General features: G+C 53.0%; 1 protein-coding gene and 1 long non-coding RNA gene across 2 annotated transcripts; one reads left to right on the top strand and one right to left on the bottom strand.

Moving 5' to 3' along the window:
- Window positions 1–33911: 33911 nt before the first annotated feature.
- On the top strand, window positions 33912–85482 carry TWIST2 (twist family bHLH transcription factor 2). Its single transcript, XM_077152085.1, has 2 exons — window positions 33912–34430; window positions 84886–85482. The coding sequence occupies exon 1, from the start codon at window positions 33912–33914 to the stop codon at window positions 34392–34394; it is 483 nt and encodes a 160-aa protein (XP_077008200.1). The 3' UTR covers window positions 34395–34430; window positions 84886–85482.
- Window positions 85483–134152: 48670 nt separating this feature from the next.
- On the bottom strand, window positions 134153–136026 carry LOC143676664 (uncharacterized). Its single transcript, XR_013172243.1, has 3 exons — window positions 135933–136026; window positions 134737–135004; window positions 134153–134311 (listed from the first exon to the last, which is right to left on the bottom strand). It is a non-coding gene; the product is annotated as an uncharacterized LOC143676664 (long non-coding RNA).
- Between the last annotated feature and the right edge of the window lie 6562 nt (window positions 136027–142588).

Consider the following 142588-nt stretch of genomic DNA (forward strand, 5'->3'; position numbering starts at 1 on the left):
CCAGCGGACACCAGGAGAGTGGAGGAGGGAGACCCACATGCTGGCAGACGAGGACGCGAGTCAGGGAGCCCCAAGGACAGCACGTTGCCCCAGAATGCTTCAGATTTGGGGAGAAAGCCTGGCCTCACCGACACCTCGATTTCGGGCTTTCAGCCTCCGAAACCAGGAGCCAACACATGCTTGTTTGTCCAGCAGCGTGGCAGATCAGGTGCTGCCCTAGGATGCCGTGGGCCGGGGACCAGGGACGGTGCCCAGGGGGAGCACATGGCCAGGATGGTCATCCACAGCTGGGCCCGGCCGCCAGGCAGGAGGCCGCGCAAGCACCGGCCCTGCTCCCTGGCTTTGTCCATAGGCCAGGCCCCCGCCACCCTCCCCTCTCCACGGAGGACTTGGCTCAGCTCAGGGAACTGCAGCCACTGCGCCGAGGCTGCCAGCAGGGAGACCGATTAGTACAGAGTAAATATTTCTCCACCAGGAAAGTGGACGGAGGCCACCGAAGCACTTCACTGAAGGCAGAAAGCACAACAAGGCTTCAAACCAACGTGGGCCTGCCCAGCCGTAAGCAGAGATGAAAGAGCAGAAGTGCCTTCCCGTAAGCTGGAGGCCCAACGGATCTGGCAATTAGATCTCTCCATTTATTTATGGAGCTAATTTTGCATATATTGCTCCTATTTCCGTCTGTAGATAAAGAGCAGAGATAATCGCTTGGCACTGGACGTGGGAGCTTTGGGAGCCCCACTTGGCAACAGCCTAAAAGCAGGAAGGATTCCACAGCGCTTGGCTCCGCGGGGCCAAGGAATCCCCCGATCCCGGGCTGCACAAACCCCCTCCTCCCGAATCCCACCCACCCTGAGCCGCACATCCCCCTCCCCCCGGGCCGCACACACCCCCTCCTCCCCAGTCCCCCACCCCAAGCTGCACACCCACCCTCCTCCCGAGTCCCCCCACCCCGAACTGCACACCCCCTCCCCCCAAGTTCCCCCCACCCTGAGCGGCAGATCCCCCCTCCCCCCAAATCCCGCCCATCTTGAGCTGCACACCTCCCCTCCTCCCGAGTCCCCCCCACCCCGGGCTGCACGCACCCCATTGCCCCTTCCCCTGATGGCTCCAGGGAGGGAATAGTTATCGGGTTGCAGTAATCTATGGAAAGCACTTTAGAGAGGAAAAGGAAGCGGATGGACGGCGTGTTCTCTTGCTAAAAGTCTGTGGTCACAATCACTTGTTCTCATTACCCCCGAATCCTCTCCCCTGCAGCATCGGGGTCCTCCCTGCGCCTCCCCTCTACCATGCTTTTTATTGTTATTGCAGTGACATGCACACAACAGAACGTTTCTCCTTTCGGCCGCCTGCAAGCCTGCAATTCAGTGACAGTGATCACCTCCCCGGGGCTCTGCCCCTCACCGCCCCCTGCCGCCCGTCCTTTCTCGTCACCCCGAACAGGAGCTGTGCCCACGAAGCACTGACTCCCCGCACTCCGTGCTCCCCCTGGGAGCCTGCACGCCACTTCCCGTCGCTGTGAATGTGCATAACCCAGTTATTTCTCGCAGGCCTCCACTGCATCTTGATTCCCCAGCTACTCTCCTGGATTCGGATGTTCTTGGAGATAATCAACAATTAATCGTGAGAAACGGATCTTCCAAACTCGGCCAGTGGCCCCTCGGCGAGGCCACGCTCCCTCAGCGGGCCTGGGGGCTCCAGTGCGGGCAGCTGCCCGTGGGCCTCCTCTGGGGACATTGGAGGAGTCTGGACATTTATTCACAGTGTTTCCTCCATGTTCTTCCTCACTCATCTTTGGGCCTACAGTTATTAGCAGTAGGACAAAACAAAACAAAACCTCACAAAAACCATTAAGTGAGTAGCTGATGAAAAAATTAGAAAATTCAAGGATTTTTGAGCTAATTAAAAAATGGAGAGTCTATTTTTCTCCCAGAAATAACTGCTGCTTCCTCAGACGTGAAATAAACATACCAGAGAGAGAGAAAGAGCTTAGCTATTATGCTATGAAATTTAAAGTTAATTTGTTTTTTTTTAAGAATTTATAAGGGTGTTTTTCAGTTTCCTGCAGACGGTTTTGCAAGCCCTCTCATTCCAGTCGAATTTTCCAATCAAAAATTATTTAGAAGAACGTGAAATGAATAGTTAATTCACACACCCTCTGGTAAGTCAGCTCTGCCGCGAGGATTTCTAATATTGATGAAAACTCTCTCCATGTGGGACAAATTGACTCCCTCTCTGCCACATCTGTCAGGACATGGGATCCAATCCAATAACTTGGGAAAATAAATACAGTGATTCTTCTGTGAGCCTTAAAAGCTGATGTGGGTTAGCTTTGCTGCATTAAAAAAAATAAATACAAAGGGATTCAAACATTTGAAAGTCTTGTTATTTGAAACAGAAAGAAAAATCTAAGTCTGAAAGAATGGATGAGTATATCTAACCAGTAAATATTTAATTTCAATTGTCAAGGAGACAGTTCAATTAGTCTAGGTGATTAAGAAATGTTAACCCGATCTTAAATTGGTGCATTTTCCTGTGAGTAGGGGAGACTCTTTTTCTTGTACTCTTGCCCAGTTTCCCGTCCAGAGTGCAAACACGCGCACACTCATCTGCTGAATTGCCGTGTCGTCCTTGGCGGTGGGACCTTCTCTAAGGCTTAGGGAACAGGAAGAAACACTCGCTCCTTGGAAATGGGGTTGAGGCCATTTCACAAAGGGGAGCGTCGTGCCTGTTGAAAGCCATGACCCCTCGGGCTGTCTGCGCGTCTACGAGAGGAGAGGGAGGTGCGCTCCGAGCACCTGCTACCTGTCCTGGGAGGCCTTCCCAAGCTCCCCCATGCCCGCAGGGGCCAACCTCCGACACCCGCGGCCCCCGGCATTGATGCTCCCACAGACTCGAGGGCCACGCCCTGGGGGCAGGTCTGGGGCTCCTGGCAGGGTGAGGACAGCCGTCGGCCCCCAGGCTGCTGCCTTTTCAAAGCTGTGCCCAGGCCAGGGAAGGCACCTGGGATGCAAACCCTAAGACTTATGCGTGATGCACATTTTGGAGGGCCCTTTGGTGGCTCCTGAGTCACCTCCACCCCATTCCCACACCCCAGTAAAAAATTTCCCCAAACCCCTGAGCTCACCATGAGGGGCAGGCCCCCCCAGTGAGGAGCAGCACACCCTCGGGGTGGAGCTATACCCCAGTCTCCCAGCGGTGGCACACAGCACCCCATAACGAGCTGGAGTGCGCCAGCGGGCAGCCGGGCTTTCCCCCAAGACCCAGACCCAAATGCGGGTGCCAGGGTCCCCTGGCGCCGACCAGTCCGGGCAGGTGCTGCTCGAGGGGGCGGGAAAGCAGTCCCAGCCCTTGTTCCCCCACCATCCACACTGCTGGCCCTGGCAGGGATTCTGCAGGGCTGCTTCTCCCGTTCCTAAAGCAGAGCAGGGGCACGGCAGGGCTGGGGTTCAGGGCAGGGAACGACTGGCGCCCCCATCCCAACCCGGAATTTCTCTCTAATCCTTTCCTGGAACAACAGCCCATGTCTATGCTGTGTGCTGGCGCCTTGCTGACACCGGGAGAGCCTTGTCAGGGCTCAGCTGGGGTCAAGGCATCTTAAGAGCCTCTGGGGAGCAGATGCATCCATTCAGTGGTTTCCAACAGAGCCGAGGGCGCTGGTCTGTGAGTGTGAGCGCCAGCTGCTTGTCGTCGCACACGACCGTCAGTGACTGTGCACTACGTCTCACGTGGGTCATGACGACAGCTTGGCCAGGTCACGCCCAGGGGCAGGGCAGAATCTCAGGGTGAAAATGAAATTCCCAGGAAGGCCCCCCGACTCCCCAGCCCGGCCAGAGCAGCTCTTCCCCAGCAGACAGAGCGGCTTACCTTGATGGTTGAACAATGTTTCTTTCCCATTTGTAACCGTTTAGTGAAGTGTGGTGTACACGCAAAGGATGCCCTGGGGGTGCCCAAACCAAATGCCCCGGAGACGGCCCCCAGAATTTCCGCACCCCTGAAGCGCCCTCTCCAGGCACTAACCCTTGTGTAAATCCAGTCACTTCCCTGACTGAACAGCAAAGATTATTTCACCATAGATTTGCGTGTGTGTGTTTTTACTTGATATAAATTGAATAGTGTCATTTCTACCTTTCATTCACTTAACATTAGGTTTGTCTGATTTACCTCTAGTTTTCTGAAGTTTGATGTGGAAGAGTTTCGGCATGGATTTCTTTAGGTTTATCCTGTTTGGGGTTTACCCAGTTTCTTGAATCTATACGTTTATGTTTTTTGCCAAATTTGGGAAACTTACAGCCTTTTATTCTTTGAATTTTTTTTTCTTTTTTTTTCTGCGTGGGCAGGCACCGGGAATCAAACCCGGGTCTGTAGCGTGGCAGGCGAGAACTCTGCCTGCTGAGCCGCCCTGGCCTGCCCTGAATGTTTTTCCAGATCACCTTCCCTCTCCTCCTGGTATGCCAGTAGCTGAATGTTCCATAGTTTGTTACTTTCCCACAGGTGCCTGGGGTTGCTCTGTCTTTTCTTTTCTTTTTTTCTTTATAAGTCTATTGTCTCTCTATTGTCAAGATTGGGTCATTATATCGTCCTGTCATCAAGTTCACTAGTACTTTCCTCTCTCCTCCTCATTGTGTCATTAACCCATCCACAGAGGTTTTTTTTAATTTCAATTCGTGTATTTTTCAACCATCAATTGACTTGAATCATACGTTTATTTTCAATAGGTGACATATGCCTTTGAACTTGTGTCATTTTTTGCCATGTCCTTCTATCCCATATTACAAACCACATCTGATGCAGAAATGCCTTGCAGTGACCGTGGCCTTTTTTCAACAATATGAAATGAAATCTCTGGAAACACTAGATTCAGAATGGGTCAGCGCCCAGTGCTCTTTGGCCTGTGGCTTCCTCACTCCAGCTCTGCCTCTCCCTCCACATGGCTTTTCTCCTCTTTCTGTCTCCTCCTCTGGCTCTTAGAAGGACACTTGTCATTGGTTGTGGGCCCAGCTGGTGGTCCAGGATGAGCTCATCTCTGCATCCTTAATGTAATTACATCTGCAAAGACTCTTTGCAAAGGTCACATTCCCAGGTCCCAAGCATTAGGACATGGACATTTCTTCTGGAAGCTACTGTTCAACCCCCACAGAGCCCAGTCATTCAGGAGAGCAGGAGCTCACCCCAAATCCACCTTCATGACGAAACGTCAGCTCCTAGCCCTGTCTTCTCTCTGGACTCTCAAGCTCGTGGTTTCGTTTGTTCCTGGCCCATCCACAAACAGCACGTAAGACCCGCGTGCTCAGCCTGTTTGGTTCTGACACCACCGCACGTAGGAGAGGGTTGATCTGCCTGCCTAGGCTGGGATGAAACACGTCAGTAAGAAAGAAGTGCTTTTGCTTTCTCAAGTCATCTGGAAGTCAGAACAAGCAAGTCCTCGGGTTAACTCTGCCACATCTGGGAGCTGGCAATTCATGGAGAAGCGCTCTGTTCTGGTTTTCATTTCAAGTGATGTTTACGAGGGGTTTAGGCTGCTGCCTCTCCGAAAGTCCTCTCTAATACATGGTCACTCACTTCTCACAGCCCTGGTTTCTCCGTTTAAAAGCAGAATAACAATTTCCACAGCCATATCTTAGGAAACACTGGAAGGATTAACAATCTCCTATTTGCAAATCAATTTCAGATCTACTGGTCTGCAAGTATGAGACATTGTTATTTTATTTTCTAATTAAAACCATTTCCCTTAAATGCTGCTTTCCTCCCTAATTTGAATAACAAAGAGAAGCAGAGATAGAGCCACATCTGTTGAATCCTCTCAAATATTTCTGACTAGAGGGTGGGGGGAGAACGTGGGACCCCGAGAGGATGATGCAGAGGCGCTGAGGAACCGTCACTCTTGCTGTCTGGCCGATGGTCAGAGCCAAATGAGCAAATGGGCTTCTATTTTTGCTCACAATTGACCTCAGTCCTGCAGCCCCAAGTGCAGAATTAGACCTTGGGTTCGCTTTTCCCCCTTGGTGAAAGGATCAAATCAGTGTTACCCTGCTCTGTATTCATTTAATAAACCCTCCTTTTCTCCAGCCTTGAATGCAGTTTCCAACTCAAAAATGTTGATTACGTTAGAATTTCCAGGATCAAAAAGGAAAGAAAGTAGCGGTTGTAGGGCAGATTACTGTAAGTTAACATGAGGTTAAATCAAGACCGTTAAATTATCTTGATGGAGTACAATTATAAAAGCACTTTCGAGTCAAACAATGCAATCTGTGACTCCATTTTGCCAAATAAACCAATGGATGTGTGGCTGTCACCACTCATCACAACTGTTGAGCGTTGTAGACCCCATGCTCCTTTCTGACTTCTTATACCAGGATCTTAATCACGCTGGTCTGAATAAAGATAGAAAATATCCCAGACCTGAGCATAATTTGCAGTCTCCCTGCTCTGAGAGAGGCATGTTAGGTGGTTCCTGTGTGAGGAGCTGCCCACAGGAGCCCAGGGCCCCTGAGGAAACAGCAACAAGTCAGAGAACCCTTGCTCATAATTTGCTTGTTTGTTTTGCAAAGCTTAAAAAAGAAACTTCCTAAAGAAAATAGCATTCTGGAGAGGCAGCTGCAGGTGCATGGTTGACTAGTTCTCTGGGTTCTTTATATTACCTTAGGATAGGACGAAACGGGGGGAATCAGATGGCACCTGGGGGAGCCGGTGGGTGTGGCGAGCACGTGTGTGTCTGCTGCCTGGTGGACTGCCCCTTTGGGAGGCGGCGGCCCATGCCTGCCCCAGGCAGCCACCCCTCCCCTGTTCTCAGCGTCGAGACGTGCGCTGTGGGGAGTGCAGCGCAGCCTCACTTTGCCCATGGCCCCCCCCCCCCACTCGGTGCCAGCACACTGGTCCGTTCCGTGAGGCCTTGTGGATGCTTTCCACTTTCAACCCCCATGGCCAGTTCGTCACCCGGCCCCTGACGCTGGCCACAGTGACCGTCATGTCATCTCCCTCTGCCAGGTGCCAGCTGCGGCAGGGGCCTCGCCCAGAGGACAGCTTCCCCTGCAGCCTCACACAGCACAGCGAGCTTCATCGTGGCCACGGCGGGGTCTCTCCTGACCACACCCACATTTTAGAAAGCAGCAAACTGGGCTCACAGCAACGAATAAACCGTGTTGGAAAATAGTGGCTTCCGGGATGTAGAGCAGTCATGCTGGCTTCTGCTCAACCTTCCTTTCCTTGCCTCTGCCCCTGTCTCCAGGTCTCAGGCTCCTGTGCCCTCTGTCTCCTCCAGGGCATTCTAGAAAGTTCTTGGCTGGTGCTGTAGCTACACCATCTCGGACTCCAAGTCCTGCATCCACCACCACCCAAAACAGCTCCTCCTTGTGCAGACAAGCCCAAGTGCCTGGGCCCAGGCTGCCGTCCCTCCCCACGCTGACCTGTTCACTCTCTGGCCACTTTGTCTTCAGCTCCCAACACAAACCTCCCTTCCAGTGAGATTCTTCCATTTGTCACCCATCAGGCAGCCTTCGCCCTGACTAGGGTGTACTTTACCTCCGTGTAAACCGCGGCCTGGAGAACTTCCGTCCACCTCCTGGGGGAGCCTTTTCTGTCCACACCCCGACTCGGGGGCCCCCGACACCCTGTCGCTTCTCTCCAACGAGACTGAGCCCTCGCTGAGGTCTGGGCACGGCCGTCCTTCTGTCTCCCCCACAATTTCCTGGCCCTTTCTTGGAGGAGCGAAGCGCTCCTCTCACCGGCTCTCCACAGGGGATGCTTGGTGGCCAGCTCAGGGCTGAGGAACACGCAGGTTGGTTCCAGGTTCCTGGACCCCTTCCTACCTGTACCGGGAGCCTCGGCCTGCGCTCCTGGGGCCTTCTAGGTTCTCTGAGAGCCCCCTGGCAGGGGGAGGGGGCCCAGGCCGACAGGAGAGGGAGCTGAGCCTCCCCCCCTCCCCCACCGGACCAGGAGGCCCTGACGCTAGACAGACGGCCGTTAACCACTCCCCACGGACTGCGCGTCAGATCTGGCTGGGCTGCTTACGCGCCGCATCATTCTTGGGTCACTTATTCCTCACACCTGCGTCCTCTCCTCACCTGTCGTGGAGTGCTGCCCAGCAAGCTGAGGCTGCCCCCCGAAGTCTGTGTCTACCCCACATGTGACCTTATTTAGAACCAGGGTCTCTGCAGATGTGGTTGGTCAAGAAGCAGGCTGCGACGGGGTAGGCTGGGCCCCAAACCAGAGACTGGGGTCCCTGGGAGAAGAGGGAAGGGCCCGTGGACACAGGTGGACAGAAGGCCACGTGAAGGCTGAGGCGGAGGGGAGAGGTGCATCTACGGCCAGACGCAGCAAAGACCGCTGGCCGCCACCAGACGCTGGGAAAAGCAGGGAGCCGAGTATCCCCTAAAACAGCAGAGGGAGCAGGGCCCTGCGCACACCTGGCGTCCAGCGCTGTAAAAGGATAAACTCCGGCTGTGTTGAGCCATGTGGATTGGTAGAAAGGCCTAGGAAACCAGGACGTCTGTGAACGGGGGACCTCATCATCACCGCCTCAGAGGCTGCCGTGGAGACTGAAGGACACGTGCCCAACAGAGCTAAGCCTCTGTGCAGGGGACAAGGCGTGGGGGGCAGTCCTGGCTCCTTCCATCCCTCCCACTCCCGAGTTACGAATCTCCTGGAAGTTAAAGCACATCCTTGGCAAGAGTTCTGAGCCAGCTGCAGTCCAAACCTCAGTGCAGTTTCCTCTCCTTGGGCTCTGATGATATGTCCTCATCCCTGCGGAAATCAGACTTGGCCGCTCCTGCTGGCGGCCTGACCCATGGGGGAGCCTCACGCGATCTGACCACAGGCACCCCGCAGCCACCCTGTCCTGCCCCGACCGGGCTACAGGCCCCAGGTGCAGCCCTGGGGGTCCAGCCTTCCGCTCCCGGCCCCTCCCCTGGGCTCCTGACCCAGCTGAGCGAGGCTTCCCGCCCCAGAGGTGACCAGAGACGCCCCACGGCCTCCCACACCATGCCAGCTGTTGGCATCAAGTTGGGATTGAGCTGGAAATGTCACCATGGGGTGGGACAAACAAGAGCCGGGGATCTTTCCCGGATTTAAGGAACAGGATTCAGACCTGAGACGAAACTCCCAGACAGAGTAAGTGGCCCCGCGAAGAAGGACGGCTCGGGGTCTCACTGACAGCTGTGATGGCCACACTGCCCTCTCCGGAGGTGACACCCCTCTCTCAGGCAGAGGCCGCCGGACCCAGGCACCTCACTCCAGGGGAGCCCATGAGTGCATCCCCAAGAGCCGACCTGGGGCCCTGTCACTGCACGAACGACTGATTAAAACATGATGATGTTATTTAAAATCTAACTAAATAAGTCAATTCATACAACAATTAAACTTTATGGTGCTACTACAATGCTTAATCAGTATCTTTAAATGTTTTATCAGAATAATGAGTGCCTGTGGTTAAAAATAATAATGTAGTGCAAAAAGGCTTTTTAATAAAAGGCAAAACACCACCCATCTTTCACCTCATTTCCGTTCACAGGTTGGGCTCTTCCCTTCTTTGATTCAACTTTGAAATTGTCCATGGACTTCCTTCCCTAAGGGTTGAGGCTCCCCTTCCCCATACCTCCCCCTCCCCCCATGCCTCCCCCGTCCCCTGCCCCTCCCCCTCCCCTCCCCCAGTGACCACTCAGCAAACCTCCAGGGTTCTGTTTCTCATTCCGGGGATGTTGCACAGACTCATCTTGTGACTCCCACTGGGACACAGGCCTACAGCACCTATTTCTCTTCCTTCACCCTCCCTCCGTTTCCCTATTGTCAAGGCAGGGCCGTCCCCCCGCTGCTCCGTGATGCCTGTGGGCCTCCTCGCATGCTCTAAGCCCGCCGCAGCCTCGCACAGGCCAGTCCGTCTCGCCCAGTAACCAAGGAAAACTGGTCTTGGCAGAGTCAGGCGGCGCGCAGGGACTGCACGTCCTTCTCTCCAAGTCCAGCCTCAGCCCCTGGCCTGCTGGAGGCAGCGTGCTCCCAGCATCAAGTTCATGCGTTCCGAGCCTAATTATTCCAGCGAGTCCATGAAGCCCACTTTTTCGCTTGTTTTCGCAGCCGTCCAGCTTCCCAGGCACCTCTCCAGGCTCCGGCCGAGGCCTGTAGGGCTGGGCGCCTGCACTGGAGTCTCTCTTCACGCAGGTCTTTCTCCCTCCAGCCCATCCCCTTGTTTTGCTGGCAAAAGTAACTTCCTCAGACCAGGCTCACGGAAGACAAACTCACTGTACTCAGACGTGGCTGTGCAGAGAGCGCTGGGCTGCAAACCACCTTCCGTCTGAGCTCTGAAAGCGTTGCCCATCGTCTTCGAGTTATTCCACTTGCGAGAAGTGAGATGCCAAGTCGGGCCAGCTCACGTGCTCTCGGTGTTGTGGCCGTGTGCAGGGAGCAGGCGGCGGGAGGTGGGATGCACCCCCACCTGCCCTTCTCCTCTTCTCTTCTACCCGCCAGGCAACCAGCTTAGGAACAAAGCGTCCTTAGGAAGAATGTGCACCCAGAAGGCTTCAAAGGATGGCAAAAGTCACACTTCTCTTCTGAGTCCGTCATCAGCCGTCAGCCTCTCTCCCTGCTGGTTCAAAGCAGACTTTGTTTTTTATATGCAATTTAATCGAGATATATATCCACATACCATATAATCACCCACAGCGTATAATCAGTGGTTCACAGTATTGTCTCATGGTTGTTCATTCATCACCAGAATCAATTTTTGAACAGTTTCATTACTCCAAAAAAACAAAAATAAGACTCAAAATAAAAAAAAAACTCTAAACATCCCAGACCCCTTGTCCCCAGCCTATTATTTATTTTTGTCTTTATTTTTTACTTCTCTGTCCATACACTGGATAGAGAAAGTGCCAGTCAAAAGGTTTTCACAATCACACAGTCACACTGTAAAAGCTTTATCTCTATATAATTGTCTTCAAAAATCAAGCTACCGGGACACACTCGACAGTTTCAGGGACTTCCCTTCATCTACTCCAAAGCACCTTAAACTGAAAAAGGAGATCTATAGAATGCATAAGAATAACCCCCGGGATAACCTCCCGACTCTGTTTGAAATCTCTCAGCCACTGACACTTTATTTTGTCTCATTTCTCTCCTCCCTCTTTTGGTCAAGAAGACTTTCTCAAACCCAGCTCATCCCGGGGTTCCTGTCCCACGCTGTCAGGGAGATTTACACCCCTGGGAGTCATGTCCCACATAAGAGGGAGGGCAGTGAGTTTACCTGCTGAGTTGGCTTAGAGAGAAAGGCCACATCTGAGCAACAAAAGAGGCTCTCTTGGGGGTAATTCTTAGGCCTAATTTTAAGTAGGCTTAGCCTATCCTTTGCCGGAAAAGTTTCACGGGGGCCTATTGGTAGCCCTCAATGCAAAGCAGACTTTTATGAGAATGTGTTTTTTAACATCTTTATTTGCCCCAAATGGAAAGAGTGCTGTCATGATGCCCAGTGCTGCGATTTCACAGTGGGTTTGGTGAGGAGGAGAAACCAGCCCCCTGGCAGCCAAGCCCATCCAAGTGCTCACAGGGCCACGGGCAGCAGGCGGACGCTGGGGGACCCACCTCCCTGGCTTCTATACAAACACTTCCTGGTCTGTACTGCAGATTTTTTTTTAAGGAATGCACATGTGATTCCATTTCAATTCAAGAAGAATTTAGTGGCAGCTACGTGTGGTGAGTGTTCCAGTACACTCTGGGGGTGAAAATACGCTGGAGAGCACGCGTGTGTGTTTTCCACTTTTAGGGAACGTACAGTCTTGCTGTAGAGACAAGACAGCCTCATGTTCAGCCATCAGTCGTGTGATATGGGCAGTTAACACCTATTAGTCTCTTACTGTTTACCAGGTACGGCCCTAAGCACCTTCTAACACCCAAAGTGCTCCCCACAGTGCCTGAACCAGGAAGCAACAAGTAACTGTGAATTAGGCTCCACTGGGCTCGGCTACTGTTAGATGGCCTCAGAGAGGGTAACGCTGGTTTTGCCAGCTACTAAGAAGACCCAAAATATCCCCTTAGTCCTGGAGAGAGGAAACAGCTCTGAAGTTGGGCCTGAAGCTGACCCAGCGCCCTTGTTTCAGACAAATTTTAACACTCTTGACATTTAGTTTCCTTAGAGGGGGACAAACAACCAACAAACAACCAACCCCTGCCTCGTAGTCCACGCCCGTGAAATGCTTCTCCATTCCACGTCTGCCAGGCAGCCCGGTGCCTTCTCAGCTCGAGGGGAGATGGCAACGTGCTTGGTGCACCCGCAGCCTCTGAGTGGTGATGAGGCACACACGGGTCATGGCCTAGGAAGACTGCGGCTCTCAACCCCTTCAGAGTCTGTGCGTTTGAATTCCTCTGTCACACAGTCACAGAGACATGTGGAGTTGTTGCAAGGGCCTCTGTTTGCACAAGAACCACAGAGAGACTGCTTCCACGCCCAGTTGGTCTCGACTATTCTAACGAATTGCCAGCTTCTCCTAAAGTCCATGCCTTTGTTCCTTCGTGTCTGAATGTCAAAGCTGGAGCCATACAAGGCAATGTCCAAATTAACGACAACTGAACAGATGTCTCTGTGGCAAGAAATGTCACAGCTGCCTTTACCCCAGGTCCTGAAATGTCTTAGTAGCAATCTACTTCCTAAACTCGTTCCCTAAAGAGCCTGGTGGATCTAGGAAGTGTCTCTGTGGCCAGTACGTAACTGGGTCTGAGATACGGAGTGGACTTCTCCGCATCCCTGGTGGCTGTGGGCTGTGGCAGCGGGCAGCCCCTGGGTGTCCCCCACCAGCCCTCGGCATCTTCTTTGGGGCAGGCTGGGACTCTGCAAGAGGACTGATCTTAGTGAAACTTGAGGACACATCCAACCCAGCCGCTCTCACGTCTGCACAAGCCCCACGCAGCTGGCGGGAGGCACACAGGCTCCACGCACCAGAATCAACTGGAAAAGCCAAGACCACTAAGGCGGCCACAGTGGGTACGCGTCATCCCCCACAAGGGCACGCTCAGGTCCCAAGCCCGGGTCCCGTGGGTGAACCCAGGTGCAAACAGGGCCTTGGAAGATGCTGGTGCAGAGATGAGGTCTAACAGAATGGGCCCTAATCCAATATGACTGAAGTCCTTAAAAGCAAAAGAAATTAGACACAGAAGAGGAGTCACAGGGAAGCTGGAAGTCAAAAGAACCCAGAAAAGAGGGGAAAAGATGTCACCATGCGCATTGCATGTCATGGAAAAGCCTAAGGGAACGACAGCCAGCCCTCAGGGAGGAAGCACTGCCTGGCTGATGCTTTGATTTCTGGACTTCTCTGAGCCTCAAACTGTGAACCAATAACCCCCCTTGTTCAGCCCCCTCATACAGCATTTATTTCAGCAGCTAAGAAAGTAAACAGGCAGCAAACCCTCCTCCACTCAGCACCAGCGCTTTGGGCTTAGCCAAGGGGGTTGTTTCTGGAAGAAGATGCAATGGCTTCCTGTGACGGCTGCAACAAGTTACCAGACTCAGCGGTTGAGAACAACACATATTTTCCATCTTTTAACTTTTTTTAGCTTTTAGGGCTAACATCAAAAGCGACATGCCCTGGAGGCTCTGGGGACAGTCATTCCTTGCTTTGCCAGCCTCTAGACATGCCTGTCTCCCGTGGCTTGTGGCTGCATCCCTCTGACTCTGTGTCCACTGACCCGTCCTGTCCTCTCTGCTGTGACCCTCCTGAGCCCTTTTAGACGGACCTGGGATGACACTGGGTCCTTCCAGATAACCTCTCCGTCTGAAGACCATCATTTAATCTTGTCTTTAAAGCCCCTTTTGCCATGTAAAGCAGCATGTTCAGGGATTGGACTTCTGTGGGGGCTGTTATTCTGTTGACCCCAGGAGCTGGTCTAAGTAAGTCGAAGGCTTCTAAAGATGGGAGTCACCCAAAAGGGCAGCTGTGGTCGGTCACAGGACCCACCTGGGGTCACCGCTGGACGGGGCAGCCTAGAAGAGTGAAGGCAGCCTACTGGGGAAGCGAATAGGAATGACAGCTGACAGGCTCCTCGTTCACTTTGCCTTAATCATCACCGCGTGTGTCGTTTCCCGGGCGGGCAGCAGGAGAAGCTGAGGCCAGGAAAGACAAGTGACTCGCCCAAGGCCACGAATCCCACGCATCTGTGCCCGGTGCTGGCTTCCGAGTACACGTCGGGGCCCGAATGCCTGCCTGGTCTTTCCCTTTTACAGGGAGTTCATGCTTGGGAGTCACTAAAATGCCCCTTGCGTGGGCAGGAAGCCCTTTGCACACGAACGGCCCTCCTGGAAGGAGGCGTCAGGCGCTACCACCCGCAGGTGCTGGAACGAAGCATCTGCCTCAAAGCGCGAGTCCCGAGGCTGGTGATTTGCTGTGGGGTCCTCCGCGTGTAAATCAGTTTGGTGGCCACAGGCTCTGCCTTGTGAGCTCCCAGATCGAGCCTCTTCACGGCCGCCGGCATCACGCAGGAAACGCGCCCTGCGCCAGCCACGTCTCCTTGCACGCAGCAGTTGTGGGTGGGCCTATGTGCGGCCCTCGCGGGAAAGCTCGGGGCCCCGGGCTCCCTTCCTGGCATAGCAAAGGCGGGAAGCCACGCCCCCGAACAAAGGCAGAAAACGTCAAAGGATAAAATCCGTCCATGATCAGAGAAAATAAAGAAGGAGCTGGCGTGAAGAAGGAAGGGGCCAGACGAGCCTGACCTACGGTGTGACAGCCCCGCCCTCCGCCCTCTGCCTCCAGAAAGAGGGGGCACGCCTGTGGCTCTGGGCGCACGGAGCCCACTCAGAGTCACCCTCTGGCATCTACATACCAGACCCCAAACAGTTATGGACGTCAGGGCAAACCCACCAAGGTCCGGCCAGGCTGCCCTGCTGCATGCAGACCCTGGACACGAGGGCTCTGCCCCTCTGGGCTCTGGTTCCTTGCTGGGCAGTGCTGGGCCCAGTGCACACCCATGAGCAAAGAGGCCTGGAGACTGGGCAGGCCGAGGGGAAGCTTCCCAGGACCTCAGCCTGCCCAGGAGAGTGGGCACCAGGGCCCAAGGGTCTGAGCACACAGGCTGCAGGGGTGCATGTGCAGCCAGGCAGGCCAGGAGAGCTTCGCGCCAGCTCAGGAAGCAGGACTCACACGGCACCAAGGAGCTCTGGCTGGGCTGGGCAGCTGATCCCCCAGGTGCAGGGTGGTTCAAAAGGTAATTTAAGGTTCAAAAGGGGACACGTTTGAGAGGAAAATGAGGGTGCTGTCCTGATCACACTAGGATGTGGGCGTCACACCTCCCTGGTGCTGGGGGTGGGGGTGGGGGGAGAGCCTGACACCCCTGGGGCCCTGTGTCAATGCCAGTGGCTGTGCCAGCGTCACTGACTGCCCAGACTGGAGCGGGGGTCACTCTGTCCATGTTGGTCCTCTGAGGGGCACTGGCGGGTGCAGTCTATTAGATTAGATTTCACGTGGGGAAGAATACACACTTGGAGTACCCCGTGGTCCCGCCTCTGAGAGTTCACAAATCAGGTCCCTCCCAAGACTGAGAGGATTAGCAAAGTTGTTCTGACAAAGAGAAAAATCAGATCCAAACTGAAGGTAAGATCTGGTTGTTTGCGACCCAAAAGACAATGAATTGCTTCTGCTGACACACAGAGTTTTACATGGTCTGGGAAGCTTGTCACAAGGGTTGATGTGACCAAAACAGCGACAACAGGGGCATGGCTGTAATGGTCAGCAGGAGAAGAGTCCTGCCACCGCACGGGCTTTACGGGCCCCAGAGAACACTGCTCCTGCTCCGGCCAGCAGAAAAACACAGGCTGTCGAAAAAATCATAATTTTTTTTCTTGAGTCTCTCAGACAACTGAATTCACAAGGTAAAAAGGTGAGTTGAGCTCCAAACAGTGACATACGCCCCTCTGAGGAGGTTTTCACCTTTGGCCAAGCCTAAAAAGAGGTGGCTGCTGTGAAAGGGAGGCAAAAGAGAAACAGCTGAGATTGAATGAATTATTGCACGCTGAGAATGGGACAGCTTAGAGTCCCTGGGAATTCCAGACATGGGACATGTGCGCTGACTCCCCAGCTCTTTTCCGTAGGTCTTCCCCAAGGACGAGAAAGTGTCCACGCAGTGGTGGATGGGGCTCAAGGGAGCCTCTCAGCAACGCACAGACATAAAGCGCTGCCAGTTCCATGGACCTTCTCCATTGTGAAGAAGCCACAGGGTGCTGGGACAGGCCAGCCCCCAGGAGAAGATCCTCTGCCCCCCGCCAGGAGAGGAGAAGAAGCAAACGCTGTCTCCCTGCAGGAGGGGCAGGACCTTGGCTCAAGCAGTGATACAAAGTGATACTTCTGCGGTGATACAAAGCAGAAGCCTGGGCTGCTGGAGAGCCGCCAGGAAACTCTCCCATGCAGACCCCCCAGCATGCCAGGACAAGCAGAATTTGGCCGTCTTAGGGGAAAGGCAGGAATACCGAGACCCAACCATCCCTGAGATCCAGGCACACACTGAAGACCGAGCTGGGGCAAGAGATGTGAGAAGCCTTTGCTGCCTCCATCACAAGCCATACACCAGGTCTCAAGCAATAGCAGCTCCCACTGGGAGAGGGACAAGATCTCCCCTCGCTATGGCGCAGGCATGCGGGGTGTGTGCTGACAGCTGAAGGTACAGCAGGAACCTGGAGGGAACTTGAGTGAAATCTTTGCTGTGTCCATATGAGCACAGGGAAGCAGCAGCCTTCCAAGGCAGAGATTTGATGCCCGTGGGGCACTGCGGGCAACTTCACACCTAACCCAACTGCTGAGCAGATTGACTCACACCTCCCCCAGCCCTCAACAGCTTGTAAGGAGACGCATGCCCATTTTCAGGCTTCGGTACTATGTATCTGAGATTCTATTGTTCTTTACCTACAATGTCTCACATTCAATAAAAACTTAGGAGATATACAAGCTATAAAAAAAAAAAAATGGCTCACTGTCAAGAGATAAAGCAGTCAGCAAAACCAGACCTGGAGATGATGTGGTGTTGGATCAGTCAGCAATTTTAAAATAACTATAATTAATGTAAGAAAAGATAGATGAAAAATAGGCATCATGTACAAACACATGAGAAGCTTTTGCAGAGAAATAAATATTATAAAAAAGAGTCAAATGGGAATGCTAGAAATAATAAATATATCATATCAGAGGAGAAGAATTCCTTCAATGGGCTTATCAGAAATTTGGACATAGCAGAGGAAAAATGTAATTGAACCTGAAGTTCAGTCAATAAAAATTATCCAAGCTTAGACAGAAAGAAAAACAAAAGAGTTTATTGGGGGAGAAAAAAATAAGAGAGCATCCGAGAACTGTGGGACAACATCAGATAAGCTAACATACTTTTAATTGTAGTTTCTGAAAGAGAAGAGCAAGAGAGAATGTGGCAGGAGAAATATTTATGGGATAATTGATAATTTACTAAAATTAAAGAAACAAAACAAACTGAAGATCAAAGAAGCTCAGAGCACCTCAAGCAAGATGAAACAAATAATAATACACCTAGACATATCATAGTGAAATAGTTAGAAATCAATGATAATGATAAAATTTTGAAAGAAACCTGAGACAAAGTACACATCACACACACAGGAGCAAAGACAAGATTGAACCAGACTTGTGAGAAACTCTGTAAGTCAAAAGAGAACATGACACCCTAATTAAGATATCTAAATAACTCACATAAGAGCTTTTGAAACTACTTGAATGAATTTAGCAGAGTCACAAAATACAAGGACAGTATACCAAAAAAAGTCAATTTTATTTCTATATACTATCAATGAACAGTTGTTTTTTAAAAATCAGCACGTTTCACAGAAGCATCAAACCAAAAAGCAAACAAACCAACCAGTCAGGTATTTATCTAACAATATATATATACATAGGATCTATATATTGAAAACTTGAGAACATTGTATTAGTTTCTTAAATGCTGCCAGAACATGATATACCAGAATTGGAATGGCTTTTAAAAGGGGGAATTTAATAAGTTACAAGTTTACAGTTCTAAGCCTATAAAATGTCCAAACTAAGGCATCCAGGTAAAGATACCTTAATTCAAGGCTGATAGATCAGGGACCCCTCTGTCCGCTGGGAAGTCACGTGGCTGGCATCTGGTGGTCCCTTGCTCCTGGCTCCATTGCCTTCAGCCTCTGTTCCTGTGGGGGCTTCTCACTTTGCTTCTCCAGGGCTGGCTTTCATCTCTTGGCTTCCCTCAGCTCTCTCCAAGCTCTGGCTTACTTAACGTCTCTTGGTGACATCTGCTAGACTCCAAGCATCTCCAAACAACTGTGTCTCTGTTCTCCAAGTGTCAGCATCTGTGTTAGCTCTGCTCTGAAGTTTCTGTCCACTCTGTCATTTCTGACTCTCTCCAAAATGTTTCCTCTTTTAAAAGATTCCAGTAAACTAATCAAGACCCACCTGGAATGGGTGGAGTCACATCTCCATCTACTCAAATGTCACACCCACAAGTGAGTGTGCCATACTCCAGGGAGTGTATCTAATCAAAAGTTTCCAACATACATTATTGAATCAGGAGTAAAAGGGCCGTCTTCCAACCACACAATTTCCAATCTAGAGCAAACATCGATGGAGTAAATCAAACAAGACCTAAATAAAAACAGATACACCAAATTCATGGATTTAATTACTCAATATTGTCAAGATATCAATTCTCCCCAAATTGATCTCTATATTAAACACAATCACAATCAAAATGCCAGCAGACATTTTTGTAGATTCAGGTATCAACTTGGCCAGGTGCAGGTACCTAGTTCTGTTGCTGTGGACATGAGCCAATGGCATGTGAACCTCATCTGTTGCCAATTACATCTGCAGTCAGCTAGGAGGCGTGCCTGCTGCAATGAATGATGTTTGACTTAATTGGTTAGTGCTTAAATGAGAGAATGCAAGGTAGCACAGCCCAAGCAGCTCGGCATTCCTCATCTCAGCACTCGCAGCTCAGCCCAGGCCTTTGGAGATGCAGAAAGGAATCATCCCGAGGAAAGTTGTTGGAACCCAGGGGCCTGGAGAGAAGGCCAGCAGAGATCAACCTGTGCCTTCCCACGTAAGGAAGAGCCTCAGTGGGAAGTTAGCTGCCTTTTCCTGAAGAACTAATGAAATAAATCCCCTTTTATTACAAGCCAGTCTGTCTCTGGTGTGTTGCATTCCAGCAGCTAGCAAACGAGAACACCTGCTGAACATAAAGAATAGAATGAATGGGGGATTAGTACCGGTTCTTCCTTACGATAGAATTCTAATTAATAACTGTTGAAGTAATAGTGGAGACAGTCACCATTGGGCAAACATCATCACAATAATTGTTGCAGGCAAAACCCATGAATGGATGTTAAACTTATTGGGTGACAATATGATGAGAAACAGAATATTTGCATAATATCAAAGTATCTCCCAATAAGATTCTTATTAATTACTGAAGGAAAAAAGCATGACTTTACAGTAGGGAAGTCTGGCAGATGCCACCTTCACTGGGGGAGGAAATGTTTCCACAGTACTACGAGGGACCAGCACGGGGGGGGAGGGCTCTGGCACAGGGTGTCACTTCAGTGACATTCTTTCCAAAAATAAAATGCACAACCTCAATCTATACATGAAAAAACACCAGAAAAGCTCAAATTGAGAGACATTCTTTAAAGTAACTGACCAGTACTCATCAAAAGTGACAAAGTCATGAAAAAGAAAGCAAGGCTGAGGAACTGTGACAATTTGGAAGAAATTGGGAAAGTGACAACTAAATGCACTGTGGGATCCTGGACCAGAAAAAGAATGATGAAAAAGGGAAATTTGAATTAGGTCTGTAGCTTAGTTCATGGTATTGTATCAATATTAAATTCCTGGTTTCTGCTATTTTACTATGATGCCTGCATCATAGGGGAAACCGAATGAAGGCTGTATGGGAACAGAACTACTTTTGCAACTTCTATGTGAGTGTAAAATGATTTCAAAATAAAAATGACAGTTGGTAGGGGAAAAATGCTGATATTATTACTCATTAGAGAAACACAAATTAAAATCACACTGAGACAAGAGTCATCCACAAGAGTGATGAAAATTAATGAGACTGATACCACCAAGTGCTAGCAAAGGTGCAGAGAAACCGAGTTCGTTTTTTTCCATTTTTAAAATTGTGATAAAATGCACATAACAGAAAGTTGACCATCAGTGACATCAAGTCCACTCGGATGTTGTACCACTATCACCACTAACGAATTCCAGAACATTTCTTCACCCAGAAAGGAAGCTCTGTACCCATTAAGCACATACCAGATTCCACTCCCAGCCCTTGGAAACCACTAATCTGCTTTCTATCTCTATGGAACTACCTATTCTGGATATTTCATATACGGGAAATTGTACAATATTTTCCTTTGGCAGTCTGACTCCTCTCACTTAGCATAAGGTTTCCAAAGTCCATCCATGATGTAGCATGCCACCATACTTTGTTCCTTTTTATGGCTGAATAATATTCCATTACCTTGATATGCTGCATTCTGCTTATCCATTCATCCCCTGATGGACATTTGGGTTGTTTCCACTTTTGGCAATTGCAAACTGTGGTGCTCTGAGCATTCGTGGAGTGCTTTCTGTTTGAGCAGCTGTTTTAAAATCTTCTGGATGTATCCTCAGGAGTAAAATTCCTGGGTCACGTAGTAACTGTATGTTTAATGTACAGCGGGGCTCTGCCGAAGTGCGTTCCACAACGGCTGCAGCACACAACACTCCACCAGCTGCTTTTAAAGGTTCCAACTCTTCCCCATCCTTGGAAAACAGCACTTGTTATTTTCTCCTTTCTTTTATTATGGCATGTGCAACGAACTTGTATACACTGCTGATGGGAATGCAAAATGGTCCAGCCACTTCAGAAAACAGTTTGGCGGTTTCTTCTGAAGTGAAGCATATGCTTCACGTAGGGGCCACAATCCCACTCCAAGGTATTTATTTGAGAGATGAAAATGTTCGTCTACATGAAGAGCTCTGTGCAGCTTGAGTCAACATCACCCCAAACTGGAAACACCCCATAAATCCATAAACTGATGAATCGACAGACAAGTGTGGGGCCCAGCAATCAAAAGGGAAAAAATAGATACATGCAACAACATGTATGGATATCAAAAGCATTTTTCTAAAGCAAAAGCCAAACACAAAACACTATGGTTCATATATATGACATTCTGGGAAAAGCCAAAGTAGGAACTGAAATGAGATCGGTGGTGGCCAGTGCCTGGGGGTTGCCTGCAAAGGGCTGAATGGACCTCTCTGAGGCGATGGAAATGTCCTATGCTTCCATTGTAGAGGCAGTTGCATGGGCATAGACATTTGCCAAACGAATCAAACGTTAAACTTAAAATGAGTGTACTCTCTTGCGTGTAAATTATACCTAAAAAGAATGATTAAAACAAGCATTGAGAGCGGTGCAACGGCAGCTCTGTGGCAGAATTCTTGCCTACCATGCTGGTTTGGTTTGATTCCTGGTGTCTGCCCACACAAACAAACAAACAAACAAACAAACAAACAAAAAGGACTGAATGAGACCCAGTTCTCCATCTCATGTTTTAGATGGATCCACTCCCTGATTTAGTGTACGGAATATGTCTGAAAACTTGCTTAGTGGTTGAAGTTCTCACAGTATCTCAGGACACACAAACAGGGAATAAGAAGAAAATGTGAAAGTATGGGAAACCAGACTAATTTCCCACTGATATCTGCAGTAAGTACTCATGAGGCGGTTTGTTTATTTGTTTACCTGATGATATTCCCGCCCCCCCCCATTCCTTCCTCTTCATCAAGTCTACCATTTTCCTTAGATTTCAGCATAGACAATATATCTAGGGGGTACAAGGGTAGAATTCTCACCTGCCGTGCAGGAGACCTGAGTTCAATTCCAGGCTCGTGCACTCCCCCCACTCCCCCCACCCACAAAATAAAGAAAATTCAACAAATGGTGCTGCCATAATGGGGTAGTCACGTGGAAAAGAACGAAATGTGACCCTCACCATACAGCATACAAAAAAGAGAATCTATCTAGTGTTTTGACGATTTCCACCATTTGCATTGTAATGGATTAGATATAAAAGTATTTCCCATAGATGTTTCTTAAAAGATAAGATAATATTCTAGGTTCCTTAAGCAATAATAAGAAAATGGAATATAATTGCAAACATTGTCTTGCTTTTACATTTCAAACCTTTATACATCTATAGATGTATACTTTATCTGAGTATCTAGAAGCCAAAATATCATGATTATGTTAAGCTGCTCTGTCATGAGTTAGCATGCCTTGGATTTCAAAATGGATTAACAGTATAGGAATAACATGCATTTTATAGCCCTAAAGATATGGCACATTTTTAATATAAAATACTTCCATGGAGGTATATTTAGTAAATAAATGAACTGGTAAATAGTAAATTTAGTAAATAGTGTTCACTATTTTTTTTTCAGAAGAAAGAAAACAGCGGTGTCTGTCCAAAAAAAAAAAAAGAAAAAAGCCAACCAAGCTCGCTTCATTCTGAGTCCAGATCAGCTCCCCGGAGGGCAGCAGCGAGTGGGCGCCTTTCCTAAGGGGAGGCAGGGACCCCTGTGGGTGGGGGCGGGAGGGTGGGGTTAGAGGAAGCAGCCTGGGGAGGCGGCTGTGGGGCTTCCACCCTGGGCTTAGCACCCGAGGAAACCCAGCATCGTCCATTCTCAGGGGTGGACATGGCTCGTTATTTATCCTTCTTTCCCTGGTAGGAGATAAATACAAAAGTAGGAAGTGGCGTCCCATGAAAGAAGTAGAACCAATTTTGCAACGTCCTCTTCTGATGACGTGGGATACCTTGCCCCACCTCCCTACACAGAGGCGCGCCCACGCCGCTTCCAACACTCACCCCACCGGGCTCTCCTGGCCACGTGGGAGGGGCCCACCGCTCAGGTGCTGCCAATCAGAGAGAAATCTGCCAATCAGAGAGGATCTGCCAGTCAGAGAGAATCCGCCAATCAGAGAGAATCCGCCAACCAGAGAGAATCCGCCAATCAGAGAGAAATCTGCCAGAGAGAATCTGCCAATCAGAGAGAAATCCGCCAACCAGAGAGAAATCCGCCAATCAGAGAGAATCCGCCAATCAGAGAGAAATCTGTCAGAGAGAATCTGCCAATCAGAGAGAAATCCGCCAATCAGAGAAGATTTGCCAGTCAGAGAGAATCCGCCAACCAGAGAGAAATCCGCCAATCAGAGAGAATCCGCCAACCAGAGAGAAATCCGCCAATCAGAGAGAATCCGCCAATCAGAGAGAAATCTGCCAGAGAGAATCTGCCAATCAGAGAGAAATCTGCCAATCAGAGAGGATCTGCCAGTCAGAGAGAATCCGCCAGTCAGAGAGAATCCGCCAATCAGAGAGAAATCTGCCAGAGAGAATCTGCCAATCAGAGAGAAATCCGCCAATCAGAGAAGATTTGCCAGTCAGAGAGAATCCGCCAACCAGAGAGAAATCCGCCAATCAGAGAGAATCCGCCAATCAGAGAGAAATCTGCCAGAGAGAATCTGCCAATCAGAGAGAAATCTGCCAATCAGAGAGAATCCGCCAATCAGAGAGAAATCCACCAGTCAGAGAAAATCCGCCAGTCGGAGAGAAATCTGCCAATCAGAGAGAATCCGCCAATCAGAGAGAAATCCGCCAGTCGGAGAAAATCCGCCAGTCGAAGAGAAATCCGCCAGTCAGAGAGAAATCCTCCAATCAGAGAGAAATCCGCCAGTCAGAGAGAAATCCTCCAATCAGAGAGAATCCGCCAATCAGAGAGAATCCGCCACACACCTGGACGTGCGCCCTCCCCGAGACTTCCGCGATGCATTTTCATATTGAAGAATTGATCAGACTTTTACCGTGCAAGTCTGGTTCCAAGTTTATTCCTTAAGATATGTTAGGTCAAGCCTGACTGCGCATTTAGGTAAGCGTGTGGGATTTTTTTAAGCCAAATTGTTAACTCATGAATTTAAACTTTTCAAAAGGGCATTTTGAAACATGTATATACTTTCAATTTAAGATCTGCTAAAGCTCAAAAGTGCCATGGGAAAGAGTGGTGGTAATTCCTAATTATAAAACACTGGGAACGATAAATTCACATGACCTTTTAGGGAAACTTTATGACTCAGCCAGGGCAGGGCAGGAACTTTATGAGAGGCCAGGATGCGTGTGGTCGCCAAAGGCCCTGCTCGTTATTTAGAAAAGAGTACAGAAATCACTGTCCTGTCTCACGGGGGTCCCCTGTGTCTCACACGCTGCACATCAAAGTGTGACGTGAAGCTTAAGCTCCCCAAGACAGATTTCAGTTTCAGGAAATAGAAACGTAGCATCGTCATCTTAAGGGAACGCCAGGGCTCATTCACCCCAACCCGGTTATTTCACAGAGGGGAAACTGAGTCTTATGGAGGTCATCCCCTAGCTAATGACAAAATGCAGACTCATTCTTTTCCTGCTTTCTGGACAGCCTGGTGCTGTGACTGGGTTTTGTCACGTGTTTTTTCTTACAGAACAAAACCATGTTGGAACTGAACGTCTTCCCGCCTCTGACTGATTAGTCCAGAAGTGAGGGCATAATTACTTGCAGCAGGAAGAGAAACGGGTCCTCGTGGCCTCTCTAGTTAACCCCAAACCTACCTCCGCTGGATTTAAAACCATGCTCAGGAGAGCCAGCAGCCGAGGCTTCCCCCCGTGGGGTCACCGCCGCCCGCCCCCACGCTGCCGTTCCTTGATTTGTCGCCTCGTCTGCTGGGTGAGCTTTTGCTGTAGCCTCTCAGCCTGCTGCCGTCTCCCAAGTGATTCAAAATCAAGTTCGGTCACCACTGCTTCCCTCCAGGCTTCCTCAGTTCCCTCTGCCAGGCCTAGGGGGTCTTTACGGGATGGCCCACCTTTGCCCAAGGTGGCACCCACACCCCATGCCTCAGGGCGCCCAGGTTGTCCCTCTTGCCTCACCCGTCATGGGTTTCTCCAGCCCCCCGGCCACCAACCGAATCCAGGCTGGGCAGGGCCCCAGGCCAGAGCAGGACCAGGAGATGGCTCCTAGCAAGAGCTGCTGGCCCAACGGGGCGTGGTCTCGGAGGGCGCGCCTCATCCTCCAGCGCAGCGGAGAGGCCCTCTTGCCCCAAGAGAGAGTGAGGGCCACAAGCAAGGGATGGCGAAGGAGAAAGGCAGAGAAGGGGCTAACCTCGTCGGGGTTCCTGGGTCCATCTGAGCCCAAGCCTGAGCCTGAAGCCGTCACGGCTTTCTGTTAAGCATTTCCATTGTGCAACCCCAAAAGTGCTCGCCAAGGTGCCTCCCGTGCTGCCAGCCCCACCAATGGCCCTTTCACTCCACTGGGGTTTGGCTCCTCCTTGGCCTTCTGCCTGAAGGCTTCTCCTCCCTCCTCTGCTGGGCGAAGGCCCTCTCCCTCTCCAAGGCCACCAACTCCGTCCCCTTGCCGAGTCCTGCCCTGGACTCTGCGGTCACACCCGCCTCTGGCTTCTTTGCAGCCCACCCTGTGCTCAGCTGTGCCATCAGGTACCTGTCGGCATGGCTCCCCTTCTCGGCACAGCACCAAACACATAAGAAAAGGCAAGTAATTAAAAGTCACTCGTTTCATAATTCTCTGTTTTATCAGCGTGTGGCCACAGCGGGTGGTGATGAGCGGTGCCAACCAGGCACTGACTATGACTCAGGCCGCTCATCGAGGAAATTCAGTGAAAAGCGAGCCGTGAGGGTGGGGGCAGAAACCCCAAGTGACACATCTGAGAGTCAAAAACAAAACGAGGCAGGACTGTGAGCACATAAAGGAACTATTTGAGCAGATTTCTATTCAAATTATATTACACTGCGTAAAAGTCACGGGGCCACAAGCTGCCTGGCTCCTGTGGCAGCTCCTGTCAGCCGGCCTTACCCCACAGGACACTACTAGGAAGTCAATGTAAGGGTCAGTCCAGTCTCACTGATTCATGCCCCCTGTCCCAAGAGGCCAGATGCCAGGCCCTTCGCCCCACCCTGGAAGGAGCTAGAAACTTCACTCTGGAGAATTATGGCCCAGGGAACTCAAGCTGTGGGACATCAAGGGGACAGGCTGAGCTAAGAAGAGACATGAGGGGTTCTACTAAAAACAGGATAAACGTGTGAAAATCCACAGTCTGAATGGCGACCCTGGTCAGAGATGGAGGAATTTCTCTCTGGACGAGGGGATGAGCCACAGAGGGACGACCGGTCAATACTAAGGATCAGGGGTCTCCTACATAATATAACTGGGCCCCCAGTTTATCTTCCCAGTGGAAAGTCTACTGGTGAAAACGGGTTCCCTTCACCAACACGCACACATGCACTCACAGCAACCAACCAACTTTTTAACTCCACATTCTAAAAAATTAAGGGGCAGCCAAGGGTCACCACACCAGCACAATGAGAACCAACATTAAAATATACAAATGGAAAAGGAGACCTGGAGAAAAACAGAGTACAAAGAGCAGAAGATTTGAACATACGTTAACTGAAAACACATAGAGGGTATGAGATATTACATCTATGGAAAAGTATGGAAAAGAGTATACATCTCTGGAAGAGAATAGGACGGTATTTTTAAAAAGGGAATTCAGAGAACAAGAAGTAATATAGATTACAGAAAAAATGATACATCCAAAGGATTGGAGTTGAGGAAGTCTCCCCAGAAAGTGGAATGAAAAGACAAAGAACCAGAACAAAAGAGAAGGCATTTCTGGTGGGCAGCAGGCTGTCAGCCGGGGAACCTCAGCTTTTTCTTTTACTAGAGGAAAAGCAAAAGATCAATCCAGGAGGTCCGACAGCCCTTCCTGATAGCTAACAAGAAAAAGAGAAGAGATTAAATGAAGAGGAGGAGAGTATCAAAGAAATACTTAAAAGGTGTTTTGCAGAACTGAAGTGAGTTTCCGGCTGAAAAGGTCACAGCGGCCTGTACAGTGGGCATAGAGACGGAGAGGCCGGGCTGAGCACACCCCATGCAGAGGCTTCCACAGACGGAGGGCCAAACAAACACCAAAGTTCACATACAACAGACCAGAAATCTAAAGATTAGCACATGATCTAACATTCTGAAAGACGATATCTTCTCTAGAATTCTATACCCAGCCAAAGTATAATTCAAGGGAAGAAAAGAATAAAGATATCTCAAACATAAAAAGTTTAAAAAATTTCCTTTCTATACACCTTTTCTCAGGAAGCTACATGAAGATGTGTTCCATCAAGACAAATAAGCAGATAAAGAAAAAGGGAGAACCAGATTCAGGAAACAGGTGATTTAAGGTAGGGGTGAGGCAAAAGGGTTCGTACCAGGATGACAGTAAAGGGATTCCCACTCATTCTTCTCTTTATCCGTTCATTCACTCAAAACTAGCAAGTGAGAAATGCTATGGCGTTATTTTTAACAGTGGTCAAATTAGACCACTCGGAAGTTATACTGTACCAAAGACTGTGCAGGTTGCTAAATGGCCACCACAATTCCTTTCATCACTCTGCACTCATCCGTTTGCAAAGTGATTTTTCTGTTCCTCCTATAAGACACTTCTAATGAATCTGGGCTTGACTTTGTGACTTATATTAGCTAGTGATACATTGCCAAATGTGATGCAAAGACTCAAAAAGAGCTGGGCAGTGGGGCTTGCCTCTTTGGGCTGTGGCTGGAATCCTGAGACCAGCACATGAAGGAGCTTAAGCTAGCCTGCTGGAGAAGCCAGGTGGAAGGCGACCAAGGTTCCCTGGCCAACAGCCTACTGCCCACCAGGTGTGTGAGTTGGCCGCCCTCAGCTATCAGCTTCCCATCGGGCTGAGCAGCACGAGGGACACCAGACAATGACCTGCCGAAGAGCCACCTAGCTGAGCACAGTCCAAATTGCTGGTCCACCAAATTGTGAGCAAATAAAACGGTGGTGGTTTTAAGGCACTAAAACTTGCAGAAGGTCTGTTATGTCCCAATGGCTATCTGAGACAGACTTGGAGGATGTGAGGCGGTCAGCTGCATGCAAATCTGGAGGACACAAGGTTCCAGCTAGGCTCTCACATGGGAATAAGCACTGGGTTGGGGAGCGGCTGCAAGGAGGCCAGTCTAATGGCAGTTGAGTAAGTCAAAGTATTGCAAAGTGAGCTTAGAGCAGTAATGGGACAGGGCAGATCAGGCTGGCCTTCTGGGTCACGAAAAGACTGGCTTTTACACAAAATGAAGTGAGGAGCCATTGGGTGGTTCAAAGCAGAGGAGAAGCCTGATCCGACTGCTTCCATGTGGAGTCACTGAGCCTTTGTCATACGGCCTAGGTTGAAACTTCAAGAAAGTTTTCAGATGCCCATGGCATCCTGAAACAGGATGTCGGAGCTGGAAGCTTGTGATGTGTCTGGTTATTAGGTGGGAGGGCCCCACAGGTGATACTGGCAGCTGCCGCTAGCAGGTACATGCGTTTTCCTGGGACATCAGTAGCCCTGGACAAGCACTGCCTAACGCCCTCCTTCCACTTGGGTTTGCAAAGCGGTGATGTTACAATTCTAGCACTGTGCTCTCATTTACTGCACGCAATATACTTCGATGGAAACTTACACTCATCAACTCTTATCTTCCCTTGAAGTGGGATATGATAAGAAGGGTTGGTTGGGTGCTTGATTCTTTCTATTTACTGTTTTTCAGAATCATGAGTCCATTTCTGAGGATCATCCAAAGGTGGCCAATAATTTTTTTCTTAGATTAACATGATGAACTCGAGGGTTTAATGTATTTGATGCATTTCAATCCAATGCAGTTTTGCCCTCTTGCATGTTCATCCTGTCCCATCCTAGGCCTGTGGACGTGCGTGTAGGTCATCGCCTGAGTCTTCAGCTCTGACCACGTGGTCTGTGGCTGCTTCCTTGCTTTCTTGTACAGTCAGACAGCCCAGGCTTATCGTGGACATTTCCTCCCCCAGACCTTAAACCTGCCATTTCTTAGCGTAGAGACCACAAATCTGGACACCAGGGGTACACACGGCCACCGGGTGGTCAGCACCTCTAGTCTTTTCAGTGGTCAGAGCTAGAAAGTGCATTGTTCAAGGAAAAACGTATCATTAGTGCATGCCGATGTTTCCAAGGAATTTAGAATTACATAGTTTTACTCAATTCCTTTCATTTAATATTTTTATTTCTTTTCTTTCAGGTTCAACACCTTGGTTTCCAATGACAAAAATATCACTCATTTATTTCAGAATAATGATAACAATGTTATTACTCAATATTATTAAAACAGCTTAAGCCTCTTTTGTAGTTCTTTTTGCCCTTAGAGTATATTCTGCCAGGGACGTAGAGTCAGACTACAGCATCTTAAAACTATCTGAAAAGGTTCCTTATTTGCATGCAAACTGAGGTACACTTATTAGATTTTCCTTTGGATTTTTTAAAATTTCTCCTTTTTTTCATTTTAGATATAAGTTTTTTTTACAATCATGTACAACATTTACAAGATTACAGTCAAGTCTACAAAGCCAGGTGCATTAGAAGAGCCTGGCTTCCATCCCTTCCCCACCCCTATTCTCTCTCTCTCCTGTAGTCTTTCTACCCAGGGTTGAAAAATCAGAGTTTGGCATATACTGGTATATATTCCAAGTGAAAAGACATCAACACATGAGTCTGCTGCAAGACCAGCCTTGACGCGCTCTTAGAGGTATGTGCAGATGCATGCCAAAGGCCAGCGGTATCCTGAACTACAAAATGAGCAGATGTTAGCGATGGCAAGAAAATGGCATGGCCTGCAGCAGAGCCCTCACCTCCTCTTCCAGACCCCAGTCCAGAGGCGGGGGGCGTGAAAGGAACAGGGTCCACAGCGGTCAGCTTTGCAGGAGACGCCCTCTCCACCTCGACCGCAGAGCCACAGCCTCACCGCATCACAACAACCCGGCATTGAGGACCCGCTGCCTCCACTGCCCGCTCCCTCCAGGGCAGGGATGGGCCCACAGTGACCGGACGCTCTCATGGTGCCAGGCCTGACGGGGCGTCTCCCCCACTGTGCTTGACAAGTGCAGTGCCTGCCCTCCTCCCTTCTGAGTGTGACATGCAGAGTAGCGCTGCCCAGCCGAGATGTCATCACTAGCTTCCTTCCTCTGAGTCCGGCAAAGCACTGTGAGGGCAGAAAGGAGAGTGGGTTTGGCCATTGCCGTGGGCCCTGCCATGGGCCCTTCCTGGCTGGAAGTGGGGCTTGGGTGTTGGGTTCCAACCCCCTTGTAGGCCATGCGTCCACCCTGCTGGCCACTAGGTAAATCAGGCAGGTGGCAGCCGTAGGCCTGACTTCGAGAAAGTTTTCAGATGCCCACAGCACCGGGAACAAACTGTATTTCACTCTGGGATCTGAGAAGCATATTCATTCTTAGCCTGGGTTTTAGGACAGAAAAATTGTCTTTTCAACGATTTCCTCCACACCATACCCCCTCCCCAGCTGCTATGCCACATTTAGGAAATGTGTTAGAGAATTATGCCCGGGGGTGGGGGTGGAGGGACAGGGGCAGGGGGCACTGCCAGGAAGCATAAAGCTTTGCTGAAAATAAAACATAAAAATTAAGCATATGGTCCAAGAGTGTTTTTCTCCTTCCAGTGACAACATGTTTCAAACAGCACAGCGATGTCAAAGACCCTGACAATTTATGCAGAAATGCTGTAATTTTGTCACAATATCTAAACAGCCCCCATTTCTGGGATTTGTGGCTCCTGAACATAACAGACTGTACCCACGATCACCTCACCCTAAGACAGAATGATTTAAAGGGCAGGCGTCCAAGCTGCTTTGATATGAACGTGACAATCAGAGTAATGTGTTCCAGTAGGACCAATAATAAAAAATAAATAAATAAATAGCCGTGCCCTCTGACTGGGCAACATGGCTAGTCCCCTGCTGCTGGCGTGTGTTGGCTCCTTAGACCCATCAGAAAGCTGCCGTCCGGTATCTGCTTAAGCTTCAGTCCACTCAACTCAAGTAGAGGCCGTAAGCTGGCGGGGCAGCCTCAGTCGCTGTCTGGCTTCTGCGCTTGGCCCCCATCTGGAAGTTGGGAGTCAGTCCTCCACGCGGCTGCAGCCAGCACAGGGCGCTCACTCACCTCTGCCAGCCGCCGCACAAGGAAGCCGCAGCGAGCATCTGACTGTGTAGACTACTGCTCCGTACAACCTGCGCAGGTTTGCCAGTACGTTTTCAGGTCTGAGCAAGTACACATTTTATTATACCAATGAAGTCGAGAGGCTGTATAATCACATCTTATCACTGAAGACTGTCCCCAGGTGAGAATTCCAGCAAGGTTATACCAAACTAATAGAGTAGTGATCAAATTCACCATGAAAACCTATTACCTTCTCTAACTTGCTGCCCGAGGAAAACATGCAGTAGAAGAGTCTTCTAGAGCAGCAGGTAATTTTCTGAACAAAATCATATGAAACAAACCACTATTTTTTTTTACATATGGTAAAAGATGCATTGACTGACATATGATTTTTCATACTCAATTCTGAATAACTATTTCAAGAATAAATATCTGAATACTTATTGCATGATATTTAATACAAGTTCAAGTGTGCCTGGAGGTCCTCAGTGGAGAGCCACACACATGTATACTTGCTGCTTATTTCACTCATAACTTGGTTTTACTAGTTTTTTCATGGACATGATTTTTAAAAGAAAAAAAATCAAGCTGTGGCAATGTAATCTATTATTTCCTAAACTGATAACTTTCTCACTTTGGTTCCAACTCAGCCAACCTGGAAAAAAAAAAAAAGTGAAATGTGTCACTTTCCCAACTAATCTGTATCTTCTTTGGGGAGGCGGGTTGATGTGCACTGCCCAGGTAATGACTCCAAGAAATTGATCCTAGCACTTAAGAAAAGTACCCTAAATTCCACCAAACAAAGGTTCTCCCGGAGCAGTCCCCAGGAGCACAGACTTCTGCCATTTTAATGAACCATTAAAGTATCTTCACTAGAAAACATAACGACAGAGGAAAGTGCCCAGGCTGTCACACTAAGCTGCTGGCTGGGGAAGTCACAAACCATCCTTTCGGGTGCTGGGTGAAGTCCTCCAGCTTCCAGGCCGCCTGCACGTCAAAGCCAAGGTAGCCCCGGCAGTCTGGGTTTCACTTCCCAAAGACCCTGGAGGGGCTGCTCGGCACCCAACAGGCAGCTGAACTGTCCTCCCTGCAAACTCCTCTCCATCCCGCGCTTGGGGTCATAGGGCTGAAAACTGGGTCTGGGCCCTTCTCCCAGCCCCCCATTCTGAGTGACACCCGGAACTGGTGGAAGAGCAGGGAGATCGCTGCCCAGGGTCAGCAGCCCGAGAGAGGCGCTGCTGGCGGGAGCCGGCCTGTTCCACGCGCGAAGGCTCGGGAAGGGCTGCGCCCCCGCGCGGGACGCTACTCACATGCATATTTTGGACTTTTAAAGGATAGAGAACGGTATTTCCATGCGCTGGGTGGGCCGGGAGCCCTTCTCGAGAGGGAAGGGAAGGCAGGCGGGCTGGCGCTGGGCGCCGCGCCTCGGGAGGACCCTTTAACCATAGGATCGGAAGAAAGTGAAGCCCCGGGGCGCCGCCGCGCCGTCCTGTTTGTGGCTAGGGGCCCGCGGCGGCCGCCCTGAGGTTCCCCGCGCGGTGGTGGCTGAGCGCGGGCCCTCGGAGCAGCCGGGAGCCCGCGCTCCCCCAGGCCGCCCTTGATCCCGCCGCTTTCCCGACAGCCGCGCTCGGGCCCGGGCCTCATTGAGCCGGGTCACCTGGGACTAGGTTCAAAGGCATCAAAGCAGTAAACCACCTCCAGGCCCCGAGCCGGAGCGGCCTGGCGAACAAAGGGCCCCCGGAGTACTTCAAGCGCGCCGCGTCCAGATGGCGCAGGGCTGGCGTCCGCGGGGTCGCTCGCCTCGGCCCCGGCCCCCGGCTGCCCGCGGGCGCCCGGCGCAGGGAAGGTCGCCGCAGGGTGGTCCCCGGAGCCACCCCTGCAGCCCGGGCGCTCCGCAGACGGCCCTCGGCTCCCAGCCCACCCGCGAACCGAAGGCCGAGCACAACGGGCGCGTCCCGCACGGCGGTCCCGGAGGGCGCCCCGCACCCGGGCCAGGGCCAGGCACGCGGGCTACGCGGCTCCCGGGCGCTCCCGCAGGGGCTCGCTGTGGCTTCCGCTTCCAGGCATTTAGGAGGAGGGCCCGCGAAGGCGTCGGTGAGAACAACCCGCGTCACGCGGCCTGGGCCGAGCATGCGGCGTCTTGGCAAATTCCGTCCACGCGTGTGTGGGGACCGACGTCTCCAAGGGGGCACCGCGAGGGTCCGCACGCCCGCAGTCGGGGCGCCGGGGGCGAGGCCGGGACAGGACCCCACCCCGGCCCCAGCGTCGGGAGCCTGGTGCGGACTCGCGCGCCCCGGGGTTCTACCCAGGCTCAGAAGAGCCAGGCGGCCCCGGGGCTCCCCGCGGCGTCCTCACTTCCAGGAAACGCATCTGGGCTGCGAGCCTCCGCCCGTGGCATCGCGGATCGGACCGACGGCCCTGCGGGACCCGGGCGCAGACAGAACCCCACAGGGCTGGCCGGGAGGGCCCGCGGCCGGGGTGGGAGCGCGGGCGGCGCGCAGGGGCCGGGCCTCCGAGGTGGCCGCAGCGGCCCGGGCCGAAGGGGGAGGCAAAACTGAAAGTGCCGCGCGGGGGGCGGGGGCGGCCCCACAGCCCATCCTGCCCCGGCTGCCGCAGCCAATCAGCGCGCCGCTCTCGCTCCTGACAACTATTTAGCAACCGAGCCCGGCTAGAGTTTCCAAAAAAGTTAGAATAACTTCCTCTCCCTGAGACCTCGATTTCGCCCAAGCCCTCCTCGCGATCAGAGCCTTTCTAGCCACCCGGGGAGCGTCTGCTCGGCCAGAGCGGGCTCGGCGCCCCGGCGCCCCCAGCCCCACGCGCGCCGGGCGGGCGTCATGGAGGAGGGCTCTAGCTCGCCCGTGTCCCCCGTGGACAGCCTGGGCACCAGCGAGGAGGAGCTCGAGCGGCAGCCCAAGCGCTTCGGCCGGAAGCGGCGCTACAGCAAGAAGTCCAGCGAAGATGGCAGCCCGACGCCGGGGAAGCGCGGCAAGAAGGGCAGCCCGAGCGCGCAGAGCTTCGAGGAGCTGCAGAGCCAGCGCATCCTGGCCAACGTGCGCGAGCGCCAGCGCACCCAGTCGCTCAACGAGGCCTTCGCCGCGCTGCGCAAAATCATCCCCACGCTGCCCTCGGACAAGCTCAGCAAGATCCAGACGCTCAAGCTGGCCGCCAGGTACATAGACTTCCTCTACCAGGTCCTGCAGAGCGACGAGATGGACAATAAGATGACCAGCTGCAGCTACGTGGCCCACGAGCGCCTCAGCTACGCCTTCTCCGTGTGGCGCATGGAGGGCGCGTGGTCCATGTCTGCCTCCCACTAGCGCCGCGCCACCCGCCTCCGGATCCGCGCGCCCCGGGTAAGTGCTGCGCGCGCGAGAAGCGGGCCGCCCGGAGCGGCCTGGGCCTGAGCATCCCTTCTTGTTCGTGGAGGCCCCGTGGCCGCGGCAGCGTGGATGGGGTCCACCACGGCGTGGGCAGGGCCGCGCTTTTTTTCCTATCAACGGATGGGGGCAGGCGCTGGGACGCCCCCGGGCCCGCGGCCTTTTACGCGCTTCCACACATGGTGTCATTTGAGAGCGGGGACGAGTGACCCAGCAGGGCCCCAGAGCGCGTTTCGGACAGACGGTCGCGATTGCCATTCCTGGGGGTGTGTTGTGGGTGTCTGGGGGTGAGCGGATGCGGGCACGCGCAGACCCTCGTGGGCGCACCAGCCCAGGCAGACGGGAACCGACCGGCTTTCTGGTTCCTCCCGGGCCGGCTGCGCCGCGCTCTTCCCGGGGAGCCGCCGAGCGGGCTGGTCCCGCGAGCAGTCGCTTCTGCCGCTGCCCGGCGTCAGGCCGCGAGCCCCCGCGACCCCCTAGCCTTCCCCCGACCCTGCTGGCGCTTGCGGTGCGGGCTGGCAGCGTCCGGGCTTGACCGGGGAAGGGCGGGGGACACCGTCTTTCGCTGGTCGCGCCGAGGCCGCTCCATCCGGCTTTGCGCCTCCCGGGACCCCCGACCCCAGCCCGGCCCGGGTCTCCGGAGAGCTGGAGGCCACACCCCATCTGCCGCAGGCCGGGGCCGGAGGCGCGGAGACGGGACACCTGAGCGCAAGTCCCGGGGTGGACACAGCCGCCCGCGCCCCCAGGCAGGTGGAGGTCGACCTCGGGACGGGAGCCTCTGCCCCTCCCTCGGCCCCGGGGAGACTGGGGGAAGGCCGGTCCCTGCCGCGTCCGAGGGGTCCAGGCTGGGAACCAGGTCTCCAGGCGCAGAAGGAGATGCGGGTCGGGCCCTGCACGGTGAGAAGGAAAAGGGGGTGAACAGGCTGCTGGACGTCCCCGGAGGTCCGGTGTCCCCTGGGGACAGCTTGGAGGGCGACCTGCCCCCGCTCCTTCTCACTAGAACCCTTGCAAGGCCAGCCCTGACTGCCGAGGTTGCGGAGCTCCCAGAAGTACTTGGAGAGGCAAAGTGCACATCTAGCTTTGCAGGACCAGCCCAGGGCAGTGAAAGGTGTAAAAATTTTTTGTGGGGGCGGGGGGAATTATTTTTCTTCTTCGTATGTTTTATTTTCTCCCTCATCTTGCAGTGTTTTTATAAAACACTCTACTCACACAGAAGGAATTTAGATTAGTCAGGAGTTAGTGTGCAGCAGCCCGTTCTTCCAAACCTGTCTGTCTTTTATTTAGTTCTAGAATATCTGTAAATGGTGTTGTTGTGGCTATGAAATATTGATCTTGCACAGGTGGGTTTTATTTTACTTTATTAGCTTTTACTTTTGTGCCACTGAAAATTCTTTGGATGAAATAGTCTCCTACGATTTTAAAAAGACTTTTTAGCAGAGATTTACTTGTGGGAATCTTCTCCTGTCTTTGCCAAAAACAGATGGAAAGTGTCTCAATCACGTATTTCTCCAGAAAGCAAGTTTGGATTGGCTGAGAATGAAAACGCTGCAGTGGGATAATACATTAATTCTGTTTTTCGCCGCCTAAATTATGAACTTCCATTAGTTAATTCTCTTTACCCTTTGTGCCACCACAGTTTACAGCACATCTGAAATAAGAACAAACAGATGAGGAATGTCATTTTTTTAAAACACACACATATAACTTTGTTTAAGGAAAATGTCAACAGAATTATCCTTAAGACTGCTTCTAGGAAAAGTATTGAAAACAAACACCAGGAGATATTAACCTAATGCAGGAATTTAGCACAAAAGTTTAAAATTCATTTAAAAAGAGTCACATTCCTGACAATCAGAGAATCAAGCATAGATTGCAGTAAAAGATTACATAAAAACAGACGGCAGTATGTGTGATGAATAAATGAGAAAGAGTATTATGTACTGGGTTTAAAAAAAAGAGACCTTGAAAAATGTATTAGATACATTTAGTTGGAGAGCAAATGATCTATATGGGGCTTACTCATTTTTATTTGTGTGTTCTTGAATCCAATTGACTATATCAGGCAAATTGGTTCCTTAAGTTGCTAGATACCCATCCTCTAGAAGAAAGGAAAGGATGTGGAAATTCTTGATACACTGATGATTCTGGACATATCTTGATTTTATTTACCAAGCATCTAGGAAACATCTAGGAAAATGTATCTAGGAAACATTAGATAAAATGTTTCCTTTTTGTTTTTAACTTAAATCGCCTAAAAATTGTGAGCCTGCTTCCTTGGTATCTGTGAGCATAAATGCAATCCTAATGGCATGATCTGAAAATGTAGCCAGATGACATTTGTTATTTATTTACAATCCTTTTCCATGTCTCTGCCCACCATCCATTTCTAAGAAGCATTAATTGTATGCATCAGTAAAGAATTTCTAGATGTTTCAGTAAATTGTTTGTGATTTTAATGTCTAATTTGAGATGTTTTCATGTGTGCGAGAAAAGCTAAGTCTAGACAACGACAACAACCAAAGCCTGAACTGTCTGTCCCTCCACAGGAGAGAGACTCAGGAAATGGCGGAGTGCCGCTGGTCCTAATATTTATTCTGACTTTCTTCTTTTGCCTGCTATTTCAAAACACAAATAGGCAATAAATCACGTGCGTCTGGACAGTCAGCTGAATTTATCCCACTGGAAAAAATCTGAAAAGGATTTTTATTCTTTCAAGTATTCCCATTAAGTGTCTGAGCCCTGGGCGCAGGCCAGAGCCACCTGGCCTGGAGGGCGGTGGAAGGCGACGGCTTATCAGGCATTTTTCCTATTTTCTGCCTTGTGGTTAAAGAAAAGCGCTCTAATTTCTGCAAAGTACGCGCAGTTTCAGTAGGTCGCCGAGAACTTTTTAGTTACTTTGGAGAACAGTGCGTGACCCTCTTGCCGTCCAATACATGTAAAACCTTTTCCTCTCTCCTGGAAATGTGCTTCTTGGGTGTTTACTAATTGCTAGATTCTGAATGCTAGTTGGGCTCCAAAGAAAATTAATTCCCCGTGGAGAGGAACGGAAATGCTGAATCTCAGTAGAATTTTGATTGGTGGGAAGGAAAAGTGGAACGATAAGCCAAGCTCCCCGAAATATAAGTGCTGTTTTGTTATGAAACACCCAGCAGGAAAATCTGGGAGTTGATTCCCACTACTCATTCTTGTTCCCTTAAATATCGATATTTTTTAGTATTGAAATTCTTGTCCCCATACGTATCAGTAGCTCTTCTTTTATTTTAGCCTTGGACAAAGGATGTCTTGCCACCCATCTGGCCTGTACAGGGGCCCCCCAGATTTGCTGCTGGAGGCCATTTGAGACCGTAGCACCTTACTGAGGTGTTTTCGTTTTGTTTTGTTCGGTTCTGATAACTGCTATTTTCAGACCAATCTTGAAACTGAAGAATTGGGTTTTCATCATCCTTCCTTTGCTATATTCTGCATAGACAGTGCTGATGCCAGATTTCTCTTGCCTGGTAAAAAAGAGCATAAAGTAAACTTTCTGAGCAGTGCACCATAACTCATAACTTTAGTTTAGATCTGAGCTCTAAAAGAAAACAAATATTTTAATAAGCCAATTTTAAAGGCTGAACTTTTATGACAGTTTTTAAACTTAGTATTTATATTACCCTATTCTCACTGGTGTCTTTAAAAACCCTGTGAATGCATGCTGGAATGTCTGTTTATGTTTGTGTCTTTTCCTGGGAAAGGATAAATGTGCTGCAAAAAGCAAACCAAATGCAGTTTGCTAGTTCCCCACTAGCAAAATGTTCAACAAAAGAGGCAATAAAATTCAAATAAGAGATGGGTTAGTTATTGTAGCAAGAAAGAGGAGCCGGTAAAGAAGAAATCGAATGTAAGAGATACAGACGTGGTCTAATTGAATTCAGTAATAAGAATCTGTGCTCCATTGAAGTCATATCATGTTCAGTTCCTCTCTGCCTTTCTCTGTGTCTGTAAATATCCTTAAATACTCCCATGATAGTTCTTTTTGTACTTTTGCATTTAGCTACCATTACTGAATATTGCAGTTATTTTCTATTTAAATAAATTACGGAAAAGATTATTTTGCCTTAAAATTGGGCTAGATTTGGACAAGCAAGTTGTCACGTTGCATGTTTCTGGGATCTTAGTGTCGTCATGAAGACACCGAAGTTCCCAAAAATTCTATGAAAAAAGAAAAGCCAAGATGAAGTTCAAAACAAAGTACTTGAAAGGCTGTTCTATAAGCAGCTGAAACTACAGTTGTGATACGACTGCCTAGAACTATATGCACACATGCGTGTGCATGGCGTGTAAAGCTGGCAACATCCAAGTAAGGTCTTCAGATTGTATCAATCTCAGTTTTCTGGCTGTGACATTGTACTCCAGTTTTCCAGGTTATTACTGTTGAGGGAAACCGGGTGAAGAGTGTAAGGGAAGTCTGAGCTATATTTCTTAGAACTGCCTGTAAATTTACAAAATCTCAAAATTAAAAAACAAACAAACAAAGCTTTTTAAAAAAGATATCCCAGAAGAACTTTTAAAAAATCTGTATATTTGAATGAGCAGATTATATGACGAATTAGGCCTTAAATCCAAGTAATACCCTAAATATGGGCATTGAGCAAAAATGCACATTTTTCTCCTGGTACCGTTCGTTTCGTGCACAAGCTCCTCAGAACAGCCTCAGCATACGAGGCATTCACAAAACATTTCAAAGACATGATTAACCAGAAGTGATTGCCTGTAATCATTAAGCAGAGTAGCATCTCTGAAATCTGAGAGGACAAACACAAATTGATACATTTATTTATATACTAATAAAGAAAATATACTTCAACTAAGCTTTAGGGAAATACTCACCTGAAAGAGACGTCGCATTTGCTTTTAAAAGACGGACTCTGTTGACTTTCATCTTTCTCTCTCTCATACACTCACACACTCACACACTCACACACACACACACACACACACACGTAGACACACACTTAAAATTCTGAAGTTGGTGATGTATAAAAACAATTCACCAGAAGTGTAGAGATGGAAGTTTTGGCTTTTGGATCCATACGTAGGATGGAGACGGAAGATGGGAAGGAAAGAGCTGGAAAGACAGAGTGGGAGAGAGAGAATTGGAAATCCGGACATGGTTATTTGAAATCGATATTTGTCTTAGGAACACATTGTGTATTTAGATCCAGCTGTAAACCTTTGAAAGCAATTTAGCTATATAAAACTGTGCCTTCATTGAATGTTTATTTTGGCATGACTCTAATGATGTGATTTTCATGCTGATGTAAACTGAGGCACAATGAAATTTTTTTCTTCCACAAATACTAACAGTTTTATCATCAGAAGAGATGAACCAGAGTCTGGAAATGCCGGCACATAACCTTACTCCACTCAGGGGAGCTTTTACTGTTAGTTGGAAATAGAGTCATTGGAACCAAAACAGTATTTTACATGCTTCAAATATCTGCATTATTTTATTCACAATTTCATTGAGGAGAGTGTGCCCTCTGTGATTATAAAAAAGAGAGAATGGGATTGAGACAAATGAGCATATGGCATGTATTGAGGCTGTTACTTATCAAGTTTTTCATAATGATATTTCCTCTGTTATTTGACCAGAGAAAATTTAGATGACCCAACTTCACCTTGCAGCCTGATGTGGAATTACAATTTTATTTCCTAAATCTAAGAGCAATGCATTTAAAATTGGGCAAGTTCACACTTTTCTTTAATGCAGCATTTTCCCATTACTTAAATGAAGGCTGGGGTCATACTCAACAAGCTTTCTTTTATCAAATTCGGTTTCTGTGGAAAATACTCCTTTCTTTTTAGATCACGTTCTGTAAAAGAACAGCCATCAACATCTTTTGGGAAAAAAATAGTAAGTTTAGTTATGTTTTCTGCGTTTAGATTTGTATTTCTCACTCCTTGACTTGACAGAGAGTTCACATTTGTTTTTTCAAACGTGCAGGGCTGCTGTGTGACTGATGGAAAGTTTGGGCGAAATCTTTGATTTTTATTAACCCTCAGGCTGTGACGCCAAGCCCATGGCCCGCAGTAGGGCCCTCTCAGAGGGTCAGGCAACCCAGCACAGAGCATCCGGGGGCAGGGTCTCAGCCTTTTGCCAAGAGGGGCAGGGCAGGGACCCTTTTCCTGCCTCTTCACATGGTGAAAAAGATGCCCAAACTTTTGTTGTTCCTGTTGTTTTTGATTGCTCTATCAATAAATTGTCACCCTAACATTTCTGCTAAATTCCCGATGTGTACGCGCCTCTCCTTAAGGTTGGGGGGAATTTTGCTCATTCAGGGGCAGGTGGGGGCCCCGTGAGGGACAGCCGGTGAAAGAAACAAACTCCCTTAAGGAAAACCCCGGGTGACAGCTAAGCTCTCTAACGCCACTACCGCGGTAGGCTTCTTTGTGTGTTCTATTTGAACATAACAGAGTGTAAGCCAGAATGCAAGCGGGCAGTCACTTTTTTTCCAAACCCGAAGTCTAGGAATAAATACTGAGCAGCCGGATCCTTCCGTCCGCCTCAGTCCTTTGAGCAGGCTGGGTGTGCAGGGTGTGCGGAGGGGTTGGGGGCAAAGCCTGAGCCTCCCCTTCCTTTCTGGCCCTGGTGATGCCGCGATGCCGGTCGCTTCTGGAGAGCTGGGGTGCATTTTAAATCCCGTTCTTCGTAAGATTGTTTTGTCTTGAGGAAGTCGTGTATCACTTCTTTGGGACTTGCCTTGCATGATCAGAAATTGAAAAGGAGAGGAGGGAGGCAGAGGTGCTGTTTTCCAGGTGACCATGAAGTTGTCTTCGTTCACATAATTGGGTTTGATTGGTGAGCGCCATCGTCGCTGAGAATTTTTCTGCATTCAAATAATTCCGACTTGCATATTACATATTAATTAGCTCCCGACTATTCAAAATCGGGACAATACTCCCAGCCATCTGATTTTCCTTTTACCCTATCTGCGTGCGTAGTTGGGAAACTGAGACAGATTTGATAATGGGAGCATTTTATCTCTGTGGTGCATTTCTGCCCCAGCCGTTCTCTCTTATCCTCCCCCTATGAGCCAAAACCTCCATCCCATACGCGTTGTTGTTTTAATTAACAGATGTCTCCGTCAGGCTTCCTGTTGTACTGAGTGATAGAGGGTGAACTGAAAGCCACAAGGTTGCTGTGAAGTGACCAGGCCACCCGCGGGGAGTAGAGGATTCACCTTGCAGGGTCCCCGGAGCCAGCCTGGGGGTCACTGCAGCTCAGGGCCGATGCACCCCCGTCCATGCAGCACCCCTTCCCCGAGCCAGTGATGCCCTTTGTCGGTCCTCATTATGATTTTCTAAAAATAAATGTTCCATCCACACTAAAACGAAAATGCCCAGAACAGAAGTCTGTGCCCAGCTGGTGTGTCATGCTTCCGCTTGCATCTTGTGCAGATGACCGGCCACAAGGACCCCAAACGGCCAGGGGCAGCGTGAGGGCGTGTCCGGGGCAGGGGAGAGATGGGGCGCCCACAGCACCCTCAGGGCCCTTGGTTTCCCTCTTCGTGGCCTCCAGCCCGCCCGGAAGTATTGGAGAGAAGCAGTTCAAAGATATTTTGCTGCATGTTAAATTATTGCCCATTCCTAGATTCTCTTTCTAGACTGTTTTTTGAAGGTAGAGATTTTCTTTTAAACAGCCAGCCAGAGATGAGCAGTTATTCATTTATCTGCTCATTTCAGATATTGCTGCTGTGCCGTGTTCATTATCATTTTGTTGCATTTCAAAACACGAGCGCTTTCCCATCCCTTCATTGCTGAGCAGTGTAATCTCCTGGTGGGTTCGCGGGTTCCTGGTCACATTTTCTCTCACTATAAGTTAAAACGTGGACAGTTTCCTTATGGGCATGAAGAATGCAACGGAGGATCAGTTAGAGTGAAAACAGGCAAAATGGTGTCCAAGGGATCCCCCCCAGGGTTTGGGGCAGTTGCAGAGATTCGAGCTCCTGCTTGCTTGGTGGGGAAACGGAGCAGTCCGATCTGGGGGCAGTTGTGTGCACCATCTTTTGCCCCCTGGGGGTGCTGATCCCCTCTTCCCTGCTGGAAGACGGGGGCTTTTCTGCCCGAGCACCTGCTGTCTTCCCAGGACGACAGACACTTTAAAAACCCAGCAGGGCCACCTCGAGCCTGCCGCGATCATGCCCCAGGCAGGAGGCCGGGCCCGGGGGCTGGACAGGGACCCGCGCCCGCCTCCCCTCTGACCCCGGGCATCCACGCCATGCTGCGGGGGCCACCCGGAGGCCCAGGGGCAGCCCCGACATCTGTCCCGGGGCACCACGTTCAGGGAAGCAGCCGCTGGCCAGGGATGGCTCCAGCTGTGCCCGGGGCTGGGGGTCCTTGGAAGCAGGGCTCGGCCTGGTGGGCTTCCTGAGGAGGAGGACACCCGGGCTCGCCGCCCCTGGGTGACTTGGGGGACCCTCCCCCGAGGGCTGAAGGGGGACCTGGGGAGGAGCCATTGGCACACGGCTGTGCCCTGGCCTGCTCCACCCTGGACCTCGCCGCCAGCCCCGGGGCCCAGCTGCCCGGCCCCTGACGTGAGCCCAGCATGGGGTTGCCAGGGTTAATGAACGGAAGCGGCAACTCAGCCCTTATCCCTCCTCCTGGATTTGATGGCCACAGATCCCGCTTTCAGCGCCGGGCGGCGGCCGTGGCACCCCCGTCCGTGCCGGGAGAAGCCAAGCGAGCCCCCGTCCGCCTCCCAGAGCCTAAACGTGCCCCGATGGCAGGAGCCTTTGGCGGGCCTACACCGTGCCGCCCCACAGGTGACACACGCGGCCCTCCTGGCTCGTTCCCGCAAACGTGTCTGTGAGGACGCTCTGACTCAGCCTCTTGGACAGTCGGCCTGCGTGAGACATTTGTCGTCAGTTACGAGAAATACAATTTGAGGTTGGTGCCACGATTTCACTTTCTGGGAAGGGGAGAGGGTGGGGGGCCGAGCGCGGGGCTGGCATCCCCTGCCCTGGGTGTGCCCGCGCCTCTCCTGCTTGATTCTTTACATGAATTAATTAATTCCGTCACAAATCCATTCATTGGTTCTGTAATTTATTAACTAGTTCTGAGAACATTCTGTGACGCTCCAGGATGACCTTTGTAATTAATGTCAGCCCTTGTTTCCAGAGTAAATCGTCTCTGCGTCTCTCCCGACCACACTTCTATGGCAGCATCTCCTAGTTGGAGGAGTCCCTTTGCGCTTCCCAAGACTTTTGCTTTGTGGGGGGCTGAGGCCATGCTCCCCCGTTAACCTTCTGGGCAAAGCCCGCTGCCGCCCCCGGGAAGTCCACACTTCTCTTAAGACTTGGCTCCGTGCTTCCCGCCTCCAGCCAGCAGCGCTCTGCGCAGCCTCCGTTTCCCCACCTGTACATAGGGGATGAGTTTCGGACAGCTCTCCTGTGGTCAGAGCCCTGTGGGCCGCAGGACACCGCAACCCCACACCGGGTCCACACCTCAGAGAGTGGAAAGCAGGTGTCTGCACAAACATGTGCACAGATGTTCGTCCCGGCGTCGCTCATTGCCGCGCCCATGCGGAAGCACCCAGCTGGCCGCAGGCTCACTGGCACGCACCCTGTGCTCAGTGGGACGTGACTCAGCCACGAACAAGCGGCGAAGTTCTGATCCATGTGGTAACGTGCCTGAAACTTGAAAACAGGGAGAGGCCAGACACGAAAGGCCACCGCCTGTGTGATGTCGTTCGTCTGAAATGTCCCTAAATAGGCAGACCCATGGCGGCGGGACGCAGCTGGCGGCGGGGCAGTGGGATGCCTGCTCGTGGGTTTGGGGTTTCTGTTTGGGGTGATGAAAGGGATCTTGAGCTGGCGTGTGGGACAGCGCTGGACGTGCTCGAGGCCACTGAGTTGCCCTCTTTAAGATGGTTAAAATGATCAGTTCTCTGTCACGGGTGTTTTACCCCCGACACTCAGAGTCCTGCGGGGAAACTCGGCGGCCCCGGGCGGGAGAAGGCCAGGGCGCTTGGCTGGGCCGTCAAGCCCTCCCACTGCGGAGACGCTTCCAGCCCCTGCCCTTGACGCGCCGCTCACATGGCTGTCACCGCTGCAGGGAGCGCCTGGCTGCGAGCACTTGCCTCCCCACGTCCACTCAGAACTGCCCACAGAACAAGGCAGGTGCTTCAAGCAGCTCCGAGCGCGCCCGCTTCCCTGGCTGCCTGGGCCTCGCCGAGCTCCCCATGGGAGACCCAGCCTTTCCCTTCGGGGGGTGGGGCAGGGGTTGGGCCCCCCACCCTACTTCTGTACTGCCTGCAACCGACCCCCCGACGAGGGTGGGTGTAAAGTGGAGGGGTTGGGCCTGGGGATGGGGGAGGCCCCTGGGGGCTCCTGGATGGCGGGGCCCCTGGCGCTGGCCGCTCGGCAGACCCTGGTCCCATCCCCACCCCGCACGGTGGGAGTGGCCATGGGTGGGGGTGTGTGGCGGGGTCCCGGGACTGTCCCCCACGGGTCCCCCTCGGAGCAGCCTGCCCGGCCTGGCCGAGCTCCACCCCGCTTCCCACAGGTTCCCACGCCGAGTGCTGGCCTCTGCCCCCATCGGGCCCCCCGCGGGTGGCATTTGCAGACTTGTAAAAGGGGCCAGTCAGCCGGGCCGGACAGGCAGCAGTTCAAGGTGGTACAAGCAGTCCTGAGTTTTGTCTTTACACTTTCCCGCAAGTTTCAGAGGTTCTCCAATCAGAGTGCCTTATTTGAGAATCAAGGGGAAGGACGTTTTTCTAAAAAGTGCTTAAATATTAAACCGTCTGGGGAGTGACAGCCCCTCCTTGTTGCTGTGGCTGTAACCCAGGATGCAAAAGAAGGACAAGGACGGTATGGGGGGGCTCATGGTGTGTCCCCCTTGGCTCATCTACCTGGCGGCTGAGCCCTGAATACCCCAGAGTGCGAGGCAGATGCATCTGCGGACTTGGCCACGCTGGGTCCGCTCTGGGGACCCAGCCACGGGGGCGGCAGGTGGCGGCTGCTCCCAGTAGAGAGAGGCACGTCTCTGAGTCGTTGGAGGCGGTTGGGGGGTCTGTCTTTCCTTAGTTTTTTCGTTCCTCCCCCGATCTGTTAACCCTTTGCCTGCTCCCCAGATCCCAGGACAGCGCTGCAGTCACCTCCGTGCCAGGGAGGCAAGACTCAGCTCGGTCTCCTCCAGCCTAGTTCAGGCCTCCTCCTGTTTTTCTCTCGAGTGCCACCACCTTCGTGGTGTCACACGGTCAGCGTGCTGAGACGCGTGCAGCAGCCCCAAGGGTCCTGTCCACTCCGGGCTGGTGGTGTCTGAAGATCGAGATGGCTTGGGAGAAGCCACAGAGGCCCCAAATGTTGCCAAGAGGGCGAGTCATGAAAGCAAAGGAAAACGGCTCAGGTTGAGGCTGCTGGTCCATTCCTGGTCCTTGGCTGCCCAAAGAGAAGGCCAGAGGGAAGGGCAGAGGGATGGAGGGACAGGGGTGTCCCAGGGGGTCTGAGGGTGACAGGAGCGAGCACCGAGAACACTGGAGCTGTGACAGACGGCTGTGTGATGCCCCCACCCTGCCCAGCGCCCCAGCTAAGCATTTGGCTTGGCAAGAACCTGGGTGGGCCCCACAGGTGGACATGTGTTCGTCCCCCGGCCTCCTCCATCACCGTGGGGAGCACAGCCCACCCCCGGAGGGGCCCACGCTTTGATACATGAGCCCGTTGTTCACGTGGCAGCATGGCGTGCACCGCTCTCCTCTCCAGCTGCTGCAGCCCCTGGGCAATGAAGCCGGTGCAGGCCAGCAGGAAGCCCTTTCTGTCCCTTCACCTTCCCACTGGCCTTTCCAAATGCCACCCAAGTGGCCTCCGGTGCACGACACCCACGGAGGCCTCCTCGAGCCCCTCCTCACTGTCCCCGAGGCCAGCTGGGCCCTGCTCTGACGCATGGGTATCCTCCGGTGCACGACACCCACGGGGGCCTCCTCGAGCCCCTCCTCACTGTCCCCGAGGCCAGCTGGGCCCTGCTCTGACGCATGGGTATCCTCCAGTGCTGCCGCCGAGGCTGGGCTTCCTGGCAGCCCCACGGGACTCGCTCACTGGGGCTCTGTCTCGACCCCGTGTCTCCGTCGGGCGCAGCCACCCGTGCCTCGTGGCCAAGCCCTGGGTGGGGGGCGGCACCCTACAGGGAGCACCTGCCAACCGCAGGGGCAGCTGTTCCGGATCCTTCCGAGCCCCTGGCCCGCAGGGGCGGGGACCAGCCTGTGGGACTGACCTGTGGCTGGAGCCGTGTTTGGTGGCCCCAGGCCCACGTCCACAGGTCAGCCCTGGCGAGCAGGAGGCCTCCTTTGGAGAGACGTTTTCGGAGCCGTGGATTCCGTGGGGAGCTTGGAGAGGGGCATGCCTTACAGGACGCCTGCCCTGCGTGGCCCCACAAAGCTGTGAGGAGCATCGGACAGCACCCACCCCCTCGGGGGCTAAGGCAGGGCAGGGGCCATGGGCCAGGGTCTCAGCAGCCTGGTGGCTGGGAGCAGGCCACTCGCCAGGGGTGCTTAGAGGAGAACCCTGTACAGGGCACAGGGTTACTGAAGTGGAGAGGGGCCCGTGTTTCGTCCGCGTCCTGTTGGGAGGGCCCGTGAGAAAGTCCTCTCAGACCCATGTGGTGGGAAAAGTGTTGCCTCTCCAGAGGGACCAGGCGATGTCACCACTTATTCCCAAGTGTCCTCCCGGAAGTCCAGAGCGGACGTGGCGCCTTCGTCGCCCAGAGGACCTGCCGCCTGGGCCCGGTGCCACCCTCACTGGTCCCCCCGGGCCCGCGTGTCCCGAGCTGCCCGGGCTGGAGAGGAAGCGGGAACTCACAGGCCCTCCGGGGGGGGGGGGTAAGTACCTCCTCCCAAGGGAAGGGGCCCGCGGAGCATTCTGGAAGCCTCAGCTGCTTTACCTGAGTATCTGGCTGCCTTACACGTCTCTGGATCTTCAGTGGCGATGTGTTGACCGAGCTGGGGCTGCTGCCGGTGGACGTACCTCTGGCCGTGGAAGCAGCCAGGTGGGAGCAGCCAGGTGGGACACCTGCCCCCCAGGTCCCTGCAAGGCCGGGCTGCCCAGGGCGGCTGCAGCAAATCCTGAGGCCCCGTCAGCGGCACAGAACAGGGAACTGAGGAGCCCAGGCAGGTGCACGGCCATGCAGACGAGGTATGGGGGCACCAGCCGGGAAGGGCTCCAAGCACTTGACTCTGGAGGAAGAAGAGTTTAATGATCGCTGCACATACAGTCTAGAAAGTTCCAAATCAAAGAAGTAAGGGTTAAAAAAACGAAACCCTCAAGTCCTAGTAGGCAGCTGATCTGTTCCAAATAGATTAAAGATGTACAGTTTACAAAGATGAAATCCTAAATATCCCAGAGTACGTAGGTAACGATGAGCTGGTCATTTAAAGCATAGCAAGCACAAGCTATAAAAACTGAGTAACTGAGCAAATTAAAACATAAAACTTATATGTGCCAAAAAAAACTGATTATGAAAAGTTTTAAATGAACTGCAAAGAAAGCATTTTATGATAGGTCAGTAGTCTTCTAGGCAAAGAGTCCTTAACTGTCTAATGGAAAAAAGAGAAACACTCAATAAAAATACAAATTCACAGAAGAAGTTCACTTGGCCAATAAGCATGGGCAGTGTTGAACTTCAACAGGAACACAAGGATGTAAAATTCAGACAGAAATATACGCTTTTTATTAAGTTTGGATATAACTTTTTTTCTGAAAAATTGAAAAGAGTCTTTAATACACATTTCTCCAAAGAAAATGTACAAATGGCCAGTAAGAACATGAAAAGATGTTCGAAGACATTGGCCATCAGAGAAATGCACTTCAAAACCACAGTGATATACAATCTCACACCCACTAGAATGGTTACAATAAAAAGGAAACACTGGGAAATAGTAAATGTTACAATAAAAAAAACAACAGAAGATAGTAAGTGCTGGATAGAGTGTTTTGCTGGTTTGAAACTGTGGCGGTTCCCAGAGAAGCCGTGTCCTACTCCAGTCTCGTGGGGCGGATCTCTTGTTGCTTGGGAGCCTTTTTTTTTTGCATGGTCCCAGGCAAAACATCGAACCCGGGTCTTGGGCATGGCAGGTGAGAATTCTACCTGCTGAACCACTGTTGCACTGCCTTATTTTTGAACTTTCTAATTTTATAGTATAGAACACATATAAAGCAAAGAAATAAAAAAGCAATAGTTTTCAAAGCACCCTTCAACAAGAAGTTACAGGACAGATCCCAGAGTTTGTCATGGCTACCATACCATCCTCTCAGATTTTTCCTTCTAAGCTGCTCCAGAATATAGAAGGCTAGAGGGCTTAAATGTTTTTTATCACCACAATCAACTTTTTGTCTTTCTTCTTTTTGTGAAAAATAGCATATATACAAAAAAGCAATTAATTTCAAAGTGCAGCACAATTAGTTGTAGAACATATTTCAGAGGTTGACATGGGTTACAATTCCACAATTTTAAGTTTTTGCTTCTAGCTGCTCTGAGATACTAGAGATTAAAAGAGGTATCAGTTTAATGATTCAGCATTCGTATTCATTTGTTAAATCCTATCTTCTCTGTATAACTCCACTAGCACCTTTGATCTTTCTGTCCCATTCTTTAGGGGTGTTTGACCTATTGTCATTCTGCATTTTTGCTATGGAAGGGTCTGTCACTAACATGGGGTAGGGAGATAGGACTATCTGATGTTCTGGAGAGGCTGGGGCCTCTAGGTTTCAGGATTTATCTGGACCAGGGATCCATCTGGAGGTTGTGGGTTTCTGGAATGTTACTCTAGTGCCTGGAACCCTTGTGGAATCTTATATATTGCCCTAGGTGTTCTTTAGGATCGGCTGGGATGGTCCTGGTTGGGGGTTGGCAGGTTATGGTAGGTAGCAAGGTCCACCTGAAGCTTGCATAAAAGTGACCTCCAGAGTCGCCTCTCCACTCCATTTGAACTCTCTCTGCCACTGGTACTTTTAAAGTTACACTTCTTTTCCCCCTTGGTCAGGATGGAATTGTTGATCCCACGGTGCCAGGGCTGGATTCACCCCTGGACATCCTCTCCCACATCACCAGGGAGACTTTCCACCTGGATGGACGTAGTTATTATAATCTCCAATACAGAAAAAGGTATGCTGGTGCAGGTAGACCTGTCCCTGCCAGGAGGAAGACAAATTGTACAATCTCTAAAGAGACAGCAACAGCAGGAAAGAAAAAAATTTTAAATTGGAAATACCCTTTGAGTGAGCAATTCCAGTTTTAAGAATTGTCTGCAGTGAATCATTGTGGACCTGCCTAGCAACAGAGAAATTCATCTCAGCTTCCTGAGCACTGGTGAAGAGTGTTAAGTTTCAAAATGTCGGTTGATTCACACGATGAAGCACTGTGCAGACAGCACATTTTGTATCATAAGCGAATATTTAGCAATGGGGGGAAACGGTTACAAGGCAGAACAGGCGATATGATCCCAGGCTGGAAAATCAAAGTGTGTGTGTTGCACGACAGATCTTGCTTTTCTTACCTTCCAGTCATCCAAACATCGCACCTCGCTTTGGCACTGGGGAGCGAGGTGGTCAGTGCTTTGAAAGGCGAGGTTGGAAGCACGCCAGCCGCCCTGGACCTGGGCTCACCTGGCCGCCCGCTGCGCGCTGTCCAGCAGGGCTCTTAGGACACAGCGTGCGGTTTTCCTGGAGAAAGTCCTCACAGAGATCTTCACTCACTCGTACGACTTGGGTTTCTGTGGAAGTGCTGCAAGAAGTCGCCTTACAAAATACACTTTTGTATATTCCGCAGACTGCCACTCAAGACCTCTCAGTTAGATTCAGACAACGCATCGCATTTGAGGCTTAACCTGCGACATTCCTACAGGGATGTTAGGGAGGAGAGTTGGGAGTCCTTCTTTCAGGGGGTCTTCAGGGAGCCCTTCTTCCAGGGGGGTCTTCAGGGAGCCCTCTTCCAGGGGGGTCTGTGTGACTGTCGCTTCAGGGTACCACCTGCCACATGCTTCTTGGTGACGGGACCACCTCTGCTGGCTTCAGCATCCGCCTTGACCGCTGTTTGCAATCCTCTCTGTGACCTGTGGGTGTTGGTTCTTTAATTAGAAGCCGCTTGAGCTGCGCTGCGGCTCATGGAGAGAATGCATGCCCTCCCTCCCTGTCCTCGCCCTCCCTGGCTCTGGCCCTCCGTCTGGAGCAAGGAGGAACCAGCTCCGGGCCCAGGGGCTTTGCGTCCCTTCTCCCGAGACTGAGTGCGCTGGTCTGATGAGTCACTGCTCCCGGGGGGGGGGGGGGGGGGGGGGGGGGGGGGGAGGAGGGGAGGGAATAGAGGGGGAGGGGAGGCGGGTGTGTGTGGGGGGGGGGAGAGCTGCTGCAGGCCATGCTGAGGGGACCTCTGGGGAGAGGTGCCTCCAGCTCTGCGGCAGGTGCGATCTCGGCGGAGTGAAACGCCGTCCACCGCCCTTAGCACACACACGTTCATACACAGACTCACACTCACGTGCACACCGTCACACACACACACGCACACACTCCTCAGTAAACATCCGCTTCTCACCGGGCACAGTAGAGAGATGCGGCGGCCCAGCTCTGGGTGTTTGGGTGGGGGTGGCCGAGTGGGGGGCAGGCCGTCGGGTGCAGAGGCGCGGCCCCCATGCCAGCACCCCAGTGGGGACGGCTCCGCGTGCACTGGGGGAGGCCGGGACCGCAACCCGTCGCCTCCCACCTCACTCGTCCCCGGCGGGGCCGGCGTCATCGACGCGTGCCCCTCGTCTGTGTCCTCGGGGGGCGGGAAGGGGGTTCGCGCGCTGCAGGGCTGCGGGGGCCCCACCTCCTTTCCCGCCTCGAGGCTGCGTGTGGCGAGGAGGGGCCGCCCCGCTGTCACCCCGCTGTGCCGGGCGTCCGGCGGCTGCAAGTGGGGCGGGGACGCTCGTGTGGCCGGGCAGCTGCCTTGCCCGTGGGCCCGCAGCGCCGTGCGTCCCCAGCGCGCAGCTGCTCCCGTAGCTCTGAGCGCGAAAGAAGGGGGTTCGCGGGAAGTGCTGGCGCCCGCTGCGAGCCGCGGGAATGGGATTCGACACTTTCAGAGAGAAAACTCTGGGATTTCTCAATGAAATGTGCTCCTGGCACTCTGCCTGGAAGACGGATGACTCTGGGGCAAGACCCCCCAGGTCCTGCTTGCTTCCCCCAAGAGTGGGGCATCACGTGCCCCTGAGGACGCGGTCGGGGCTCTTGGGCCAGTTCTGGCTGCCCCGGGGGGGACTTTCTCCCCCTCCTTCTCCCCCCCCCCCCCCCCCCCCCCCCCCCCCCCCCCCCCCCCCCCCCCCCGTCTTGGAGGCTGGCCCAGGTAAGGGCGTCCTCACGGCCCCTTGACCCTTACCTCAGGGCCAGGAGCTGTGGGCTTCCAAGGCAAGAAGGCCCAAGCCAGGACTAGGCCAGCGGGGGTCCCTCGGGGGTCCGAGGGGTGACTGCAGGGCACCTGCCAGCACTGCCAGGGCACGAATTTCAAAGGGAAGGCTGAGTCCAAGCCCTTGCAGAGTGGGGCCAGGGAACGCCTTTCCTTTGTCTGCTTTGAGACTCAGTGGCTTTTTGGTCCGTGCTGGAGGGAGGGATGATGCTCTTGGTTTTTGAGGGTGTGATTTGCAAGAAGGGACTCCACAGGGTCACTCAGACAGAGGGCTTCAGACTTTTCTGGAGTTCACGTTCTTAAACAGCGTTTATTGGAAAGGAGAAGGGGGATAGCCCGGGCGGCAGGCCCTTGGCGGCCCAGGGGAGGCTGGTTAAACTTTTAGCCCAAGGGCGGTTTGCAACCTGGGGACCGGTGTGTCCCGTTCCCCACAGGTGGAAGACGTGAAGGTCTGGGACAGAGGGCCTGAAAGCAGGCACTCAGCAGAGCGGTTTAGAATAGTAGTGCTCTGCGGTGGAGCGAATTTTCGGAGCCCTTTGTTCTTACACGCGTTTATCGAGCACTGGCTGCAGTCCTCGTGTTTGGTGACAAGGCATAAAGCGGATAAAATGATTGCAGCTCGGTCTCCCAGCTGTATGTGTTGTGCGACAGTGGTTTGCAAATAAAGAATACATGAGTCTGTTTTCCTGGACACAGGGGCAAGGCCAGAGAGAAGGGTGCATGCCAGGAGGGTTGCTTATTCATTCAGCAAATATTCGTTGAGCATCTCCCTGTGCTGGCCCCACCCTACAGATCAGGCTACATTGGAGGAAAAGACACAATGGGATTACCACCCTACTCATGGAGCGTCCCTTGGGGAATGAGTAGCAGGCAGGCAGCGTATAAACAAGGTGATAAAAGCTGGCCATTGCATGTGATGAGAAATAAAGCAGGGACTGGATGGGGATGCCATGAGGCTGGTGTCCTGCAGTTGCTCCTGGCTTCTCTGAAGAGGTGATGCTTGAGCTGAGAGTGAGGGCTGAGCCTGCCCACGTCTGTGAGGAGCAGAATTGTGCCAGGTGCAGTAGGAGACGGACACCAGGTGGATGCAAGATGGGGGTGGGGGCGAGAGGGATTGGATCGTGGGGTATACATGGCGTGGGGACTGTAGGGACTTCAGGGAGATGGGGAGGGGCACAAACTATAAAAAGGGGTTGGCATACTCATGTTCCACAAAGGAGAGGTAGAGGCCATGCAAAAGAACAGAGAAGGTAATCCAGCCACAAGACCCCCACCTCCCTGCATCTGAGCGGGCCAGGAGAGAGCTGAAGGAAACTAGACCAAAAGTCAAATACTGGCCAAAGCAGTCGCATTTGTCTTGGAATGATTTGACAAGTGGGCCCATGGGGATGTTCTGGGACATCTCAGTGCCAAAAACAAACTCATGAAATCTGTTTGTGAAGGTCTTGCTCGGGGGACGCCGGGAGCCTGGAATTCTCCTCCTCCACGTACTGTCCCCCACCCCTCCTGGGAGCTGAGGCTCTGAACTTTGCTGATCAGTATTTCTTCAAGGGAGGAAAGAAATTGGTTCACAGTGACGTTTAGGCCTCTCTGTGGCATGCTGCGTGTTCAGGAAGTTAGGAGCGCTTAGAAACGGGACGTGGGACAGACACAACCCGGTACAGGAGATTATGGAGAATCTTATGGGGCACTGGCCCGTGACCACTCCCTTCTCCACCAAGTGGGGGACAAGACAAGTGACACAGAAACGGTCCTGAGCACCGGCTTCCGAGGGAAACACAACTGCCCAGTGCTCTCATTACACACGCGTGCGTTCCTAAATCCGGAAAGTGGAGACCCAGTGTGCTCCAGGAGCACGGCTTTCCCGCACGGTCACCTCACATCCATGTGCAGGATTACTTTTCCATCCCATGTTTTGGTGTTTATGTGTATGATTTGTGCAAAGACTGGAAAACACGTGAGGATGCAGGTCAGTGAGGTGTTGCATTGTCTCTGTGCTTCTACCAAGAAGGCTGAACTTTTAAAATGATCCCTGTCTGGATGGGTTAGCCTGTTCTCAGGCTTCCTTCCCAGAGGACACCAGTCTGCCTCCAGCCAGCCTGCGTGAGGTTGACCACATGGCCAGTCTGGGGGGAAACTGAGTGGGGTGCCGGGGCAGAGGCTGCAGTGGGGAGTAGGGTGGCCTCGTAGAGCCCAACCGTCCTTACTCCTAAGAATTTCAGAGTGGAGAAGAGCAAAGCGTGGGGAAAATGGCGATGAAGTGTTCCATAAACGGCCTCCAAAAGAGATGTCAGGTCCAAAGGGTTCTATGTGTGAAGTTTCCCACTTTCAAGGATTGTTCACTGGTCATTTGCCACCACCAGCCGGCTCAGCCCAGGGCCCAGCATGCAGCCCAGGGTGCAGTGGTGACGCAGAGGCCATCCTACCTCTGGGGACTTTCCCAACATGGCAGATCCAGAGAAGAGAGAAAGATGAAAGTCTCTCACAGCACTTTTCGTAACTGCAATGCCAAAACCTGTCCGAGATTTTTTATAAATCAGACCAATCTCAGTAGGAAATTAAGTAAAATTCCAGGTAAAATGTAAGAAAATTAAATCCAGCAATATTTTTGGAGAAAAAGACACTCTGGACAAGGAGGCTTTATGTGTAGGATATAGGATAGTTTTCCATTGGGATACCTTTGACTGGTTTTGTTAAAGTTTTTTATTGCAAAACATATATACAGAAAAAAGAGAGAAATAGCAATACTTTTCAGAGTATATTTTAACAAGTAATTACAGAACAAATTTCAGAGTTGGGTATGGGGTACCATTCCACTGTTTCATAGTTTTCCTTCTAGCTGCTCCAAAACACTGGAAGCTAAAAGAAATATCAATATAGCGGTTCAGCAGTCATACTCATTTGTTAAATCCTATTTTCTCTGTTATAACTCTTCCTTCTCTTTTGATCCTTCTCCAAATCTATAGGGATCTTTAGGGAATGCCCATTCTTTCTCATGTTGAGAAGGGGTGTCAGCATTAAAGGATAGGGGGATGTAATTAGTTGATATTCTTGGAGAAGCTGGCCCCTCTGATTTCAGGATTTATCTGGCCTAGGAACCCTCTGGAGGTTTTAAGTTTCAAGAAAGTAAATTTAGTGCATGAAATTTTTACAGAGTCTCAGAGTCCTAAGTGTTCTTAAGAGTTAACATGAGTAATGTAGATTGGGGTTTGGTCAACTAAGGCAATTAGCAATACCTAGGTGAAGCTTTTTTAAGAGTAGCCTCTCAACCCATTTGAACTCTCTTAGCTGTTGATAGCTTATTTTGCTATATTTCTCTTCTCCCTTTTTGTCAGGAGGCATTGCTGATCCCACAATGCCAGGCCAGGCTCATCTCTGATAGTCATATCCCACGTTGCCAGAGAGACTTTCACTCCTGGATGTCATGTAGGGGGAGGGTCATGATTTTCCTTCAGAGTTGGACTTACAGCAAGAGGCCACATCTGAGCAACAAAAGAGGTTTCCTGGAAGCAACTCTTAGGCCTTGTTATGGTCTCCATTATAGAAATAAGTTTCATAAGGGCAAACCTCAAAATCCAGGGCTTGGCCTATTCTTTTTTTTTTCAGTGGCCCCAGTGGTTGCTAGGGTACCAAGGATTTTCCAGATGGGAAAGCTTCAGAGTTCCATATTTTTCCTTCCATCCCTCAGGGGACTGTACCAATACTTTTTGATTATCAGCCCACCATAGCCTGAGATGTCTCCAGATAGTACATTAACTGTACAGAATCTCAAGGCCTCGATCCTGTTCTGGCCTCCATGTGTTTGGCTGTTTAAATGAGCTATCCACACAGGTTGATTTAGATTTTGTGTTCCAGAAAATTTTTGCCTTGGGTCTCATATGAAAGATGAAGGTCTAGAGTACACGCACTGCCATCTTTTATCCTGTATTCTGATTTATCTTACTCCCAGCCAGATTGGCTTCGTGCTTATCTCAAATTGAGGGCTGATCTCTTTTTTGGTTACTTTAGCTGTTACTGTATATAAAGCTACGCTAGGTTTCAGGGCTGCAGCACTCCATTTCTGGGTCTTAGGTGTCCCAGAGCTACGCAGAGTGCCAGGGAAACACCAGCCGATACACACACAGCGCGGTGTCTCAGGTTCTAGAAAAATACCACTTCGAACTCACGATGGCTGCTATAAGAGCTTGCAATCTGGGCTCCAATCTTCTTATAAGTATTTTCTGAAAGTGACCATAGCATAATTGTTCTTTTGTTTCTGGCTCATTTTGCATGGTACAGTGTCCCCAAGGCTCATTCAATCCGTTGTGAGCCTCATGACATCCTTCCTTCTTGTAGCTGCGCCAGACTCCATCATATATACAGCTCACAATTCGCCGTTCTGCTGCTCAGGCATTGTACCCTTCAGCTCCCTCCGTCTATTGGGCATCACAGATAATGTCCAAGATAAACAAACCCTGCCTTACAGATCCTCACTGGGTTGAACAATCAGCAGCACTCTCAGTTTTAGACCATTTTCACTGGTCCAACGAGACAAAGAAATGATAAACACAGCCTCTCCAAAAATCAAATCAAAACTTCTCATCTCTTGTGGCTTTTTAGCCACACTATGCTGTTTTAGTTTCCCCTCTCTACCCCTCTGTTATTGACAGTGTGCCAGATCAAATCTTGAAGTCTCACGAGAACTTACAATCATAGAGTTAATCGGTAGGAGTCGTGGCACTGTACATCCCCTTTCAGTCATATTCACCTTCAATACAGCAGTGTTACTTATTTCCCCACTAATTTGCTACCATCACTTCTATCTGTTCCCTTACATTTGAGTTCAACTTCATTGGGTAACATTTCCCCTGTCTCTAGCTTCTGTGTGGCTCTAGGTCCCCTGTATTCTATAGTGTAACCGCTGAGATTACCTTTACCAGAGTTGTAATAATGAAATCATACTGTATCTGTCCTTTTGTGTCTGACTTATTTTACTCAGAATTATGTCTTCAAGGTTCATCCATGTTGTCATATGTTTTGGAGCTTCATTTCACCTTACAGCTGTATAATATTCCATCATTCGTATTTACCACATTTTGTTAATTCACTCGTCTATTGATAGCACTTGAATTGCTTCCATCTCTTGGCAATTGTGAAATAGTGCCACTGTGAACATCAGTGTGCAAATGTCTGTTCGTGTCACTGCCCTCAGCTCTTCTGGTTATATCCGAGTATTGTTACTGCTGGGTCTAAGGCAACCCGATATTAAGTTTTCTGAGGAAGCACCAAACTGTTTCCACAGTGGCTGCACCATTATACATTCCCACCAGCAGTGCATAAGTGTCCCAGTTTCTCCACATCCTCTCCAACATTTGTAGTTCCCTGGTTTTTTAATGGCAGCCGTTTTTATAGGTGTGAGGTGGGATCTCATTGTAGTTTTGATCTGCATTTCCGTTATAGCTACTGAAGATGAGCACCTCTTCACGTGCTTTTAGCCAGCTGCATATGTTTTCAGAAAAGTGTCTCTTCATATCTTTTGCCCATTTTATATTTGGGTTGTTGATTCTTTTGTTGTTGAGTGTATGATTTCTTTATGTACATAGGGTATCAAGCCTTTATTCGTTATGTGGTTTCCAGATATTTTCCCCCATAGACTGGGCTCCCTCTTCATCTTTTTGGCAAAGTCCTTTAAGGCACAGAGGCTTTTGATTTTAAGGAGTTTCCACTTACCTAATTTTTCTTCCATTGCTTGTGCTTTGGGTATGACGTTTAGGAAGCTATCTCTTATTACCAGGTCTTAAAGATGTTTCCCTACATTTTCTTCTAGGAGTCTTTTGGTACTGGCTTTTATATTTATCTTATATTTGATCCATTTTGAGTTAATTTTTGTATAGGATGTAAGGCAAGGGTCCTCTTTCATTCTTTTGGCTGTTGATACTCAGTTCTCCCATGCGCATTTACTGAAAGACCATTCTGTCCCAGTTCAGTGGCTTTGGGGGCCTTTTTGAAGATCAATTGACCATAAAATTGGTGGTCTATCTCGGCATTCTCAGTTTGGTTCCATTGGTCGATACTTCTTTGCACCGGTACCATGGTGTTTTGACCATGGTGGCTTCATAGTGAGCTTTAAAGTCAGAAAGTGTCCACCCTCCTACTGTGCTCTTCCTTTTCAGGGTATCTTTAGTTATTCGAGGTCTCTTTCCCCACCAAATAGATTTGGTAAACAGCTTTCCCAAATCTTCAAAGTAGTTTGTTGAAATTGCAATTGATATCATATTAAACCTGTAGACCAATTTGGGTAGAATTTATATCTTAATGACATTCAACTTTCCTATCCATGGGATTAGAGTGACGCTAGCTTCATAAAATGAGCTAGGCAGCGTTCCTTTTCCCTTAATGTTTTGGAAGAATTTGAGTGAGTTTGGTGAGAGTTTGTATTGGAATGTTTGATGAAATTCCCCTCTGAAGTCATCTGGCCCTGGATTTCTTGGTGGGAAGATGTTTGATGACTGGTTGAATCACTTTACTTAGAGTTGGTTTGCTGAGATCTTCTATTTCTTCTTGAGTCAGTGTAGCTTGTTTGTGTGTTTCCAGGAATTTGTCCATTTCATCTAAGTTGTCTAGTTTGTTGGCGTATAGTTGTCCATTGTATTCTCTTATGATTTTAAAATTTCTTCAGGATCCATGATAATGACTCTCCTGTCGTTTCTGATGTTGTTTATTTGTACCCTCTCTCTTTTTTTTCTTTGTCAATCTAGCTGGAAGTCCATCAATTTTATTGATTTTCTTAAAGAACCAACTTTTGGTTTTGTTGATTCTTTCTATTGTTTTTTGTTTTTGTTCCCCAGTTTGTTTATTTCTGCTTTAATCTTTGTTATTTCTCTTCTTTTGTTTGCTTTGGGGTTAGTTTGCTGTTCTTTTTTTTCTGTGTTGAAGGAGAATTTTATTGATTTTGTAAAGACCAAGCATTTTTATCTGCTGATGGGACAAAGCTAGTTGAGAGGGAATCATTGAAGATTTGGAACAGAAAAAGGGCCCTGTGAATAAAGGAGACCCAAGTCTCGGTAGAAAGATTGCCTGTTGATAAGAGGAAAGACATTTTCTGTAATTAGGATAAGGGAGGAAAAAGGCATTGGTATGAATATAGCTAAGTTTATTTTCGCTGTAGATAAAATTCGATCACCTACTGAAAGTAAGAGGAACTGAAGGGTGGGGAGTCAGAGGTGTGAGGAGAATAGAGACTGTCAGGAATCGGTACTGTGCACATGGCAGGGAGCGTCGTCTAGTGGAATGCAGTGGAATTGTTGAGCAAGGATGAGGGTTGTGTTGAAGTTGGACTCACCAGAAATTTATAGTGGCAGTTATCATAGCACTAAATGGTGAGAAATACTTATTCACTGGCCTGTCTCAGCACGGTGCTGGATGGGCCAGAGCATCTGCTAATGCTGAATGAATAATGGATCCAATTTAACTGAGCCCTGCATTGGAGGGCTGTGTCTCCTTCATCTTCATTAGTTCGTTGTTCTTTCTCTAATTTCTCCAGGTGTGCAGCGAAGTTCTTGATTTTTGCTTGTTCTTCATTTTTAATATAGGAATTTAGGGCAGTAAGTTTTTCCTGTCAGCCCTGCCTTTGCCACAGCCTATAATCTGTATTCTCATTTTCATTCGTTTCCAGATATTTGCCCATGTCTCTAGCATTTTCTTCTTTGACCCACTGATTATTTAACAGTGAAAGTTCTGGTTCTTTGGTCATTATTAATTTCCAGCTTCATTCCACTGTGATCAGAGAAGTTGCTTTGGATAATTTTAATCTTATTAAATTTATGAAGACCCATTTGTGTCCCAGCAAATTACCGATCCTGGAGAACGTTCCATGTATGCAGGATATGAGTGGGTATCCTGGTGTTTGGGGTGCAGTGACCTATACATGTCTGTTAGGTCTCATTTATTTATCAGATTGTTTATGTTTCTGTTTCCTTGCTGATCCTCTGTCTGGTTGTTGTATCTATAGAGGAGAGTGGTGTATTGAAGTCTCCCACTATTATTGTTGAAATCTCTGTCGCTCCCTTCAGTTTTGCCAGTGTTTGTCTCATGCATTTTGGAACTCCTTGATTGAAAGCATAAACATTTATGATTATCATTTCTTCTTGGTGAGTTGTCCCTTTTATTAATATGTAGTGTTGTTCCTTGTCTCTTATGATGGTTTTACATTTAAAGTCTATTTTATCGTGATATTAGTATAGCTACTCCTGCTTTCTTTAGGTTGCAGCTTATATAGAACATCTTTTTCCACCCTTTCGCTTTCAATCTATTTGTCTAAAATGTACCTTATAAACAACATATAGATGGATCATATTTTAAGATCCATTCTGCCCATCTTCATCTTTTGATTGGTGAGTTTAGTCCACTAACATTCAAAGTTATTACTGTAAAAGCAGTTCTTGGATTTAACAGCTTATTCTTTAGTTTTTACTTGTCCCATTTATATGTTCTTTTCCTTCTCTCTCTTTTTTCTCTTAAATTACCATTACTTGTACTCTTCAATTCTGTACCCCCCTCTAACTTCCCTCTCCTGTTTTTACAGGACTCCCTTTAGCATTTTCTTGTAGGGCAGGTCTCTTGTTTACTAGTTTTCTCAGCCTTTGCTTTTAAGAAGATTTTAATCGCTCCCTCAGTTTTGGAGGACAGCTTGGCTGGATAAAGACTTATTGCCTAGAAGTCTTTTCTCATTCAGCATCTTAACTATATCATACCATTGACTTCTTGCCTCCATGGTGCCTATTTTGTCGTTGAACTCAATTTTATGTAGGTTTCCCTTGAATGTAGTGAATCACTTTTCTCTTGCTGCTTTGAAAACTTACTGCTTCTCTTCAAGATTTGACATTCTGTTTAATAGGTGTCTTGGGGTAGGCCTGTTTGGATTTATGCGTCTTTGATTTGCATATTTATGTCTTTTATAAGGGTTGGGAAGTTTCCCCCATTATCTCTTCAACTGCTCTTCTCATCTCCTTCTGGGTCACCCAGTGATTCTTATATTTTGCACTTTGCATTGTCCATCATTTCCCTGAAATCCATTTCCATTTTTTCCATCTTGCTGTTTGTTCTTTTGTGCACTTGAGTTCAACTGTCCTATCTTCTAGCTCATTTATTCTTTCTTCTACTTCATCAAATCTGGTATCGTATGTGTCTAGTCTATTTCTAATTTGGTCTACGGTATCATTCATCTCTGTGAGATCTGCTGTTTTTTCATTTATTCTTTCAAATTATTTTTTATGCTCCTCAAATATCATCCTGATGTCCTTTGTGACATTATGAACAGCCTTGATTAGTTGTTCTAAATTCCATGTCTCCTCTGGAGATTTCATTTGGTCTTTTGGCTGGGCCATGTCTACCTGAATCTTCATGTGCTTTGTGATTTCCAGTTGCATTCAGGGCATTTGATAATTTTAACAACGTTATTTTGCAGGTCTCACTCATCTTAAGTTTTTGTATTTGGCTGGATTTGCATGAAGATCTCCTTTTGATTTGGTTTGTCAGTAATTCCCTGCCAGGCCGAGGCCCAGACCTCACGTAGGGGATGCATCTCTACTTGAGGGTCTGTTAGAAGTTAGGCAGGATGCATGGGCAGTTCAGGAGTAGAACTCCTGCCCACCATGTGGCATACCCAGGCTTGGCCACGGGCTGGTGCACCAAAAATAATCAATAAATAAAACCTCAGCAGTTGTAGGCCCTGAAGCCAGAAGGTGACACCCTGAGATAAATTGGGAATGAGCTCAGAATGGTGCCCACGGAAGGAAGAAACCTAAATGGGAAGTTTTCCTGATTGCACTTACCATTTCTTCCCAGTAAATGTGCTCGAGCCGCCTCTTCCCTTTGGGCTCACCTCTCCTAGGCTGCGTGGCCAGCTGGGTAAGATGTGCTGTGGGGGGCTCTTCCTGGCACGTGGCAAAGCAGGTGGTCCCAGCACACGAGCTGGGGCAACTGATCACAGCACCAAGCAAGGCAGCTGGTCCCCGCACCCTGTGCCCACTGGAGCCGCTGGTCATACTGTCCGACAGGACAGCTATTTGGGGTGCCTGGCAGAGTGGCTTCTTGTGATGGACAGCTGGGGGTTCTCTGGGCTCCCCACAGCTACTACCAGCTGTGGCGCGTGCGTGGTGGTCTCCCCCACTAGCTTCCAGAATGGAGGGATGGTCCACTCCCTCGGGCCGCACTTCCCCATGGGCCACCAGACATACCCACTCTCCTGTCCCAGGCTCCCAGGCTGTCCCTATGGCATGTGGTAGCTCTCTCCCATCACTCACACCCAGATCTGCTGTCTGGTGGTTTGTCTGACCACTTCTCGTCCCATACACAGGGGGCAGTCCAGCCTACTGCCCAGCCGTCTTCCCAGAGTCTCCTTTGCCTGGTTTTTGATCCATGTTGGCAGTGTTTAAAACGTGAAAATTGTTCATATGCTGTGGTGGCTCAGTTATGCAGTTCATTGCATCTTCACGAAAATTTAATATCATTTCAGATATTTAAACTCTCAATGAAATTGTAATAAAGTGATTCTTCCTTTATTCTTCATAGAAAGGACCTACTTCAAAAATCAATTACCACAAGCAAGTCATTTGTGTAAATGCCAGACAGGTTCTCATCAATATAGTGTTTTGCAACATTATTTTAAAGTTTTTCAGTGACTCTAGGGAACAAGAAACAGAAATAAATTTAGGGCTATTGGAGTGTAGAAGATAAAAATATTAATATATGTAGTTGATACAATTGTTTACAAGGAACCTTGCCCCTCATCTCATCAGCAGAGAGAAAATCAATTCAGAATCTTTAGTGCTAGTGAAGGGATTTAGTATGGAGGCCGAATATTAAGATGAAGATAATTAAAAACTTACGAAACAGTCTCATACACATTAGCAGTACCGAATCAGATCATATGATGAAGCAAAAAGATGCTGCATTAGTTAGGGTTCTTTAGGGAAACAGAACTGACAGGTATGATGTAAATCTTAGGAGCCTTGGTCTGAGAATTGGCCCAGTGGCAGTGAGAATGGCAAATCTGAATTCCGCAGGGAGGGCTGCAGCATGGGGACTCGCCGGGTCCCACAGGAAATGCTGGCAGCTGAAGTAGAGATGGAAATTCTTCTCTGACTGCCGACATCATCTCCTCTCCCTTTAAGGCCTTCACGATTGAATGAGGTTCTCTCGGTGTGAACGTTGACTGCAGATGTCATCAGCTGTAGATGCGGTCAACAGACTGTGATTTAAATCCACAAATCACCCTCACAGCAGCCTTCAGGCCAGCGCTGGCTCCACTGGACAATTGGGCACCATTGCCTGGCCAAAGGACATTTGAACTTAGCCATTGCGGGTGCCCTTCACAAAAACAAATATTTTACAATACTTGATGTGTACTTACTGGGAAACGTGGGGGACATTTATGAAGAAAAAGCTCTTAGCTTGGAGAATCCAACAGAATATCTTTATAAGTGATAAACCTTTCTTAAACAGAGGCTGACTGGCGATACCTGCTTCGTGAACAGGCCAGGTCTCCACAAAGCCATTCAGGTATTTAGTATGGTTTTTTCTTTTTTCGCCTGGGCAGGCACCGGGAATCGAACCCGGGTCTCCGGCATGGCAGGCAAGAACTCTGCCTGCTGAGCCACCGTGGCCCGCCCTAATACGGTTTTTGGCTTGACAAAATTGTTCTAAAGTACATGTGGGAGACAAGGACAGCAGATTTATCCAAGAAATTCATGTAAGAGAAAAGAAAAGAGACGGGACTTTGCTACCAGATTTTAAAGCTCTGGCAATCAAGCAGACCATGGCGGGCAGGTTGGGGGCTAGACGGAAAATGGAGTGGAATCGAGCATCAGAGCACCCGGATGTCTGTGCCACCCGGGCACATGGGACAGGAGCATTTCCCACCAGCAGGAGAGGAGGGCAGCTCAGCGTACAAATTCCGAAAGGCAGGAGCCGCCGTCGAGGCTGCTGCCCGGCGGTGTTGTGTTGTTGGTCACCAGATGCTCCGGCCACCGCGTCCCTGCTCTGCCGAGCAGCCCTTCCGTGGGGTCAGGCCCGCAGCCCCGGCCCCCTTCCAGGGCCACCTGACACCGTGGGGTCCGCCCGCTGCTGCCTTTTGCAGGTGTCCCACTTTACTCTCACCCAGTTTTCTCATCCAGTGGCCAGTGGCCGCCAGTGTGAAAAGGGGGGCTGCTCCTTAGGAAGGAAACTTCTGAGCTCGTTGTGGCCAAGGGGGTCCGCAGACCTGTTCGGGGGGCCTGGGCTCAGAGGGTGGGGTGCTTGGAGGGTGGGGGGCTCGGAAGGTGGGGTGCTCGGAGGATGGGGTGCTCGGAGGGTGAGGGGCTCGGAGGGCTGGGAGCTCAGGCTGGGGCACTTGGCCCGGCAGGGGTCCCAGCACCCAGGGTCCTGGCGGATCCAGCCGGTGCAGGTGGCAGCGGGACTCAGGGAACTGCGCGGAGAAGCCGCCCTCTCCGTCTCCCAGGCTCTGTCCCTCGGGAGCTGCGTGGAGTGAGAGGTTCCCGAGGCGGTGAAGTCACAAGCCGAGGTCTTCTCTCGGGGCTGCCTGTGGGACCCGACCCATGGGGAGGGACATGCCCCGGGCCTGGGCCTGAACCCCAGCTGCCCACTCTTGGTGGCTCAGGGAACACCTGCGTGAACGCCGCACAGGTGGGGAGGGTGCTGTGGGGCATGAGCGCAGCCACGGGAGATGCTGGGGGGTGGGGGCCGGTCTCAGCGGGGTCCGCATGGGACTCCTCCCACGGCGGGCCCTGCACCTGCCCACGGCTCATCAGCACGGGTGCGGGTCCCAGGGCGTCTCAGCCCCTCTCATGGCTCCACCCCAGCCAAGGGCGCTAACGGGAGCCGGGGGTGGACTCGAGGGGCAACCTGCCTGGAGAGAGTGGGCACCACAGGGCTCAGGGGGCTCAGTGGAGCTCAGGGCTACCAGCATCCACGGGTGTAGAGGGGCCATGGGGGGCCCGGGGGGGCATAGGGGGAACATTGGGGGGAAGCGGGGATGCGGGGGTGTGTAGGGGGGGACCTGGGGGTATCGCAGGGGCATGGGGGGCACAGGGGGTCGGGGCCCAACCCGCAGGAGCAGCCTCTAGAAGTAGGAGGGAAGTAACGGCTGTGTGACATCAGTGAACGAAGGTGCCATTGTCAGGCACAAGCAGGGGCTGGGGGGGCTGAGGCCCTTCTCCACTCCGCTCGCTCACGCACGCTCTCACTCACACTCTCACTCACACTCACCCTCCTGCTTGCTCTTTCTCACTCACTGTCCTGCTCACTCTTTCATTTGCTCTCACACTCACATTCTTGTTCACTCACACTCATCCTCCCACTCACTCACACTCTTGCTCACACTCATCCTTCCGCTTGCTCACTCACACTTGTTTGCTCATATTGTCACTCACAGTTACACGCTCACAGCCTTGTTCACTCACACTTGTGCACACCCTCATTCACTTGCTCACTCCCTCGTTCGCTCGCCCATGCCTCCACCTGCAGACCCAGGAACTGTGTCCCCGGCAGCTGGGGCCATGGGTGGGGACGGGGCCTGGGGCCTGCGGTGCTGCCCCTGCCCAGCCCAGCCACTGGCCTGGGGTCTCGCTTGCCTGTGGAGTCCCAGGGGAGTTCCACGTCCAGAAACATTTGTGCCACGCGGCGTTTCCCCAGCGCGCCCTTGGCTGCCCGATGGCAGGCAATGTGGGGCGCAGTGAGGGGGGGTGGTTCTGGGCTTTCCATGGGCCCCGGTAGGGACGGGGCCGCTGCTTGTGCTTCGCACGCTCACACTCACCCTCTCTGTCCCCTTCTGTTTAGTTTCACACTCGCCCTCTCTGTCCATGTTTGTCCTTCTCAGAATTGCACACACACACACTGTCACTCACTCTCACACTCGTGCACACGCTGTCACTCTCACACACACACTCTGTGTCTTTGTCACACTGACCCCCTCACCCCCTCACCGTCTTGCCTCAGGTGTGTGGCATGGAGTCCGGCCTCTAGGGTTCCTGCCAGCCACTAGCCTGTCCCCCCTGGAGGCTGATTTCCTTGCTTGGCACAGCTTCGGCCCCCTGCCCCTGGCACTGTCTCAGGTGTGACTGGCCATTCCTGTTTTCCAGTGAGCCAAAGCCCCAGGCCGCCTGGCTGCCCTGCAAGTGGCCGTCCCTGCGAGTGGCCGGCATGGTTGGCCTCTCAGGGCCGTGGAGGCCATTGGAGCAGGTGGCGGCTGTTGCATAGAGCCGGGCACCCCCACCTCGTGCACCCCAGCAGCGTGTGTCGTGTCATCTGAGCCGCACCAAGGGCTTCGTCCCCTTCGGGACAGTCGCTGCTCCTGCTCGGACTTGTCTGTCCCCCACCGGCCTCGCCTCCCCACCCAGGCTTGTTGATTCCTAGACACTTGGAGTCCTGAGGAAAATGCCTGGAAAGGAGAAAACGCGTTTGTGATGTGCAGGCTTGATTTGTGCCATGATGGGGGGAGCCTGGAGGGCTCGGGGTCCCGTGGGGGGCGACTGCGAGGGCAGACACCTGTGCGCAGAGCAGAGCAGCGCTCCCCGCAGCTGTGGGCAGGCCGCGTGGGCCTGAGCCCTGGGTCCTACGACGGCTCCTGCCCTCAGGCTTGACGGCCGCCTGCAGGCGGGAGAGGCCTGTCCACTGCACCCTGGGGACCAGACCCAAGACAGCCACAGGAAGCTGCCCGCCGGTCAGAGCCACCCACCACCCGTGAGGCCCTGGCCGTGGGGCGTCCACTCCAGCCCGGCGGTGTCCACGTGAGGGCTGGGTGACCCCTGAGCCCATCTGGGCAGGGTGACCTGAGTTTCCTTCAGGGACTCTTTCCCTCCAGTCTCTGTTTCCTTCTAATTCCTCTGGCACCCAGCGAGGGTTTCGAGTCTGGGGCTCCGTTTGCTGTCTGTTGCTCGCTCCACGGGCGTTTGTTTTACTGCGTGGAGTGGGGGGTGGCGAGAATTCCCTGTCCCTTGCTCAGGGCATGCAGCACCCAAGCAAGACAGGTTGATTTTGCGCCTTGGGGAAGGGGAGGCGGTTTCCAGGAGTGGGATGCCCCGAGAAGGCTGGGTTTGGCCCATTGCTCAGCCGTACGAGGCCCGACAGCTCCCTCTGCTTTCCCTGCTCACCCCAGGCCCCTGGGCGACCTCAGTGGCCTCTGACCTGACCCACCCGTGAAATGCCATCAACCCTTCCCCCACTGCTCCCTTCCCATGGAATCCGACCCCTTTTCCTGGCAAGGCATGGAGACTGCTCACGGGGCTACCCCTTTCCTGGGAGAAGAGGGCGCCGTGCTGTAACCCAGTCCTCACCGCAGGTTGCCCAGATGTCAGCCGTACCCACGCCTGGAGGGTGAGCACGTCCTCAGAGTCCCCAGTGAGTGTGGAAGTCTCAGACCCCAGGCCATGGAACAGCTGTCCAGGTGTCCACACTTCCCAGCCTGAGATGAGGGCCCTCACTCAGACCACAGGTGCCACAGCGGGAGGGGCCTGGTGAGCTTGGCCTCATGTACCCTCCCCTTGCAAAGGAGCCTTCGGGCCTAGAGAACGTTCCAGAAGGAATCCTACAGCCGTGCTTGGTGCAGACTGGCTGTCCTGCCTCTGCTGTCCAGAGGTGGCGGGTGTAAGCGCCACAGGTTACACAGAGGAGCGACTAATGCACAGGGTCAAAGGGTGTGGCTGTCCCAGGTGTCCCAGCAGACCAGGGAGGGGCGTGAGGGGTCAGCAGCCCCTTTGCTCCTGCGGGGGGCCGGACCTAAGTCACAGGTGAGGCGGATGAAAGTGTCAGCTTTACTCCTGGTAGAGCAAAGCGGAGATGTGGGGGGCCAGCTCCTTTCCCGAGGAAGCCACGTGGCGTGGCACGGCTGTGGTGACCCCACGGAGCCCTCAGCCCGGCCCCGCCGAGCTGCACCCAGGCCCCGGAGCTGGGCAGGTTGGTGACCTGCACGCAGCGGGAGTGGACAGTGCCAGTGGGTTCCTTGGCGGCTCGCTCCTCGGTGCAGTTGGGGCACTAGCCGAGCAGGGCGCTCCCCTTCAGCACTCCTGGGGGGCCTTCACGTCCCTCACGTTGGCCCCTGGCACCCCAGGAGATGTCCTGGCCTGCACACCTTGTCTAACCTGGTGCCTCGGGGCCCTGGGCGCCCGTGAGCAGCGGAGCAGGTGGGAACCCCCTCGGGCCTCGTGAGAGGGACGCCAGGCCTTTAGCACGGACGCCCTGAGAGCCTGTGAGCCCCAGCATGGGGAAGGGGACGGGAGCATTACTGGACGCTTTAGGGTTGCATCCTAAGGGGAGCCGAAGTGTTGTTTTTACTTTTTAAAGGCATATTTGTAACCATATCTTGAAATCACCTTGTGAGTGACTTGCACATGAAAACATAAAACACGCAGCGAGCTTTATGCTAGGAGTGGACAGGGCCCTCCAAGCTCCTCCTCTGGGCCCTGAGCCCCCAGTGGCCCCTGAACCCCATAAATATCCAAGGACAGATCTGTCTGTTCCTAATGAGGTTTTCTCGCTCAGCGGTGAAGACGTCCGTAACTCAGGCTGGACTGGATTGGGGGGAAGCTGGTTTGTTTCCACAGCCTTTTGGCTCATTAAAATGTTTCATTTATGGTTGTCTAGTTGCGAGGATGCGGTCTGAGGGACGGTGCCGACATCTCCCCAGCGGAGGCACCCGGATCGCTGCCGCTTTAGAGATGAGCGCGTCCGTGAGAGCTAAGCCCGGTCCTGGCACGACCCTGCCTCGTGGGGCTGAGAATGCCTCCATCTGCGTCCCCTCTGCAGCCCGCCGTCTCCGTGCCTGTCCATGCAGCCGACAGAGGCTTCTGGATGATTCCCAAGGGCTGAGCAGGGGCATCGGGGTGGAGGGGTCACAGCCGTGTGGCCCTGGAAAGGTCACGTGTTTTCAGCACGTCTCTGTGCTCAGTGCAGAGTCCCAGAGCCAGAGAAGTCCCCACCGAAAGAGGTTTCAGTCGGCCCTCTGCAGCCACAGCTTGTTGTGGAGAAGGTCAGCCGGTCAGCCGCCAGCGAGGACAGGGGTAAAGGGCAGGGAGGCAGCTGTCGAGGCCTGGAGACCTGACACGGGGAAATGTATGAGCAGCGTCCAAGGACACCCCTGGTCCCTCCCGACAGCCCCCGGCAGAGATGCAGAGAGCGAGAGGCACCGTACACCTTGGGTCTTTCTTCTGAGGGCCGCAAAGGAGCCTCGGCCGTCCAGGAGCAGCCCTTACGAGGCTCCACCATGAGCAGCTTCCGGAAGCCTCAGGTGCCTGCTGGGACCTTCGAGGCATGGCCCCACCGGGCACTGCCAAGGCTCAGGTGGTTCATCGTGAGGGGGAGGAGAGGACGCAGAGGGTGGCACTGCCAGTCCATGATAACCCACCTCCCCGGGCACCCACCCGCCTGACGCGTAGTCGGCTCCACAGAGCACCAACAGCGCTGGCGAGTGGCCCCGCCACCACCAGGTGGGACAGGCAGGTGTTGTTACATCTGACATTAGCGTTCCATCCTCATTGTTGATTTTAGCGAACATTAAAAAAAGGTGACTCTTCTTGCTGATTTATCCATCTCTCTCCCCAGTCCTTTTCTACTTGGTAAGGTTTGAAGTTCCAGCCATAATTCCACTGCCTGGTGAACGAACTTCCCAAGTCCGGCCCCAGCTTTCCACAGAGATGGGTGCGCGGAGACTATCAAAGGGAGCCTCTCTAGCCAGCGTCTGTTTAACTGCTTTGGCACTGGGGGCAAAGACTCAGGGGTCCACCCACGTGGGAACCCCCCCCCCACTCCTCGGGACCCCTGCTTTTGGCTGGGGACTGGGGCTGTCTCAGCTTCAGGGGAGGCGGCAGCAGCACATCGGGCTGCAGGGCAGATGCTCCGTGGCCCCCACCTCCTCTCCTCTAGGCCCGCGGTTCCCAGACGGCCTGCCAGTCGGCGGAGCCCCGCGGGTGGCCGAGTCCCAGGTGGGGCAGGGCCCTGCACTTCTTGGCTGCCAGGACCCCTGCCATGTCGGGAGCTTTGCTCCTGGCGCATTCAGACTGAAGCAGCACTGATACCCCTCACTGCCCCTTCGCGCCACAAGAGAACAGATACGGGCATACTTTGCTTTGGGAAACGGGTATTTCCTTGAGAAAACTGTTGAGTGAGTGAATTTAAAGTTCATTTTAGAGGAACTCAATTTCTAAAGATACTTTTCGCTCAAGTGTTAAAAGTCACAAAACTTTCCTGTGGTGTCTCCCCGGCTTCCTCAATTTACTAAATGGTGAGTGGATCTCCATGTCACAGATTCCTTTGAGAGTCATATTAGGATGACTTTCCATTTTCTCTAAGTGTGTTCAGAGCCCTGCCGCCATTCCAGGTCTGGCCGAAGCTCTCTTCCCCTCCTCTGGCTTCCCTTCCCTTTCTTTGCTTGCAGGGTGGTGTATTGTTTTAAGTGGGTTCAGCGTGAGTTCCTTCAGACTGCACGGAGCAGCTGCCTCCCATCTGTTTATTGACAAAGTTTGATTAAAGAGGACCTGGAAGAAAAGGTGGATTTCTGGTTCTAGAATTTAAAGTAGATTGCAGAATTTCCTTATAAACACTGATGACAATGACACTTTCCATCTTCCCAGGGTCTTGGTAGAAGAAATGACCCTGGGGTTGGGACCCACAGCTGGTCAGAGAGGTCGTAGCAGACGTCAGGAGACTTGTGCTGTCTCCCCGCTCATAGGGTCTGCAGGTCATCGCTGCAAGCTCCTGCTCCTCACCTGCGGGTCTGCGCTCGGTTCCTTCCAGTTAAAAGTAGCTTGCATGGGTGAAAAAATAAAGACAAAGTAATAAATAATGAGAGGCGATAAAGGGTAAACACTTGGGTAGATGGAAATACTAGTGGTCAATGAGAGGGAGGGCTAAGGGGTCTGGGATATATGAGCTTTTACTTCTTTCTTTTTATTTCTTTTTCTGGAGTGATGCACTTGTTCTAAAAATGATGAATACGCAACCATGTGATGATGTTGTGAGCCACTGATTGTACACCATGTATGGAATGTGTGTGAAGATCTCTCAAAAAAAAGTTGTAACAATCACGGAAGACCATTGGACAGGCAGAGTGAAAAAGAGTTACGGCTTGTGTAGCTGTAAAAATTACTGAAATTTTGGTTCATTCTAATGGAAAACAAAAAAAAAATGGCTGCTTCTGGTTCCACAGGGAGGAAGCACGAATCCCAGAGGCACTGCAGCCCCTGCCCGCTGGGTGAGAACCAGGCCCCCTGCCCACCTGTGCGTCCTGGGGTCCGGGACGGGCCCCCTGCCCACCTGTGCGTTCTGGGGTCCGGGACGGGCCCCCTGCCCACCTGTGTGTCCTGGGGTCCGAGATGGGCCCCCTGCCCACCTGTGCGTCCTGGGGTCCGAGATGGGCCCCCTGCCCACCTGTGCGTCCTGGGGTCTGGGACGGGCTCTGTGCCCACCTGTGTCTGAGAGGTGTCTGCTGTAGCCTGGTGGCCCGGTTGACCTGCATTCCGAGTCCCCATGATGTCAGCGCAGGTGACAGGGAGCAGCCTGCCCCCCTCCTGACTGGTGGCCTCTCTGGGTCAGGCCTGCCCAGCCTGGCGGCCCTCCTGGGCTACTGCTTAGCACTAAGGGGCACCTGCCACCTGCTGCCAGCGTCTCCCACACGCAAGGCAGGTGGGGCCGGCCCCGATTCACAGGTGAGCAAAGTGTTTCCAAGGAAGATGGAGCAGCGGGAGGGGCCGCCCGTCACTCAGATGCAGCTGGGCTGGCAGGATGGGGGAGGTGGCCCGGGGGTGCCTCTGGGCAGGGAGCCGCAGAAGAGGAGCGTTGTGGGCGGGCACCTGTGGACATTATGTTGACCCCTCCCCAGGCCAGGGGAGGTGTGACCCGTATGGACACTCAGCAGCTCGGAGCCCACCGGGCAGGGCCGCCCACACTGAGTGACCCCCTCCCTCGCAGCAACCACTTGGCCTCGACGTGCCCCGGGGGAGCACGGCCACCCCAGACCCCTGTCCCTCCCGCCCCCGGCCAGGGGCCCCCCACCCAGCAGAGGCCCGTGGCACCTGTGAGGGTGGCCTTGCCCCCCAGCGCTGTCCTCCAGTGTCCACAGCAGGGAGAAGACACGGACGCAGCCTCAGGCAGCCCCTCCTCGGCACCCACCTGCATGTGGCTCCCTGCGGGGCTCCCGGGGGTGGGGACACCAGAGCCCCACCAGGCCGAGTCCTAGCCTCAGAAAGACACACTGTTGGGAGCACTCAGGGACCCTGCTCCTGTTCAAAAAAGAATAACAGCAGACGAGTTACGCGAGCACGCTGAAGTGGTAAAAATGGGGGTTCACTTCAAGAACATTGACATTTAAAAAAAATTGAGCAGTAACAAAAATAGGTCTGTCCCTTTATTTGACTCTTGAGGCCGAGAGCCGCCTGCGGACACGCGGGCCCCTCCAGACCACGGCGCTCATTCCTTCTCACCGCCCTCTGCCCCGTCCCGCCGCCTTTGGAATCAGCACCGAGACCACCCTGTCCCCTGCCAGCCCTAGGATGGGGCTCTGCCGCCATGTGCCCAGAGGGGGTGACCGCACGCCCCCCCACGCTTTGCCCCGGCTTCCCCCAGTCCCGGCCCTGGGCCGGCCCCACCTGCAGCCCAACAGCTCTGCTCCCAGAGCGCAAACGGCACGGTTGGGGTGCCGGGACCGTGTGCCTGTGTGGGCGAGGCTGCTTTCTGGGGGAATTTCTAGCATTTTTCCAGAAGAAACAGCCACTTGGGTGCTTTCTAGCTCGGCGAGGTGACCCGGCTGCCTTCTGGCAGATTCTGACTCTTAGTAAATCACCCTGGGCCAACAGTAAGACCCCCGCTTGCATGCCACCCTCCCGGGACCCCCGTCCCGTGCCCCGGGTGGAAGGCCGCGTCCTGGCGCCTCCAGGGTCTCCTCGGACCCCAGAGCAACCCAGCCAGCGTGCCTGCGGGGCTGCGCCCTGCCCACTGCGCCAGCCTCGATGCCGTCCTGGCTTGTGCGTCTGTCCTGGCTGTCCCCGAGGCAGCCGAGGGCGGGGCCGGGAGGCGGGGGACCCCCTCGGGAGTGACTCCCCATGCATGGAGGAGGCGTCCCAGCCAGGGGGGCTTCACCCGGGAGGCCAGGTGGGGAAAGGCACTTGGGGGTTCCGAGGGAGATGGTCGGAGGCCAGCGACCCCCAGCTGGCGGGGAGACCCTGCACGTCGCCCGGGTGATGGCGGGCTCCAGAAGCCAGGCTGGGCACGGGGGTCTCGGCGTTGGCCCTGAGACAGACCACGGCCACTCCTGTGGACTTCCCTGCAGTCCTGACGGAGCTGCCAAGCACCAACACTGGAAAACCGGGCGTAGCAGGAATGGACTGTGTTTTCATGCCTTTGCCGCTAAGTCCGCCTCTGGAATTCCACACTGGACCACTCTGGAATTCCCTGGGGCCCGGCCACTGGTCCGTCCCTGGTCAGCACATTCTGTTGTCTGAGTTGGTGACGTGGTGGTGTGTGGACAGATGGCCATGGCCACCACCCCTGCCGTGTGCACCCAGGGCCAGGCACCCACAAGGCCAGCCGGTCTTTCCCAGCCTCCCCCTGACCGCCTGCGGCCACCCACTCCCACGCAGCCCCCCGCTCGCCAGGCCTCTCCACCACCACAGGCAATGTGGCTCCTCGTTCCTTCTCAGAGTTGCCCCCGCGGTCAATTGGTTTCTCCTCAGATAGGTTATTTTTATTATGTTTATCACCATCTCGGGCTCCTGCGAGGCGATTTTACCTGGACAAGGGCAGAGTCTTCGGCACGCACCTGTGTGCCAGGTGACTTCGTGACTACAGGTGTTTCCCAGCAGAGCCGTTTGCAGCCGGCTGGGATTCTGCAAGGGGCTGAGTGTGAGCGAGGCTGGTGCCGGGGCCGTGAAAGGGGTGCCCCGCTGCCCAGACCCCAGCGGCCCTCCCCAGAGCTGTGGCGCTCTGAGGGCCTGGGGCCACCTTCCTCACGCGAGTCCCCATAAGCTGCTCATTCTTCCAAAGCAGTCGCAGTCCTGGGCTCCCAGAGGTTCGCGGGACTGGAGACGTTTTCCCGTCGCTTTGTGAGGTTGTTGCTTTCTCCTGAACATACCTTAGTGCATGCTTACAGTTTCAAAGCGGTACACGCTAGCCTGGTCATTTGGGGGAGAAAGTGCCCAAGAAAATAACCATGCATGCAGCAATTGCTGCCAATAGTTTGACATTCTAAATTGTGCCAACTTTTAGAGAAGAGTCTGGGGAACTGAAAGTAGATACGTGGGGATGGCTTGTCGCCACCAGTCTTTGCTTTCCTCTCAGTGCTTTTCTGCCCCTCACCTTCTGAATCCTTCTGGGAACATTCCTCAGAAGTGTCCTTCCCGACACTGCTTCCCTGGAGGGACTGCGTGGTCACAAGGCGCCCGCGTCTGAGGCAGTGAACCCCCAGCCCTTCCACCCTCACTGGGTGACAGTTTGCCTTGCCCCCCAAACCGTGGATTCCTTATGTTTAAAGTGGGAACAAGGACCACCCGCTTTGCAAGATTGCTGAGAGATTCCACAGAATCCGTGTACAGCAGGGGAAAGCCCTGGGTGATCCCCTCCGTGGCCTGTGGCCTGCCTTCCACAGTGCCTGCCCCCCTTTCCGCCTTCCGCAGTGCCTGCCCCCTTTCCACCTTCCGCAGTGCCTTTCCCCCTTTCCGCCTTCCGCAGTGCCTGCCCCCCTTTCCGCCTTCCGCAGTGCCTGCCCCCCTTTCCGCCTTCCGCAGTGCCTGCCCCCCTTTCCGCCTTCCGCAGTGCCTGCCCCCCTTTCCGCCTTCCGCAGTGCCTGCCCCCCTTTCCGCCTTCCGCAGTGCCTGCCCCCCTTTCCGCCTTCCGCAGTGCCTTTCCCCCTTTCCGCCTTCCGCAGTGCCTGCCCCCCTTTCCGCCTTCCGCAGTGCCTGCCCCCCTTTCCGCCTTCCGCAGTGCCTGCCCCCTTTCCGCCTTCCGCAGTGCCTGCCCCCTTTCCGCCTTCCGCAGTGCCTGCCCCCCTTTCCGCCTTCCGCAGTGCCTGCCCCCCTTTCCGCCTTCCAGGATGTGGGGAACCCTGGCTGGGGACCTGGTCTGCAGGCAGGGCCTGCACCCCCTCTGGCATGGGCGCTGCCACCCGCCGCCCTCCCACAACCAGCCCCTCACGGGTTCCGCCCCAACCTGACCCCCGTCAGCCTGTTTTTCTCAGCCTGCCCCCACCCCTCGCCCTCCCTGGTCCCCTAAATACCTGTGTTCCTGGCCCTGCCCTGGAGAGGGGACAGACACCCGAGAATGAGCATCTTCCCTGGAATCTAGAGACCTGGACTCAGATTCGTAGGAGCTGCCCAGCCCCCTGGGGCCTGCTCCCGCCCTCCCCAAGTCCCTGATTTAGGAAGAGTCTCCCCTCCCTCCAAGCGGAGGCTGGCGCTGGGCTGCGCTCGGCTGTGGGGGGCTCCGAGACGTCTCACAGGGAGCTCCTCTCCAGGGTGGCCTGAGCACACGCTGGGGCCGGCACTGGTCTCCTCCTTTCCCCTAAATAGCTCCTTCTCTCATGTCCCCTGTTTAGTTCGGGGGTCACAACCATCATCCAGGCTGGAGGCCTCACCCTGTCACCCCAAATCCAGTCGGCCCCTGTCCTTTATTGGCTCAGCATCTTGCTGGCCCTCCAGCGGCTGCTGTGGCTTCATTCAGTCCTCACCACCTACTCCTGGACCCCCGCGGGAGACCCCACCAAGGGCCACCCCCTTGGGGCTTTCCCCCTCAGCCATCTTTCATACCCCCTCCCCGGCTTGCTTTCTGACCTTGTCGGGGCCCCTTAAGATTCTCACTGCGCCTGTTGTCTGTGGAGTGGCAACAGCCCGGGGGGCCCTGCATATGCGTCCTGCCCCCCCCCCCCACCTGGGTCCTTGTGGAGTCACGGCCTGCAGTGCCTGGAGCGCCCCTCACCTCCCTCCCCTGCGCCCTCCTGTCCCCGCCTGCACCCCGCCTCTGCTGGGGGCCCTTCCCCCCCCACCCTGCCAGACACCTGGAAGACTCAGCCCCAAGTTCCGGATTCTGGGAAGAGCCCCCCTCCCAGTCCCGCAGAAACGTGATTGCTGCCTCCCTTGTCCTTTAATAGTGCGTCGTCTGCATGCGCCGGAAACCACCCTGCTGCATCTCGCCATGCGCCCTGCGCCGCCGAGGGTGCGGCCGCGTCCCTACATGTCTTTATGGGCCAGCGCCCTGCAGCTCCCCTCGAGCCCCTGCCCGGCGGCGGGGAGCGTGTCCTCAGACGCTTGTTTGTTCCACGCTGGGGGTGGCCCGGGGCCGGGTGGGGGGTGAGCCCTCTGCCTCTGGGAGGGGTCTGGGGCCAGCACTTCGGAGGCCTGAGTTGGGGTCCCGGTGCCCACCCGCCCCACAGCTGATCCCTCGCCTGTGAAGCGACACTTTGGCCGGCCTTCCTTCCGGCAGGGCACTGCAGGCTGCCCTGACCCACCCTCATGGTGACTTCGTCCCCGTTCCCCGGAGGAAATGGCTCCTGTGTTCAGAGTCCTCACAGCCCTCTGCCGTCTCCTGGATCGGCCCTGGTCAAGAGCAGGCCCTGCAGGGTGCTGGTAGCGGGCGGCAGGGGACAAGGGGCCGCCATGCCCCTGGCCCTGCTGTTCTCAGGCCGACTCCTCCTTGCCTGGCAGGCCGTTCTGGACACAGTGCCGCCGAGTCCTGCGGTGACCCCCCCCCAGCAAGCTCCCCCAGCGAGCCCCCACACCCGAGCCCCCCACCCGAGTCCCCTCAGTGACTGGTCAAGCCACGGGAACCACCCTGACCTTCATCCCAAACCGAATTCCTCTTCTCACACTTGGAAGAAGAGCCAGGGGTCAGGCCATGAGTCATGGGGCTGGACACAGGGCCAGGGGCCTGGGAGGTGCTGCCACAGCCCAACTTTTCTGCGCTGCCCACCGCCCGCCCGCAGCCCCAGGTGTCCTGAGCCGGAGGACATGGGGGAACCAGATGGCGTCCAGCCAGCCGCACACGTGGAGCTCTCCCTGGGGACGCAGCGGCCAGCGCTCCCATCCAGCCCGAGCTGGTGGGACCCTGGTCGACCTGAGCCACCGCTGAGCCGCTGGGCCCAGAAACCGGTCAGGTTCCTTAAGGAGCCTTTCGGAGCAGGCGTCCTTGCCGGCCGAGACCCCACCTTCCGGGGCTTTCTCTCTGCAGGGCCAGAAAGAGCCCGACTGGCTGGAGGTCCAAAGGGGGGGTCCTCAGGAGTCAGACCACTTCTGCTTTTACACTCGCTTGAGAGAGAAAAGCGAGTTGTCTTTCGTTGCTTCCCGCCCCTTGTGCGTGGAAACGTCTGGAGAGAGCAACGGGGGCGCCTCCTGCTCCAGCCAGGCGGTCATGGCCGCACCCAGCCTGTCTGTTCAACCTCAGTTCTAGAAATCAGTTCTCAGATTGTCCGGGGGCGTCTTGTCGTTCTGCCCGGCCCCCGCACCCCGTCCGTCCTGTCATGGATCGGCACTCACGTCCGGGGAGCAGAGGGCTTACTGGGAGGGGAGAGGGCCTGAGCCCCAGGGCCCCCCGTCCTGCAGCAGTGCCCCCCATTCGACCCCTCACCCCACCTGGCACCCACAAGGCTCTTCTCCAGGGTCCCTGACAGCCCAGGGGACCTGTGTCTGGGGCCTTAAGGCCAGGCCCAGCTCCCACTCCCCCACACGAACCCCCCGAGCTGCGGGAAGGAGAGCGTGTGTTCTCCACGTCCAAATGAAGACACCTCATTTCCTCCCATGCTGTGGACCAGGCATGTGTCAGAGAGACAGTGCCGGGGGCCCTGAGTGCGGGGGCCCTGAGTGCAGGCAGCCTTGAGTGCGGGGACTCTGAGTGCAGGCGGCCCTGAGTGCGGGGACCCTGAGTGCAGGCGGCCCTGAGTGCAGGGGCCCTGAGTGCAGGCGGCCCTGAGTGCGGGGGCCCTGAGTGTGGGGGGCCCTGAGTGCAGGGGCCCTGAGTGCAGGCGGCCCTGAGTGCGGGCGGCCCTGAGTGCAGGCGGCCCTGAGTGCGGGGATCCTGAGTGCAGGGACCCTGAGTGCAGGCGGCCCTGAGTGTGGGGACCCTGAGTGCGGGGACCCTGAGTGCAGGCGGCCCTGAGTGCAGGCGGCCCTGAGTGCAGGCGGCCCTGAGTGCGGGGACCCTGAGTGCGGGGACCCTGAGTGCAGGCGGCCCTGAGTGCAGGCGGCCCTGAGTGCGGGGGGCCCTGAGTGCAGGCGGCCCTGAGTGCAGGCGGCCCTGAGTGCGGGGGGCCCTGAGTGCGGGGGGCCCTGAGTGCGGGGGCCCTGAGTGCAGGCGGCCCTGAGTGCGGGGGCCCTGAGTGCAGGCGGCCCTGAGTGCGGGCGGCCCTGAGTGCGGGGGGCCCTGAGTGCGGGCGGCCCTGAGTGCGGGGGCCCTGAGTGCAGGCGGCCCTGAGTGCGGGGGGCCCTGAGTGCGGGGGGCCCTGAGTGCGGGGGCCCTGAGTGCGGGGGGCCCTGAGTGCGGGGGCCCTGAGTGCGGGGGGCCCTGAGTGCAGGCGACCCTGAGTGCGGGGGGCCCTGAGTGCGGGGGCCCTGAGTGCGGGGTCCCTGAGTGCAGGCGGCCCTGAGTGCGGGGGGCCCTGAGTGCGGGGGCCCTGAGTGCGGGGGCATCCAGGTACCCGGATCCTGTCCCACGTGGCCTGGGCAGCCCTGTGCCCTCAGGCCCGTCCACAGCTCAGGTGTCCATGCCCAGGCCGTACAGGCTGCAGCCGGCCTCCTGCCCCCTCCCGCTGCTCCCTGCTCCACGGCACCCTGGAAGAGCCGGGGGTCTTGGCACAGAGCAGGTGCCGTGGCCTGCGGGTGTCGCGGTCTCCAGGACTCCTGGGACAACGGACTAGGGCCGTCCCCACCGAGTCCCAGCAGAGTCCCTGCACACCGCGTGTCACTGCCACACTTGGGAGGTACAGCAGGCAGGGCCTTATCACCTCCAGCCTGAGCAACTCCCACGGGCGCCCGCAGCAGGTTGCCCAGCCCCCTTCCTCTCACCCGGGCTGCAGGGGACCCTGGATGCTGGTGGGGAGCGGGCGCCCATTCCCTCCGTGCCTGCGGGGCTGCCCGGGTCCTGCCTTCTGGCCTGGGGGCCCAGTGGGAGAAGTGGGCAGAGGCCCTGCAGCCTGGGGCTGTGCCTCTGCTCCCGCCCCTTCCTGCGGATCTCCCTGCCTAGGCTTGCGCCGTCCACCTGCGCCTTCTGGGCGGCTCCCTCCTGCCGGCCTCTCGGTGACATGGTCCTTCCTGGACTGCTTGACCAAAGGCGACCTCCCCATATGGCTCGAAGCTCATTTCCCAGAAAGCTCCGTTGAGGTCCTCAGCCCGGCTTGCGGCTGGCCTCCAAGGGTGCTGCTGGTTAGGGGCCGCGACCAAGTCAGGGCCTTACCCAGGGGGACTGCAGATCTGCTGAGCCGAAGACATGGGCCATAGGAGGAGATGGGCAGGCCGGGAGAGGAATGGGGACAGAGTCAGGGCTGGACAAACGGCCACCGCCAGAAGTGCTGCAGACGTCACAGGAGCTCGGCCTGCAGAGGCCTTGGTTTGGGGGTTCTGGCCACCAGAACAGACAATAAGCGCATGCGGTTTACACCGGCCACCCGTGGAGCCCCATCACAGCGACCCTGGGGGCTGGGGCACCCCTAAACGGAGTCAGCGGCGGAGCTGCCTTGGGGTCCCTCTGCCCCCCAGTGCCCGGCTCGGACCCCGCACACAGCTCCCTCGAGTCCCTGCCATCTTCGTTCAGCCCCAGCCTGGGCAGGGGGCCCGACATGGGGACCCCCACATGCCCCAAAAGGTATTGGGGGGCTTCCTTACAGACTGATAGTCACCGCTGGTTTGGGCTGGCGTTTTTGTGAGGGTCACTCATTCATTCAGCAAGCACTCACTGAGCACCTGCTGTCTGTGGGGTGCTGGGAACGCACTGCTCCGTCTGGGAGCCCACGGACTCGGGGTGACGAATAGCATTACACAGGGCAGGAACCGGGCACAGCCACAGCTGTTGGGGGACTCCCGAGGGGTCAGTCCCCCCACGCCTCGTTTCTTCAGATGAGGAAACCGAGCCCGGAGAGGCTGAGCCACTCGCCAATCCATGTGCTAAGCGCCTTCAGTATCTGCTGAGCCATTGTTGGTTTTTCCTTCTTTTACCTTTGAAGTGATACGTTAATTTAATACATTTCCTACCACCTGGCCAGGTGGGCTGGGCTTCCAGGCGCCACTTCTCCACCTCGCGGATGGGCCCCTCGGGATTTGTACTGTTATGGTTGTGGATGGCACCGTCTAACCTTTTGTTTGTTTTGTTTTTTTCTGTTTGGACAGGATCAGGCTGGTGGTGGCATTTTAATATGAAGTGGGAGGTGTTTGTTCCATCACCTCCAAATTCCAGAATAGTCTGAGTCAAATCAGAAACATCTATTCATAGAAGGGCATTTTAATCCTCTTATAAAACAGTCTTCTTTGTTGCTCTTTGGGGGTAGACACAGATCTTTCATAACCTGTCCATTTATTCTGTAGTTATTGACAGTTAACATTTCCTACTTTTTCCTGAGTGCATTTGGTCAGTTGGGTTTCGTGTGGTAACTGACAAAACAAAGCGACTGCCATGCTTCAAGCCCCGCCACCATCTGACTCCTAAGTTTGAGCAGAAAGAAGTGAGGCCTTCGGAGACCGGTAGGTGTGTCCACGCCAGACCCCGAGTGCTGCCTTCATTTCAGGTTCAGCCTTTGAGGATTTTCCTTGCAATTCATATTTTTTCCCCTTCGCTTTCTGATTGATTGATTAAGTGATCAGTTGATTGATTGATTGCAGTGGGAGGAGTGCAGAGATAGTAGCTGTGATTCTTTTTCATTTGAATAGTGAAATTTTCCAGTACTGTTTCCCCAGAAAAGACAGCTGAGTGGTGTGTTTTTGGAGCCTTCTGTACCCAAACATGTTCCTTTCGGGGCAGCGCAGCGCGTGCATTATTTGCATATAGACCTCACAGGCTGCCACCCTTATTCCTTCAAAATGCTGAAAAGTCCTGGGACCGTTGTCATTTTGCAGGTAATGTCAGAATGTGAAAAACCCGCGCTGACCTGCTTCTTTCTTGTTCCTCTTTACACCCGGACGCCCGTGGGAGGTTTTCTCTACGTTCAGAATCCGGACATTTCCGTGTGCTGTGACCTGGTTACCCATCTTTTGTTTTCCTTCCCAGAACTCGGTGTTCCCTTTCAGTCTGAGCTCATGGGTCTGTCTTGAGCGTGGGGCCATCCCCTCTGTTACTTCCCTCGGGGCTGCTGCTTCCCCACCACTCCACTTTCTTTGTCTTTTCGTGCCAAATGTTGGGAGACTTCTGTGATTTATTAAATTTTTTCACCAGTGTCCATTTTGCTATTCCTTCTTCCATTATTGCTTCAAATATATTTTTGTTATTTCCAAGAGCACTTTTTGTTTGTTTTCTGACTGTCCCTTTTCTTCCGGATCAGACTCTGCTTACTTTAGCCCTGCAGAGTCCTCGGCAGAGCCGGAAGGTCTCTTTCTGGGGTTTGGGAAGTCCGCCCCTTGGGCGCCGAGGGCCGTGCCTCCGTCAGCACAGAGCCTCCCCGCTGTCCTCGCGTGCTCACCGTGTCACTTTCGTTGGTTATCTGCCCACATCTACAGGGGACGTTTTACCTGTGACATCAGGTTGGTTCCGTTCCTCGAGCCAGCGCTGGCTGATTGGGGTGTGCATCTGGGGAGTGCATGGAAAGGGTCAGGAGGTTGTGTCCAGGCTCGGCGGGGGGCGTGGGGCCGACCGGTGTGGGTGGGCTTTCCTTCCTGTGCGCACGATCCGTCAGGGCAGCTCATGGCTGTAGGATTTCTCTGCAACTGCACCCATCACCATTCATCTCTGCCCAGGACCGCCCGCAAACCCCAGCATAACCACCGTTAGGAACCCGGCAGTTTGGGGGCATGTCTGGTCACAGGTGGTGGGCGGGAGAGGAGAAGCAGCGGGGTGGGGAGAACCAGAGCAGAAGGCAGGTGGGAGCCCCTTTCCAGTGGGCTGGGCACCACAGGGGTCACGTGGAGGCAATTCCCTTTCCACGCCGGGAGCCAGTTCAAACCTGGGGTGGGTGAAGGGCAAGCCCCTGGGTTTCTGTGCTCAATTCCTGGCCTTTGTCCTTCCAGTCTCCGAGAGCTGCCTGCAGGGGCATCCACAGCTTCTTCCTATCCCTCCACCCTTATTTCCTCCTTTTTTCAGGATTGGGCAGTCCGTTATCTGGGGTATTTTGTCCCCTTTCCTTTCTGGTTGCAGAGTTTTATGTGCTCTCCTATTTCAAGAGTTGTCACTGTCTTCCCTTATGTTCTACGTATTTACAGACATATTTATTCTCCACTGCTAGATGTCTCTGATTCGTCTCAAAGATGGATGAGTAAGTAGATGGAAGGACAGATGGGTGGATGGAAGGACAGATGGGTGGATGGTCGGACGGATGGATGGATGAATGGATGGATGAATGGACAAGTGGATGGACGGGTGCATGGTCTTATAATAAAGCTGGTCTGTCTTCTGGAGAGTGTCCTTTGATGTTTCACTCGCTGTGGTAGGCCCTGGGGATGGAGGTCAGTGAGATCCTTTGCCTGCCCGTTAGCACCAACGGTCTGGTGTAGGGGAGAGTCGTGGAAACGGGCTGAGTCCAGCCTTGCACTGCTGCACCCCCAGCTCTGCTGCCCCGCAGCCAGCTGCAGAGGGGAGGGAACAGTACCAGCACTCCCCACCATGGCTGCAGGTGGCTGTCACATGCAGGCGGCAGTCCTGAGCCACATGTTTCACATTTGCTGCAGAGAAGGCAGAGACCTGCTGGGGTCAGGGTGACATCAGGGTGGCAGGGGCCGGGTGGCTCCTGGTCAGAAAGACTCATGGACCTGCTGCCTGGCTCCTGCCTGAGCCCCGGGCCCCACGGGCTCGAGATGCAAACCTGGACCCCACTGCCGGCTGGGGGTGGCCCGTCGTGGGCTTTTCATGGGCGATACTCCATTTCCCCTTGAAGGGTTGGTCCAGCTCATATATCAGAAACTGTCGCAGTGATTTCCTCCCGCTGAGGAAGGCTTCCATTTAGCTCTCTCTGGCTACCCTCCCCCTGTTAATTATCTAATTACAACCATATTCTCCGAGAGGGAACACAGGCTTTGACTTTCTGCCCAGGACAACTTAAAAAGGCTTAGACATTTGGAGTGCTCTGAACTTGAAAAAACAAGAAAAGAAATGTGTGTGTGTGTGTGTGTGTTTCCATACACACACATTTTAGGAAAATGTGCCCTCGCCTTTTCAGATCTTTGTCTTGGTGCAGCAGAGTTCTCTAGAGCTCCCAGAGGAAACGGGCTGAGGGTTCAAGTGTGAATCAGGGTCCTGGGGGTTTGAGCACTGCGCGCACACCTCCTTCCGTCCACTGCTGAGCGCATCAGAGCCACACGCTCACATTCACGTACACTCCCGCATGCACACACATTCTCACACTTAACACTCACATCTTCACATACTCAACTCATGCACACCCGTGCAGCCTTGTACACATACACACGCACACTCATTGCACACTCGTGCACACACACACACCCCACCCTGAGGACACCACTGTTTCAAAGTCCCCCCGAAGTCCTGACCTTCACCCCTCACCCACCTCCTGGTGCTGCCCCCACCCCCTCTTCCCCGGTTTCACAGCCACGTGGTGCATCTTGGGACCCGGATGAAGCCGCCGCTGCCTCCCACTCCTCCTTCCGCAGGGGCCTGCAGTTCCCATGGTAACAGACTCTGCAGCGCCCAGGCGGGGGCCAGGCACGAGGGCTGTCCGCTCTCCAGAGGCCCCTCTCTGGGCTCCGAGAGTCACCAGTTCCAACAGGACCCAGCACCCACATCCTGGCCCTGCGGTGGCCACTGACCTCTCCAGGCGCCCGTGCAGCCGCACCCCCCTAGGCTGCAGTGGGGCCTCGGCTTCAGGCCCACCCCCTGCCCTCTACTCATGGACTCCAGCGCCCACCAGGAGGGGCTTTCCACCATGCCCAGGCGCCTTGGGCCGGACGCAGGCCTGGGGTTTTGTCCTCTGTCCCTCTGTCCCCCTTGCCATGGCGTCCCCAAACAGCCTCGTGCCTGGAATCTGGCCTAGGACCCCTGCCCCCGCCCCCGCCATTCTGCCATCACAGGAGCAGCCCAGGGGCTGGGGGTCTCCTCAGGACCCCTCCCTGGGACCCCTCCAGCACCTGATCCTGCTGCCCGCCCGCCCTCCCCTGCCATATTCCAGTGTTTCTCCTTCTGGGCAGCAAGCCTGCCCCAGTGACAGCGTGGAGAGGGAAGGAGGGCACACCTTGGGGAGGGCGGGCAGTGGGAGCAGGTGCCGAGTGGCCCTGGGGACCTTTGCTCCCCCAAATCCTCAGTAAGTTGGCAAACTCGTCCTCCCCAGGATTTGAAATGCCAATTAAATGCAGACGAGGGGCTTGTGTGGGGCCAGCGCGTGTCTTGACTGAGGCCCTAAGAACAGACACGTGATAAACCTTGTACAACTGCACACAGAACTGGGGAACGCTGAATAAGCTCTTGCACTTGCCAGTGCCAGGCTCCTGGTGTGCTGTTGCACTATTGCAGTACAGTTGTGCAAGCTGGTACTGCCAAAGGAAGCTGGGTGCAAGGTTCACGGGGCCCCCGTGCATTTCTGTGGAACGTCTTACAGTTAATTCGTGAGAACGCTTTTGTGACCCCTCCCCCGCCAGCCCTGGGCCCGGCTCGGCCCCCTGCCGGCACCCCCATTTCTTCTTCCACGCTCAGCCCATCCCCCCACCCCTGCCCTGAGACCTGGTGCCTTCCCCCTGCAAGGGCTGCTCTTTGGGGGTTCCGCGAACACAGTGGCAGCCCCGGGGGAGGAAGACTTCCGAGGGCGCGGTGGGGGGTGCTGGGGGCGGGGTGCCGGGGACCCAGTTTCCCCGTAGACTTGCTGTGTCTCCCCTGCCCACCCCCGGTGTCCCCACAGGCGTGGTGTGGGGCCTCACCTTCCCTCTTCCTTTTCTTCCAGACTCACCCGACGAGGAGTTGGGGTGCGCACAAGCCCGGGACTCCGGAAGGCTGCGCCCCTCAGGGCACCTCGACCACCTCGGCTCTGCAGACATGCGCCGGCCCCCCGAGGCGCCCTGGGCCCAGCGGCGGGTGCCGACTCTCACACCGTCGTCCTTGTCGCCGTTCGCAGTTTTCTTTTGTTTTTTGGGGGGAGGATTTTTTCTGGAAGAAAAAAATCTCCAGATTCAGGAAAACACTTTTGAGAACGTGAATCTGGGCATTGTATTTCCTTTTAAGTGCCTTTTTTTAATGTCTATTTTTTTAATAAAACAGAAATGCTTTCGTGTACAGGACTGCTCCGACTGCACCGAGGTGCCCAGACAAAGAACTCTGGGCCCCCCGCACCCCACACCTCTGCGTGACGGACCCTAGTAAGTCTGGAACGCTGACCCCACACCTGTGCGCTTCGTTCCCCTCCTTCGCTCAGCTGACCACGCCTTACAGTTCCCTCTCAGTGTATATGTTGCTTATTTGTCTTATTTATTGAGATCTCTCCGCCCGCTGTCTGCGGCGTGGCTGTCTGTAACCCCCTCGCTCCCCAACAATAAAGACTCAGCACAGCCGGCCCTCTCTGTCCTGACTTTGCGGCACGAGAAGCAGCCTGTGAAGGCTGAGCAGGTGGCAGCGGGGACCCCCTCGAAGGGGACAAAACACTTTGAGACGTTGTACAGTGTGTGGTATCTGGAATTTGTGCAGAACTCAGTGGGCCGGTGAGTGCTCCAGGGGGACAGCCGGGGAGGCTGCAGCCCCCTGACCCGCCTCCACCCCCACCGCCCAGACCCTCCTCCTCTCGGTACCACCGTCCGGTGTCCCTCCCTGCTGTCCGAGAGGGCGTGGCCTGGGCCAGCTGCGGAGGCCCCACCCCGACCTCCGCCCGGCTGCAGTCCCAGTCCCCACGCATGGCAGTCTTGCCGCCTTCCGATGGCCGCAGTTTATTCCGGCCGTGTCTCGTCCCCAATGCTGTGTCAATCAGACTCCACGCCCACCTGTGAGTGCCCTGGGCGAGTGCCCAGTCGCTCAGGTGTGGTTCGGGCAGAGCACCTGTTCAGGTGAGGACAGAGCCCTTGGCCAGGAGTCCTGGAAACAGAAGCTGGCTGGGGTCTGGGGCAGGCAGGCGGGAACTGGGCACCCAGATCCCCGTGAGACACCCCACAATACTCGCTGTTTTCCTCACGGGGAGGGGCTTGCAGCTCTGGGGCTGGAGGTCGCCGGTCACCCCCGAGCTCTGGAGCTGCACGTCGCTGGCCACCCTGAGCTCTGGGGCTGGAGGTCGCCGGTCACCCCCGAGCTCTGGAGCTGCACGTCACTGGCCACCCTGAGCTCTGGGGCTGGAGGTCGCCGGTCACCCCCGAGCTCTGGAGCTGCACGTCGCTGGCCACCCTGAGCTCTGGGGCTGGAGGTCGCCGGTCACCCCCGAGCTCTGGAGCTGCACGTCGCTGGCCACCCTGAGCTCTGGGGCTGGAGGTCGCCGGTCACCCCCGAGCTCTGGGGCTGTCACCTGGGTGTACAAGTGGGCCCAGAGCTGCTGGGTGGAGCCGTTAGAATTTTCTCCCCCAAAACTCATGCTGAAGCCTGATGCCTGGTGCTTCAGAGTGGGCTCTTACTTGGAAACGGGGTCATTGTAGAGGGAATCGTCGGGTCAGAATGAGCCACCCTGGACCAGGGTGGGCCTTACCCCGAGGTGGCCCTGTCCTTGCAGGGGAGAGGGACACTCGGGCACGAGGGCAGTGTCCTGCAGCCCCAAGCCAGGATCCCCGAGGGCTGTCGGGAGAACCAGACGCTGCCGTCTCCCGGCAGGTTTCCAGGGCGGGGTCGGCTGACACCTGGGCTGCTTCTTTCACCTTTTGAGAAGTACGCGCGGTCGGTGGCTCGCTGCGTCGTCACGTTGTGAATTCTTCACCATGATCACCTTTCCAACATTTGCATCCCTCCAGAAAAAGAAAAAAAAAAAATGAATCCCATACCCTTACCCCTCCTTCTCATTGAACCACAGTATTTCAACCCCCAATTTTTACCCTTTATCCCACCCTATTTATTTATTATCCTTTTTTTTTTACTCACCTGTCCATATCCTGTAAAAAAGGAGCATCAGACACCAGGTTTTCGCAATCACACGGCTGCATTGTAAATGCTGTAGATAGGTGTACAGTTGTCTTCAAGACTTAAGACATGCTGGCTTCAGGCTTGGGGCCTCTAGGGCTGGGAGGCGACAGACGTCTGTTGTTCGAAGCCCCCTGGAGTGTGCCACTTTGTTAGGGCAGCCCCAAGAAACTCGGACTGTCCCCCATATCAACGGACATTAAAACTGAGGTCCGAAAGGTTCACCTGGAAGCAGGGACAGGGGCAGGTAATAAGGGACGTCGGCGGACGCGTTTTCCGCAGGGCCTGCGGAGGTGAGCCGAGCACATGGCCGAGGAGGCCACGTGGAGGTGGTCACGTGACAGCCACCGCGCCCTCTCCAGGATGCCTGGGCCGAGGACATGCCCATCCTGGCTTCCGCTTCCGTGAAAGGACTGCCCCGTCGCACCCACTCCTTCTTCCTGCATCCCAGGACCGATGGTCAGTAAGGGAGGGTTCCTTGTGAGGAACACTGCAGCCAGGGCTCTGCGGCCCAGCGAAGGCGGCCCTTCTCCATTCTGCGTGTATCGCGGGAGCTCGCGCAGCGCCGCCTGTTTGCTCTGGGCCCACTGGTTTGGGCACGCCCCGCTGACCTCTCCACCCCAGCCTGTGACCCAGCAGACGCAGAAGTGTGACGTGCTGGGGGGCCTGGAAGGGCCTGGCCTTGGGGTCTCCAGGCTTCGGGTGCGTCTGGAGCCGCCCCTCACCCGCCGTCTCGGGCACGGAGCGCAGCCTCTGTGAGCGCCCTTCTCCGGATGTCCTCAGCTTGTCCTTCCCTCCTGGCGGAGCGCGACCTTGGCCAGCCCAGCCTCTGCCGCGGAGGGCGGTCAGCAGAGGCGAGCCCAGGAGTCGGGGTCTGAGAACGTTCTTGGGTCAAGGTTGAGGCGAGGGCAGCAGGGTTGGGGGATCCTCAGCAGGCAATGAAGCAAATACTGAAAGTGGCCTGGGAGAGAGACCTGAGGCTGTCTGCCGTGCCCGTGCCCTCTACCGTAAGCTTCTTAGGACGCCAGTAAATTGAATTATTTGGGCATCACGTGCTGTTTTTTCTTGGAGGTGAGGCACACCGGGAAAGAGGGTGACGCGGGCAGCTCGAGCAGCTGCTGCACTGGGGCAGCCACAGGTGGCATGTGGGGTCCTTGGGGGTACGAGACTGGCCCACGGAAGGCTGCCTGGGGAGCGTGAGGCACCAGCAAACAGCCGAAGAGCACAGGGCACTGGGAAAGGCATTCTCAGAATACAAAAAACAATTAGGAAAGTGTCCCTTCTGGAGATCCAGCTCCGCCCCCACTTTTGTGGGTCTTCTCCTCTGCCTCAAGTGGCACTAGGCCTGGCTGTGTCAGGCCATGCAGGAAGCACTCTCCTCAGAGCCCGGTCCCAGTAAGCAGCCGACACTCGTCATGGAAGGCCATGGCTGGACCTCATCCCTAAACAGTGCCTCAGTTTCCTCTTTTACAAACTGCGGGGCTGGACTGTGTGCTCCCCGGCCACGCTGGTTTGTCGAGAATACAATGGATGGTGCAGCGTCGAGAGTGTGACCAGAAACGCCAAGAACACTGGGGACCCGTCTTACTCCCCGACACTGCAGATGCTGAGGGAGGGGTCACCGGGTGCCCACCAGTTACAGCCCCCCCGCCTGGGAGTGGGGAAGGAGGTGAGGACAGCCATAGCAGGTTGAGGGCAGGGATGCCCCATGACGGTGGGGGAGATGTGCTTCCTGGCCTCCCTGCTGGCGCCGTTCACAGAATGCAGTTACCCCGGGGCCCCAAGGACAGCAGCCCCTCCTCCTGCCACCTGCCCCCCGGGGCCCCAAGGACAGCAGCCCCTCCTCCTGCCACCTGCCCCTCACTGTGGGCCTGCGGCAGCCGTTCTCCATGGGACCTGGTGGAAAGGAAAGAGGCTCGTGGCTGGCTGCAGAGCCCAGCCCTAGAGAGACGCCCCTTCCACGCACTGCCCCTTGCGTGTCGGCATTCAGCCCACGCGAGCTGTCATCTAACCGCTGCCTCTCCCTCAAAAGCCAGAAGCTCAGCTCAGAACACGACAGTCGTCGACACACGCTTCAGAAGCTTCTGCACGGAAAGGCACCGTGGGGCCGAGAGCCCTCCCCCGCCCCCCCAGCCCGCCTGCCCCGACCTCGGGAAAGGTCACTGTGCTTGGGGCTCCTTCCTGGGGGCCAGTGAAGGGGGTGCCTCGGCAGCCTCCTCTTTGATCTCCTGGTTCCTTCAGGTCCGTTTAAATTTACTGCCGAGGCCTTCAAAATCGAGGTCTGATTTAAGGGAGAAAAAAGCCTGATGCTGGGGCCATGGAAACCCCACATTCCCGCAGAAGGACACAAGGCAATGAAAAGGGGTGGAAGGGGGTGGCCACTTGAACTGAGGGTTCGTTACCATCAGTCTTGGAACTGTTTCCAGGTACTTCCAGACTCGAAAATGTGTCCAGCTGTAATGCAGCCAATTAGACCCAGCTCGCTGGCCAGGGACAAAGTCAAAAGGCACTTAGAAGAGTGACAATGCTGGAATCCTGAGCCCTGATACTGGGGGAAAGAAGGAGGCTGAGAGTGGATCAGCTGCAGTCCTGGAAAATGGGCATCGCTCTCGTTTTGCATGAAATGTGCAGGTGGGCGTGACATCCCCCCCACAGAAAGCTCGGGTTCCCCAGTTCTGCTGGCAGGAAGGCGTGCTCCGCGTTGCAGGTCTTCTCTTCGCAGCTCAGGGTTGGACTGGAGCAGATGTTGGGTGTATTTTGCTTTCTGTTTGTGGTTCGGATCTAACTGAAACATTCTATGCAAGGAGTTTTCTGGGCATAATTCCATAGGAGAGGCTCAGAATGGCACCCAGAGGGCTTGGGCAGGGAAATCCTGGCACAGAGGATTTGGCTTTAGAATCCTTCAATGAAAGCTCAATACATTAAAAAGAAAAGCAGCAGGTGCCCTGGCAGCAGGGGCCTGGCCCCTCCCCAGTACATAGAGAAACCTGGTTCCAAATGCCTCATTTCCCAGGGGGGCACACTGGCTCAGGGAAGGGGGAGGACATGGCCAGGGTCACACAGCAAGATCGAGGCGAGCCAGGCAGAGCACGTGGCCAAGGCAGCCTGGCTGACCGCTCAGACCCAGCCGAGAGCCCGGACACCCAGGCTGGGGGCGCCAGAAAACCAGGGCCCTTTGCAGATGCCTCGTGTCTGGAGACAGCCTTGCAGGTTGCTCAAAGCACAGCCCCCAGGACATGACCCACGGAGGCCGGGCCCAGCTGCCCGCCACCACAGCAACAGCCGAGGAACAGAAGGGACCGGCCAGCAGCCCCATGCCGGCGCCCAGGTACCTGGCGCTGTGGGCACTGCCGGCACTTTCCCTCGTGCCCCGCCACTGGGGCACCCACACTAGTGGGCCCGCCTCATCCACGGGGCTGAGCCTTTTCCAGCGCCACCATGCAGGCCCCAGAACCGGCCTGAGGAGGCTGCAGTGAAGCCAGGCCAAGGGGGTACAGAGGTGCATGGGGAGGAGGGAGACGTCTGGAGGACAGATGGGCTTCCTGGGTTCCGGGCACACCAGGACAGACGGACACCCTGACTCAGGAGGGATGGGACTCACTCTGGAGCTTCCATTGGAGCCGGAACTGGCTGAGGGGAAGAGGGCCAGAAGTTTCGGATGTTTGCCCAGAAAGGGCTTGTGTGCCAGGAGGTGGTGCTGTGATCCGAACTCAACCCCAACCTGGTGCCGGCCAGGAGGGGAAAGCAGGGCGGCTCTGCTAGTGGACCCCAGCGCTCAGGCACCCCCAGCCAAGAAGCAGTTCAGACCCAAAAGAAGCAGGTGGGGGTGTGGAGGGGAGGGGCGCTCTGTTCTGCCTGCTTCTTTCTCTTCTTTAAGCTGCTCTGGCCAAGGCTGCCATTTGCACCCTGTGTCATGGGACAAGCAGGGCCTCGGACAGCCCACAGTGTCTGTGTGGGAAACACAATTTGGGCCTCAGTTTACCCAGCTGTAAAGTGGGGTAAAACCCCCACTTCTACCTTCTTTGTGGGATCCCATGACAATAAACTACACAAAAGCTCCAGGCACGTAAAGTGTCATCTGCTCTCGCCAGACAAGCCACCAGCCACCTGGCAGGACCCGCATGGGGCCGCGTGCTGGGCACGGCTTTCTCTGCCTTAACTGAGTGATTCATTTGGCGACGGACTCGGCCGTGGGATGGCGCGGGCTCGCTGCCGTCCCCAGGGACTTTCCCTCCACGCCTACCTACCCTCACCCGGCTGGACAGAATTCCAGGAAAATGTCTCCTCTGCACACAGCCCATCCCCCAGCGCGCAGTGAGCCGGGGACTGCGTCCTGGGCCCGCGGGGGCAGTGGATGTGCAGGCAGCGGGGGAGGACGGGCGAGCGCGACCCCCCACCCCGGCCCCAACGAGGGGTCCCGGGCACGGCTGCGGGCGGCGTCTGGGCTGGCAGGGGTCTCCGCCTAGACAAATGTCTACATGAGCAAGAAAATGGGTGTGTGCCCCCACGGAGGGGCTGGGCCGACCGCAGGGCCGGGACACCTGCTTCTCTGGGTTTCCCCCTGGGCTGGCCCAGGTCCGGGGGTCTTCCAGGCGTGGGGAGGGGCGAGGGAGGGGAGGGAACGGGAGGGGAGCAGGTGTCCAGGCTGCGGGACAGGGATGAGGACGCAGCCTGTCCGTGGGCGGAGATGACCAGCCCAGGTGGGGACGCGCTGGCTTGGAGGCAGCCGGGGTTCTGGAGAAGCCTTGGGGGTCTGGGGCTGGAGGTGCAGAGAGTACCAGTGACCTGGGGGTCAGAGGACAGGCTGGGGCCCCCCTGTGGAACTTGGGGGAAGAGGACCCGGTGTCCAGCAGAGTTGAAGGAGAGCCCCAGGTCCCTGGTGGTGTCCCCATGTGGTCCAGGGCCAAGGGGAGCGAGAGGTCAGACTGTGGCACGTGGGGGTGCACAGAAAGGGTATCCAAAGGAGAAGGGTAAGGGGTGGGCGCAGACCTCTGAGAAGAGGCGGGAGCAGGGCTGTGCCATCGCCAACACGAGGGGTCCACAGGGGCGGGTGGGAGGGTCAGGGCATGGGGGCAGGAGACGTGTGGCCAGTGGGCGCCCGTCTGAGGGCAGCTGTGGGGTTTGCACGACCGCAGCTGAGCCAACGGGGAGGGAGGGTCTGGCTTCACAGGTGGGGTCTGGGGCCCCTGAGGTTGGAGGCAGCAGGTTACCGAGGTGAGCACGGGGATGCCAGCCCGGAGGCTCTGACCAGGATGTTGTCCACCCGCAGGTCTCTCGTGGGTGCGCTTCTCCTCCGGGAGGACCCCTGGGGGGCTCGAAGCCTCGGGCTTTGAGGAGAGACCCTGAGGCCCTCAGGAAGCAGCTTCCCAGATAGTCGCTGTCCAATGTAATCTCCACAGCCGACTGGGACTGGGGGGCTGTGGGACCTGGGGGTGCTGGGACCTGGGGGTGCTGGGACCTGGGGGGCTGTGGGACCTGGAGGTGCTGGGACCTGGGGGGCTGTGGGACCTGGAGATGCTGGGACCTGGGGGGCTGTGGGATTTGGGGGTGCTGGGACCTGGGGGGCTGTGGGACCTGGAGGTGCTGGGACCTGGGGGGCTGTGGGACCTGGAGATGCTGGGACCTGGGGGGCTGTGGGACCTGGAGATGCTGGGACCTGGGGGGCTGTGGGACCTGGAGGTGCTGGGACCTGGGGGGCTGTGGGACCTGGAGGTGCTGGGACCTGGGGGGCTGTGGGACCTGGAGGTGCTGGGACCTGGGGGGCTGTGGGATTTGGGGCTGCTGGGACCTGGGGGGCTGTGGGACCTGGGGGGCTGTGGGACCTGGAGGTGCTGGGACCTGGGGGGCTGTGGGATTTGGGGGTGCTGGGACCTGGGGGGCTGTGGGACCTGGAGGTGCTGGGACTGGGAGACTGTGGGACCTAGAGATGCTGGGACTTGGGAGGCTGTGGGACCTGAGGGTTCTGGGGGTTTGAGCCAGGCAGCTCTGGGTCCAGGGAGGAGACAGGACAGCGACTCAGTGGGGGTGAAGCTGGAAATAGCTGCCTCTGTCCACATGCTGGGTGTGGGCAGCTTGCAGCAAGGTGCCCTGAGAGCTTCTGGGGACGTGTGTGGAGTCCCGGGAGCCAACGCCCACGCAGAACGGAGCAGGGAGCCCAAGGTGCTTGGGCCTCGCAGTTCTAGCTGCTGGATCGAGCCTCTCCTGAAACCCAGCACCGCGGCCTCTGCACTGAGGCAAGGCAGTCCATTTTCCTTATTGCCCAAATCCATTTGAGTTTTTCCTGTCAGTTTACAGCACAAAATGTCCTAATTGATAGTGTGTTAAAAAAATTTCACCTCAAAATATAAATTTGATGCTATTTGCTATAACTTATATGCTTGACCAATCTTATGGAGGGAACAAAGAATCTTTCCGTGTTATAGTGACATCCTAACGACTGGTCCACGGTGCCTCCCCAGAGGCACGTCCGCCCGGGGACTGCAAATGTGACCTTTGGAAATAGGAGGTCGTAACCAGTTAAGGATCTCGAGGTGGGATCAGCCTGCATTTCCCGGGGGGGCCGCAATCCCACGGCAAGGGCCTTTAGAGGAGACAGAGGAAAGGATGAGGACGTGAGAGGAGGCTGTGCCATGCAGCCGCGGGCCAGACGTGCCCGGAGACCCGAGAGGATGGGCCCCAGGGCGTCCGAGGGCGTGCAGCCCAGCCGGCACCTTCCCCCTTAGAGCTCGAGCCTCCTGAACTGCGAGAGAGTAAACGTCCGCTGTGTAAGCCGCCCGCTTGTGGTCAGTGGCCATGGCAGCCCCAGGAAGCTAAGAATCACTTTTAAAGTGACACCGAGAAGCCGTAGCAGCTGCCGCAGTCCACTGTGGGCTCATCCCGGGAACCCCGGTGGTCACAGGACCAGTGCTGCGGGAACACCTGGAGCAGAGAGAGACCGTGATTTGACACTGAGAGACGCCGGGTGGCCTGCCTGCTACGGCCCCCCCTGTAAGGAAGGGGTTACGGGGCCAGAAGGGCAAAGGGCAGCCCAGGCGTTGGCGGTCGAGGCTGTGCCCCCTTTCCAATGCCCGGGCCCCAGAAGACACGGCAGGCAAGTCGGGGAGCTGAGCCCATCCAGGAGCTGGAACGTCCCGGCTTAGTCATGCAACGCTGGTGGCAACAGCGGCAAAGAAGGACGACGCTGTCACTTCTGACTTGCACACTAAAAATAAACATTTGGGGGTCACGGAGGTCCCCGAAACCTGGGTTCATGCTCATGTTCTGTGGGTGGCGCTCCCACCACGGCACGCCCACTGGAGGGAGGGGCGACGAGGCCCACCCACCGCCTCGGGGACGGATGGACTGTTCTAGAAGCCCTTCCATCTTTGCCTGCTCCATCAGATGCAGGCTCAGCCCCCCAGCAGTGGCAACATTCGTTCAGCTTCCAGCAGAGCTCTTATTCCTCTCCCTTTGTTTTTCAACAGATGCCTCCAAACGGTTTGTTACTTTTTTACTTCTCTAGTTTTACTCCTTTAACTTGTTACTTTAGTTTTGCTCCGAAAAACCCATCCGTTTGATGCCAAGATTAGCAAAATCTGGCTCTTTATTGTGTTGGAATGCACCCAACAATTCACAGGATAAAAAAATAATAAGATTATCAAGGCAAGAAAGCATTGCACATTCTGTCCGTTGGACGGCCCTGCGGACCCAGCCCCTCCCCCGCCCAGTTTGGGGGTTGGAAGAATTCATGAAAAGAAAACAAAGTGCGCGCTCCCGCCTTGGTTTTATGACCCTTCTGTGGGAGGGTCTTCCTGCCCACAGCTCTGCTGTGCAAGCTGCCGCGCTCCCGGGGCAGCCACCGCGGCCCACGGCTCAGGCAGGGCGGACGCCGGGCCCCCAGGGACAGCCAGCCGCGAGCTGCCCGGGCATGGACGGCCGGGTCACAAAGATGAGTGGCCGGGCCGAATCCCCGGGGACAGGGAGACAGAGCATGAGCTCATTAGCTGTGGGAGCCCGAGCCAAAAGGATGCGTGTCTGGAGTTAGTGGCAGGGGCGGGGCATGGGGCCCTGAGCAGGCTGGACAGATAAAGAGTCCACGAGAAGGAGAGAGCGCCGGCCAGAGCAGTGCCGCGACAGAGCCACCGCCTCCGTGGACAGCCTTCCCATCCCGAACTCCCAGGATCAGCGTCTCCTGGATTTCACTCATCTCTTGGATTTCACTCATCTCCTTGGGTTCACTCATCTCCTGGGGCTCACTCTTCTCCTGGGGCTCACTCATCTCCTGGGGCTCACTCATCTCCTGGGGCCCACACATCTCCTGGGGTTCACACATCTCCTGGGGCTCACACATCTCCTGGGGTTCACACATCTCCTGGGGCCCACACATCTCCTGGGGCCCACACATCTCCTGGGGTTCACACATCTCCTGGGGCTCACACATCTCCTGGGGTTCACTCATCTCCTGGGGCTCACTCATCTCCTGGGGCTCACTCATCTCCTGGGGCCCACACATCTCCTGGGGCCCACACATCTCCTGGGGTTCACTCATCTCCTGGGGCCCACTCATCTCCTGGGGCCCACACATCTCCTGGGGTTCACTCATCTCCTGGGGCCCACACATCTCCTGGGGCTCACTCATCTCCTGGGGCCCACACATCTCCTGGGGCTCACTCATCTCCTGGGGCGCGCAGCCTTGGGCCCCGGTAGCACCCAGGAGCGAGATGCCTTCAGGTGTACCTGAGTGCACTTCAGCTGGGGCAACTGCCCCGGGTGGGCTCTCCGTCCCGGTCTTCCCTCCCCTGCTGCTGTTTCTTTAATGAGTTTGTAATTCCTAGAAGCCTGAGGCAGCTTCCTCCCAGGACATGTCCTCCCCCATCAGTGCGTTTTCCCGCGAGTCCCCCTGCTGTGTCCCCAGCGATGTCAGCTCCTCGAGGCACTAGAAGCCAACTAACACGACAGAGCACACTCTCGGGGGGCCGGGAGGGGTCTGCCGTGCCTGAACCCCCTCCTGCCACGTGGCCACCCCACACCTGGGCATGGAGACTTCTGCGAGCTGTACCCCGCGGGTCAGGGGCAGGTGCGGGGGGGGCATCCTGGGGGGCGATGACAACCAGCACTGCCCACCGGCCACCTGCCTTCTGAGGACCCGAGCGTGCCCAGCACAGCTCAGCGGCACATGCACCTCCCACCCAGCCCGGGGTGCACCCACTCATCGGGGGTCCCGTCAGCCCTGTCTCTAACCTTTTTGCAGAGTAATTTGGGGCTTTGTAGAACTTACTTGGAAACAGCAGGGCAGAAAGTGGGGACCAATGCTGCCCTTTCAGGCATACCAGACTCCCCCAGGCACCTCAGGCTCCTACAACCTCCTCCAGGCTCCCCCAAACTCTCCCAGGTTCCCCAAAACTCCCCCCGGGCTCTCCCAGGCTCCCCCAGACTCCCAGAGACTCCCCCGGGCTCCCCCAGGCTCCTCCAGGCTCCCCCAGGTTCACCCAGACTCCCTAGGAACTCAGGCACCTCCAGGTGCCCCCAAGGCTCCTCCAGGCTCCCCCAGGTTCACCCACACCCTGAAGCCCCCCTGTGGGCCCTACAGCGCATGTGACGTCTGAATCCAGGCCCTGGCCTCCCCCGAAGCCCGTCATCAACACATGCTCCCATGGGCCTGGGATGGACTCACCTGGTCCCCTCCAGGGATCCCCTTCCCGCCTTCCCCAGCGGCCACTTCCCATATGTCTCTCAAGACTCAGCTACAGCACTGCCACCTCTTCCAGGAAGCCCTCCCTGAGCTCTCTGGGGCACCACGGCGTCTGGTTGGCCCCCAGCAGGCGGGAGGCTGTCACAAGGGAGGACAGCAACTGTCTGTCCCATCGCTGGGCCTCAGCAAGTCCCAGGACCTCAGAAAGCGTCTGTCCAGGTGGATAAGACTAAACAAAGCTGACCCAGTGAGGCCCCGGGAGATGGCACCACTTTCAACCAAGGAAAGTGGCACGATGAGCCCCACTTCCCAAAGAGAACCAGGCAGCCGGTGGGGCAACGGGATCAGAGAAAAGACAGACGTTCTCACGGCAAGGTCCGGGGCCGTCCGGGAAGGGCCCCCCTTTAGGGTACCTGTCAGGGCTGACTGTGGGGGCCCTAGGGGCTCCACCCCAACTGTCTCAACGGCTTGGGACTTAAGAGGCTCACGTTCTCCAAACGTCTTAAAGGTGGGTTTCTGCCATGTGGCCCTGAAGATGTGTGTCCACTACCCATGCAGCGTGGGGGCGGCAGGGGGGGAGGGCGGAAGGGGGCAGGGGGGGAAGGGGGTGGCAGGGGGGGCAGCAGGGGGGCAGCAGGGGGTGTTGTCCACACTGGGTCCCTGCTGAGGGGGAAGAGCTCTGGCTGCTACCCGGACACTGGACGTGGGCTGGCTGGCTCACCTGCTGTTGTGGCGTCCTGGGCTCTGCCAGAACAAAATCCCACACACTCGATGGCTTCGGTTCCAAGGCCAGAGTCCCGCTTGTTGCCAGCCACGCTCCCTCTGGAGGGTCCTTCCTTGCCTTGTCCTCCATGGGTGGTGGCTAGCGCTGGGGCTCCGAGACTGTGGACGCTGAGCTCGGTCTCGCCCCCTCTCCGCGGCCATCTCCCCATGAGCGTCGCGGTCCGTGTCCCTCTTCCCACGAGGACTCCAGTCCTGCTGACCGCAGGGGCCTGGTCCAGGGGCCTCTGATCCACTAATGCCACCCGCAATGACCGTTTCCAAACCAGCCACATCCACAGTGACAGGGAATCAGCATTTTTGGGGGGGACACAATTCCACCACACCCTCCCCCCCCGTCTGGGAGCCCTCGGGCTGTCGGGATACCACGGTGCAGACCCTTCCTCGACCCCTCCCCTTCTGCCCAGAGCGCAGACACTGGGGCACTTGGGTCCTCGGCCACCCCCCTGCCGCGCTGTCCGACCCGGGAAGACCCCCGAGCCGGGAAGACCCCCGACCTGCAAAGACCCTTCCCGCGCTGTGGGTCCCCTGCAGGCGTGGAGCTGGGAGGAAGGGGCTTTCGTGCTGCTTGTGCTGAAATGACCATCTGTCCCCAGGAGCGGCTAATTCCCGGCCGGGCTCGACCTCATAGCCTGTTCCTCCAGCGAAGAACACTCCAGGAGATGTGCTACCAGAGATTCCGCTGTCCTTACTCATCGACAGAAACGACTCCTTCCCACGACCCTGTTCAAAGCCCCGGGTCTTTTCCTACTCCTTGCTGACCGCCGTGCCCCGAAAAAATAAGTTTTGGATCTTCGATGTTCTTCAAGGCTTTTGGTCACACGACACGTATCTCAGAGAATGTTGGGAAACAAAGGAGATAACAGAGAAAGCGTTTGTTCCTTGAAATGACGGGTGGGTTCCCCAGATGACCTTCTAGATCAAAGGCTGAGGGTTCTTGACCTTTTTTATTGTAGAGTGGGCGCTTCTCCCCAGGGGTCTGTCCACCCGGAGGATGGTTGGAGATGTCCGGAGAGGTTTCTGGCTGTCGTGGCTGGAAGGAGGTCCTGGCGTCCCCTGGGGAGAGGCCGGAGATGCTGCTCAACGCCCACAAGGCCGGGGACCACCCAGCGTCAGCAGCGGCCAGGCGAGGGGACCTGCACTGGGGCCCTGCCAAGGGCCCCTCCAATTTGTTTTGTTTGGATGAGCTCCTGGCTTTCGTGACTCATTTCAGTTTTGTGTATTTAAATGCCTTTATTTCTATTTCTATTTTATTATTTCCCCTCCAATTTCCTTAGAGCTTCTTAAAGTCACAGATGCCAGACTGCTCATTCTCTGTTTTTGACAAGGAAGACATTTAAAGCTCTAAAAATCCCTTGGGCGCTGCGGGGCCGCGCCCTAAGATTGGTACAGGCCACAACTGCGTTACCTGCCCAGTTAAGAAGAGTTTTGCGGGTCTCCGTTCCCTCCTTGATCTCCGTGCCACCAAGGAAAGAAGCATCAGCAAGTGGCAGGGGCCTCCGTTTGCATTCTAGCTCTGGCACGCGTATCGCCGCAGCGTGGCCTGTGGCCGCCTCTCTGCGCTGACCTTCACACCTGCCCCCTGGGGAGCCATCAGCCCCGGGAGCTGTTCTTTGTACTGAATTCACCCCGTCCAGCACCGCAGCCTCGGCTGTAGGAGGCCACGTCACAAGGCCGAGACAGCGCTTATTCTGCATCCCCTGAAGGCACCTGCCCGCCGGTGTGCCCCACCCAGGTCCCCTCAAGGGCCCCAGTCCAGTCAGACTCGAGTCCCCAGGCCAGCACCAGCCCCTGCTGGGGGTCTCCGGTGGGTCAGACGCCCCAGGCCCCGACCAGGCCCCATCCCTGAGGGGCAGAGGGACACCCAGGTAAGACCGCCTACTGGACCCCTTAAAATCCAGGCCAAATCGCTCTCGCCCAAGCCCCCCAAATCTGTGGGCCCTCTGGACGCTGGCTGTGACCACCCCTCTGCCCCTTCCAGGTCGCCGCTGGAGTGCACGGCTCTCCCACCCCCACAAGCCCCGACTCAGGCCCCGGCACCCCCGCAGCCAGCGACCCTGCGAACCCCCACGGGCTTTTCTAGCACCCTCTTATTTTATTTATCTATTACATATAAAATGCATCACATGCACTTCAGTACTTTAACCGTTTTTAATGTATACAGTTCGCTGACGTTGCAATGCTGTATGGCTGTCACCCCTCTCCAGAGCTGAACATCGTCTCCGCACCAAAGGGAGACCCCTTGCCCACCCCAGGACGTCCTCTCCCTGGATGTGCCTGTCTTGGGCATTATATATAGATGGGATCTTTCCCTCTGCTGCATTCTGAGCCTCCACTTTTTCCTCGCCCGGCACCCTTCCCACACACGCGCACACACCCTTCCCGCACACGCGCACGCTCCCTCCCTGCACACGTGCATGTGCCCTTTCCGCACACGTGCACGCTACCTTCCCACACACGTGCACGCACCGTTCCCGCACACGTGCACGCTCACTTCCCGCACACGTGCACGCTACCTTCCCGCACACGTGCACGCTACCTTCCCACACACGTGCCCTTCCCGCACACGCACATGCTCCCTTCCCTCACACTGCACGCTCCCTTCCCGCACACGTGCACGCTCACTTCCCGCACACATGCATGCTACCTTCCCACACACGTGCCCTTCCCGCACACGCACATGCTCCCTTCCCTCACACTGCACGCTCCCTTCCCGCACACGTGCACGCTCACTTCCCGCACACATGCATGCTACCTTCCCACACACGTGCCCTTCCCGCACACGCACATGCTCCCTTCCCTCACACTGCACGCTCCCTTCCCGCACACGTGCACGCTACCTTCCCACACACGTGCACGCACCCTTCCCGCACACGTGCACGCTCACTTCCCGCACACGCACATGCTCCCTTCCCTCACACTGCACGCTTCCTTCCCGCACACGTGCACGCTCACTTCCCGCACACATGCATGCTACCTTCCCACACACGTGCCCTTCCCGCACACGCACATGCTCCCTTCCCTCACACGTGCACGCTCCCTTCCCGCACACGTGCACGTGCCCTTCCCGCACACGTGCACGCTCACTTCCCGCACACGTGCACGCTACCTTCCCACACACGTGCACGCACCCTTCCCGCACACGTGCACGCTCACTTCCCGCACACGTGCACGCTACCTTCCCACACACGTGCACGCACCCTTCCCGCACACGTGCACGCTCACTTCCCGCACACGTGCACGCTACCTTCCCACACACGTGCCCTTCCCGCACACGCACATGCTCCCTTCCCTCACACTGCACGCTCCCTTCCCGCACACGTGCACGCTCACTTCCCGCACACATGCATGCTACCTTCCCACACATGTGCCCTTCCCGCACACGCACATGCTCCCTTCCCTCACACTGCACGCTCCCTTCCCGCACACGTGCACGCTACCTTCCCACACACGTGCACGCACCCTTCCCGCACACGTGCACGCTCACTTCCCGCACACGCACATGCTCCCTTCCCTCACACTGCACGCTCCCTTCCCGCACACGTGCACGCTCACTTCCCGCACACATGCATGCTACCTTCCCACACACGTGCCCTTCCCGCACACGCACATGCTCCCTTCCCTCACACTGCACGCTCCCTTCCCGCACACGTGCACGTGCCCTTCCCGCACACGTGCACGCTCACTTCCCGCACACGTGCACGCTACCTTCCCACACACGTGCACGCACCCTTCCCGCACACGTGCACGCTCACTTCCCGCACACGTGCACGCACCCTTCCCGCACACGTGCACGCTCACTTCCCGCACACGTGCACGCTACCTTCCCACACACGTGCACGCACCCTTCCCACACACGTGCACGCTCCCTTCCCGCACACGCACATGCTCCCTTCCCTCACACTGCACGCTCCCTTCCCGCACACGTGCACGTGCCCTTCCTGCACACTGCATGCTCCCTTCCCGCACATGCACACGTGCCCTTCCCACACATGCGCACTTTCCCTTTCCGCACACACGCACGCGCCCTTCCCGCGCACGCGCCCTTCCCGCACACTGCATGCTGTGCTTCGGGTGCAGCTGTTCTTCGTGGAAGTACAGACAGCATTGCTTTTCCATTACCAGCTGTACCTATTACTATATGCTATAACACCTTCGCATGTTAGTGTTTTTCTTGTTTCTGTTTGGTCTGCAATGTAGAATCCTTTCTTTTTCCTTGATTTGAGTTTGAATCGCCCTGACTTATTTTGAATCATCTTTTGTCAATTTATGTTAAGCATGTGTTTAATAAAATAACTTAAATATTTTGTTGCATTTTAATTTTTTCTTTTTATCATATTTGGTTCTTGATTTATAGTATTTTTATTTTACCCTTAGTTGTTCTGATTTTGGTTTCATTTTCAAACGCAAAATTGCAATGTGAGGTTTTTTGTTAAAACAAATAACAAATGTTTTTTAGTTTGTTTATCAATGCATATCTATTTAGTTGGTAAAGTAAACACAGACCTATTTTGCAGAATGAAATAATTTTATACTTTAGTGCTTCAGCTTTTTCTTCCACACACCCCCCCCCCCCCCACTTGCTGTTGCTGGTGGACTTAATGTGATTTGTGCGAAGCCTTCACGCTCGCTGCTCTGAGTTTTCTGGGGCGTTTGGCCCCAGCACCCAGACATCCGGGCGTGCCGACAGCCAGGCTGCCTCCGCCCAAACCCTCGCTGGCCTTGCAGCAACCCCGGCTGGTGGCACAGTCGCGCCGGCACCCCGGAAAGGAGGAGAAGGGAGCGGGCCTCCCCGAGGTCGCATGCGCCCAAGAGCACATCCAGGAGGGTGCGAGGCCCCGCCGCTCGCCTCAGTTTCTCCCTGGAGGGGCCCCGCGTGCCCGGCCGGCGAGGAGCGACGAGAGCAGCTCGGGTGGAACCCAATGAGGCTGCTGGTGCGCGAGGATCAGGGCGGAGGGTGGGAGCCGGCCAGGCGCAGGCAGAGAGGACCTCGGCCCCGCAGGGGGATGAGGGGCGGAGCTTCCACTCCTGGGACCCGGGCGGGGTCCTCGGTTGGGGGGAGGGGGTTGGGAGGGGGGAGACACGGCCGAGCTGTGCGGGGCGCAGGCATCCGAGGAAGGGGCCCCCGCAGCGTCACTGGGAGCGTGGGACCCGGGGTGGAGACCCCCCGCCCTGGGCTGGGGGCGGAAAACTGCCAAGCCTAACTCCTCCGCCCACGGAGGAACTGACGTTGTGAGCAGCGAGTCCTCCACTGAAGGTCGGGGAGCCACACGGCGGGACCACGGGGACACCCGAGTGGAGGCCCTCGAGCAGGTGGCGACCCTGACCCCGCTGTTAGCACAGCTGCTCCAAGATCTCTGCTTCACCTGGGGCGCGTCCCTCCCCCAGGCCCTGCCCCCAGGTCTCCCAGGACTGTCACCCAGCCCCCCAGGCCCCGTCCCTCTGCTCCTGGCTTCCGGCCACCCCTGGGCCTCTGGGGGAGGAGGGGAGCACACGCAGAGGAGCCCTGCAGCCTGGGGGAATGTGCTGGGATCCCAGTCGCAGTATCCAGGACTGGAATAGAGTTGATGAGTGAGGGTTTATCCAAAGGGGGCACTCAGGACAGGGTGTGGACGTGGTGCCAGCACTTCAGAAGCTCAGAGAAACCCTGGCCCACACGAATGAAGAAAAAATGCGGGAACTGCTGTGGCAGATGGTGGGAGAGGAGCCCAAAGCTCAAAGAAACGTGTCCAGCACCCCCACCCCCAGAATACCACATCCCACGCGGGGCCCACTGACCATACCACTGAGCACAGCCAGCTGGTCTGCATGGGGAGGGGCTGCAGCACCGCAGGGGCTCCTGGTGGGCATCCTTGGTGGGTGAGGTGATGGCAGCAGATGCTGTCGCAGAACCGGGATCCTGGAAAGCAGTGGGCATACGAGGACCCTGAGATAATGGAAGGCAGGTCACCTCCAGAAGCAATGAGGGAGCAGACGCGGTGATGGGTGTGAGCTGGGCGGCCTCCACGAGAGCGTGGGGGTTCTAACAGAACATGTCACAGTGGGCAAGAGCAGCAGGCGGCTGATGAGGGCGGCCGATGGGGATGGTCCATGGGGACAGCCTTCCCAGTAACTAGTCACAGACTTGCCCAGTGTCTGTGGTGCAGAGAGGCTGCATGTCATACTAGGCAAAGCCTCAGACAGAGAATCAGAGAACTTGGAAGAGATAAGACAGACCCCCATGACTGGGCTTTGAAGCCTGGCTTTGCCACTTCTGACTGGGCTATGCTGGGGCAGACTCTGACCCTCAGGATCTTCATCAGAATACTTAGATACTAGTAACAACCACCTACCTTGCTCACATAGTCCTTGTGAGACACATATTCAGTAATGCATGAGGCAGTATGGATGGAAGCTTCCTAAGACATGGTCAGGCTTCACCAGAGAACAAGCTGTCCAAGTCACGGCTGACCCAATACCTACCAGTGCCCTTTGGCCTGGATAGCTCAAGGACCTTCCCTTCCCAGTGACCACAGAGCCCTTTCTGCTGTCTCATTTCTAAGTGAAGGATACCCGTTCATAAGGACTGACCTTCCCCATCTGTGATGATCTGAAGCTGTAGGTACCTGACATGGTCAAGTTCATCTGCAGCTTGGCCAGGTGGTGGTGACCCGTCATCTGGTCAGGCAAGCACTGGCCTGTCTGTTGCTATGAGAGCATTTAATGGACTTAAATCATGATCACGTTGGCAGCATCCCATCAGCTAAGGGGAGTGTCTTCTGCAATGAGCGACCCTTAATCTAATCATCAGAAGGCTTTAAGGAGGATTCAGAAGAGACATTCACGCCTTCTGCTTCAGCCAGCCAGCCTCTCCTGCAGGTTTGCTGGGGACCCTCATTGCAGCTGCCCACTCACGGCTGCCCAGCACACCTTGGACTCTTATATCTCCACAGTTGACTGAGACACTTTTATAAATTGTATTTTTACGATGTCTCCTGCTGATTCTGTTTCTCTAGAGAGCCCCAGCTAATACAGTGCCTCAGGAAAGATCAGCCGAGCCACTCTTGTGGGTGTAGACCTACTGTGGGTGGGACACTGACTGGGTTATTTCGGTTGGGCTGTAGCCCATCCCGTTCGAGCTGGGTCTTAATCATTCTGCTGGAGTCCTTTATAGGAGGATGAAGACAGGGAAAAGCCCCGGAGAAGCAAAGAGAGGCTGAGAGACAAGGATATGCAGAGAAGCTCAGAGGAGACGACGCAGCCCAGGAGAGAACCAGCAAGCACGGCCTTGTGCCTTCCCGGGTGACAGAGGTGCCCCCGGGAGCAGCCTTTCTTCTGGGAGAAGGAATCGTCCTGTTGATGCCTTAATTTGGACATTTTCGTGTCCTTCAGATTGTAAATTTGTAAGTTAATAAATCCCCACTGTAAAGGCCACCCCATTCCTGGTCTGTTGCATTCCGTCAGCCTTAGCAAACCGAAACGCCATCTGTGCCGACAACGTGGAGCAGGTTACAAACTCCCAGGCTTCTCTGAGGTAGAAGTAGGCCGAAACCCCAGTGGCTGGCTTTCCCTCCATTCAAATTTGGTTTTGCCCTCTTCATTCCTGGACATTAACTTTGCAGCGTTCTCCAGAAGAACACTCTCCACCAAGCATTAGGGCAAACTCTGGATTTTATGGACAGATTTGTAGGGAAACACAAAGGAAGGGACTCCCTCATGGGACCCCCCTTCTGACCTGCTCTCTGGGGCCCCAGCGGGCAAGCCCTTCTCTGCCCTTCCCTCCGTGGGCCGAGGCTGTGATTTAGGGTCTCACTTGGAACAGGGCACTGGCCTCAAACTGCAAAACCCAGTCAGCCCGATGAAAGCCTGTTATTCCTGGAGTTTGCCTCTGAGTGTCTCAGCCAGCACCCCATGCTGCAGTCAACGTGCTCCACGGGACCTCAGGCAGGGCCCTGAGCAAAGCTGGGGGGACGGGGTGTAGGTGAAACCGCGTACCCCAAACCCGGGACCTGACTTGCACACACTGAACCATAACAGGAAGGCGCCGGGCCCCACCACGGCCCCCGAGCAAAGCTCTTCTCTCTCCCTCGGGGGGTTGCCCCTGCTGCATGCCCCGCCCTTGGGGACACTCCCTGACCTGCCCGTGTCCCAGTGGCGACTTCCTTCAGCCAAAGAATGTCCCTCCCACCTGCTGTGCGAGCTCTCGGGGTGACCCTTCGTTGGCCCTCAAATCCTGCAGCTGAGCTCCAGGTGTCCAGCGGGTGCCCCCACCGAGCCGCCCCAACACTGCCCGGGAATGGCCTGTCCTCTAGTCCGGCGTGAGTCAGGACAGAGACGCATCCCAGCCCGGTGCCACCCAGAGGGGTTTCCCGTCACTCGGCCCCATCTCTGATGGTGGCTTCCACCAGCACCTCACCCTTCCCGGGCAGTGTGGGGCGGGGCTGGGGGCAACCTCTGGGCCCTCCCCAAAGCCCTGGAGCAGCCGTGGGGGCTGGGAAAGCTGGACTGCCATCGTGGGGTGCCTTTCCCTGCAACCTGGCCGTGTGACCCCCGTCCCAGCCCCTGGGCGCTTCGGGGCAGCAGCTGAGTGCCTGAGCAGGGGCGGGAGCAGCCGTCAGCTGGTCTCTGCTCCTCGGGACACCGTGCCTGGGGGCGACTGAGACCCGGCTCAGACAAGAAGATGGACCCTCCACCCCTCCCCGGCTCCCTGGCCCACCTCTAGGCCAGCCCTCAAGGGTCGGCTCTGCAGCCAGAATCCCCACAGCCACTGCTCTCGGGTCCTTCCCTTGTGGGCAAAGACATTTCCGTTGTTTCTTTTGTTTCCAGCCGACCACAATGTGAAAAGAACACAATTTTTAAAAAAATACTCTCTTTAAAAATGGAAATCCAAACTCAGGCCTGTAATTCGCACGGGACATAGTGAGTTGGTCTCTTTGGGGCACCGTGTCCCCAGCTTCTCTCCACCCAGACGGGTCAGCAGCCTCCCCCAGGAGCAGCCATGGCCCAGGAAAGGGCAGGCACCCAGGCTGGACATGGCCTTCGGAGCCCCAGGGTCCTCTCCCTGACAACCCAGTCCTCAAGTCTGCAAGGGGCCTGGCCTCTGGGGCTTCTGAAGGATCTGCCCGGAGCCCCTTGGGGTGCATGCCAGGGCGGGAGAGCACAGGGTGCTCCCAGAGCCTTGCCCCAGCCCAGTCCTTGCGGCCATGTGCGCACCTGCCCCGCGTGCCAGATGAGCACCCTCCGGTGCCGCCCCTGCTTGGGTCCCACAGGTGCCCCCAAGGCCCACTGGGACACCAGCTGACCTGGGGGGGGGTGACGGGGACGTCAGTGTCTGCTACACATGCACTTCCCAGCTTTGGGCAAGTCCATCCATGGCAGGGACATTTCGGGGGGCACACTCCTGCCACAGCACCCCCCACCTCCCATTAAAACAGCTGTGAAAGGCAGGCCATGGTGGCGCAGTGGCAGAGTTCTTGCCTGCCATGCCGGGGACCCAGGTTCTATTCCCGGTGCCTTCCATGCGAAAAAAAACACAAAGAAAGAAAACAGCTATGAAAATACACAAAAAACTGGCCAGCCGCACTAAAAACTGCAAAAGGGAAGAATAAATTGCTAAAGGGGGTGGAAAATGTCTGTGTCTGCAAAATAGTCAAGCCCAGCAAGCTTACTCAGACCTGCCCTTGAGGGGGGAGGTGGCAGCTCCGGTGGGCTCCGTCCTCGGGGTTTCTCCGGACCTCAGGGATGCCGTGGAGGGGACGGTCGTGCTGCTGCCACAGCCCAACAAACATAGAAGATAAAGATCTAAATTACAAATAATAGGAGTTGACAGGAGAGGCTTTTAGAATTACCAAGGATTTGTGTGTTTCTTTCTCAGTTGCTTCTCTGTTGCTGATTTTCCAATTTATGAGGCTATGGCGAAGAGTTTACTATAGAATCTGTTTTTCTTTTTAATTAAGTTTCTTTTTCCTTGGTATGTGAAAATTATTGTGAATGTTCTTTGGATGATCCAAGAGAAAATTAAGGTGCCCAGTTAAGAATCTACTAATTAAGACTTAATGATTAGTTTAATTTCTTGAGGATTTATTACCTGCTGGGCAGGACGTACTTCACATCCATTCGTCCAACAAATATGTGTGCGTCCGAATATCTCAGGCTCTGTCTTGGGCACCGGGGAGCAGCCGTGAACCTAACAGGACAGCACCTGTGAGCTGAGGCTCAGCGACCCCAAGGGAAACAGGTGGGAGCTGGGCTGCAGGCTGGGAAGCCTGTCCATCCCTGACGTGTACATCTCCCTGGCAACGTGGGACAGGACTCCCGGGATGAGCCAGGATGCAGCATCAAGGACTGAGAAAGCCTTCTTGACCTAAAAGGGGAAGAGAGAAATGAGACAAGTAAGTTTTCAGTGGCTGAGAGATCCCAGAGTCGAGAGGTTATCCTGGAGGTTATTCTTACACATTATATAGATACCACCTGTTTAGTTTATGATGAATTGGAGAGGCTGGAGGAAAGTGCCTCAAACTGTAGAGCTGTGTTCCAGTAGCCAAGTTTCTTGAAGATGACTGTATAATGATATAGCTTTCACAATGTGACTGCGTGATTGTGAAAACCTTGTGTCTGATGCTCCTTTCATGTACAGTAGGGACAGATGAGTAAAACGCATGGATAAAAAATAAATAAGGATGAGAGGGTAGTTCAGTGGTAGAATTCTCCCCTGCCATGCAGGAGACCTGGGTTCGATTCCCGGTCTACGCACTTCACAAACAAACGAATTTAAAACCGAACCAAACCAAACAAAAAATTCAACAAATGGTGCTGCAAAAAGATACTCACATGGAAAAAGAATGAAATGTGACCCCCGCTATACAGGATCCCCCCCAAAAGAAAACAAAACAATAAACAAATAATAGGGGAAGAAAGGTTGAAATAAATTGGGTAGATGGAAATACTAACGGTCAATTAGAAGGAAGGGTGAGGGGTATGGGGTGTATGAGTTTTTTCTTTTTTCTTTCTTTCTTTGGAGTGGTGAAATGTTCAAAAATGATCATGGTGATGAATACACAATTATGTGATGATGTTGTGAGCCACTGTCTGTACACCATGTATGAAATGTTTATATGTTGAGAATGTTTGTATTTTAAGTTTTATCAATTAAAATATTTTTTAAAAAAGAAACTCATCCAGAGATACACAAGTTAAATGACAAAACTGTGATTTGCAGTCAGGTCATCTACCTATAATGTCATGTGCTTCACGACACTGTCAGCATATTGTTGGGAAAAAGTATACTCTTTCTTATTTTTTATCTGTTTCATCTGACATAACTAAATAATAAAAAATTATAATAAAAATTGAGTTTCTGGCTACTTCCTCTTGCATTTCTAAGAGTTTTGTATTTATATGATGCATCTTGTTTAGCACACAAAGTGTGTGACAGGTATTCATTAGGAATTATTCTTATTACCAGTTTAGACTTCTCTTTGGACCCATTTAGTATTTTTTACCTTAAATTCCACTTTATTTTATATTATTTCTCAAATTCGTATTTGTTTTGTCTGCTGCGGCTTAGTTCCTTCTTGTTTTTTTTTGTAGTTTTGCACAGTCTTGTTGAATTATAATGTGTATGCAATACTTTTTTGGGTTATAATTTAGATGCGGTAATGTTCACCAATTTTAGGTGGACAATTAGAGGAGTTTTGACAAGTAGTGTACATTTGTGTAGCCCTGACCATGATTATGATATAAAACATTTCCATCATCCCAGAAAGTCTGCTGCTCTCCTTCGCACCCACTTTCCACCCAACCTTGACAACCACAGATCTGCTGCCACGTGGCTTTGCTTCTAGAATTTCAGGACGAATCAGACACTATTTACTGTGTTATATCTGGCGCCTGTGAGATTTATTGATGTTGTTTTATTTGTCAGTAGTTTGTTCATTTTTGTTCCTGAATAGTATGCTATTGTATGAATGTGCCACAATCTGTTTATCTGTTCATATATTAATGAGCATTTTGGTTGCTTCCAATTCTGGGCTATTAGAAGCTGCTATATGCATTCACATACAAATGTTTTTGTGGATATATGATTATATTTCTCTTAAATACCTTAGAGTGAAGTTGTTGGGTCATTTGGAAAAGTATTTTAAACTATGTAAGAAACTGTTAAATTGTTTTCCAAGGTGGTTGGACCACTTTGCACTTCCACAAACGTTTGAGAGTCAAGTTGCTCCGTGTTCTTGTCAACTCTAGCAGTTGTCTGACTTTTTCTTTCTAACCTTTCTGGTGGGCCCATAGTAGAATCTCATTGTGGGTTGTCTTTTTTTCTTTATTTTGCATTTCCTTAATGGCTGACAACATTGAGCACTTTTTTCATGAGTTTATTAATCATTCAAATACCTTCTTAAGTAAAGTGTCCATTAAAATCTTTTGCCTATTTTTATATCATGATGTTTGCTTTCTGACTTTTGAATTGTAAAAGTTCTCTATATTCTCGATGATAGGTTCTTAATAAGTCATATATTGTGTAACTATTTTCTCCAAAGATGTGTTATCTATCCTAAATTTGTAAACACTGTCTTTCGTAGAGCAAAAATGTTTAATTTTGATGAAATCCAATTTATCAATTTATTTTTTTCTTTTAAGGTCCGTGCTATTTTGTCCCCTCTAAAAATAGGGTTTTGGATACATGGATCAAAGATGCAAACTATATGGAAATGAGAAAGAAATGAAAGGGCCATGGGCCACTGAAATTTTGAGCACATATGTTATGTGGCATAAGCTAGCAAAAGCTGACTGATACAACACTTGGAAACACCTATGGATACATATTGAATGAGATTTCTTTCAGATTGAGTATTTATAACAAGATGGTTAAAACTTATTTTTAAGGGCATGTCTTCAAATATTTATTCCAACTTCAGGTGATCCTCATGTTACTCATTTTAGAAAATAGTTAAATTTTTCTATTGATTTCATATTAATAAAAGATAAAAGAATATTCCAGCTTCTAGGCCATTACTTTTAGCAACATTTATCTTCTTTTTATTAAATACATAGAAAAGTGTGAGCAAAATTTGTAATAAAATACTGTTCTTTGTGTTTAAGCATTATCCATATTTGTAATATACCATTTTGGTCACTAATAACTATAGAATCATGCATCCCACCTAAGGCATGTCCAGGTCTCAAATGCTGGTCCTGTGGCTGTGAACCCATTTGTAAATAAGGCCTTTTAAGATGCTATTGGCTAAGATGCCCAACTGAATGAGGGTGAGTCTTAATCCAGTATGGCTGAGATCCCTAGAAGCAGGGAAAAGTAGACACAGAAGGAGAAGCCTTCTGGCGGGGACCAGCCAAAAGCTGAGTGTCAGCACAACCCAGAAGGGCGTGAGTGGAGGCCACCATCTACATTTCCATGTGACAAGAAAGCCAAGAACCAAGGATCTCCGGCAGCCAGCCCCAGAATGCCGCATCTTCCAGGAGAAAGCATCCGTTCGCTGACACCTCGGTATTAGACCTCTAGCCCCAAAACAAATTCCCATTGTTTAAGCCAACCCATTGCCTGGCATTTGCTTTAACAGATGGGACACAAATACAGTAACTGATGTTATCTATAATGATATCTAATCCAGAAGAAAAAAGTTTTACTACTTAGAGTTTCATGGTTGTAAGAACTAAAGCCAATTTTAAAATTTAAATTTATGTAAGTATCTTTTTTTTGGTAAGAATAGTTGGGGGAGAGGAATAACAGGAGGAACCATAAGAGACTTTCAAGCATGAAAAGATACTGTGTCAAGATAAAAATATGTGCAGGAAATGAAAAGGAATTAGGAGAAAAAAGAAACATGCAAAGTTTCTGATAAAGAGCTTATGTGTTTTCTTAGTTAATATTGGTAGGCACTGATTTGTTAAGATATTTACATTCTAATGGACATATTTAAGAGAATAAGGGAACCATTTTACTTTGAAATCTATTATTATGTCTTAGAAATTACAGACTTTGCAACATCTCATACAGGAATAAAATTTTTGGTTGTAAACTTAAAACGTGTGAGGGGTATTTTCCCAAATCCTTTAAGAGACCATTTTGAAGTGCACTGATCCAAAGCATGCATGAAATGCTAGAGGACAAGAAATGCAGTGGACCAACCTTCATTTCTTCAAAAGCCCGCCCTCCTGAGTCAGGGTCCAGCCAGATGTCCTTGAATCTGGCCTCAAACCCGGGGTGGGGGATGACACAAGGGTGCTGAGAGGTAGGAGGAAAGACCCAAGTGCTCATTGCATCCTGGGGCCGTCACCTGCTCCTGGGAGACCACACCTGGCTCCTTCATTCCCACTGCCAGTCCCTCCCCACCGGCCCCCCGAACCCATCCTCCACCCTGTGCACAGATGTAAATCCCGCTGTCCACACCCTCACTTAAAACCTGTCACTGGTTTGCCCTCAACCTCCTGATGAATGAAGCTGGGCACTAAGCCCCTTTCCAACTGTGTTTTGCCTGTCTTTTTTGGGTATCCTCCCTCCACCCCACGGAACTAACGTTAAGAGTCAGACAACAACAGGAGTCAGCAAAAGCTACGAGGATAAGAAAAGGTGCACAGCCCAAGTGGAAGGCAGAGGCTCACAAGAATGCAAGGGACGGAAGCAAGGAAGGAGAGGAGAGCAGTCTGCTGAGGCTCGAGTAGACAAGACCACTCAGCCCCCAGGGCTTCATGGGAGCTCATGTCTGCTGTCCTTGGCAGCCTGACCACACAGTCAATCCAAGGTCCCATGAGACCTGACTTTCATACTTCCACTCATTTCTTAAAGAAACATCCACCCATTACTTGAATGAAATGAGCCCTTGCAAAAACAAACAAAAAACTAGCAAGTAACAAAAAAAACAAAGCGGTTGTATTGACTAACAACCTTGAGAATCATTATCAGATTTCTCCACCTTCCCAAAACCATTTGCACTTAAATTGAAATGGAAAATCTATTAGTTAATTTGGAGGAAATTTTTCATGTTTTCAACACTGAGTCTTTCCAGACAAGGACATGATGTATCTCTCCACTCTTTAATACTCCTTTTATCTCACAATAATGTCATGAGGTTCTCTTCATAAAGTTTTTGCACATTTCTTCTTAAATTTATTCTTGACTTTCTTTGCCTATTCTATTCTAAATGGATTCTTTATTATATTTTTCCTCTTTAACATATCAAAATGAAAGGAAATAGATGGATTTTGTAATATCAAACCATCCTTGCATTTCTGGAGTAGATTCTTCTTGATGAGGCTAAAATATTCATGTAAAAGACTAACAGTTTGATTTGTGAGTGTTTTATTTAGTATTCTTGAACTTTCCTTCATCGGTAATATAGTCTTTTTCACACTATCTTTTTAATCAGTTTTGAGAATTAATATTATGCAAGCTTATAAAATACATTGGGAAATTTATAAACTTTTTCTGTATTTTAGCTCATCTTATATAAAACATAAGCATAATGGGAATTTTACGTTCTATTAATGTTTGAAAATAATTCATCCCAGAGCCATCTAAATTTGGTACCTAATTTTGAAGTAATACTCTGACAATGTGTGCTGGTTTGAAAAGATGTATGTCCCCTAGAAATGCCATGTTTTAATCTAAATCCCATTTCGTAGAGGCAGAATAATTCTTATTCAATACTATATGTTTGAATCTGTAATTAGATCTCCCTGGAGATGTAACCCAATCAAGAGTGGTTGTTAAGCTTGATTAGGTGATGACATGTCTCCACCCATTTGGGCGGGTCTTGATTAGTTTCTGGAGTCCTATAAAAGAGGAAACATTTTGGAGAATGAGAGATTCAGAGAGTAGAGCAGAATGACATAGCCACAAAAAGCAGAGTCCACCAGCCAGCGACCTTTGGAGATGAAGAAGGAAAATGCCTCCCAGGGAGCTTCATGAAATAGGAAGCCAGGAGAGAAACCTAGCAGATGATGCCATGTTCGTCATGTGCCTTTCCAGATGAGAGAGAAGACCTGACCGTGTTCACCATGTCCCTTCTCACTTGAGAGAGAAACCCTGAACTTCATCAGCCTTCTTGAACCAAGATGTTTCTGTGGATGCCTCAGATTGGACATTTCCATAGACTTGTTTTAATTGAGACATTTTCTCAGCCTTGGAACTATAAACTAGCATCTGATTAAATTCCCCTGTTTAAAAGCCATTCTGTTTCTGGTATATTGCATTCCAGTAGCTAGCAAACTAGAATACAATGTTTTAACTTGTGAAATGTTTTCTGGTTTATTTAGATTTTTATTGCTTAAGTCAATTTTACAATATATATGTTCCTTTAAAATCATCCATTTCATTAAGATTTAAAATTTTCAGCATATCATTTTCCATCATTTAATCATTATTCATTGTCTCCCCCTTTCCTAACTGTGTGTCTGTGTTTTTTTCTCTTTAATAAAATCAGCCAGTAATTTGTCAATTTTATCGATCTCATTTAAAAGAACCAGTTCTTGCATTTATTTATTAATTCTTTATCTTTTCCCAGTTTGAAATTCCTAAATTCCTTCATTTTTTTGCTTGTTTTTCAAGTGGTTTTTCTTTTGACTTCAATATTCAGTTTCTTTATATTAGTTTTTTCTTATTTAATATATAAGGTATTTTAAGGCTATGAATTTTCCTAAATATACAGCTTTAACCTCAGCATCTAAATTACTGTATGTATCCTGTGTTCATTTGATTATGCTTTAAATAGTCTACAACACAACACTTTCTTATCCTCACCAGGGACAAGAACTTATTTTTTCATCTGAACACCCAGAGTGACTTCAACACAAAAGCAGCAATTTCTTTTCACACCTGTCCACTCAACTCAGATTGACCGTGGAAAGAACACACATTCTGACCATTGCTGAACCATCAATGCTTGGCACACATCATCATCATTGTCTTCATCATCACCGTCACCATCACGATCATCGCCATCTTCATCATCACCATCACCGTCACCATCATCGCCATCTTCATCATCACCGTCACCATCATCGCCATCTTCATCATCACCGTCACCGTCACCATCATCGCCATCTTCATCATCACCGTCACCATCACCATCATCGCCATCTTCATCATCACCGTCACCATCATCACCATCTTCATCATCACCGTCACCATCACCATCATCACCATCTTCATTGTTGCCAACATCTCTTCGTCCAGAGTTTGCCAGGCGGCATGCTGGGCTTTCACATGCATTATCAGCACCTTGTTCAATCTTCAAATCAACCCTCGGGAGGCAGCACTCTTATAGTCCCATTTTACAGATGAGAAAACTGAGGTTCAGAGCAGGTCAATTGCCCTGGTAAGGGGGGAAGTGGGATTCAAGCCCAGGTGGGGGGCAAGTCTTGGCTAGTACCTACTCTGGGGTTTGACTGAACACCGGGGAATGAGCTTGCGGTCATATGGCATCCCTGCCACTGCATATTCTCACTCCAAGGTGCTGTTTTATCATTACAAGCATTTACCAATTCTTTGCAATGCAACCAAAGGATGTAATTTATCCACATTCCATCAAGGGCTTGACAGAGCACAATTAAAGGTCTTTATTCTTTTCCTTTCCCAGGCTCAAACAGGAGAGATAAAAGCCATCTCATCTGCAACCTGTAACCTTTCCGTACTCTGTCTCCTTCAGTGTTTTCTTTTCTGGCCATTGGGAAGTCCATCTGCGTCTTGGCCAGCACAGGCTCTGTGCCCACATTCTTTCCGGCCCGCGCTGGCTGACAGCCTCCGGCCTCCCTCTGCTGGCGCTGGCCCCTGGAGTAAGGACAGCCGCGGCCCGTCTCCTCCACCCCTGCTTCCCAGGAAATGCAAGGAAAGTTCTCGTCCCTGGGCAGGCGGGGGCCGCAGCTCATGGGCCACCCCACGAGTGTCCCCGTGCTCCCGGGCTCGGCCGCCCCCGCCCCAGCTGAAAGCCCACCCAGGGCTCCTCTCCACTTTAGGGTGGGCCAAGCCCTACCGGCCGGCTGCTCTCCAGGGTCACTCCCACCCACGGCCCCTTCCAGCCTCCAGCGCCGCAGTAGATTCTCCCCGAAACACCTGTGGGCCTCAGGTCCCACCTCATGCACAGGCCACGCTGGGACTCACCGCTTGGCCCATCGTCCCTCTGGCCATCTCTCTCCCACGCCCCCTCTCTCCTTCCTCTCACCCCCATCCCCCCCTCTCTCTTCCCCCTCCCCCCGCCCCCTCTCTTCACAGCTGACACGGGGCTCCCCTGCCCTCAGTGGTGCTGGTGGGCTTTGAGAACATGAGCAAGTAGTCGCATCCTGCAGGGGCTTCCGAGTCCTCTAAGAACTGAGGACAGTCAGCTGGGGACCCATGGACCACACCGACTTCCTGCGTCTGCCCACAGCCAGCCACACCTGGGCCCACCATGCCGGGGCCCAGGTTAGGGCCAGAAGGCAGGGTCTGGGAACAAACTGCCCCTCTACCCTAGGCTCTAGGCCCAGCGCACAGTGGACCCTCCTCAGGCCCTCGGGGGCGTGGCTGCGTCCTCGGGCCCCACTGCACCTGCAGGCTCGGCTCAGAGCCACCTGCCCATGGGGACCCACCCTGCCCCCAGCCCCCCACCCAGTTCCTGTCCCTGAGCCGGCCCCTTGCCCAGCAGGTGGACCTCGTGCCCCAAGCCCGAGTAGACCTCCGCGTGCATTTGTGGATGAATGAGTGTGGAGGGCAAGGGCAAAGGGCAGCCAGAGGAGCGGTCGGAGGAGGGTAAGAGGGGCGGGGTGCAGTGGGGATAGCACCCACCCCGAGTGGGGAGCAGGGTGGCCCCGTGGGCGCCCCACAGCCACAGTGCCCCTCGCATGCAAGGCCTGCCCCGCTGCTGCCTCCCCTCGGCGTTCCCTGGATCCGTTTATTAAGGGCAGCGGCCAAGGACAGGGCTCAGGACAGTTGCTCGGTGAAGGCGGAGCAGCGGGTGGCGGTGCCAGCTGACCCTGAGGGAGCGGAGGCTGCTTCCCTGCTGGCCGGCTCAGTGTGTTCCTGGGGCTCCCAGCTCCCCCTGTCCGGTCTTCCCTGGCCCCTTGGGGCCTTTAGTGACTTCAGCAGAGGCACCAGCGCAGGGCTCCACTGCGGGGACGCAGCACTCAGGGCTGTTCCGTGGGATTCTGGAAGGCGGACACAGCTTCCCCCATCCGAAGCCAAGAAATTCCTTTAAAGGCGGAGGCTGAGGGAGCTGAGCAGGAGAGAGGCCACGTCTGAAAGCTCCTCTGAGCCCCACACGCAGGCGTGAGACGAAGAGAAGGTCTTGCCGGGGAGAGGCGACTGGCCAGTGGCTGAGCCAGGAGGTGGCCCCGAGTCCAGGACAGTCCTGTGGGTGCCACCCTCCAGCCCTGAGCCAACGGCTCTCACCTGTTCTGCTTCCAGGGTCGGATGCCAGCTCACCTGGGCCAGCTGGGCCTTGAGTCCCAGAACAGGCAGGACCTGGCCTCCGGCTCTCAGTGACCGGTCACCCAGGATGCCACAGGCAGCACTTCTCAACCGTGTGCTTCTAGAACAGCTGGGAGGCGACCATCTCCGGACTGAAATAACCCCTTCTTTGGAGTGTGGCTGTGACCCTGCTGCTGGCCTCTGGCAGCTGAGCTGCAATCCAAAGTGTCAGCTGCCCTGCCACAGTGTCCCATGCCTGCTGGAGTCCAGGTTTAGGAGCATCCCTTCTTGACCATATTCTCTTGCCAACCTGCCCTGGTTCTGTGACCTTTGGCCACAGGGCTCACCCTCATGCCCCCCACCCCTTCTTTCTTCCTGTGGAACATATCACAAGAGCCCCCCAATTTCTGCTTTGTGTTTTCTTTCCACAAGATCCTGAATCAATAGCCTCTTACGACTCACATGTCAGCCTGTTCACTTCATATCATATGAAGACACTGAATTCTCCGTCTCCTTTGCTTGTCTCCCACCCTTGCCAGAACAACTGAAATCACTAGACGGTTCCATTTTTCCCAAGCAGAGACAACTGTAGATGAATCTACTATTAGACAAGCCAATTAGCCTCGCCCTCCATACACGCACAGACACGGAGCCTGGCTGGTGTTTTCTTAAACCCACTGACCTGCACTCTCCTATCACATAGCCATGCAAACTGGAAATGGTTTTGGCAGCAGCTCTGCCAACAAAAACAGGGAGCCTTCTGTCTGTCTGCTCCGTAGCTGGGCTCCAGGTTTGCTGGACTTCCCCGCTGGCTCTGCCTGCTGCAGCCCAGACCTCTGAGGCCCAGTCCTGCGACACCTCCTCTAGGAAGCCCTCCTGGGATTTCACTGGTCAAACCAATTCAGGCTGCTTCCTAGTTCCATTTTGGGGGCTTCAGGGTCCAGCTTTGTCCTTCTGTTCCCCGCCTGGTGGGTTCAGTTCCATACACCTAGTCTCTTGAGTGAAGAGGAGTGGGCAGGGTGGCATAGGTTGGAAAAGGGTGATATTGGAGTCTGCCTGCTGGGAAGACAGCCAGGAACCCGGGAGCCCACAGCTCTCCGTCCACCACTGAGTGCTCAGAGCTGTTCTGCTGCAGGGCAGGCCCCAGCGCCAGGCTGCCACCCCCTGCGCTTGGGCCGGCGGGCTTTCTCAGTACGTTTCCTGAGTGGCCACAGGCCCCGGACGCAGGACCTGAGAACGGCAGCCTTTCCTTGCCTTTTCGTCTGGTGGGGACAGTGCCAGGGACCTTGCAGGGTTGTTGCTGGGTTTCAGTCCTATGCATAAAATAATGCCTTCTGTGCAAGCATTAAACTAACGGCCTTCTTACAAGCGGGCAGGGTGGAGGGTTAGAAGCTTCCAGCACCTGTCAATCACGGGCCTCAGGGTTAGCAGCTTCCAGCACCTGTCAATCACGGGCCTCAGGGAGTCTCCTATTCCACTAACCCTCAGTTTCCTGGTCCCCAGAAGCGGCACCAGCTCCTGTCCTAGTTCATTCGCGAGAACCCAATGGGATCACAAGACAAACAGCTTTGAGAATGGAACCGGTCACATGAAGGTGCCACATCACACTTCTGGGTGCTTAGGGAAGCCCTAACTTCCTTTCTTTCAGGAGGGGACAGGTAGGGAAGCTTTCAGCCCTTCCTTGATGCGTCCGCGGTGCTGGCCTTTCTTCCAATGAGGCCGCCCCTCCCGCCGCTCCCGGGTCCTGCGTCCGCAGTCCCAGGGCGTCCTCCCAAATGGTGGCTGGAGTGTCACCAAGTGACCTCCTGGCACTGTCTCAAAATAGCCCTGACGGAGCCCTGGACGCAAACGCAGTGGCGCTAAATGAAAATTGATGTGACAAGGACTGGGGTAGAATACCAGGGGCACGGTGGTCTCATTTAAAAGTGAAGTGACCGTTGGGGACGAGCCTGGCCACCTGGCAGGGCCCACAGGCCGGAAGCCCCTCGTCGTGCGGCTGCAACCTGCCCCCAGCACCCAGGGGAGGCACGGTGACTTGTGAGTCTAAAGGGCAGTGGGGACTGCCTGAGCCCGAAGGCCCCCCGGCCACCGCTGATGGGCGCAGGGCAACAGAGGCCCCCACCCCAGCCCTGCCCCCGCCCCCACCCCCTGCAGAGAGGTGCGTTGGGGGGTCTCGGACTCCACAGGGCACAGCTCATGCAATAACAGTTTGGACCTAGGTGGGCCCTTGTCTTTGATAAAATAAAAGATGCTCGAGGCACAGGACAGCGTGGAGGGCAGCAAGGGAGCCCGCAGGCCCAGGCGACAAGAGGACGCACGCGTGGGGCTGCCCCCAGGGCCGCCCGGGGCTTCGGGGCCTTAAGGACTGCTGCGTTAGCTTTGGGGGTCCCCTCTTCTTTTGTCCCGCCATCTGCTGCCACAGCGGGCAGGAGGGGGTGCTGAGGGATCATGGGCCCCCCGCTTCCCCAGGATCCCCACATTCGTCTGCACTAACTCATTCACTTGCTCATCATTCATTCGTTGGTGGCTCACTCGCTTCTCTGACCCATGCTCTCCCTGCCTCTCCTGCCTCAGGTGCCACCAGATGCAGGAAGGGCGCCGCAGGTGGGCAGCGGCCAGGGTGGGGGCGGGCCGGGTGGGCAGGGCTGGGCCTCAGCCCCAGGCAGGAGGGGTCCCTGCAGGAGACCCGGCCCGGGTGGGGACAAGACCGCGGGCAGAGGAGCAGGCGGGTGAGCCAGGGGGCGGCGGGAGCGAGGCGCGAGGCCAGGCTTGGGGCAGCCATGGCCTCTGGGCCACGCGGGGGACCTGCCCTCGGGAGGGGAGCTGCCGGGCGTCCTCACCTCATGGCCTGGCTTTGTCCTGCCCTTGCAGAAACACAGACATGCCTCCTTCCCAGCGGACTCGGCGCTGCCCGTGCTCCGTCGCATTAACAATGCCCTGCTGGGTCTCCAGTAAAAGCGTGGTGTCGGTGAGTGTGTGATTGTGGGGCCATGGGCCATGCATGGTGTGTGTGTTGTGAGTGGTGTGATGTGTGTGTAGCAGTGTGTGCATGTCATGGCGTGTGCTCTGTGTAGTGTGTGTGAGTGGTGTGTGGAGTGGCACATGGTGTGTGTGTGGGTGTGAGTGGTGTGTGGAGTGGCGTGTGCTGTGTGTGTGTGAGTGTAAGTGGGCGTGTGCTCTGTGTGTAGTGTGTGTGAGTGACGTGTGTAGTGGCACATGGTGTGTGTGGGGTGTGAGTGGTGTGTGGAGTGGTGTGTGCTGTGTGTGTGTGAGTGTGAGCGGGTGTGTGGAGTGGCGTGTGCTCTGTGTGTAGTGTGTGTGAGTGACGTGTGGAGTGGCACATGGTGTGTGTGTGGGTGTGAGTGGCGTGTGCTGTGTGTGTGTATGGGTGTGAGTGGTATGTGGAGTGGCACGTGGAGTGTGTGTGGGTGTGAGTGGTGTGTGGAGTGGCGTGTGCTGTGTGTGTGTGAGTGTGAGCGGGTGTGTGGAGTGGCGTGTGCTCTGTGTGTAGTGTGTGTGAGTGGCGTGTGCTGTGTGTGTGCATGGGTGTGAGTGGTATGTGGAGTGGCACGTGGAGTGTGTGTGGGTGTGAGTGGTGTGTGTAACGTGTGTGGCAGGGGGCTGGAGGGGGTCTCAGGGTCACCTGCCCCCCAGAAGCACAGCTGCAGGCAGGAGGGCATGGGACGGGGTCTCCTGGTGCAGACGGCCTCCTGGAGGAGGAGAGGCCCAGCGGGCAGTGGCCCTGAGGGTGGCACGAGGGCCCCCCAGGGCCCCCCATGAGTGCCCCAACAAGTGGGGAGAGGCGGCGCTGGGGGGGCGGGAAGCTGGGGGGTGCTTGGGGATCACTCCCCCCAAGCCAGAGGGGAAGGCACTGCTGCCAGGGTGCCCTTGCCCGCTGCCTGCTGCCCCCCGGCCTCGGTTCCGGGTCTTCTGCCTGTTGCAGGCCCCAGCTGCCCCCCTCCGGCTCTGGCCGCCCCGCCCGCAGGGACAGGGAGGAGGTGGGCTCAGCTCCCCACGCTCCCTGCCCCGCCCGCAGCAGCAGCTCTGGACTCGGCGCCGCCATCTGGTGGCAGCTGGCGGCCACTGCCGCTGGCCCTGCCCCGTGCAAGGCCCTGGCTGAGGGGCTCCCCAAGCAGTGACCTGGGACCCTTCCGGGAGCCGTCCACAGTGCGGGAGCTGCTCTCCTCTGGGCGGGCTGGCCCCCAGGAAGCCGAGTGGCAGACTCTCCTTTCTGTCTACTCTGAAAGGTGCCCTGCTCCTTCCATCTCGTGTGGCCACCTGAGTGACCCCTCCTGCCCAGCACCTTCCCGGTAGGACACCCAGGGCCCACGCCCCCCGGCCGGTGTCCGTGGCCCTCCAGCCATGCAGGACAGCTGGAGAGGGGCTTCTGCCCCACGCGCACGCTGACAGCCATCCTCAGCAGCCCTGCACACCACCCCGTGGGCTGTACAGTGCCCGTGGGCCCCATGCCCAGCCGCCTGACAGCTGTGATGTCCAGGGGCTTTGCTGTGCCGCTCGGGGCTCTGGTCTAAGGCCAGGCCAGACAAAGTAGGCCCTGCCCACCTGAGAGGGACCAGAGCCGGCTGAGGGCCTGCCGGGCCAGAGACAAGCTGAGGGCCGCGTGTTGGCCAGTCCTGAGTCCAGCCGCCAGGCCTGGGCAGCCCAGCCCTTCTCGCCAGGTCACCGCAGCCCTGGCTCACTTAGGACAGCGACCCAAGCTCCGGCCGGTGTCACTGCCCCTCTGCGGGGCTGGGTTAGGGCTCCGGAATTGGGCAGCCCCAGTACCTCGTCCTAGACCCGGGAGCCTGCTGGAGTCCAAGGCGGTGGAAGGACGCTGCCGACTGGCCCCCAGGCCCCCAGACCACAAGCCTCTTCTCCCCTGTGCCCCGCTGCCCATCCCCCCCCGAAGTCTCCTTCCCCAGGGACTGTGAGCTTGTCCAGGTGTCACCCTTGGAAGCACTTTCATAGGATGGGGGTCCCCGTGGCCCTGGCCAGGTGGTCAGTGGAGGAGCAGGCGAGCCCCAGCCTGAGAAGCTTCCAGAACCCTCCTTCCTGCCCCACTGTCGCGGAGGGGAGGTCAGGTTGGGGCGGCTTCCAAGCCTGGAGGGCCCTGCGCCCCAGCTCCTCTCTGTATCGTGCGGCAGGTCCTGGAAACACCTGTGGGGCTTGGGTGCCGGGATCCCACGGAGGCTGCACAGGCCCCCACTCGCCCCCTTCACAGCCCCCAGGGCAAGAGCGGGTGTGGGGGCCCCACAGACAGGGGCGGGAAAGTCCTGTAACCTGCTCAAGCCCTGGGATTTCCCACTCTGCTCCATACCTCCATGTGAGGGTGTGAGGCCCACCTCTGGGGAGCTGTGGGGTTGGCCAGCGTACCCCAATTCCCGGCCAGAGCACAAGCTGTGGCCAGATGTGCCCAGACGTGTGGCAGGGGAACCCCTCCCAGAGCTGCCTGGGGGAGACCAGGCCCGGCCCTGCCTGTGTCTGGCAAGTTGGGGGGTCAGTACACATTCCGGGGATCACCGACCTGGGGTCACGCCCCTTCCAGCACCCAGCGCTGCGCCAAAGTGGAGGGGCCCTCACGGTGTTTCTCTGGGTGCCCTCTGCCTGTGGCACCTTGGAAAGGAGCCCCCTGCCCACGCACACAGCACCCTGGCAGGTTCCCATGATTTGACTCCTAATGAGAGGGGTGGAGGAAATTGCCCCTCACCCCCCCAGAAGACCCCAGGAGCCTGAGCACCTCAGCCTAACGTTTTCGTCTCCTTAAAGGGTAGAAGATTTAAGCTCCATTACCGCAGGTGCCCCGTCTCGCATCTCTGCCCCACGCACTGTATTAGCATGTAAAGGCTCTGACAAGTCCCGCTGCAAATACAAATGTCTGACTTCGTTGAACCCAGCGCTTTGCCAACCTGTGTGATCAAGGAAAGTTTTCATATAACAGCGGCATCCTGCGAGCTAGAGGTTCCTTGAACTAGGGTAGCCTCCTCGTCCGATTTCCCCAGGGCTTCCCTGGATTTCGCAGTGAAGCTCTGCATCCTGGGAAACACCTCCCGCCTGGGCACACGGGGCCGTTGGTCACCCTACATGGAACCCACTTTGGGAAAACTGCTTTGGCAAATTGTTTCCAAGGCATATTCCACTTAATTCTTCCTTTCTTTCTCAGACATTACCATAAATCAAAACCAGGAAAGACAATCAGGGTGGGAGCTGCTGGGTTTTGAGCCAAGCTGAAAGTCCCCAGATGCAGGGAAGGGAGTGGAATGGAGGGGTCACTTACTGCCCTCAGGAAGGGAGTGGTCCCCGGGGGTGACGCGGGGTCCGTCTGAAGCCTCTGTGACCCTGTCCAGACACTGAAAGATTCCTGGATCCCAAAGAGGCCAAAAAATTCATGAGGCTTATATTTCATTTGCAACTTCACAGTTATTTATTGGAAAAACATCATCTCTAGTAGGAGAGGGAGGGAAGCGAGCTGCTCTCCCGCCCCTCGCAGCAGCTTGGCAGGGGGCCGCGTCCCACTTCCATCTTGGGTCCCTCGGGCCTGTCCCCCAAGCTGACCAGGCAGAGCTCCGTCCGCAGGCCACATCCCCAAATAATCACCCTGGGGTCTTGCAACCCCTGCCACTGCACACCCCGACCCATGCCAAGCCCAGCATATTTTATCTCTTTTGGACATGTTGATCTATTTTCTAAACTTTCAATTTATTGCCCTCACAGCATAAGAATAAGATGCAAAAAAAAAACCTACTTTAAAAACACCCACAATTCCCTCTGTCTTAACGAATTGTGCTCACTTTCTCTTTTCCCTTCTAGATAGTGTGATGCACATATTAACCATTTCAGGGTCATGACCATGGTGTGAATAAAGTCTGTACTTTGCTTTTTTGCAATGAACACATCCTAAAAGATTGTCCACGAAACTACTTAGCCTTCATTATCATCTGGGCACATGGATGCATACCATTCTGGTGAGAAAATGCCGAGTAACTCAGCCATCCTTTCCCCTAATGCAGACTTGGAGGTTCATTTCAATTTTTTATTTTATGGCCAGTGTCGCAATGAGCATGTTTGTATATGCAGGCTTTCCTCTGTCCGGATTATTTATTGGCAGAAGCATTTAACAATGGAATTTGTATCAGCTTTCCGAGGACATCTCCGACTCACAGGACCATGAATTCAGGCACTGTGATGACAGAAAGACACTTCTCATCATTCCTCCTGGGCACGAGAGGACACAACACTGATTTTGCTTTTGTCATTCTCTTAAAAGTACAAATGAGTATAGAAACCATACGCAAAAGGAAGATGTTTGTAGGGTGGCATGAGCGGGATGGCAGGGTAAGAGCCTTGGAAAATCTTCCTCTACAAATAATTGATGAAAGCAGGGCACCGATTGTCAAAAGCAACTTTTTCAGAACTCAGGAAATTATCCAAAAACTTGCAACTATCTGGGGACTGTTTATGCAGGAGAATGACTTGGTCTCAGTAAGGACAGAGTGACCTGGAAACCGACAGCGTTGCCTTCACTCAGCGTGCAAACCAGCAGCAGTGGCAGGACGGGACCGCAGTCCTCCTGAGTCCCTTTCCAGGCACTTGTTATGATTTGACCTGATTCAGAGCTTACCCAGCGTGGACGACCTCCCCCTGCCCGCACCCAGGAGTATTTGTTAAGAACAGTCAGTGGCAATTGTCAAGAGATGGAACAGCCCAAATGTCCATCAGCAGATGAGTGGTGAAACAAGCTGTGGTGTACCCATAGGATGGAATTAGACGCCGCGGTAAGACAGAATGAAGACATGAAGCATGGAACAGCGTGGACGGACTTGAGGATGTTGCGCTGAGTGAGATGAGCCAGGAACAAAAGGACAAATAGTGGATGGTCTCACTGATAGGAATCGTGACGTTAATGAGTGAACTTGGAGAATTTCAGTTAAGAACAGAGATTATCAGGAGATAGAAATAGGGTAGAGATTGGGTAATTGGAGCCAAAGCGATGCAGATTGTGCAACAGGACTGATTGTAACAATTCAGAAATGGATAGCACAGTACTACGTGATTGTGGCACAATAATGTAAGTATGCTGAATGAAGCTGAATGTGAGAACGATAGAGGGAGGAGGGCTGGGGGCACATATGAAACCAGAAGGAAGGATAGACGATAAAGACTGAGACGGTATAATGTAGGAATGCCCAGAGTGGACAATGATAGTGACTAAACGCACGAATTAAAAACTGTTTTTGCAGGAGGAAGAACAAAGGAATGTCAATATTGCAGGGTGTTGAAAATAGATGGTATATGGTATAGGGGAAAAAGGACAATCAATGTAATTATGTAACAAGTTACAATCAATGTAAACTAGGGTCTATACAACAGTTGTACATTGTACAATGTTACAATAATAACATTCTAATATGCTTCTACTGAATGTAACAAAGGCATTATGTCAAAAACTAAGTATCAACAGGTGGGGGCGGGGATTGGAAATGGGGTATGGATTCTGTGGAAGAAAAGGAAATTCTTCATATAAAGTATGGCAGTGAATAGCTATCCACTTAGGTTGGATAGTATGATGTGTGAATAAAACTATTTAAAAATGGTCAGAGAGAAACAAGTGCTAGCAAAAATGCAGAGCTGTACCTATTCACTGTCAGTAGGGAATGAAGAGGTGCAGCCCCTTGGAAGGCAGGGCTCCACAGGAGGCGAGGGGTGGGGTTGCCATAGGATCCTGCAACCCCACTGCTCAGTATATACCTGGAAGAGCTGAGTATGGGGACAGAAATGGACATTTGCACACTGGTGTTTATGGCAGCAGTGTTCCAAATGGGTGGAGGCGGCCTAAGGGTACAAGGACTGAGGAATGGAAGGGGGCACTGTGGTGTTTACATACAATGGACTACGGAACAGATGCAGGAAGGAATGAAGTTGTGAGGCAAACAACTAGATGAATGAACTTTAGGGGCTATATGTTGAATGAAATGTCAGGGACAAAAAAACTAATACTGTCATTCCTCAATCATATGGACAAACTATATTGTAAAAACTCGGCGAACTGAAGTGGAGAACATGGATTATCAGGTTGGAGCCTATTGTAAAGGGTCCTAGATGTAAACTCTTACAGCATCACATGTATTCAGGAGGTGTTACTGTTGATTCTAAATTCTGAGATACTGAGCTATTTGTATATAACCTGGTCTTTTCCCAGAAACTTCGGGTATTTATGTGACACTTAAAACTCAGAGTTAGAGCTCTGAAGCTGTGGAAGTCAGCAGTACCCCATACAGGAACTGTTTAAAAGGTTGAAAAAGTGATAAGACACCAAGAAGAGATATGAATGAGGCTGATCTGGATAGGACTAAGGTATATCAGAATACAGGGCAGAGGATGATATCGTCCATATCTTAAAACTTCTTCAACTTATGTATGAGACCAAAGGGAGAGATGTTTATTTGGTGCAAAATTTATATTTTAGGTAGTTCTTTTCCTAATTTAACTTGTTTGGTCAGTTTAGTTGAACACCGTAAGTACAGGGAATCTTGAATAGGGCACAAGATTTTGTGGTGTGTCCAGGTTAGTGTGATGCCCTGATAAGTCCCAGAGCGATTTGGACTCTAGGAAGTATTGCAGGGTCCCCTTAGGGGAATGGAGAGAAAGGGGCAACGATTCAATTTCCCCATTTGGAGAGTTTCTGATACTCTCTTAAGCGGTGGAGACAACCAAATCAATAAGTCAAGCCCCAATCTTCGTGTTTGCTCCTATGACACTTATTCCCACAAGGATAAACTAAGCCTACTTAAAATTAGGCCTAAGAGTCACAAAAACAAAAAACAGCCTCTTTTTTCTCTCAAATGTGGCCTCTTCCTCTCAGCTGACATGTGGACTAACGTGGGACATGGCTCCCAGGGGTGCGAACACCCCGGCAATGAGGGATAAAACTCCCAGGATGAGCCAGGGCCCGGATCAAGGGCTTGAGAAAATCTTCTTGATCAAAAGGGGGAAGAGAGAAATGAGAAAAAATAAAGTATCAGTGGCTGAGAGATTTCAAACAGAGTCAAAAGGTTATCTTAAGGGCTACTCTTACGCATTATATAAATATTCCTTTTCCGTTTACGGTGTCTCGGAGTGACTAAGGGGAAGTACCTGAAACTGTAGAGCTGCGCTCCAGTAGCCTTTTTTTTTTAAAGATGATTGTATAATGATACAGCTTTTACAATGTGACTGTGTGATTTTGAAAACCTGTGGCTGATGTTCCCTTTATCCAGGATAAGACCGATGAGTAAAAACTATGACTAAAAAAATAAACAAATAATGGGAGGAAGAAAGGTTAAAATATATTGGGCAATATATTGGAAATACTAGTGGTCAATGAGAGGGAGGGGTAAGGGGTATGGGATGTATGAATTCTTCCTTTTTTCTTTTTATTTGTTTTTCTGGAGTGATGCAAATGTTCTAAGATATGATCATGGTGATGAATACACGACTATGGGAGGGTATTGTGAGCCACTGATTGTGCACCAAGTGTGGAATGTTTGTATGTTAGAATGTTTGTGTTTGTATGTTACTTTGTCAGTAAAAAATTTTTAGGAATGAAAAGGCTGGGAATGAGATGTCCACAGGGGACTCTGGAACCCTCCGACGCTGCTGGGAGTCTGGAAAGCCACGGGCGTGTGCGGACCTGAGAGGCTGAGGCTCAGTGCTGGTTGTTCGCTCAGCTCCTGCACACAGATGGCGGGAGAATAGTCTTTTCAGCAAATCCTGCCGGGAAGACTGGGTAGACGAATGTAGAGGAACGAAGCTGTGCCCCTACCTCACACTGCATACAAAAGTTAACTCAAAATTGACAAAAGACCTAAATGTAAACACTAAAATGCAAAACTCGTAGTAGAAAACAAAAGAGTACGTCTTCATTACTTTACATTAGGCAATGGTTTCTTAGATATGACACCAAAAGCACATGCAACCAAAGAAAACAATAGACAAATTGGACTTCATCAAATTTAAACTTTTATGTTCAAAGGACACTGTTCTAGTTTGCTAGCTGCTGGAATGCAATATACCAGAAATGGAACATCTTTTAAAAAGGGGAATTTGATAAGTTGCTAGTTTACAGTTCTAAGGCCAAGAAAATGTCCCAATTAAAACAAGTCTATGGAAATGTCCAATCAAAGGCACCCAGGGAAAGATACCTTGGTTCAAGAAGGCCAATGAAGTTCAGGGTTTCTCTCTCAAGTGAGAAGGGCACATGGTGAACATGGTCAGGACTTCTCTGTCATCTGGAAGGACACATGGCAAACACAGCATCATCTGCTAACTTCTGGCTTCCGGTTTCATGAAGCTCCCCGGGAGGCATTTTCCTTCTTCATCTCCAAAGGTCTCTGGCTTGTGGACTCTCTGCTTCATGGTGCTGCAGCATTCTCTGTTCTCTCCGAATCGCTTTCATTCTCCAAAATGTCCCCTCTTTTATAGGACTCCAGAAACTTATCAAGACCTACCCAAATGGGTGGAGACATGTCGTCACCTAATCCAGCTTAACAACCACTCTTGATTAAATCACATCTCCAGGGAGATGATCTAATTACAGATTCAAACATACAGTATTGAATAGGGATTATTCTGCCTTTACAAAATGGGATTTTGATTAAAGCATGGCTTTTCTAGGGGACATACATCCTTTCAAACCAGCACAGACACTGTCATGAAAGTGAAGATGCAATCCACAGAAAGAGAGAAAATATTAGAAAATAACATACCTGATAAAAGACTAGTGGCTAGAATATAAGAAGAACTCTTACAAATAACAATAAAAAGACAAATAACCCAATTTAAAAATGGGCTAAGAGCTAGAGCATCCATTTCTCCAAAGAAGATATGCAAACGGCCAATAATCCCATGAAAAGATGCTCAACATCATTAGTTATTAGAGAAATGCAAGTTAAAACCACAGTGAGCTATCCCTTCTCACCTACCAGTAGGTAGCATCAAAGGGTGAGTAACAACAAGTGTTGGAGAGGATGTGGAGAACTTGGAGCCCTCATGCATTGTTGGTGGGGATATAAAATGTTATAGCCACATAGGAAATAGTTTGTTCGTTCTTCAAACAGTTGAACATGGAGTTACCTCATGACCCAGCAATCTCACGTCTATGTATGCATCCCAAAGAAGGGAAAGCAGGGACCCAAATGAATACATAAATGTGCATTCTCACAGCAGCAATCTACCCAATAACCGAAAGGTGTCAACCGTCCAAATGGTCATCAGCGGATGAACAGATAAACAGAAGGGGTATGCAATGGAACGTTACTTGGCGTTAAGAAGAACGAAGTACTAATACACGCTTACAACATGGATGGACTTTGAAAACGTTATGGTAGGTGAATAAAAAAACAAACAGATTAAAAAGGCCACAAATTGTTTGATTCCATCTATGTGAAATGTCCAGAATTGGAAAATCCATTTAGGGCTGATGAAAGAGTCCAGCATTTAGATTTGTTGCCAGAGGTGGGGAGACGGGGAAGGGGTGTGGCTGCTGATGGTTCTGGAGCTTTTTGGGGGTGACGAAAATGTTCTGGAGTTGGAAGGAAGTGATGGTTACACGACTTTGTGAATATGCTAAAAAGCATGGAATTGCACACTTTAACAGATAAAGGCATTCTTTAAAGCAGGACCTCATACTGGTGGAAAATGCATGTAAGCATTACACATGCCTAGAACAAGGTATAGAAGGGCATATAAAAATCTGCTAACAGTGACAATTTTGGGGTGATGGGAATATAATGTTTCTGCTTGCTTATTTTTGTTTGCTAATTTTCTACAACAAACATACACAGCTTTATAAAAAATAAAACTGACTCTAATTATAAAACAAGCCAGACACTAGGTCCAGCCTCCCCCTCCCCCGCCCGAGGGAGACCCTTGTGGGGACCTCGAAAGGGCATCCACAGTGCACCCTGGTTTTGAGCTTTACATCACCGAATTGAAACACACGTGCTTTCTTTGGGTCCTCTTTAGAGCTTCACGTTTGGGAGATTCGTCCATAATGCCGCATGTAACTTCAGTTCATTTACTCAGTTCTCACTGGTATCCATTGAAACAATGCACCATCAGGAAGCTATCAAAGCGCATTTGGTGATGAGGAGGAGGGGTGTGGGCCGTTCTGGAACATTCTCCAGTGCCCGCAGACACCAGTTTCTGCAGGCCACCTAGGGATGGCGCACTGGCGCCGAGGGGGTTAACGCTCCCGCTCAGTGGTGGTCCTCCTCGCGTGCCACCACCTGATGGGTGTGCGCCGGTTCTCGGTGACGTCTCACTTGGATTTCCCTGACCCTGGTGAGGTGGAGCGCATTGCATGAGTTTATCGGCCATTTGGACGTCTTCCTTTACCGAGTGCCTCTTAAAACCCTTTTGCCCACTTTTGTCTACTGGGTTCTCTGGCTTCTTAAAAAAGTATTTCTATTTAAGAAAACAAACACTTACAAATACACTTAGAACCACCAAAAATGGATATCTTAGTTAGCTTAACTACAGGCTTAACCACAGGCATATTTAAATAATGTATCCATTTTAATCATTGTAAAGCCTGTGTCATAAAACCTGACTTTTATACACCAATTTAAAATTAAGGCAACAAGGAAAATCTCCAAATTCAGAAAGAAGAGTTCTTAAATTCTAAATATTAAACACTAACTTAAATATCATTTGATCAGCTGTCACAACTGTGAATGTTCTCAAAATATCAAGTAGAAAGTTCTTACAAATATCTACATTGCTATAGTAGCGACCTGTGTTACTAACCACTTCCTTGATTTCAGGAAAATATGAAGCTACAAATGTTTTTACATTTAACATATGAAAATCTTAACCACCTACATGGATATCCTAGTTAGCTTATCTATAGGCATATTTAAGCAAAATATCTAAATAATCATTGTAAAGCCTGTTTGTACAATATGTTTCATAAACCAATTTGAAATTAAAGCAAGGAAGAAAAAAATCTTCAGATATAGATATCAGAGTTTCTTAGATTCTGAATATTAAACACTGTCTTAAACACCATCTGATTAACTATCAAAACTGTGACTGTTCTCAAAGTATCAAGAAGAAAATTATTACAAATATCAACTTTGCTATAGCAGTGAGCTGTTACTAAAAATTTTCAAATTAAATTTCAGAGATTTATTTTATCTAATATTACTATAGCTGCCTATAGTTTTTTTCCACCATTTTTTTGTTGTAAATATGACATATATATATACAAAGCAAAGAAAGAAAAAAGCAATAATTTCAAAGCACACTTCCACAAGCAGCTGCAGAACAGGTCCCTGAGTCTGCCATGGGCTGCCATGCCCTCATCTCAGGCTTTTCCTTCTAGCTGCTCCAAAACACTGGAGGTTTACCAGAGTCATAATAACAAAATCATACAGTATCTGCCCTTTTGTGTCCGACTTACTTCACTCAGCATTGTGTCCTCGAGGTTCATCCACATTATCATATGTTTCGGGACATCATTTTGTCTAACTGCTGCGTAATGCTCCATGGTGTGTATAGACCACATTTTGTTCATCCACTCGTCTGTTGATGGGCACCTGGATTGTTTCCACCTCTTGGCGATTGTGAATAGTGCTACTAAGAACATCGGTGTGAAAATGTCTGTTTGTGTCACTGCCCTCAGCTCTTCCGGGTGTATGCTGAGTATTGGTATTGCCGGGTCATAGGGCACCTCAATATCAAGGTTTCTGAGGGATTGCCAAACTGATTTCCACAGAGGCTGAACCATTTTGCATTCCCGCCAGCAATGCATAGGTGTCCCGGTTTCTCCACATCCTCTCCAGCATTTGTAGCTTCCTGTTTGTTTAGTAGCAGCCATTCTCATAGGTGGGAGGTGGTGTCTCATGGTCGCCTTGATCTGCATCTCCCTTATAGCCAGTGGAGACGGGCAGCTCTTCACGTGCTTTTAGCCTCTGCATTTGCTCTTGAGAAAAGTGCCTGTTCACGTCCTCTGCCCATTTCACAATTGGGTTGTGTGTTGTCGACATTGGGCTGTATAATTTCTCTATGTACACAGGATGTCAAGCCTTTATCCGATGTGTGGTTTTCAAATATTTCCTCCCATTGAGTTGGCGCCTCTTCACCTTTTTCACAAAGTCCTTTGAGGCACAGACGCCCTTGATCTGAAGGCGTTCCCATTTGTGTGTTTGCTCTTTGGCTGTGTGTGCTTCAGGTGTGACATGTAAAGTGTGAGAAGCTCCCTCTTATTGCCAGATCTTGAAGGTTTTTCCCTACATTTCTTCTAGAAGATTTATGGTACTGGCTCTTACGTTTAGGTCTTTAATCCATCTTGAATTAATTTTTATAGAGTGTAAGGCAGGTTCCTCTTGGTGTCTGAAGTGCCGTTCTCCCGGGCCCCTTATGGAGGAGGGGTCTCTGGTTTGCACTATTACTCTGTCTGAAGTCTTCCTATGTTCCATATGTGTGTGCTCGGTGAGTGAGGTGTGTGGGAAGTGTCATCTCTCCCTCTGGGGCTATTGGTGAATTAGAGGGCCCTGAGTTCCGCGTGTGCCAGAAGTGCCACCTTTTCCCTCGTGGTTGATTCATCCTGCATTTAAGAACTTCTTTCCTACTCTGAGGGCACGGAGATGATGTCCTATCTTATTTTTTACAGGCTTTATAGTTAGACTTTTGTTTTCGGCTTTTGCTCTACCTGGAATTGAGTTTGGGGTGCGATCAGAGTAGAGGTCTGTCCAACCACGAGGCCACGTAGCATCTGAAAACGCTGAGCGTGAACCCCCCGTGGGGTCTGCTCACATGTTCTGTGGGTCGGGAATCCAGGAAGGGCCGTGCGGGCCAGGCTTGGGAGAATGGCCTGCATCGCTCCGGGCTCTGGGCGGGGATTCCTGAGTCTGGACCCCCTTGCTGGCGTGGGGGGAGCCTGTGGCCCAGGACCTCAGCCTCTCTTCCGCAGGCTGGGGACTTCTTGGGTGGCTGGTCTGGGCTCCCTCGCTGGGGACGCGGGGCAGGGCCGGGCATCTCAAGCCCGCGAGAGCCCGTGGGGGGCTAAGCCGCCCTTGCCAACCCAGTCCTGCGGCCACCGGACGCTGCTGGCCGTGGAGGGAGAACCCACAGCCCAGCTCGGGTGGGGAAACTCTTGTGGGTTGGGCTCTGTCTTGGCAGCTGTCTTAGGAAAATGCAAGCCACCTGGCGTTCAGTTTCTTTTTGTCCACGTGGATGGCCAATTGCCCCAGGGCTGTTTACGCACAGTTCATCCTTCTCTCACTGCCCTGCAAGGCCGCTGCCTGCATCTCTGAAGGACACTGTAGGTGAGGTGAGGGTTCAAGGTTTACTATGGCCGTGGCACCCCCAGGCCAGCATCACTGAGAGTGTAGGCTCCTCCTAAGCATGCACTCTGTAGTTTTTCCTCCAAAAGTCTTCACCCTTTTGGACCCTTCATGCTTTTGTGTACATTTTTGAGTGGGCTTATGAAATTCTACGAAAAAAAATTTAAAAACCTATAGCTATTTTGACTGGGATTGCATTAAATCTATATATGTATTTGGGAAGAATTTACATCTTGACATACTAAAATTTCCGATCCATAGACATAATGCATCCTTCCATTTATTTATGTCTTTTAAAAAATAGCTTTGTAAAAAGTTTTCCCTCCTTAGAATTCTTGTGTGTTTGGTTTAGGCTTATTCTTAGGTACTTCATTTTTGTAAAATGCTATTTTAAATGATGTTTTCCTATTTCATTTTCTCTTCGTTTCTAGTTTATGTAAATGTAATGATTCTTGCATATTGATTTGTATCCAGCAACTTTCTGCGCATACATGCTTTGTCTCTTGCTTTCCAGTCCTGCTGTTCCTCGCCCTGCCCCACTGACCCGGAACTGGGAGGATCTTGCTGTCCCTCCCCCTGCCCTAGGGAAGGAGCCTTCATGTCCTCACGGTTAGGGATGATTAAATGTAGGCCTTTTGCAAACTTGTCACATCAAGTTCCCTTCTCTTCCTAGCTTGCTGAGAGTTTTAACTTGAACAGGCGTTGGGTTTGACCACATTTGCTTTCTAGTCTGCCATCTTGTTCTACGATTTCTCTTTTAAGCGTATGATCGATTTTCTGTGTCAAAGCCACTCTGCCTTCCTGAGATCGGCCTAACTTGGAGCTCCCGTTTTAGATCAGTGACTGTTAGCGAGACGTTCCCGAAAACTCCGTGTCTCCCCACGCCCCCCTCAGCCAGGGGCTGGAACTCCCGCTGTCCTGTTGGCTCACCTGAGGCTTACCTGAGGCTCACCTGAGGCTCACCTGAGGCTCACGTGAGGCTGCCCTGCCTGCTTCCTGGGAGCACTTGTCCTGTGCAGGGACCTAGGAAAATCTGAGCACTCAGGGCCTCCAGCCCGGGGCCCTGGGAAGCGGCTCTCGTCCTGCCGCCAGCATCCTCTGAAGTCGTGTCCAGGCACACCTGGGCTAGGAGTGCTACCTGAGAAGACACGGGAAGAGGGACAGGTTTTAGGGGCCCTGAGGCTGCATCCACCAGGGCGAGGCTCTGCCGTCCTCGGCGCAGACAGGCCCTCACCTGACCACCTGCCGCAGGCACCGAGCCACTGACCTCCTGACCCCGGTTACCTCTGGTGGGCACCTGCCCCAGAGACCCCACCCTCAGGGCTGAGCCCAGACTCTGCACCCATAGAAGGGGGTAAGCAGAGGGGCGCCCGCTGGAGGACATACCCTTAAAGCGCGCGCACGCACACACACACGTGCATGCACACACACATGCGCACGCACACACACACGCGCACGCACACACACACACAGGTTGGGGTGATTTCTTAGCATGCTGAGTGGCGAGAGTACAAAACTAAACCAAACCAAACAGAATCGTTTGGGAAAGGTCATAACAGTTACCTCTTCACGTCCAGGATCCAGCTGCTCCGGCTCTTTTCTTCTGCTCCAGAGATTCTCTCTGGCCTGTGGTCAGGCACGGCGCAGGTGGGAGTGGAAGGAGTGCAGTCCCTCAGCCGGCCGCGTTCGAGGGACACCTGTCCAGCTGCCCCTCTCATCCCCTCCCCCTCCGTGACCTCGGGGGGCTCTGCTCGCTGAGTCCGGCTGAGAAACGCGGTAGCCGCTGGAAGAAGCTGTCAAAGCCCCTCACCTCCCAGGACGGGCGCTGGAGCTGCCGGGTTGAAAACAGTGAGCGAGGGCAGCGGGGAGAGGGACACGGCCTTTATGGGGACACAACCGAGAGGAGAGGGGAACGCAGCCGCCCCTGGTCACCTGGCCTGAGGCTCAGGGCGACGGGTGCAGGAAGCCCTCGCTGTGGGGCTCAGCGGGACGCACAGTGACCTGCAGCCTAAGGCGGCCGCTGGGCCCCCAGTGGTCAGCTCTGCCCTTCCTGGGACAGCAGTCCGCCACTGACCCTGCGCTGGGCAACCCCCCCATGCCTCCCTGCATTTACCAGCTCGGGCCTTGGCATGGGCTGTGCAGCGACCTCCCAGCCCCCCTCCTCCAGCCCCAGAGCACACCTGGGGCAGGTCACCAGGGACCGTGGGGGCCCATCGCCTCTGCTCCCCACCTGTGTGGGTCAAATGTCCCCTTTTCCCCAAGAGATGTGCCCATGCCCCAGGGCTGGGAACGGGACCTTCTATGGAGAAAGGTCTTCGTGGATGTAATTAAGTGAAAGGTCTCAAGATGGGGTGGTCCTGGGCTACCAGATGGGCCCCAAGTCCAGGGGCAAGTGTCCTTCAGCGAGGCACACGGCGGAGGGGCTCAGGGAGGAGAGAAGGAGGTGGGGGGGCACCAGAAGCTGCAGGAGGCAGGAAGGAGCCTGCGGTGGAGCCTCAGGGACAAGGGACCCTGCTCACACCACGTGTCCAGTGCCTGGCCCCCTGGACGGGGTGAGGATGCATTTTGTCCTGCACCCCTGGATGCATTTTATTCTGCACCCCTGTTGTCCTGCACCCCTGGGGGTTACAGCCACCACAGGGCCCTGACATGACCCCCTTTAGTCCTTCTGCACTGACCCCTCTTCTGCCCCTGCCTGGCTGTGTGCCCCCTCCTCATGACCTTTCCCCTCTGCCCCTTCACCCCTCATCCTCTCTCACCTCTAAATGGGAGCTGGTTTGGGTCAAACCAGGCCAAGCGCCTTTGATGGCATACGCACCCCAAGAGGCAAAGGGGCTGTAGCCAGGGACCTCTCCCTGCCCGTCCCCCAGCCCCCACTCAAGGCCAAACAATGCAGGAGGGTCTGTGACGGCGGCTGAGGTCACAGGCTTGGGGCCCTGTGGTCGGCCTGGTCATTTCACAGGTGGCACCGACAGGTCTGAGCTGGGAAGAAGAGGGAGCGGCACAGACATGGCCCGTGTCGGCCTCCAGGGTCATGCCCAGCCGCAGCCCTCCGCCTTTTTCTTTCTGTTTCCTCTCCTTCCCTGCAGAATGCCGTCCCACCACCTCCTCCCTGTGTAAGGCCCCCACTGCCCCCCACCCCCACAGCCCTGAACGGACTTGGGGTTCTCTCCCTGACTCATTCCACCACCTCTCCCGTGGGTCGCGGTCGGCCCGCACCTGGCTGCTTCTTGTAGACAAGGACACTGCAGGACAGTCCCACTTAGGAGTCAGCTGCCCCGGGCAGCAGCCATTAGGCCTTTCTTCGGGGAGCCCACCACGCCGAGAGGGCAGGGCAATGTGGCGCCTCCCAAGGATGCCCCTTCCAACCCCCTGGCCATCACCTGTTTGAACTCTTCTTCTTTGGGAGCCCCCTTTCCCATTTTCTCTTTCCAACAGTGTCCCAGGGGGGTCTGCATTGTGACCCACGTATAGAAGAAGAGAAACCCGTGGCTTGAAACTCTGATTGCCCCCCACAGAAGCTGTGAGCCGTGACTGGGAGGCCCACAAAGGTAGTCGGATAAAGAGTTGGGGTGACAACCCAGCCAAACAGTAGGAGAAACATGTACTTCCACCACGACCGCGACGATGGGGAAATGATGTGCTCGTGTGCACACGGGCTGGAAGAAAACAGGACAAGAGTTATGTGAGGTTTTCCATGTCGAATCCCCATTGCTGTCATTATGCCGTTTGTATAAAAATAAAAGGAGGCTTAGCTTATCTGTCCCTTGGCCCTCTAGCCATGCCGCTGGTGTGTCATTCTCGTACATCAGCCCCGCGCAGCTTGGCATTGTGGCTTAGTTTTGTTTTTGCTTTTTGCTTTTCTTTACAGACCCCCAGGTCTGCCAGAGAATAACCCAGAAAACCAGCATGAGGAGATGGATGGAGGCACCGCAGTGGCAGAAAGGACCTGCATGGACAGCGGTGGCCAGCCCTGTGTCTACAGGAAACCGCACAGGGACACCTCCGCTATTCTGGAATAATCGGCAGTGGAAATGTGTGGTAAATTGCTGGGCTTCCCCCACTTTCAGCATTAAAACTTTGATGCATTTTCGTAGAAGCGTTACTATAAAATGGATTACCCACTTCTCTGACCTCTTAAGGGAAGAGAGCTCAGCAGCATCCTTCTCTGAAGACTCGAGACATCCACATGAGCACAAGCCCCCTCTGGACTGCAACACGTCACGGCCATGCCCCTGGGGCACATGATGGACACTGGCTGGAGACCTCAGGGAAAGCGCCCTGGACTTTTCCAAAGCCTTCTTTCCATGAAGCAGTTATCGCAGGGTGCTGGGGTTTGCTGGAGCAGAACAGTAAGTCCGTGGTGGCTGGGGGTATTCTCTGCCTTTCTATGTTTACAATTTTCATAATAAACAACTTTATTTTCCATTGTTTTGTATACTTTGTCCTGCTTTCTACAGAAAATCCTGGTGTCAGGGGGGTCATGTATCCTTTCCAGCTGTTCTGGCATACCTGCCTGCTAACTTGCTACCTCTCCTCGACGGGGAAGCACCATCCAGATGCTGCTTTTGTTAGTTTTTCATATGAAACACAAGCACACAGGCCCTGCCTGATCCTTCAGGGACTCCCCTGCATCTGCCCCAGGGCTTTGTCCAGTGCCTGGACGGTGTGGCTGGCTGAGGGATCCTTAACGCCCCTCTTCACACTAGGAGGGAGGGGCGGAGGAGAAAGAGAAAAACCAACAGAAATGCCCTAGAAAATAGGTATCTGTGGCTTCCTTTCTAACTATGGGTGGGGAAAGATTTTTTAGCTATGACTGAAAATCCAGATGCAAGGAAAGAAAAGAAGCAATTAAATAAAAACAAAGGGAGAAAGATATATGGCAAACTAAGGCAAGTGTTTACAACCTATATTGCAGATAAAATGATAAAGAACTATCTAAAATCCAGGGGATAAAAGACCCACAAATCTGCTGGAAAAGGGACATTCACAACAAAATAAATGGCCCTTAATCATATGAAAAGATGCTTAGCTTCACTCATAATAAAATGTGATAATTAAAACAGGACTAAATACTGTTTCTCATCTATCCGATTGGCAAAATTTCCAGACAATAGACACCTACTGGCAAGGCTGTGGGGAAACAGACACTCACTGTTCGTTGTTGGGGTGCAAAATCACACACCTTTTAGAGGGGAATGCGACATTAGTAACAGAACTGTAGGTCCAGTTACTCTTTGCCCCAGCAATCTCTCTTCTAGAAATTTACCCAAAGATACACCCCAACAAAACAAAGCTATAGTTCCACAAAGTTATTCAGTATGGCAGTGGTTGTTAGGAACTACTGGAAACAACCCGAATGCCCCCACACAGGAAATGTGGAGGATGAACAGTGGGGCGCCCGCCCGGTGGAAAACCACACAGCTAAAAGAGTGCCACAAACCGACGTGGGGTAAGCGGCAAGCAATGTGCAAAGAAGAATACATAGTGTGTGGACACATGCCTAAGAAAGAACAAGGAGTAAGAAAAATAAATACACTCACATTTGGAAAAGCAAAAAGATAGACCAGAAACTAATTAAATTGCTTTCCTGTGGGGATGGGTGGGATGGCTTGGGTGGACCTGGGGGGAACTGATACTTCCCTGAGTGTACCATAGCCTTTTGCAGAGCTTTTGATTTTTGGAACCAAGTTAACGTTTTACATGTTCAAAAAAGTAAGCTTATGCTGAAGCTATTTGTGATAAGCAGAAATGAAGCTTCGTTTTCTTCATGTTTATAACGTTAGTCTGGTATCCTTAGACTGCAGTTTTCAATTAGCTTGTAAACTACTAATCTTCTGTTTTCACCACCAGGCTCTGGATTGTAGATATTTGCAATTTGTTTTATTTTTACATTGATGAAATTGAAAGAATTAGTTTTTAGCTACATAAAATGTCTGTTTGCTGTTTAGTGGAAGACAGACTTTGTATTTAAGTAGTCTCATTTGTACTCTAATTTGATGTAAGAAAAAGTAAGTGTTTTACAGCCTGTTTTTTCTTTGAGATTATGTACATGCTAGGTCTTGCCAAGACCATGTAATTCTACTGCATTGCCAAAGTGTCTTTATACCAAATTAAAGGTGGTTTTAAAATATACTTCATGGTAGTTGCTTATAACATCCAAAGGTATTTCATTTAGGGGAATATTCTTATTTATTAAAGTGGCTTAAATAAAATATAATTTCCAGAGAGCTTTATGGCTGTTTAGGAAGAACCATCACTTTTATAATTTAAATAAAGAATAAAAAGAATATATTTTATGGTGATAAATGTATGGCAAAACTGTAATTAGAAAAATACAAGCATGATGGAAAATAGTATGCTTATATGATATCTTTCAAATAGCTTTTTACTGAATACCTGTCATGGTTTTTTGCCACTCCCCTCCCACCTACCCCATAACAAACTTAACTCTGGTTACTGAGATTTTAGGTATTTCTATCCTTGGAATGGGGGCTTCTTTGAAATTTTAAAGAAGTCATTGAGTCCTATGCATCTGAATTGTGTAATCTAATAAGAAAAAGATTCAGACCTTTCAAGATCAGGTTCATAATCACACGTCAGTGCCTTCTGAGGTTTCTGTAAGACCTCACTGGAGTAAATCACATTTTTACAGCTATGTATCAGGACACATTTTATACGTTCTGTTTGTGTAGTTAAAAACATAAGACAATATTCTCATGTTTCAGTTTTCATGAACAAAAGGGTAATGAACTACAGATTCCATTGGCCTTAAACATATCACCCAATTGAATGTCTATATGATACAGCACACACACAGAAACCACCTTTAGTTATTGAAACAAATATCTTGTATTCTCTGTGGATGTCATTTTCTTAAATTTGATATTGAAATACCATATTTTTTGTGTCAACATGTTTTCCTATTTGCACGCCTGTGTAAAAGTGATGTGTCTCTTCAGTGAAACTTATGTCAATTGAGCTTATAATAAAAAGCAGTCTAGTCTATCCAAAAAAAAAAGTAAGTAAAATCAACCAAGAAGGAAAACACCTAAGACTGGATTCAGGTGCGAACAAATGAAGCTGAACAGCTCCATGACCACGGCTTGCCCAGGGTGACAGCAGCAGTCACCCTGACCCCTCCCATGGGACCTGACGTGCCTCCGCCGAGGGGTGGGGTCCATTTCTCCACCCCCTTGAGTCTGAGAAAGTCCTGCGAGTGTTTGAATGAACAAGAAATGTCAGAAATGATGCCAAGCCAATTCTGGAAAATTCTTAATTGGCCTGGAAGTAATGGTGCTTCCTCCTTGCAGCAGTCTAGGCACCTCCACTGGGAGGAGGGTCCAGGCGCACGTGTGACGACACCACCTCGGCCACCGCCCCAGCCGGAGTGCTAGGTGGCTCCAGCCTGGCCCCTCCCTGACAGCACCTGTGTGGGACTCCCCACCAAGAACCACCCAGCTGAGCCCACAACCCTCACAGGCAAGAAGAAATGGTTGTTTGGAAATCCTGTATTTTGTCATCAATTTTAGGCAGTGACAGATATTTGGACAGATATTGATACCTAGAAGTGGCGTGCTGCCAAAACAAAGCACTAAAGCACACAGCTGGTGCTGGCTTTGAACACGGCCAGTGAATGCAGGCCATAGGGGCCTCAGAAGACAGTTGATGGACGCTAGAAGTATGGTGACAAGGTTATCGCTGGAACTGGGGGCAATCGATCTAATTTAGCACAGCTGTGGGCCTTGGAGACATGGACAATAGAAAATGTACCAAGCTGGGGGGGTGGGCCAGGTAAGCAGGAAGCATGGATGGGTTTCTGTTGGTGGCACAGGATAAGGCATCAACAGACAGTGACACCATGAGAAGAGGCAGTGCGGTTTGCTAACAGAGTTTACAGAATTTATTAGCCAGGACTTGCTGGGCTTAAAAAGAAAACTGTTTCTCTTTGTCCAGCCAGCCAATGGTTTAAAAACTATAAAAAATGACCACAGTACAGCTCCTATCCACGGCCTTCCTATAAGACGTGGTCTCAGAGTGAAATTCAGATCAGGAATCACCAGTGAGACCCTGTGTTTATACAACTGAGGATTCTAAGGCCCTGCTTTCAATGAGACCCTCTCAGCTAGTAAAAAAGGCCTCCAAGAATTTCAGGGATCTTGTCTGACAGCGCTCCAACTTGTGCTTAAGTGGAGGGGCTTGTTTTGCAGAGATTTGTGCATTTAGTTTTCTCTAATGGACTGAACCCCAAAAAGATTCAGAGAAAATCTGAACAAGGTTTTTTTTTGTAGATGCAGACAAGCTTGTTCTAAAATGAATATGGAAAGGCAAAGGAACCACAAAAGCTGGAACAATTTTGAAAAATAAGAATAAAGTGGAAAGAATCAATGTACCAAATTAAAAAATGTTTTGCATGAGGAAGAACAAAAGAAAGTCAATATTGCAGGGTGTTGAAAATAGATGGTAATTCGTATTTTAAAACTTTAACTTATGTGTGAGACTAAAGCAAAAAATGTTTCTTTGGTACAAAATTTACATGTTGACCAGTGCAGTTTCTAATATAACTTATTGGACAATTTAATTGAACACCATAAGTACATGGAACCTTGAGTAGGGCATAAGATTTTGTAGGTTTGTCCAGACTGATGCCTCAATAAATCCCAGTGTGATTTGAACAGTGAATAAAAAAGTATTTTCAGAGTCCCTTTGGGGGGAACGGTGAGAAAGGGAGAAAATTTAATTTCCCCATCTGGAGAATTCCTGCAAGCAGTGGGGACAACCAAATCAATAGGCTGAACCCTCAATCTTGGGGTTTATTCATATGAAATTTATCCCCACAAAGGATAGGCTAAGCCTACTTAAAAACAGCCTACGTGTCACCCCCAGAGAACCTCTTTTTTTGCTCAGATGTGGCCTCTCTCTCTCTCTTAGCCAATATGGCAAGAAAACTCATTGCCTTCCTCTTCTCTACATGGGATATGACTCCCAGGGGTGTAAACCGTCCTGGCAATTTGGGACAGAAATCCTAGAATAAGTTGGGACTCAGCATCAAGGGATTGAGAAAGCCTTCTCAACCAAAAGCGGGAAAAGTGAAATGAGAGAAAATAAGGTGCCAACGGCTGAGAGATTCCAAACAGAGTCAAGACGTTATCTTGAGGGTTACTCTTATGCATTATATAGATTATCCCCTTTTTAGATTAAAGTGTACTAGAGAGTCTGGATGGAAAGTGCCTGAAACCGTAGAGCTGTGTTCCAGTAGCCGTGTTTCTTGAAGATGATTGTATAATGATACAGCTCTTACAGTGTGACTGTGTAATGTGAAAACCTTGTGCCTGATGCTCCTTTTATCTACGGAATGGACAGATGAGTGAAACATATGGATTAAAAGTAAATAAATAATAGGGGGAACAAATGT

Source organism: Tamandua tetradactyla, chromosome 3 (genome assembly GCF_023851605.1).
Source record: "Tamandua tetradactyla isolate mTamTet1 chromosome 3, mTamTet1.pri, whole genome shotgun sequence".
NCBI classification, from domain to species: domain Eukaryota; kingdom Metazoa; phylum Chordata; class Mammalia; order Pilosa; family Myrmecophagidae; genus Tamandua; species Tamandua tetradactyla.

Excerpts from the sequence above, each read along its gene's own strand:
- TWIST2 (XM_077152085.1), top strand. The coding sequence starts at position 33,912 with ATGGAGGAGGGCTCTAGCTCGCCCGTGTCCCCCGTGGACAGCCTGGGC.